This window comes from Cyanistes caeruleus, chromosome 1 (assembly GCF_971803275.1).
Source record: "Cyanistes caeruleus chromosome 1, bCyaCae1.hap1.1, whole genome shotgun sequence".
NCBI classification, from domain to species: domain Eukaryota; kingdom Metazoa; phylum Chordata; class Aves; order Passeriformes; family Paridae; genus Cyanistes; species Cyanistes caeruleus.
This window is the reverse complement of record NC_141701.1, coordinates 141,361,457-141,505,635: the sequence shown is the minus strand read 5'-3', so window position 1 is coordinate 141,505,635 and position 144,179 is coordinate 141,361,457. Positions and strand designations below refer to the sequence as shown.

The window sequence follows — 144,179 nt, the reverse complement described above, 5'->3', positions numbered from 1 at the left end:
GCGTGTAGTCGCTGCTCCAGCCCGCTGCAAGTCCAGGGCCTCTCTCCTTCTTCACTCGGCAGTTTCTAGTGAATTAGTTACAGCAAAACCTGCAGCCGAGCCAGAGATTGGCTCGGCCCGGCCCGGGGAAAACCTTCCCCAGGCCCCCCCATCTCCCGGCCGGGAGACGCAGCAGGCCCGGCCCCATCCCCGCCCGGCCACATGGCCTGGGCAGGGACGGGAGGCCTGGAGCTCCACCACCCTCCACAGCCAGGAAACAAAGAGAACCCAGAGAGCTCTGCTTTTATACTTTAAGGTAGGGTTCACAAGTTGATCCCACTGTTCAATGGCCTAAACTGCTGTCAATTCTCAGCAATGACCGATAATTGGTCAGGAGAAAAGACTCCAGGCAGTTCCCAGCAATTTCAACTTTCTTAAAGGTAAAGTAACTCCATGACAAGCACCCACCTGTTCAGTCCATATAAGGCTCAGCCAGCACTTTGCAACCCCTGTGAAAGCAAACACCACGGTCAGGGTCTCATAGGAAAGATCAAATATCTTACACAATATTTGGAGAGGCTTGTGGCACTGCATGAGGCTTATTAGGGGGTATTTTGAGGGAATTGTAGGATTGTGAAGGCCTTACTGCGGGATGTTTAGGGGAAAGGGCAAAGGGAGTGTCAGGGATCAAGGTCGCTTGGGGAAGAGCAGGTGTGGAAAATTGAAGAACAAACTAAAAGAGGGCAAGTCACAGGTAAGCAGGTGGCAGGCCAGGATACTTGCCCTGTACTTGACATCTCCACTAAACTCCTACTATTTTCTGTGCAAGCAGGCTCTCATGCTCTCTTCTCTGTGTTGCAAGGGCACATGCGCTGCTGCTGAAATTCAGGGCCACCTACCAAATATAAGGCTAGCATCCAGACAGAGCCAAGGACTGAGAGTTTGACAGAATGAATGGAAGAATTCTAACATAAAGTACATTTAGGATTTAACTCTACTGTTAAATCTACTGCAAGAAAACAGTCACAAAATGTCTGCGTAGCCAATAGGCCTCACATTAGTCTTTATTTGTATTGAATATAAGCACAATTGTAGTCAAAATACAGTATATTAAGCAGCTTGTGGAATATTACTAAAATTACACACAAATCAGTAGAAAAATGTTAGGTACTTCAGGTTTATGGTAATATCTTCAGTGTCTCCAAAGGCTCCATATTGACCTGATTAAAAAAAGATTTGAATCATATAAGAAAATACTTAAAATAACCTCAGTAAAGGCAGCAGATTGTTACCTAGACAACTTGACTCATCTGCAGTGCTAAAACCAAACATTGAGTCTATCACAGCTGGGAGAGGTGTGACCAGCATAAATTCTTAGGGCTTTCTTTTAAAATTGACAGTTACAACATAGGTTCTAGATTTCAAACATGAAAACATGCAAAAGACAGGACAGGTCTAACCAGAGGATAAAGAAGGACTTTTTAAATTTTATTTATAGACTGTTGAATTCATATTTAAGATTTTTTTTATACTATAAATTATATTTGTCTAGTACAGCACTCTTGTCTCCTGTTGTTTATAATTTTTTCCTAAGATGAGGAGAAACCCTAAGCACCTTTTTTACAAGTTACATGTTATTTTGAAATCTAGTCTGTTAAAGTTTAATTTTAATGTAGATTAAAAAGGCCAAAAATTTGTGTGAGAACAAAATACTCATATAGGAACAAAAGACTCTTGTAAATACAACATGTGCATTATAAGGTATGAGGGGTCCCTCTGCTGGGTTTTTATGTTATTCCAGTCCTGAGATACAATGCACACAAAAGCTCACACTGCATAGTTCAAATTAGTTTTGGAGGAACTGGCAAAGAAATTAACACTCTTCATAGTTCAGTTGTAAATATTCTTAAACTAATAGGCAAGACAATAAATGGTGTCACAGATATTTCTGAGGAAAATGTATCAACTAGAGTCATGTACATCTAAACTGCTCCAGAAGCATTTAGATTTCCACTGCAGGAAAAGTTGCATAAATTCCCATACTCCTAAGCTATCATTTTCAAGAAGTCTATGCTAGTTGAGCACCAGCCAGAGAATTAGCATTTACTTCTTCAGAATGTTATAAAAACCTATACAGAAAAACAAGCAGGTTGCAAAGCCTCCTTTCAAACTACTCAACATCCTAATCCCAAGTGGAATTTTCAGCATTACAACATGTAAGATCATGCAATTTTGAGAACAAAAATACAAAATAAGCAAAGTAAGGTATCATGGGTGTAGCACACTGCTTTGCCTACATGGAGGTAAAATAGCTTCAAAAATACCCTGTTTGCAAAAGTTACCAGTGATAGATGGAGAATGGCTGCTGTTGGTGTTGAAGAATGCTGAGCCCAGCCTTGTTCATGAATCCCAAAGTTAGACATTCTTACAACAAAGGTTTCCTGACAGAAGCTGGCACTGAGCAGGATGTGGCAGACAAAATTCCTGATAAAAGAACCAACCTGTGATGGCATTGATAACTTATTTAAAGCCCCTGAGCTGGCCCAGCTGGCCCAGCGATATATGACAGATAAATAAATCACTTTATTCTATAAAAGCCCAGTCCCACTTTTTCATGGCAGGATCTTCTAACTCTTTTATTGGAGTGTGTGTGGAATTTACTCCCTTGAGGGAGGATGTCCCTCAAGGCTTGTCCTTGAGTCTGAGTGACAGAGATTTGCCCACAGTCATTGGGTATGGGTAACATGGGTATGAGTGACATCAGTCTCTACTTAACTATTATTTTTGTAGATTTAAAATCACTGCTACAATACTGCTTCAATACTTAGTATGTTATAGTTAATTTTAGCTACCTATATGGTGTAGTAAATTATGCTGATTGAGATCTTTTAGTTTAATCATTATCACCATTGATTTAAATCAGTAATCTGTGTCATTGATATAAATGTATTTGTTTTGCCATCCTTAATCCTTCAGAATTAAACAGTATAAAGGCTCGGTTACATCTATACAATACTTAGATCTATACCTTTGAATAAGAATGTGGCTAAGGCTGAATTCAGCTGCACCTAGACTCCTGTTTACAAAGGAATTCAAAAAGCAAGGAGGTCCTTTCTGCACCCTGTAAATCAATGGGAGGACTTCTCTAACAAACTCTGTCTGAAGCTTCTGTTCTGGCCATGACAACAGGTAAAGGCAATCTGCACCAAAATTATTTTCTAAGTAGGTTTGTAAAGGATTCTCCTGGCATAGTGCTACTCACAGGCTTGGAAATAGAAACAGAGATAATAGTCTGTGATGCTATCAAATAGCCCATAATGGTATCAAACAGTGCCATTCTGCTGGGAATTGTGTCATAATGGGAGGCAAGGAAACATAATAGAAGGAATAAATAAAAGCAGTCAAGTACATAAGATTATTTATAAACAATAATTCAAGGAATTAGCTGAACTAAGGACTCCAGAGCCTGAGGGTGGAGGTGTCTGGTTTCAGTAAATGGGAATTCTGGGTGATGTCTAAGAGACACAAGTGCTTCCCTGCAGTGAGGGCCCACTGCTGGCACTGACAGTACCAAAAAGCACACTTTGAAGAGGAAAATTAAAAATATGCATTTGAAACAAAGAACCAAGTATTCTCTTCTGTGTATATCTGAGTTCCTTCTGAGAGGGAAAATTCCTGAAGTGCTCCTCCACAAAACCTGCCTGATCTAGGGCAGGTCATGTACTCCCAGTGACCTTTCCCTGCAGTAGGAACACCAGATTTCATCTGCATGTTTCAACATACCAGGCTGAGGTTTTCCCTTTGTACAACAGCTAGAGTTTAATTTTCCTCATTTTATCGTGTCATTTCAGGGATAATGTGTTCTCTTTTAGAAAACAATTCTGGTTTTCTTTGTGCTGCAACAAACATGATGAAATATCTTACAAGGTCTCATTTCCTGTTGGATGCTGAATGTTTTATTCATTTCAGCTTGCAAAATTTTTTGCAAGAGGGACAAAGTGGAGAGAAGAGATGGACAGAAAATCTGGTGGATGCAAATGAAAAGCCCCCACTTAAGATCTGGAATTCAGATTTAATGCCTTTTTATGAGGTTAATATGCCATGGTTCAAGTGGGGAATAGGGTGATGAAGTCCTTGAGAAAATGTCATTTAAGCACAGTCTGTTGTTCAACATTTTCCCTGGTTCATACTGAGTGAGAAAATGTCCCCTCTTCTGTTTTTCCTTTTCAGTCTATGGTGGCTAGAGAAAAGATTTGTATTTAATTTGGATTCTTTGTAGCAAAAGGATAGCTTGGAGAAGTCTTTAGTCTTGGAGAAGTCTTGGAGAAGTCTCTTACATATTACATTCAGGGTGTGCAGTACAGGACTAGCTGTATGATAGAGAATATGAGAATATATAGAATATACATAGAGAATATGATACCTTATTTCCTGGAGCATTTCACAAAACTGCTGAAGGGAGCATCCTGCAGAAATTGACTTGGCTGTTTGCTGGGCAGTTCTCGTCTGGACTATTATCAGTGTACCTGCTGAGGTTTACTGTGAGTTACTTCTTTTCCCACAAATGTATAATCTGAGTTTTGCAATATTCAGAAAGACTATTTCACATCTGCTTAAATTTATTAGTCAGAATATATTATTATACCCATTCATAAATATTCCTTTATTTATTTTTAAAAAACCCAAAACCAATTAAACAACCAAAACACCCAAATCAACCCCTATAAGAGAGAAAAAAAAAAATTAAATACTGCTTTAGGAAAAAATATATTTGATTATTCTTGTAGGTTATTGGATACATATGGAATTTACGTCTATGTAGGACAGAGTGTTGGTATATCTACCTAGACAGAGGAAGAAAATGTTCAGATCTTGCCCTTTTAGGGTTAAAAATGTGGAGCAAGAGCAGGAGACTCTCTGCCATAATAAACCATCCCCTCACATGGGGCTTGCTTATTATAACATGGCAAACAAATGCAGTTTTGAGGCAGGCTGGGTCCTCAGCTGAATCCATTTTCTTCAAATAGGAACAAGAGTACAGGAACAGGAAGGGAAATGGTGTTGCCTCATCCCAACACAGATTCACTTCTTGTCCCGACATGGTCAGGGCATGCACTAAGAGGTAATAACAAATAATTACTGAGAGGTGTCTGAACACAGCCTAAAAGAAACAAGAGATCAAGTTCCATAGAAAATGTATTCACTTGAAGTATAGAATAGGCCTTGGAAATATTAAAGTATTAATTTGTTTGTGTAGATCCAGTCCTGTGGTCCTAGTTAATCTGAGGACATCTACTTAGAGGGAAATTACTGCACTGAGAGAAAAAACACACCATAGACATGGGACATTATAATCTTTTTAATTAAATATAGGAATACCCCAGCATGGTGAGATTCAAACCTAATTCACTAGATCCAAATATAAAAGAAAATAATTTCCTGACTGAAATTATTGTGCGCTCACCTGGAATGCATATTCCACATTTACCATATTCAGAGAAGGGAAAACAACTGTTATACAAAAGGATATAACACTCAGAGTAAATATTGGGAGCTGCAAGATGAAACAAGTATGAAGATGAATCATCAGGAATGTTTTGCTGAGCCTTTGAAGCTGTATTCCCTTTTATCTAGAGCACTCAAATGGCAAAAAGCACAATGACCATGTGATAGTTTCAGACTGGCAAGTTGCATTCAAAGTTAAAATGTTTGATCCTATATTTTTTAGCTCTGTCTGGTTACACAGTTGGGCTTGTAGATATCCAGACCTTTGACTAAAATCTCTTTCTCATTGTAACTCATTCAACTTATTTTAATATCTTAGCAAGGCTTTTGACATGGTCTTCCAATGTAGCTTTTAATCAAACTGTTGAAATACAGTTTCAATTCATGGGCTATGAGTGGAAAATTGACTGGGCAGGGGACAGGTTGCAATAGAGGTTCAACAGCATAGAGAGCAGTGAATTCCCAGCACTGATCCTCAGGAGTCACGGGATCACAGAATTGTAGAATCGTTTAGTTTGGAAAAGACACACAACCAGTCACTGAATGCAGAAGAATTCCAAAGGACTAAAGTATGAAGTGATGCTTAACACTTTGGTAAGTGATTTTTAAATTGATGCTTTGTTAATTCAAGCTTAACAAAGGTAAATGGAAAGTCCTTGTACTTGGAAAGAATAACCACGCTCATCTGCCCACTGAGTGCTACCAGCTAGAAAGGAGCTGTGCAACACACACCTGTGGTCCTGGGGGACATGAAAATGAGTCAAAACTGCACCCTTCCAGTGGAAAACATCCTGGCCTCTATTAGGAAGGGCTGGCAAGCAGGGCCAATGAAGAAATTATTCTCTTCCATTTGGCACCTGTAAGAACTCACCTGGAGCTCTGTGTCCAGCACAATAAAGGATATTGTCAGACTGGAGCAAGCTCAGCACAAGGGTCACCAAGAGGATTAGGGGGCTGGAGCACAAGATGAGTGAAGGCTGACAGAACTGGCTTGTGAGCTGAAAGAGGAAATCTGAATGGAGGTCTACAGCTGCTTAAAGAGAAGGGACAGAGAAGAGAGACTCAGACTCCTCTTGGAGGTGCAAGAGATGAAACAATGGATACATACAGCAATAAAGGAAACTCTGACTAGCTTGAAAAAAACATTCACAATGAGGGTAATCAAAATAATGTTCAGAGAGACTCTATCTCTTCATACTGGAGATATTAAAATCTCAGCTGGACACACCCCTGAGAAACCTGCCCTAAGTCTGGCACCACTTGGATCAAGGAGTTGGACCAGAAAACCTCCAGAGGTCTTTTGTCATCTATTTTATTGAGAAGACATATTCCTCAATATGCAAATTTATCCCATCCATTTTAGAACGGTGTCTTACCCTAGGTCTCTCTTTCTTCTTTGCCTACCTCTATAGAAAATATGTAATTACATACTGCTATCTCTTAGATGGCAAGTATTACACAAAATAAATTCAACCTTTGTTATTTTTCATCCAGGAAATTTCTCATTAAAAAAAAATACCCTACACAGTTAGTGTGTTGATTATTTAACACCCAGAACAATCATGAATTTAAACCAGAAATTCCTGAGAAAAACAAACTAAACCTTACATGAGAAGATTGAGGATTAAGAAAATGAAGAAGAAATAATTCTATAAAAATATATATTCTTGTATACAAATTACATTTTAAATATTCAAATACACAGGCCAATAAAAATCAAAAAGCTACATTCCTAAGTTCATGTATCAGAAATTACAAATATATTACAGAACCACTCAATGATTTCTTTAAACAATTAAGCTTTTGAATAGATTCATTAGGAGCTGGCTTTGGCTAAAAGCCTCAGAGACTTGCCAGCTGAGATAGGTCAAAGAAAATGATGCTGATCAATTTGAGAATAATAGATTTATGTTAAGTGTTCAGGTGATTTTTTTAAGCAACTACATAAGATACTTTCAGCAGACTGATATAATTTATACATTAGTGAGTCTGGATGCTAGCCCAAAGATACAATTTTAGTTGTTAGACATCTAAGCCTGAGCTACATGTTGCAGATTCCTTTCATATTGATAAACTAGATATTTCTAGACAATTACCCTGAGACAGTGTCTAAGTGTCAATAAATCTCATTCTGGAGTTGCCTATTTACCTTCATTGATTGTTAAAAAACCCCAGATGACTACCTCAGAGTAAGGGCATATTGGTGTTTTGGGTCAGGAATGTGTTTCTAAGGCAAATCTCAAATTGTGAGTGGGGGCACTGCTTTCATCTGCAACAAGAAGATGCAATCCAGGATCACAACCAACTACTCCTACTGAGGCTAGAGTTAATCACAAATAGCCACTACAAAACTTGCATAATTTATCAGAACTCCACTCCTCAGAATCAACTCTTTGGGTTATACAGATTCATTCCTACTGTTTGCATCATTTTTCAATGATGACATAGTCCATTATTGAAATTTAGACCTATATGCTTAACAAAGACTAATCTTATTTTAGATATCCAGTCATTAACAACTCATTCATGTTTAAGACTACTCATTTATGCCACCATGAGGTCACAACTTATCTTCCAGTTCTCAGAATGAGGTGTCACTGAAGATCTCAATTGATTTTGTGATTTAGAATTTGTCTTCATTTATTGATTTCAGTTATTTACTTGAAAGAAGAACGATGACATAAAATGTTGGATCTGTAAATATTTAAATCTTCACAGTGAACTTCTACTGCCATTTGGAAAGTCCCCATGAATGTCATGTTAATGTGAGGTTTAAGAGACAGTTGCTTACCTGAGGGCCATTGGAATAGGAGCACTTTTAATTTCTTTTCCTCTCAACAATTCTTAGTTGTCTCATCACCTGCTCTACAACGAATTTGAAAAGTAACCCTCCTACGATAGACAGTGAAGAAATCTATGATCTCCTCTAGCTCCCCATGTTCTTCAGTGAGATCCTGTCTTGTAGGCATAATAATAAATCTAATGAACAATCTGACTGGTGATTAAGCTTCCCTTCAGGGAGAACCAGTCAATCAGGTCTACCAGACTTGAAACAGTTTCAAAAATCACAGACTCCTGCTATACAATTCAGATGAAATTGAATGGTGAGTAAAATGACTGAATGAAAAAGCCCCAACAAATCTACTGGAAATCTCACTGACAGATCACTAGGAACAGATGGGGCATAACTCACTGGTAATGGACTTAATAATTTGTTTCCATATTATTTTGTTGTATGTTTTTATTTAATTATTTCCTATATTTTTTTGTTGTTGTTTGCTCCATTTTTTTTAAGATTTGTTTAGTTTGTGACAATCCTTTTACCTTCACTATATCAAATTTGTACAATAAAACAAAATAATTCCACTTAATAAAGAGGTACCAAGTTTTCCCAGGCAACATTACCATTTTAACATGGCATGACATAATTGAAAAATGTACTTTTTGCTACTTTTAGTAGCAGCTATCAGCAAGCATATAGTGGCAAGTATAGGCAGCAATGATAGTAGGCATTGCAAGAGTTTTTCTGTCAAACTACACAGGCCAGTGAGATGGCTGTGCAAAATTCTGTGCCTTACAGTGGAGTAAACCCCAAATGACTTAGGTTTTCAATCCAGTTATATACCAGGAATATGAAGAATAGCCATCAATTCCAACTTGCCATATCTCCCAAGATCCACAAGGGACAAACACATCAGTCCTTCATGAAACATGGCATTTTGGGAGGCAGCCTTGAAATCAAGCTTGAGATGATCAGTAGATGTTATGAGAACTTTGTAAAGTCACTCCTTGGCACTATTCAAAATATATTCTCTGGGGCCTTGAATCCCTCACAGACAAAATTAGGCAGCTGGCCTAAGGATTACAAGGCTTTTTCCCAAACTACAAAGCCCAGTGCTACCTACTGAACTCAGAATATAGCAAGGAAATTGGAAATTAGTAAGAATTTTAGACATTAGAAAGAATTTCTTCACAGAAAAGGTAACTAGACACTGGAAGGAGCTTCCCATGGAGGTGGTGGAGTTACCAACACTGGGAGTACTTAAGGAAGGACTGGACATGGCAATCAGTGTGGTTGACACGGTGTTGGGTCACAGGTTGGGCTCAATGAACTCAGAGGTCTTTTCAAGCCTATTTGATTCTGTGAAATGGTCAGGGGCACACTGAAGGAAAGGAAAGTAAATGTGTCTGACTTTTTCTCAATGTAGAGTCATAAAGTACGGAGGAATGTGAAATTCCCCAAGTCTCACTGTTACACCATCATCAGAGATGTTCCATTTATTGCCAGGAAACCCATTGATGAAATGCTGTGAATTCAAAAAAACCCAAAAAAGCCAACTCAGCCTGAAACTGGCAGAAGTGCACTGTACAATCGTCCATTTCATCAAATGGACCCATAAAACAAAACAAAAACTGAGTTGGCCATTAAAAAGATTCTTCAAATTACTGTAAAGAGAGGTGTTTAACTTGTGGGAAGGGTGGAGAGTATTTTCCAGCTGCTGGTCAGAGTAAAGTGAAACCATTCAGTGCTACTCTGACCAAAAATGAGAAATAGGAATTGAACATTCTGATTTTGCACAATAAAAGTCAGGTCCATTAGGCAACTGGAACAATCGAAACCATAAGAAATTAGAAATTTTTACATACAATTTTTTTAATCTATGTACATATAGAAAAATATACAAATATATATGTATGTATCTATATAAAACTATATATGTCACACTACTGGCATTGCTTTCAAAGCCCATGGTAAAGAGAACTAAGTATTTATTACACAGACATAAGATTTTCTAGTCAGAAATAAGTGTTTAAAAGACAGAAACCTTTCAAGTTCAGTTACCAGTTTTCTTTTATCAATATTCAACATAGCAATTTTTAAGGTCTCATTTATCTCTGCAGTTAAAAAAAATCCGGTCAATACAAAAGTTTGGTTTAAAAAATTTCAACAACAGCTGTTTTCAGATCTTTCAGATCTATTGCAAATAATACTTCTATGTATGGATAAATATCCATATATATACACATTGGTTTAGAATATCTTGCAATTATATATTCACCATTTAAAGTATCTTCCTGATTTCTGATAACAGCAAGAATGCAAATAAACAGATCATATTTTATCTTGTATTATGAGATGGGTAAATCTGTAATTTTATGCTGTAAAATATTCTAGGATTTTAGGAAAATTGTATCTAACTATGAAAATCAAAAGGCTTTAAAAATATCTAATAATTGTTATTTCAAATTTCTCTTCTAAAAACATGAAAAAAAATTGTGCTAGAAAATTTTACTCATTGAAAGAACTATTCAGAAATACACATTTCATACTTTCCACTTTCTAGGTTGCATTGAAATCCAGATATATCTTTTTAAGACCAGACTTTATAAAATGCCTATGCCATGACGATGCATTTTCCTATAATACCCTGTTTAAAATCAAAAAGACAAAATAAGACTGTAATTGTTACTGCAAGTCAGGACAGAGCTTCTTATGACTGACAAATCTAAAAGATTGAGTGACTTGTACAAATCTTCTAAATGTCCATTTCTGGGAATTGAAAATAAACTGGCTTCATTCTCTCTGCATATATAACCTCCTCTTCCCATTCATTTTGCACTGAAGTTAAGTTTTCCTAAAGTAAATTGCAGAATGCTTACCATACATAGCAATTAAAAAAATTATCTTCTATAATTTTGCCACCTGAAAATGATTACAAACATTAATGCTTATGAAAATTCTTCAGTCTTATTATGCTTCCAGTGGATGGAGGTAGTCCAAAACCTCGTATCAACAATTCCAAAATGACCGTGATCCTCTTGGCACAGTGTGAAAAATCTGTTTTATTATAGAAATGTGTATATCACTCTTCAATTTAAGTATACCTGCACAAGTGCCATAAGCCTAAAATATTTTATTACAAAATGAGGCTGGCAGCACCTGGATTATGAGGCTGCCCTTTATTAAGCAGAGGAGAGTTTGACATTAGGTTTCCTACATCAGGTTGCAGGTTTATTTGCCAGGCTTTGCATAGATATGGGTGATTTGCTATGAATTTTTAAAGAAATGAGTAATCCTAAATTTTCCCAAAAACCAAAATGCAGGTGCTTAGTCTCTGGAGACTTCCAATTACACTGTACAGCAGCATCTGTTTTTTACCACCCACTCAGCTACTTTATCAAAGCTACAGATGGGAATGGAAAGTTGAAGCCAAAGTCACTGTAGCAGAAAGCACCTCAGATGTTTCCATAGTCATCTGTTATGTTTTTATAGATTTAAGAATCCTCATTTCTGGTGCAGTACTTCAGAAACAAGGACATTAAATTGTCACTGGAAATAAACTTTTTATTTTAGATTGTATTATACATTCTTGGTTGTTTTCCCCCTTTTTTAATCCTGAAGCTTTCCCATGCAGTAATTCATAATAAACGACCAGCTGTTGAAAGGCTGAAAGTGTTCTGTATATTTATAATTTCATTGACTTTTTAAATGTCAGAAATTTTTTAATGACATTTTCTTTCAGTTGGTTGGTGGATTCTGGTGAATAAAGGGAGTTATTCAAGTTACAGGTTAATGCATACTGGCCAGCTATTACAGTGCACCTTACATATATACTTGAAAGAAAAAAAAAGAAGTAGCTATAACATTAGGCAGTAATGTCTGCTCTACAAAAAGGATTACTTTGGAACAATTCCAAAAAGGATTTAATTAATTTTGGAGTCCTACATCATACACTTTTGTTCAAGACTTAGTTCTGAAAGCCTTAGAGATGCCTGAATTTATCAGAACTTCAGCTCTTTGCATTTGATAATTCAAGCCATGTAATGCTCTTCCCCTGCACACTGCTGAGCCTGACCAACATCTATCTCAGATTTAAGCACAGCACAGATCCAGTGTCTGAAGCTCTCAAGGGAGACAGTCTAGTATTTTGAGAAGACAAAACCACACTACTTTAGTGGGAAGACAAAATGGATCAACTGAAGAGAGAAGTCAATGAAGTTTAGTTTTGAAGCATATCTGGGCAAGAACAGCAATGCCTCTTCCTCTTTGTTTAAGAAATGAAACACAAATTGCACTGGAAGGCTGTGCAGCTCTCACACTGCCTGTACTGCCTGAGCAGGCAGTCTGGGCAGGCACAAGATTTAACTACATTAACACAAGTAGGATGGCTATTATGTTCATCCCTAGCTGGCACAGCCTTCCTTAAATCTCTGGGTTATAATTTATCCTAAACTGAGGGATGACACCTATGTTTCTGGCTGTTTTTATCCCACACTGTAAGACAAAGAATTGGGTTTTTTTCCAAAAATATTGCCCTTGTATTCAATTGCAGACTGACAGAATGGTTGAGATTGGAAGGGAATCTCTGGAGATCACCTGGTCACTAAGCAGCAGACACAACCCAGGGCAAGAAACAACAAATTCCCTTTTTAGCTCGGTCTCTCACTGTATCTGGTGTTCCAGATCTGTTTAATAGCAGCAGCCTTTTCCAAATACAGTTTCCTTTGTGCCTAGCTCAGGAACCCAGAGTCCACATTAGGAAATTTGTAAAGACAAAGAATATGATAAAGCTTAAGAAATTTTTTAGAGAGTTGAAAATTGGTAGAGTTTTGCTATAATTAGGTTTCCTTTTTGTTTTACTTTCCTTTCAGTTATTGGCCTTTTTACTCTTTCATTAATTCTTTCCCAAAATAGGAATTTCATCTGGCAGTCAAAAAGCATAAGGTTTTCTGATGAGAATTTAGTGAGTTTCCACCATTTTTATACTCTGTCAGTACAGGGTTTTGTGCATCTTTTGATAAATATACTTCTGTGTTAAAAGCATAAATGACTGCTTTTATTAATGTTTTTAACACAGGAGTATACATTTTTAAAATTCCATTGACTTTTAAGTAACTGAGAAATCCTATGGAATTTAATGGGAATTAAACAGTGAATTTTGAGGGTTTTAATTTTAAATTTTGAATGAGAAACTGTCACACTTTAGGGAACAGCTGGGCTATATAGTTAATTAACAGACTTTTTAGAAACATTTTTGCATTATTTTCGGACAGAATTGGGTTAATTAATAAAAATTAAATGCTAGCAAGTCCTACATTCATGCACACAAAACCAGGGTAAATTTAGAGAGAGTTTTAACAAAAGATAACCTTTAAAAGATCAATGCAAGGTTAAAAGATGAGTGGCCATGATTTTGAAAATAATTGATGATTTTTTTATGTCACAATTATTAAAAGTATGATTTTCAGGGACTGGATGATCATTACTTCCAGTAAGCCTTTGGACAGTGCCTTGGTCTGGATGCCAAAAAAATGACATCTATAATGCTTCATATTACAATACTGGTGAAAGAGATTATAAAAACCACAAAGTACTTCCAAGCATGAGCTCAGGAATATCTGTCACATAGAACTCAGTCATTGCATAAGAAATTGTACACAGAAAGAAATGAATGGGAATTTTAAAACAGATGCATAAACCTCAGGAATAGAAAGAAGGGATTATTAAATCCTATGGAAGGAAGTGATACCAAAAGTAGTAAGGATTAATCATTTTCAAATTAATTCAGGCCTTACCACATGTTTAAACAATATGATCATTAGTACAATTATTTTAATTAGGCAGTGATGTGGTTGTGAGAACTTCTGAAAATGATGCAGTTCCTTTTTACTGTAATTTTCTGGCTTTCAAATCAGAAGTCAATCTGGCGGAATTAAAACTTTCTGAAGAATGTTTACTCTAGCTCACAAAAGTGTGGAAAAAAATATGCAGGAATTTCTACCAGCTTCCAGCTCTGGCACATGTTGGATTTCATTGTACTTTTCATCAATTTATAAAGGTCATATGTTTATGCAAAATATAATTTACCACTACTCCAATTAGAAAATTGTTTCAGAATCCAAGAGGTTGTAAAATAACAATTAAATACTGGTATGTTTAAAATGGTCCCTATATAGTATGGTGTTTTCAGTGTCTCTCAAAACAGCTGTGCTAAATACTTGTTTTTTTTAAGCAACTTCAATTTATTATCCATGAAGCTCAGGTACCTATGGCAGTGACAAAACACTAGTATTCTCTCCCCTTCCAGGTAAATATTTTAGTTTTAGGATTTTTCATTCTAAGCTGATGAATTTGCAAGACAACTGCCTTATGAAAACCAAAAATGGAAATGAATATTGTATAAATATGGTTTAGATCATGCTAAATCATTCTCCACTAGGAATGGTAGGAATGATTACAGGTTGATATAATAGGAAAGATATGATTATGGTAGGGAAGATATGATTATGGTAGGGAAGAGTCTGTCCATGCTCACATTGGAGAGTCTCCAGAGACTTTGCTGCTCCTGGCTCTGCTAACACAAGCTCTCACTTAGGCTTTTCTGTTTTGCTCTCTAACAGTATTTGCTCTCTGCAGACAGAAAGCCTTCTGTTGAATTTCACAATGGACACTCTCCTAGAGATAAGAATTAAAGTAATAAAGAAAAAGTGATTGCATGAAGGTTGCCAAAACACACGGTCTGAATGTCCAGATCTTCCAAGTTCCACTTCAGTGCCTTAAAGACAATTTAAAACCTACATTTTTATGAGGCCTCATTATCCATCTTCTTGAACTAGTAAAAGTATTTTTTTTTCCTTGAGAGCTATGATGCTATTGTTTCAGCTGCAGGTCTTTGAAATTCCAAGTGGTAAAGTCAGATGGCTAAGTTCCAAGCTGGGGCTACTTTTTCAGAAGAGCAGGAAACTACTTTCTTTCAGATGTCACTTTCACTTTCTGCAGTCATGTTTCACACAGCAAGGTGTGCCTTTTCAAAAAAAAGCTAAAAAAATAAAAAAAGGTGGGGCCCAGTAGGAACATCCCTCCCACACACATTAATCCCAAACAGAATGGGATCTCGCAGCATAAGAAATTTCTATAGTTCCACAGTGACTTTAACTGGTTTTTAGAAAACTATTGAGCTGTTGTTTCTTCATCAAACCAGCAGAAAGGGGCCAAAACACAATAAAGCCTTTGGTTCTTATCAATAAATTTTCTATGAAATATTTTTCATTGTTTAATTATTTCACAAGTCTTTTGTTTGTTTTTAAATGCTTTAAAGAGAAACACAGCAGAGCAGAATTTTACCACATCAGTGCTGAGAACATTATAAAAGGAACACCACAATACAGGAACAAAATATTAAAGTAAAAAAGCTACAAGTATCCCAGGTGCCAGCCCCAGCCACTAATGGAGTTCCAGTCCACAAAAGGAAATTATACTGAAATGTGAAACCTAATGCTGAAAGTCAAGCTGGGTGGAAAAAATGAAGTAGCAAATTTTCAAACATTTTCAGACATTTGTCAGTCTTCTTTCAGTCTAGTTTTAGTCTAGTCTAATTTTAAAGGTAAATACATTTTTTTAAAAAAATATGTTACTGAAAGATTTGTAGGTTCAAATGAGGTTATTTACATTGTTACAATATATATTGTCTCCTCTCTTCATTTTTTGTGGTTTTTTTTCCTTCAAGAGAACATATTTGAATCCCAGCATTAACAGATGATTACAGACACTCACCAAGGTGAACTGGAGGCTCACAATATGGTTATTTCATCAGTTGCCTGAGAAAGAACCTCTACTAGCACACACAACATAAAGAAAAACCTTTTGAAAGTTGATGTGTTTTAGCTGCAGCCCCACCACACTCCTTCCCTGAACACATTCTCCAAAGTGGTTGAACCAAATTTTATTGGAGGTACAATAAAATTCTAGAAAGAACAGTTATGATTTTGTCACAAGATACTATACAACAATCCTGACTATAAATGAATCCCTATAAATGAATGCCTGCACATCTGCAGCATCGAGTTTGGCAGTCAGGGGGCTCACACTGAAAGGTGTGATCACATTGAAGTGGCAATCAAGTCTGAAGATGTTCCAGGCTCCAGCACTGATGCCCACTTTGCCCTGTTACCACTGCTCTACGTTCAACATGGCACTATGCTAAGATAGCAGAATCCTCAATTTTACCCTTACCTAGTGGCTTGCAGGTGTCTTATGGAACATATTCAAGTTTTGTATCCAGAATCTACTCCTGAAAAGATGTTCATGAGACATCTCCAAGACAAGATAAAATTAGGCCTGTTTTGCCACACACATTAGTTACTTGTTCACAGACAAGTAGCAAAGTTGCCCTTTATTCCAGCTGTTAGATTCATTACAGTTCCTGATGATTTATGAATGGCATATAGAGAATTGACATCCACTAGCATTATTATAGTAAAATTATATTCTGCAAAGGGTCAAACTGACAAAATATTACAGGTGAAAGTTACAAATATGATCTTTATGTGATTTCCAGAAGCTGGACAGTAGGTATCTAAGGACATGAAAAACACAAGCAAATCCATCCAGAAGGGGCTTCAAAACCCTGGTGCAATCCCCTTTCTGTCAGCAAGTAATGCATTGCTTAACATTTGGCCAAACTATCACAGAGAAACTTCAGGCAATAACATGAAGGAACTCAGACAGGTATGAAATCACAAGAACTCTACAGTTGGATACTAGACCTGCTTTGAGTGTTAATGGGATTTAAAACCCCCAGGGAGAAAATGTAATGAAATTTTGTTGTTCATACTATTATTCTTACTACTACTACTACTACTACTACATTTTCTGATTTTGTAGGGATTAGTTCTCTTGGAAGTTACTTTTCTTCAGTATCTCCAACCTACAGTAAAACAAAAACTTCTGCAGATAACTTGATAGTACTTGGTGCAACTTCTGGAATTAACATGTCTACATATACATCCATGTGACATGTAATATGTGTATGTATATGAGTTTGTATTTTATATTTGAAGATAAATGTAAGAGTTATAGAACTATAAACTAAGAAGTTCACAAAGAAAGAGTACAGATAAACCTTTTTACTGTTCAGTTGCTACAAGTATAAAGCATAAGGAGTAATTTATATGAAATTCTACATTCATACTGTACATACAGAAGACAACACTATTCATATAATAGAACAGTGTGCTCTGTATTTTATCACCTGCATGTGAATATTTACAAACTATTAACCATAAAGTTGTTTTAAAATCAATTAAGATAAAAATTAACATTTTGCTCTACAGACTTCAGGGGTTTTTCTGTTTAAATAAAACCTTCAGAACATGCCACCCACATACAGCCTGTTACCTGGAAATCAACACACCTGAAAGGATGGAATACTGAAAGAAGATAGTTTCACTCTGCATCATCTACTGAGAGTAGGTGGTCAGAAATTATTAGAAGTGGAAGAAGACTATTTAAAAGGGACTCAGCTGACAGAATGGTACCTTAGGAGCCCTACGGAAGTGCACAGTCAGGAGCTGAGAATTATCCACAAGGTACGCTTCTTTGATTTTATTACTGCTTTTTCTAGATGAGATTTATTTATTGATTTCATTTCTTCCTTTTTACTTAACTACTGTAATGCAAAATGAGTTTATGAAAAAAATCTGATTAAAATACAATTTTATATTTAGAAGAAACTGCTCTAAATCATGTTATGAGTTACAGGTAACGAAGTTACAGGTTAATATGAATTACAGAAAACTGCTGGAAAACTGGAAAAACTAATTTTTAATTCATCGATTAGAGGAAATAGTTTATATTTAGTTGAAATTTACTAGAGCAAATAATGCCAGTTTTCTAGATACTGTATGTATTTATGAAAATAAGTATTTCAGAAAAACAGAAGTGGATTTTTTTTAAAAAAACCCCACACATGCAACCCTTAACATACTACATAAATATAATTATATATAATATATATAATTAGAAATAAATATATATAATTATACATGTAGTATTTAAAAAAAGGTTTCCTTATACAATTTTTTTCTATTTATTCATTGGATAAATGTATTTAACTTTCAAATGTCCCACCATAAGATCTGAGCTCGTTAAGTCTTTCACAGAACATCTGTAAATACAGAGCACAGTGAACAAGCAGGAGCTAACAATCAATGACGTTTGTGTGACTTAAAACTGCAAAACCTTCCCGATTTTATTAAGCCTTCTGTGTTTTTCTCCTAGTTCCAGAACTTGACAATGTATTGTCCTGGGAGCTGCATCTTCCTCTTAGCTGCCTGCCTTATTGCTGCATCCCTTGGTAACCCCCAACGCAGCAGCCACCAGTGCTTCCAAGGCGTGCCGTGGAGTGAGCTTTTGCAGGAGATTGAGCAACTGGTAAGTCAAAGTGTAAAACACTGCCACAATCTATAGATGTCATTTTCCACCTTTTTTCATTTTAGGTGTAAGGAATTCTCCAATGTGTAACTGACAGATTATGACTTTTTTTTTCCCCACATAATTAAAAAGCTATGAGTCAGATGTTCCTTCTCTACAAAACTAAAAATCTTAAATTTAGATGTTTTAGTTCACACTCATCCTGTTGAATACATGACATTTGTGTGCCTTCCCAAGAAGAGTACAGTCATCTGGGAGTCCTTCTAATTGGCAACAGCTGAAACTGTAACAACATAATGTACTTTACCCTGACACAATCCCACTGAAAGAAAAAGACATGCACAGTCACAAAGTTTTTCATACAAATTCCCTCTGGAGCTGTTTTTTAAATCAACTCTATGGAGAGTTTCCTTTCCCACTTTGGCTTCTTTTGTGGCCTGCCCTTGCCTCAACTTTGTACATATTGATATTCCTGGAAAATTTGAAAAAAGTTGAAACAAGCAGCTATTTTTCCCATTTCAGACAGGCTTGGGAAGCAAATTAATCTTCTTCAAACTCATGAGATATAACACCAGTGTCGTCACTTCTACACTTCATTGTTAAAAAACTAACTGAGAAGTGACTTCCGTTAACTTTTTACACAATAAAACTGTAATAAACCAATAAACCTGGTTTAGCACATGCTTATAGCTTCTACGTTATGTTTTCTTTAAGAACAAAAGAGGCTTTTCCTTGGAGTGCGAGGAAGTGAGCAGTGAAGATTTGTGTTTCCCTGAGCAGATGCTGAAAGCAGTAAGTAGAAAAATACATGTACTTGACATTATCTCACTGCAGCAGCTCTACCTCACACAGCCTCATCTTGTCATGAGACTTCCACACCAGAACTGTGCCACACTATATGACAGGCTTAAATGATAACTCTGACTGTTGACTTTTCAGTCTAAATTATTTCCTGAAGAAGCTATTTATGGAAATCACCATTTTCTTCCTTCTCCTACCATTTAAGTCACGATGCCACTTTTACAAGAAAAGGGCTAGATTTTTCTTGTTAGTCCTGCTGTTTAAAGGGGAAAAATTAGTTGGAATCAGTCTGGTATCCTGGAAACTACCAGAACAGCATGCTGGCCTCAGTTTCAGTCAGAAGCAGATCCCATAAAGGCAGTGCAGGGGTAATCCCAAGCACTACTCAGCACATACACCACTTCACATGCACAGCTCACTTTCCATCCAGCTCTGCAATGCCACACAATAAGGTACAGGTTGAGAACGTGGTACTGCACCCCAGCAATTCATTCTGCCTGTGTCCAGCTCATCTTTCCAATGAATCTTCTAAATTGCACCCAGGGAACAAAAGGGATGGATGGCAATACTGGCCTCTCCTGTATTTAATCTTCTCTGAGGAAGAGGGAGCTACCTTTCATCAGAGAGGAACTGTGCTTGGGAGGAAAGCCCTGCACAGTCTGATGTCTTGGGCCTGAACTCAAAAGATCTGCTTTTGCCTCTTGCCCTTATATTAACTATTGCTTATGCATTGTAACTGTCAAAGCATATAAATGCAGCTCAAAAATGCAAGATATACTAATTTTAAAAAATAGGGGTCCTCCTTATGAAAGCAACTTATGAATTGCAACTGGAAGTTGAACATACAATTCCTGATTTTCAAATAAATTCCATCTTTGCAATGCATATTTCTAGCAAGAATTTTTGTACTAAGAAATTTAGAAAAGCACAGGAAACTGGTGAAAATTGCTTAACAACTTATGATAATTGGACTCAGTTGAAAAATTAATGATGTTTAAGTGCAGACTTCAGAAACCAAATTTTTCCTTTTTTTTTATTTTTTGTCATCACAGGTTAAATATGATAATGCAGCCATTGTTAATATAGTGCATGAAATTGCCGAGTTTTTCAAGAGAGCAGACACTCCTTTCCAAAATAAGAGCACTTTTCTAAGAGGAATGTATGAGGCCCACGCTCAGCTCAAGACATGTGTAAGTACAATTTATTCATTTATATGGCATGATGTTCAAGTCAGGTATTCATGGTGAATAAAACTGATAATATGTATGCTGAAAATGCAAGAGAAAACTGAAAAGACTACATTTTCAAATAATTATACCTAAATCATATGTCTGAAAGTAAGGACAGGCATCTTTCAACTCTTTCACTGGCCTGTACAATACAGGCAATTTTAAATTCACACATTTTATTTATCAGCTTATTTGAAGATATGATACCTAAAAAACAGTATTTCTTCTCCTTAAAGACTGCACTAGTTCTAAACAGAAATACTTTCTATTTTAACTAAATATCAATTTCATGTGTTTTTCTTCAAGTACTTATGACTTCTGTCAAGACAAGCTAACATAAAGAATTACATGCAGGTTGTAGGCAAAAAAAACCTCTTAGGTCTGCATTCAGCCTGTTTCGGCTGAGTGAACTACTTAAACATATGCACAAATAGTTAACTCAGTTGGGGTCAGCTTAAGAACTATTTACAGAGGACAAAGCCTCAGATTTACTGTAGCTTCCCTTGCAACTAATGCCTGTGCCAGGCACCAGATTTGCCAGCAGACCTGCAGGAGAGCCAAAGTGGGCATATGAGCACACAGCCTGCCCATCTGTGCTGCAGGGGAGGGATGGCACTGCACAGCACACAGGGCGCAGAGCTTCCCACGGATGGACATTGGCCTGAGCAGGAGCACTGAGCTCCAAACCAACACTACTGCTCCTGACCAGGCCCCAGGACTGTGTACAGCTATGGATAATAACTACTGACTAATGCAGATATATATACACACATACACATCAATAATTTCTGTGTTACTGATCGAACACAATCACATCTGTACATCTGTAACACTGAATGCCAATTCACCGGTTACTGAAATGTTTCCTTCAGACAGCACACACCGACAAGACCAGTATTGTCACAAAACAAAAAGATCACAGACCCTTGGCTTGCCCTGAGCACTGATACATTCATTTCCTCATCTCTCTGCAGACACAGTGTGTGCTGCACTACCTTTAGCATTAACCCGTGCAGCAGGCTGGCACATGGCAGCAGAATTACAGCGCTCACAGGCGATGACCGTGTCCATCAGAGGGCACTGTTTGAACTTTTATTTACTAGTCATTGTTCGAACTAACAGTTTCCTTTATTTTCCTTTAAAACAACAGCTGAAGCCCAGACGTAACATCAGCCATGAGTCTATAGTGAAAGACTGCTTCAAAAAAATGGATGAATTTGTGGCCAGGGTAAGTAGGCTGTTTTTTTTCCAGCTTAATTTAAGGAAGTCTAAAGTTAAAATGCAGCTTCTTGTTCCTTAAGTCCCGCTGCTGATCAAAGCTGCACATACCTGTGAAATTGTGCCCCACTTCCATGCACTGTGGATTTTCACTCACTGAGAATCTTTTGGTCCACACTCATGTCAAGGTCAATGTATCGTCATGGGCTTTTGAAAAACATTTAGTTTTAATTCAGCACCAAAACCCATGGCAGTCTGTGCCTTCTTAGAAAAACTTTACATCTCATGTGTCAAGATTAGCCATGTGTCTGTTGATGTAAAAGAATTGGTCATCAGATATACCAAAGAATATTTTTACTTTAGATAACTTCCTAAAATTAACTTTTTCTTAAATTATTTTAAATAATTATATGCTTCATCTCAACTCACATTTTGCTTGCCATAATATTGGATGTAATTTTTTACAAACTGGCTAATAGACATTTCTTAATAACCTTCTTTTTCACAGTCAAGTGACCACTGCATTTGGCAAGAGATCCATGCACATTCCAGAGAGATACTCCAAAGAATTGAAAACTACTCTTTCAAGAGAAGATCAACACATTAGCAAAGTCAGTTTCCATCACATTCTTCAGGGATCTACTATCGTGTCAAGATGTAAAAATTAAAGGAAGAAGCAAACGTAGTTTTGCATTTAGGACTACAAACAGATTAACTTATTTTTGTCAAGATATTTTTCTAAACTACTAGAAAACTTAAGCCTTAATAAAAAGGATGCAAAAACCCCTACATAAATATATTTGTATTTATTTGTTTTACGAAAACAAAGGTGACATTTTCCATAAAATAGGTGTAATAGATAAGGCCCTCCAAAACTTGTTTTCAAGCTAAAAAGTGAGCATATCAGTTACACTATTTGATTTCACAGTACATCCATCAAGCTATGGAAGTACAAACCTCTGACAGCCTAATGCTTTTCCAATGCACATCTCACATTTGCACTCTTGCACTTTTACCACTGCAGTCACAAGGCTCCCTAACCATTCATGTGTGAAAAGATCAGCCTCTTTCCACAGCACTGTGCTGCCAGGCTTCCACAGCCATTCAGGAATTATGAGACTGCAGTTGGATCATCCAGATGTAAATTTTATATATGTATAGATATTTTAAAAAACAAACACAACAAAACAAACAAAAAAAATCTCTATGTTCTATTGTAAAGACTAGGCCCCTCAACATCAAAACAACTTTAAATACTCACATGGTATCTATCTCACTGGCAGCACTGCAGACTGGCACATATTTCCAAACAGCTCACTGATAATTTGAGAGCCTGTAGAAGAACATAACATCTATGAAACTGAACGTTTTGAAGGAGAGAAAAGAGGGGTATAGTGAATGAACAGTGTTTCATAACATTATTTAGCAGTGAGATATCCTTATTCCATGGTTCCTGATTTCTAGAACTGTTTGTCTGTCTCTTCAGACAAACAAAGATGTTAAAACAAATCAAGAGTCTGCAAAAGATTCTAATATTTACACTTAGATTGCACAAAGATGAAAAGAGTAAAAATACCTGTAATACCCAATATCTGTCACTTTCTCATCATTCTTGGATATTGGTTTTGTTGTTTGGTTGGTTTTAAATCTGGTTCGAGTCTTTACAGGCAGCCTAGCACCTCACCTCAGTGTGACTTTCCAAATTCACAAGATCACTTCATCTCTCCTTTCAAAAAATGGTTCAGAAAAAAAGCCCAAAACTCCAAGATTTTATGTTTTACAAAGAAATATAAGAGTAGCCAGTTAATCAACCCTTTTAGACCATCACTTTGCTACCAAGTTTAACAACAAACACAGTTGTGTTCTTTCATGACATATGCATTATACTGTCCTCTTCATGCATCACCTGAATTGGAAAGTGTTCACTCAGCTGAGACTTGATCAGTGTGCAGACACTGTTCCAGCTGAAAAAAAATAACCCCCTGAAGTCACCCAGAAATCAGTACAGGAATAAAAATTCTTCAATTAATAAATTCCACTAAGCCAAATAATACATTAAAATAATGAACAGAATTTCCACTTCTCTGAACTGAGGGAGTGTTTTGCATTCATTACCTTCTAAGGCAGATATTGATATATATTAGTGTTGTTTTGATACGAATCTGGTCTTTCCATCATAAATGGTACAGTGCTAGTGTAAGTATATTATATATACTGATAGCATTAAATACTTACAAAGAAAATTACAGTAATAATAATAAAAAAGTCTTACTGTCACATTCCAATGTGTTCCCTTGATTATAGATCTGTTTCAAAAATATACATACCCCTTAACATTTGTAAACTGAGTTTGGGTATGATTATTATTCTAATGCATATGTCTAAATATTTATTTTTATACTGGTCATAACCTGTTTTAATCAGAATGGACAAAAAGTGTTTAAAATATTTAAATATTTTAAATATTTAATGCAGAAAGAATAAGGAGACAAAAATAATTTTGGAAAAATAAAGGAGTGAAGAGATGCAATGGGCTTTCAAGTTTCTCAAATTTCAGCTAATGAATCATTTGATGAATGCATCATTTTTACACTCTCTATTCCAATCTTCTGCCACAGAGTCACTAGCATTAGAAAATTTTTAGGCATCTGGCACTGTGCATTTCAAATAGTCAGACACTTTAGTTGCTGATGGAAAAGGTGGCAATTTCTAACTTTCTTTGGTCTTCAGTGAATAAACCAACCCATACTCTCTTCATAGGAACACATTTTTTCTGTGTATTCGCAGATTTGCAGGCAAGTTAGAGCAATACATGAAACTAAGATATCTACTATCTTCTGTCTGGGGACATCAATCACAAGTCATGGCCACAATCCGCTCTGAATGCCAGTGACAGAAAGTTTGGAGCAGGAGGATAAGGCCTCCATTAGGGACAATTCTGAGGAAAACTCCCTCCAGCACGGGGAAGTCAAAAAATACCTAAGCTAACTTTAAAACACTTGGCCACAGCATGATCAAAACACAGGCTAGAGCTCATAGCATCAGCACTTCACTTAGGCTGTGAAGAGCAGAATAACAGCAATCTTGGGTTTATACAATAAAAATTTAACATGACTCAAAAAATACCAATGCATAACTCACTATTCATGAGTGGTTTATTCAAATTTTTATTTTTCCTGAAAAGCAGCATTAGAATTGCTAAAGGTTTTTGTGCTTTGGGAAAAAAAAAAAAAAGACAGAAGCTGTTTAGCATCTTCTAAAACACTAATTTTGTAGTGAGAGAGAAAAGGGAAGGCTGGAGGAAAAAAGATTTTTAAAAGGAAGAGAAATAAAAATATGAAAGAATCATATTAAACAGCCTACACTGTTTCCTGGAGAGATGTAGACACAGGATTAAATATATGTTATCTTATTTAGTATATGTTTACGAAGTATTTCAACATGAAAGTATTTCAGAGTATAAATAAAGCAAGCAGACTGCACACACTATGAAACATCTTTAGAATAAACTAGATTGATTTTTTTCCTTCTATTTGAAGTCACTAGCATGCACAAATTTAAAAGTACTCTTTTCTATCACAATTACTTATATCCAGCAAATACGATTTTATCTGCCTAGAGGAATTTGTAACATCAAAATTTAACCATAGTTTATTTTACCAGTTGAGTATTTACACTCAAAATTTCATCTTAAAAGCATCTTTGGAAAACCTTACTCTTCAGTAGTAGCCTTGGAAATTACAAGAAGTGTGTATATCCTCAGATGTAGCAAGTACAATCTTTTAAGTAAAGAACATATTTTAAGGTATAATACTAGAAATTGACCAGCAACACTGTATTACATTAAACATCATTTTTTTACTGAGATCAAGCTAATGACTCTCTACTTCCAACCTGTGAAAGCCATGAGAGTGGTCAATCTTTCCAGCACACATGCAGATCCAGGGAAAAAATTCCATAAGTACAGAAGAAAGAAACCCAAACCCCCAACAATTCATGATGACTTTGAAGGTTTTCACACCTGCATTCTTATTTCCATAGGTTTTTCCCAATTTCATGTGATGTAATTTGATTTTAAACTCTTCCCTTGTTTGTATCAGATAGCCAACATCATTAAAAGTGTAATGGTACCCTCCTCATACTCTGAACTAATTAATTTAATGAAGCACATAACACAGTTTGATTTGTCACTCCGATTCAGCGTGAATATTTTAGTGTACCAGATATGGTAAGTGCCTGTCCTTGACCCAGCTATCACTCAGGAGAAATGAACCTGGTGCCTGGTGACAGGAATGGCAAGAATAGCAAGAACAAGCTAAAATGGACATATTTATGCTATGAGCATATGACAACCCAAATATACACTAGTTATTTGATGTTTGAAGTTTGAATCCACTCCATTTGCATCTCTTGAGGCATCTCAAGAGGGACAAGGAAGAGCATCACGAGGCAAAGCCACAAATGGGAAAATTCTGCTTACTGGTGATTTTACTCAGTTACAGCAACTGAGCTGTTTAGGCAACAACAGTGGTGTATCAGCATTTTAACATGAACTCACAGCTGAAACAAGAAGAAATGAGTGCCATAAACAAGCTTCTAGAACTTAATGAGAATACATGGCTTTCAGTTTAATCCAAGCTAACCACAACATCAGAAGAAAGTAGCCCCACATTGCCTTTTTATGTGATCTTCACTCAGACATACCAGAGAAAAAAACCCTGCTCCAGCAAGTCCTGTCACAGGCTTGGGAAGCTATCTGTAGTTAATAAGAAAAAAATAGCTGCTCTGATTGTACTCCAGAGAACTCTCCTTCGTCCCTGATCATAGCAGAGAGCTTCCATTTAGCTTAAGCTTGTATGAGTCAGAGTCCACACTGCATATCAAAACACTAATTGTTTATGGTGCTTTGTTGAAGGGATAATTTTATATTGTTTTATTGGACTTTGTTAACAACACACTCTTCACATGCTAACCTTATTTCTGTAATGATGTAATCATACTAAGTCTAATTGGCTTTAGATAATTCTGAAATACTTAGAGAAAAAGATGTTAAGGACTTTGTAATAACCACGTTGTTCTTTCCAATTTACTTTTACTACTTCATCCACTGTGATACTACAGCATTACTAATTTCCACTTCTTGAAACCATTCAAGTCCAGTACAAGTTAATAATCCCATTGTCTCTAGCTAGCTTGGAATACCAAAATGGTTTTACCTAATGGAAACTGTACACAGAAAACAGTCTTTCTGACAAATGGAACAGCAGCTCTGCAATAAAGCAGTTGTACTTTATAGCTAGAACTCTTTCATTTCCCTGTTTTTATATTCTCACCCCATCTTCTTTACTGTTTCACTTGCATTTTGCCTAAATATACCCCAACTGCACATCAGAAAAACCTAGCAAAGCCTAGCTGAGATACCAAGCTGTTTTCCAACTAAGGCTTTTCTTGTAGCATGGAGTCCTGAAAATAACTCTATTATCAACAATCTGAGTTCGTAAGACAGTGTCACCAGAAATGCAGAGTTTACCTGGAACCCCAGCTTCCCCTCCAGAAGGGCAGGTCTAGCACAGAACATGTCTAGCCTTTGTCCAGCTCAGCACATTCACAATTCTTTCCAGACTCAGCCTTGACACTTCAGTGGACCCACGGCTCCCAATGTCTCTACTGCTAAACTTGCATAGGGGAAACTTCAAAATCCATCTAGATGCAAAATCCTGTGCAACATTTTCTAGGATGACCCTGCTTAAGCAGAGAGATTGGACCAGATAACCTTGAAGCCTTACCCATTCTGTGATCTGTGACTTTCTTCTCTTTTGCCACAGAACTGTTAATGTTGTTGACTAGAGTGAACTACTGCTCTTGTTGACGAGAAGGAACATTCTGCTCCTGCTGTTTAACCACTGTCCATCTTTTTGTTTCGTGAATAACTTCTGCCTCTTAAGAAATATGGATAATATAGTAAAATTTTTAGTGAATATTAAACATTACAGAGAAAATAATGAAAATACTAATTGTCATATGGTACTCATATGTGAATTCTTTATTTCTGGTCAAATAATTTTTTTATTAAACTGTTATGTCCTGAAATATGTAACTAGATGCAATCGTCATTTTTAAGTACAATATCTAGGTGGCAAAATGATTTAAAGTTAATTTGGAAACTACTTCATGATTGTTATCTCATGTTATCTCATGAGGTTTAACCCAGAGCAGAGAGGAAACTGTGCTGCAAACCTGATGATCAGTTCACTGATGATGTGAACTCATTACAGGCTGAAAAGGCTGTAAAACTGAATTAGCTCCATGATAAGGGAAAAGGGTACAAATCTCCCATTTGCCTTCCTCGTGTGATCCGTGTGCTGGACCCGTGCTCAGCAGCCTGCTCCTCCAACACCCACATTACACCTTTCCTTTTAAGGATGGTTCTTGCTCTTTGTCCAAGTGTTTGCTGACTGGCATTGCACCAGGGTGCCATGGAAGGGATTGCTGCTCCAGACTTGGCTGCCTGACCTACTCCACAAGTTGTGCTCACCTTTATTTTCAGTACTGGCTAACGCTGCAGTAAAATCCCATCCTTGAATGACACCATCTACAGCAGCACACACTGTGGCCTCTTGGCAGGGTGCATGGCTTCTGAGACATTGTGGCCCTAACTCCTGCAAAGAAAATGCCTGTAATTTCAGTAATTTTGGCATCCTCATACTTCTAACAATTATTTTTCCTGAACAAGGAGGTACCCCTTGGGTATGAATCTGCCAGCTGTGAAATCCTTCCTCTTTTTTCATTAATCACAATCCTGCACTGACTCACGCTGTTCACCCAGACAGCTTCACACTAAGAATTTCCTCACAGGAGCCCAAGTTTCTAAAACTACACTGATTCTTTCTTAAAACAAAATTATTTTCAGGCCAGCTGCAACTCGCTTGGCAGTGGAACCATGCCGTGCCTGATGTTTTTAGCCTGTAATTGACATTCTTCCCTTCCGTGGAAGATGCTATACCATACTCCAATGTACTCCTACCTGGACACAGGGGATGAGATAAGTCACATGGACCTTCTGATTCCCTGGATGAAAAATGTTGAAGAGCACTACACCATAACACTTGTGATAGCAATGGGATACCTGTGCCAACCTTCCTACAACTCCAAGATTCAAAAGACAAGATGCTGTGTGAGGCATTTGGCCTCAGCAGCAAATGGAGACACTCAATGTCAAAGACACTCTGCCTTCCTGGAAGGGAAATGATCAGCCTAAGAAAACTGACTGTAAACATTAAACATTAAATGTGCTTCATCTATGCCTGGTCCAAACAATCACCATTCAATTTACTCACAATATGCAGCCTATTTTCACATAATGATCCTAATGCTATTACTCAAATGTATTTTAAAAGGACTTTGGTCATTTGCAAAAACAATCAAATAAATCAATTTTTCTTCATTAAAATTCTAAGGGGATTCAAGGAAATGCTATGCAAGTAAAGAAAAAAGAAAAACAAAAAGGCAAGAAACCAGATATTTAATGTGTTTGTATATAGATATTTAATATGTTTGAGCACGGGCTCAAACTCTAAAATTCTTCAATTCTACACTCCACAGAAGTTTACAACATTAATTCTGTAAATAAAAGCAAAACCAGTCTGCTTTGGTCTTTTTACTCAGCTCTGTTCCATAGTTTAAATATGTCACTTAAATTCTCAGTTATTCCTGTCAAACTATTTCTAAACTGTGGGTTCTGGCATAAGAAATATGTTTGGGGTTTTTGGTTTGTGTTTTGGGGCATTTTTTGTATTTGTTTGTTTGTTAGTTTTGTTTGTTATTTTTTTCAGGGGGGAGGGTGGGGTTGTGCTACAGAATGTGAGATTAGACTTCTGGTGTTGCTCTGAGCAAAGGATGCATACAAATGCATTTTCCAAGGAATTCAATATTAAATACATCTTTGCTAATTTTTTAATTTTCACAGACAAAGATAAATGAGATGTTATTAATTCCCCTCAGAGGACAAAAACAGATTACATTGCATAAAGTATTCAGATTGCCTTCTTGCAAATCAAGAAATTGAAATTGAAATCAAAAAATTGAAATTGGCTCTGCCAGTTATTAAAGGCTATTTTTTTAATTCTGTAAGGGAAACTTTACATATTTTTCATCATCTGTTATGATACTGAATCAATGTCATAAAATATTTAGAAGCAAGAGTATGAAAATTGTAGCAATCAACTATTATACTAAAACCAAGTATGGGAGTGAAAAAAACTGTCATTCTTATCTTCAATTTAAGAAAAAAGAAGGAAAGAGGTGGGAAGAAAGTTGAAAATAGTGAAAGCAAGGAGAAAAGGAAAATGGATAATAAGAAGGAAGGCAAAGACTTCTCTTGAAATGCTAATTATTTGGATGGAATCCCTTACTTGATTGCATTCTCTAGGTACTTGTAATCTCTCTCAGAATTTACCAGCTGCTAACACACATGAAATGATGATCCCACTCTCAGCTCTGGTACCAAAACTGCTTTTCTTGTCTCCTCAGTCCTGCAAACACAACTCTGTGGCACTGTACTCCCCAGACAGTTTTTGGAAGAGACAAAAATGTCCTGTACACTCTGGAACACATTCCATTTAGAGCAGTTATGCTCTCCCTCCACCTCACTGCCCTCCAAATCAATGTCTCCATTAGGCTTAGGCAATTTTTAATCCTCTTTCAATCCAAAGACACCACACTGAACAAGAGCCTTTGAAGGACTAGGGTCACAGCACGTACACTGAAATCTGCAGCCATGTAGCATCCTGTCCACCTGAGCAGTCCATCACTAATGGCTGCCTGAGGTCTCCACAAACATCTAAGTCATTTTGAGCATCGCTGGGGCTGCAATTTTCAGGCAAGGCACAAAACTGCAAAGAAAACATGCACAATCTCTATTGCAAAGAGTGAAATCTATCCTCAAAGGTAAAATAATCCAACGAGAAATATATATAGATACATATATATATAATCCATATAGAAATATATATCAAATCCATTGCTTAACAGTGCAAATAAAAGCAATATAAATTCTTAAAATTCAGCAAAACCATTCGGTAAGTAATAAGCTGAGTATTTACACTGCAATGGACAACAAGGTCATCTATTTAACTCTCATGTATTACAAAACACAGAGACTTCAAATTATAAACCACAATCAGTTTAATTTTAGATAAACCAAAATTTGCCAGTATCATGAGAACGGCTGAATATTTGGGGGAACTGCTGCACAAACAAGTATTTGGGCAGACTGCATCCTTAATTCATAATATCAGTAACCATGTAACTACATTTATATTACTTCAACTATACTGCCACGTTAACTATGTAAAATTCTATTTTTTGTGGAAGGGAACAATGTGATGTTTATAAAACATCAGAGCTTACATTTAGGAATGAAGTTACACTCACCCACCAAATTAACTAGGTCAGATCATTACTAATGGTAACATTTCTTGAAATATAGTTATAAGTACATAATTCTAGGTTAAAAAAAAACCAACAACATTTCTGTGATTTTTTGGTTGTTTTTCTTTTACACATAAAAATGATCCCCAAGGTCACAAAAAAGGGGAAGAGGCTTCTGTCTCCTTGAGCAGCCCTAAATTGCATAAATCATCTATACTCTTTATCTCTTCTTGTTCTTTCAGACATTTCCCCTTGCAGTTATTTCCATCAATTTGGCAAAGGGAAGAAACAGAAAAAGCTTCAAGCCAAATTATCCATTTGGCCCCAATCCACATAAGCACTTAGTTGATGTATTCATGTCTTTTTGGAAACAAGTGGCTAAACCAAGCTCTGTCAAGGAATACGGTAAAAGATACCTTCAGAGAACTCCAATATCCTTCACTCTTCAACAGAAGTGACCTCCATGTGTATGTATGTGTGTGTGTATATATATATATATATATACATACATATACATATATATATATATATATAGCTTAACAATTCAGCACATGACAAGAAAGCAATGCTTAATGAGATAAGTCTTGCCCAAGTACAGTGAAAGCCTTCCTCCACACTCTACCTGTCAATCAGGAGGACAATTTCTGAATGGGCACACTAAAACACTCCTGGTGAAGCTGTTCTAAGAATTCACTAATTCAGAAGTACTGTACAAAAGGATAATACCACCTATAATCAATTAGGACATTCATCTAAAATAAAGTTCTGCATTTTAGACAATGTTCTAAGGTTATTGTTCACAATTTTACACTGAGCATCAAAGTAAACAAACACAATTTGAGAATTATCTCACCAATAGTAAGAATTCTCGTTGATATCTCAAATTCTTTCGTAATACTTAAGAGAAAGCTGCAGAACAACCACTTTCTGAGAATACACGAGTAGTCTATATCCTTTTAATGCAGACTGTGAACATGCATATATGGCTTTACCCCTTTCCCAATGAGACATACACCTTTAGTGGCTTATAGCAAAGCAAGTTTGCAAATTACCCTGTGGTGCCAAATGATGCCTCACTGTGGAAGTTTTCTAGGTGAGAAAGGCTTTCATACTCTTCTCCCCAAACTGGAGAAATAGCTTAGTCAATTGTATGACTGATTAATTGTCTAATTAGCACAATGTTTCCTTTTATTGAAGTGTTAGGGAGGTTTTTTCCTGTTTCTGATGATTTTTTAAACCTCTGAGCAACTATGATACATGTGACTAGCATGGCTCAATTTTTCCTGAAAGAGTCTATCTTACACAATATATCTTTCACAGTAACACAGATCCTCTTTGGTGTGCAATGATTTTGGGTTGTACTTATTGTGAATTTTCCTACCCAATAAAACACCAAGAAGAATGCACTTTTCGATTAAGAAGTGGATTCCAGGTCACATCAAACCACAGACACATGAGTTTTTAGGGATTTAGAACTTGGTTTGTTTTTTTCTCAATAATCAAAGTTGGAAGGTTAGATAACCTAGACATTCATAGCATGTTGTTTGATGGTAGTTCTAAGCAGTAAATTTAGGAGCTGGCAGCAGGAGGAAGGAAAAACAGTGACACATAATGAACCTGTTGAGCACAAATTAATGATTTGTATGTGCCATTTAAGAAATCATACATGAATTTACCAGAGAAGAAATAATATCAAGCCTGAAGACCACACTGACATATTTTCCATATAACTACTTATAGAACATTTTCCATAAAACCCTGAGGGCTTCAAAACTACTATAAGCTAAACAATGGTTTTTGGTTTTAAAGCTATGTAACACCATTCCCATTCAAAATGTTTTGGCTATGAATTAATTTGCAACTGATTTATCATGTTTTACATTTAGATTCCAAGATAAAAACTAAGTAGAAGAAATGACTTCTACAAAATATTGTTCAATCATTGTCTTTTTTATTTTAATTAGGAACAATTTTAATTAAGTAAACATAGGAATTAAATTTGTGATTTTCATTTAAAGAAGGCCAGATTCAAGTACCATTAAAAACTCTTGTAGTTTTATTACAGTGGGAATTTACTCAATGCCCTAAATTTGTACCTAATCTTTCAACTGAAGAAACAGTTACAGCAAATTCAAAACAACAGCCATTTGACACTCACGAAAAAGTTATAGCTCATGTACAATACATGATTTTCCTTCATGATGAATATATGGTGATGGTTTACCATTCCTCACTGAAAACAGTAAAAAATCCTCTAAAATTGACATGTAGGACCAGGAAATATTGTAGTATGGGAAGTAGGGAAGTCTTACGAAAGAAAGCAGTCAGCTCTCTTGAAGAAATCACTGACACCATCTGCTCAGAAATGGTATCTAAATGATTTATTAGTTCCTTCTTTCATGCTTATCTGTGCATTCCATGACTAACCTGCATAATTTTAAAATGCCAGAATTTCTGTAAATCCTTTCATCTGTTCTGTGCCTGGTTTTTAATAATACTAAAAGGCTGAATATCCAGAATTTGTATTTATGATTCATAAGTCTCAGGAAAAAAGACAGTAGAGAAGAAGAGATGACTCCTCCAAGCACCTAGACAAACTTGGAAGTGTGGGCTCATGTATCATAGATGCCAGAGAATCCACACCCAAGGAAGGTCTAGCTGTAGAAAACTGTTTCAGTTGGCTGGAAATCCATTTGTTCAGTTCTGGTATTCATGCTGTAATCTCGTTCTCTTTAGGCATAACTTGTTCTTCCCAGCTGAACCTGATTTCAATGGAAAATGCTGTGCCAAATGTAGTACTGGATCCATCTGTGGTATTACACCAGGGGATGAGCTGCTGCATATTCTGAAGCAGCACCTGTAATGATGCAGGTGCAGTAGGGGAGGTTTGGTAGCAATCCAAAGTATCTCAAAAGGTGAATCAGGACTTTTTAGGTAGTGATAAGATTCAAAGATGGGCAGATAGGCTTGACCTATATGGCACAGGGGAAAAACAGGCAACGTGAAAAGGATGCACTAGACCACCTGCAATGGTCAGTATCAAGGAAAAGTCAAACCCACCTATCCTCTCCCTGTTCCATGTAAACTGGTTCAATTTAGTATTACAATAACAGGACAATTATAGCACCTAATGTAGTGTGCAAATGATCTGCTGAGGCTTTATTCAGATAAGCAGTTTCTATTTATCAGTTTGCATATCTTAAAAGAGCCTATTCTCTTAGTGTCAGTATGATTTATACATGTGTACCTAGCTGCATTAACAATATCCCACAAGGCTAACACTCTTTTCCCCAACAATATTCAACACTTAAGACAGGCAGTCTCTCATTCCTTTTAAGATTATAGGCAATTGTTTTGCTGGAAGATATTTCACTATATCAAGGCAGACTCAAGAACAAACAGTTCCACATCCTTTCCTCTCCTCCCATCTCTAAAAACCTGACACAGCCAAAACACAATTCTTCCTGGACAGCTCTGCTGAAGGACAAGGAGTAGCTATAATGACGAAAAAAGTGAAATCATTGGCACAGTCCTAGTTACATGAGGAGGAAAAAAATAATCACTTATATGTTTATGGTGTACAATAGAGCAATTGAAGAAAATAATACTTTCAGAAAACAGGAGCTCCTTAGCGTTGAGGTTGTATTGGGAAGCAAGAGAGACAAGTCTACTTCCAGACAAAGTGCGAATGCTTTAGCTACAGCAAATAGCTATTTTTTAGAAATGTCTGCACCAAACCAAACACAAGCAACAAGAAGTCATCTTTCTCAAAGTTCTCCTGAGATGACAATGGTCCTTGATCCATGATGCTAGAATAGTCATATTTTCTACTAGTAAAAGATCTTCCTGATTTTACAGGTTTTGGATCAAGCCCCGAATCGCTCAAAGACCTTGATTTAGCTTTTACAGAGTTATTCTCAAATAAACTAATGTGATTTCAAAGCAAACCAGAACCTTTTGAACAAAGTGTGACTTTATGGAGGTTTACATACTTCTGTTATAGAAGTATGCCTTCATTATGATCTGTGACTCAAGACTTCTCTTCAGATTCAGGAAAGAAAATATTGAATTCCCTACAGAGTCATTAATGCTCATTGTATGCAATCTATTTGTCAATGGATCGTTTCTGATATCAAATCACACTCATTTTAGTCTCAGTGTAAATTTGCAAACGTGAGCTGCCCACGTGCTAGGTATAAATATCCATTTTCAGGTATGGCTTCAAACATTTATCTATGAGTAATTTTGACTGAACTACTCAAATGACTGTACTTCCACATGTGTCTGTGCGAAAGCTGACAGGATGAGCACGTGTATTTTTACGATGTGAGTTGTCTGTGATGAAGACGTTGAATAAAACCAGTAATTAATACAGCAATTAAAATGTAAAACTCGAGTCAGCATTTTGATGCTGTTCCTGACTCTCTCCCTGACTTGCATTATTATTTTGTGCAATAAGTTGGCACGATTCCGCAAATACTTTTACTTAGGCAAACTACCACAAACAACTGTATACAGGGTAATACAGCTTTATTTGCTTAAATTACTAAAACCCGACGCTTTTACTGTTTCTGTGACTACACACGCTGCTATGACCAACAGATTTATTCTGCCAGCGTGCTGTTACAATGCAGAGAGTTTAAGAGCGCACTTAGTACAAACCACTCCCCAAGCAAAAGCATCAGTGCGCACAGGGGAACGCAAAGGAAGGCAGAAAGACTGCGATTCCTGCCCAGAGCAATTCCTCCCAGCTGCTTTGCCTCTGTGGCTCTCCTTGACTCAAACTCTGGCTCTCAGCCGCCAATACTCACAGAACAGCCTCCTTTTCCTACCGGCGCCTGACCACCCACTGCGGTGGGTGACCACCCTCAGCGGGGAGACACACCTGAGGAAGGATGAGAGGCAAGAAGAGAAAGAACAGAGCTCGGGGCCTCTGGGTGGCCCTGCCCGCGCCCATGACAGACGCCGGCAGGAGCCGACTGTCCGTCTGTGCTGCATTCCCAGCGGGAGCCGCGCTCTCCCTCCGCTCCCTGCCGGAGCCTTCCGAGCAGCAGCCGGGCGGGACGGCGAGCCCGAGCCGCCCCAGAAGCACCGGCCTGCGAGGAACCGACACGCTAGAGGCGGATTCCCCCGCCGAACGTCCGCCAGAGCCGGGAGGGCCGCCGGGAAGCCGCCGGAGAGCCCCCGCTAAAGGGGCTGCCCAGGGAAGCCGCAGGCGCGACGGAGACACGTGGCGCTCCTCAGCCGCTACTGCGGGGAGGATGAGCCAGCTCTAGCCGACACAACTCCCTCCCCCGCGCTGCCGCCGCGCCAAGGCGCCAGCCATGTTCCCGCATCGCCCCCACCTCAGGCGGCAGGGCAGGAGAGGGGGAAGGGGAAGGCAGGCGGGGGGCGGTGCCGGGACTCCCGCCCCGCCGGGACCGCGCCGCCGCCCCCTCCCACCTGCCCGCGCCCCGCGAGCGCCCCCGCCCCACCCGCAGCGCTCGCGGCGCCAGCTCGGCCGCTCATTGGCCGCGCCGCCCGCCCGTCACCGCCGCTCCCGCAGGGCTGAGGGGGCGGGGCCGCGCCGCGCTCTTAGCGGCGCGCGGGGAGGGCGCGGCGGCGGGGCAGAGCGGGGGGTGGCGGGGTGTAGGAGCTTGAGTGTTGCTGGTTTTTTTTGCTCCTGGTTTTTTTCCCGGGCTTTTTGCTCGCAGTCGCTGTCTTCTCTCAGGTTTTCTGCAGAGATTTACCTGTCGGTAGCCACACACCTGCACCGGGCTGCTCGGGCTCTTTTCCCGCAGAGGCCGAGCGCTCGGTCCAGCGGAGCGGGGGCAGACCCCGGCGGCCAGGGGCTCCCTCAGCGACCGCGCTCCGCCTCGCCCGCCGCTGCCTCTCCCGCCGAGCCATGGATCACCAGCCCAAGTTCTTCGAGAACCTCTCGGGCGCCGGGAAGGCCATCGCGGTGCTGACCAGCGGCGGCGATGCCCAAGGTAGCGGCTCACACCGTTTACTCCGGGAGCACGGGGAGGACGAGGGAAGGAGCCGAGGGGAAAGGAAAACGGCGGGGAGCTGCGGGCACTGTGGGGAGTTGGACAGCAGCAGGAGAGGGCTAGGAGCCCCTCGAGGGCGGTGTGAGGGGCAGGAAGGAAGGGCCTCCCCTCCTGGCTGGGCGCCCATGCGGGAGGCCGGGGAAACAGCGTGGGCTGCTTCAGGGCTGGTGTTGGGAAGCCACGGTGCGGCACATGGAGGGAGTGGAGAGAGGGCTCTGGGAGCGATTCACAGGGGATTGCAGTGGTGCTCGGGTTCCTCTTTCCGTGCTGGCCTTCGACCCGGCTTTCCTACTAAGCGCATTTAAAAGATAAATAATTTTCTGTACGGCTTGGGCGCTTGAGGTTCAAACGTCCCCTCTCCCCTTCCTTCCCCTCTCCCTTCCTCGCCACATTTGCTCTGCCCCAGGCTGAGTAAGGGAGAGGGTAGAAATACTGCAGTAACTTTTACTACCAAGATGTCTCGTTCCCTCGAGAGATGGTGGGGTGAGGAGGGATGGCTGCTGCGGGAGGGGGAGGAGGAGGTCGTGCTGCCCGGCACGGCGGGCGGGAGGCTTGGCTGCGCTGCTGGGGCTCTGCCAGCCCTCGCCTCATCTGCTTTTCACTTCGTTTTGGCACCAGCAACACGTTTACGCTCCTACCCGTGGTTTAGAACGCTCAGATGGCGGTTTACTCTTCCCCCGTAAGAGTATATTAAAAACGTGTCTTGCCTTCTTAAATCTCTTCAGTGCAGAGGAAGTCGTAGCTGCTACAGGACAGGGCAAACAAAAGACCTAGAGACATTAAGAGGGATGGCAAAGAAAAGAGGCTTGATCACAATATACCTAGTCAAGAATCCATTTTTTTCTACACTATAGTTTCCGCTTTCCTTCCAGAAAATCATGATGGGTCCTTTCCAACTCGGCATGTTCTGTGATTCTATGGTTTGAAGTTTCAGTTAATTAAGATTTCAAACCCGCAATGCTCCGTGCAGTTCGAGAGGGCTCTTGCTCTGCTTATACCAGGAGAGTTATTCAGAGATAATTGCTTTTAGAACCTTCTCTTAATTTACGGTTATTTTTTTATTTTTCCCCGGGAGTGTCTCGAGAGTACTTTCACTTAAAGAAGAAGCGGCACTCATTCGCGTATGTGAACAGAATGGGAGGTGGGAGCCTCTCCTTCCTTTCTGCGTGCGCCCTGTGGTTTAGGGACCAGTCTCTTCCCCAGATTTCACACGGGGAGCTGCCGGGACCAGCCCGCGGCCGGGGCAGCCTCCCCTCTTCGTGCCCGGGTTCCCCGGCGCGTCCATGCGGTGGTAGCTTGCATGGACCAGTGTCTTCGCTCTCCCTCCCTCCCTCCGCCGGTGTGTACGTGATCCGCTGCGAGTCGCTGCAGATTCCGCCTCTTTGCGTCATATGGGCTGGGAGAAGCATCCTCCCTCCCCCTACCCGCAGGAATAACGGGGAGCCCCCGGGTTTACCTAGGATTATCCGAAACTCTAATCGGGATGAAAGGGATTTGTTGCCATCGAGGAGAAAAATGTTGCAGTTCTTGAGAAAAAAAAAAAAAAAATCGATGCGTTTAAATGGCTTCTCTTTTACCCCTCGGTGGGGCTACACTTCAAGTTTTATCCAGTTTATCCTCAGTGACATAAATTCCACTGCTATATGATTCTAGGAGGAACTGAGAATCAGAACATCTCTGTCTTAATGGTGTGGTGGCCAAATCGCCATTTTAATTTAAAAGTGTGGCAGGGCACTGCCTGAAGCAGCAGTAGCGTGCTCAGCAAGAGGCTGAGCCCTGCAACTTGCTTCCGTGTGGCTGGAGATTATATAATGCAGCAGCAGATGCATCTCCTTTTATAAAGTATTAATCTTCACTTTCCACTGTGTGAATTAAGGCATTTGAAGGACTTGTGGAATCTATGGGTAGCATCTAGACTTTGCATCTGGCAGATTGCCACAGAAGCATGGAGGGTTCCAAAGTAACAGCCTGTGAAAGTTGCTGTCTAAGGAGTGGGGCTGTCACAAAGACCAAAAAAAGTAAACTGGATGCCTTCCAAGCTGTTTCATTGGCAGCATTGTTGTCCCAGCTTTGAAGAACAAGGAAATAAAACCCCCAGCGTTTTAGAACATGATCATTTCATCTGAATCACACAACACAGTGTGTGACCATATCCCCTTACTATCTTGGTAAGAGCAGAGGTGTTTAAAATAAGCTGCCTCAAGTCAGTTTGAAGGTTAGAAGTTAAACAAGGGACACAATGAGTCATGCCCTGTCAAGGTCATTTGCCCTTTGGAGGACAAAGTGCAAATGTGTGAGAGAAGTGAAGTCCAGAAGTACACGCAGAAGGAAATAACGCTGCTGTTACTGCTATTTGAAAACAAGCTATTCAAGCAAAGTGTAGGTGAGGCAAAGCTGCTGACTCAGAAGTAGGCAAAAAATTGTAGTATTAGGAAAAAAGTTCTAGTCTTCCGTTTTGTTTTGTTTTACATTTGTCAGACACTAAATGTCTTCAAAGTATCTGTAATCCAAACTGAACTCACAAACAACTGAGTAGAAAAAACACCTGTTGAACACAAAATCTTAATAGGTGCCAGTATTTAGATTGGTCTGTAAGTCTGAGCATAGAATGAAATATATGTGAAATTATTTTAAAGTAAAGTTACTCACTTTGCTGTTATTTTTACTTCTAATAATTTAAAAGTAGTTTTATGTAAATTACACAAGGCTTTCTATTTATAGGGAATGTTAACTTTTCAGTTACTTCCCTGCATTGGTGCTACTTCCTTTAAAGTTTCATTTTTCTTTTTTGTTTTTCTACCTGTGGAATTTCAGAAACTATAGAATATATATGTGTCATACTGGACTTTTTTTTTTTTTGTGGAGTTAAAAGAATTTATCAGTTATCTGCTTCACAGGAAAAAATGTTCTCTAGTACACTTAATATGTGTTAGTACTGAACTTGACAGTCTATCATTTCAGCTAGCCAGGTGTTAAATTGTGAACTAAAAATGTTCTTTCCACCATAATCACAAGTACCTTGAGAGGCAAAAGAAGTTCTGACAATCAATTCTCAATATTTATGGGTTGGTTCAGTTTCTGGACTATTTCTAAATTGTACTGATTGCAGCTCAGGAAGGTGGTTTAATAAATGGCGTTTAATAAGTCACTCGTCTCACTTTGTGGCATTCTCTTGCCATTCTGCTTCAGGTCATGAAGTACACTGGTTGAATTTTCTGTGGGTTGCCAGTGGCTGCCACAGACAGTTTTGGCCACCATAGGTCACTGACGTTCACACAGCCTCCAAACAACCTATTCCGGGAGCGTGGTAGGTACGGCTCGGCGGCAGGAAGAGTCATCGGGAAGCCGCTGACAGGTGGTTGTACGCTCCTGGGGAAGGATGTGTTTGTGGCTACAGAGCCACTGCCCAGACAACTGACTCAAGATCATTGTCTTTGAATAGGACCATGTTGTTTTTCAGATAAACTCAAAGATCCGGTGTTGAGGAGGACAGCAGAAGTAAGAGATGTAATGGCCTGGAATATCATAGCCCATCCTGCTTAAGTAAGCAGCTACATGTTTCTACGTTCAAAGCATTCTAGGCTTTGCAAAGTTCCAAGGCTTAGTAGTACAGATATACAACTCTTGTCCTGGTGACATAGACTGGAAGGAGAAATTTTGGTGCTGAACAAATGAAAAAGCTCAACTCCTTTAGCAAATGCTGGGTTTAAAAACAGCTTGAAAAGAACTCCAAAGAAACCTTTTGGATTCCAGTGTTTTGGAATATCACAGACCATGACTGTGGATGCAAAGATTTACATATTTACCCTCCTGAAGCATTAATGGCTGAGGAACATCATAAGGCATATTTAATATAGTAGTGTGAGTGTATGTGATCTTGTCCTGGTAGCAAAGTTTCTTTTTCCACCATAAGCTTCTCAACTAATACAGTAAATAAAATAAATATTTTTTTTTAAAAAAAAGTCACAAAATAAATGTGAATAATGTGTAAATAAATGCTTTTCTTATGTTATCCACAATAGAGTTTATTTGTTAACACTTATGTAATTTGAACACAGTCACAAGGAATATTTGAGTTCTAGCCCCCCCCCCTCCAAAAGGCACCTTTTCCAGCTAAGAACAGTGACTGCAAATAGACATGTATATGAAATACATTTATGTGTCCGTAGATACAATGTTATAAGTACTATTTGTATGTAAAATTAAGGAATGTAGTTATTAATGGATTAGTGTGACTATTTCAATGCATTAAATATTTTTGAGACACTGCTTCTATAATTATTCAATGATTGAAACTGGTCTCTTAAGATTTTTATTTTAATTTTTAAGAAGGAGGTATGTTTACCATCTAGGTGTTCTGCTACTGAATATATTTGTACAGTAGAATGTTCTGATCTAATACAGTTAGTGTTGAGAAAAATTGTGTAATGTTTTCGTCAGGTATCTAGAATAATTACTGTGATTATATGCAATAAAATGTGATGTAATTAAAAGTAAACAGAACAAATTCAAGTTGTATTTTTAATTACTTGTTCAATTCTTGTATTTGACTGCTTCTCTTTTGATGATTATAGGCTCTCACTGACATAACCATTTACATATTTGAATAAAGTCTTCCTGTTTGGTGATGTTTAGACATTTCCCTTACTGATGTTTGCTATATAGTCTTTTAAGTCTGAATCTTTATTCAGGGTAGCACTGAAACATATGTGCTAAGTCATTATGCCTGTGTTAAAGCCAATGTTTATCTTTAAAATTGGTGGTACTTAAGTATTTCTTGATGCTTGTCCAAGATGCATAGTTTTGATTTTGCTTTTGAATGGTTTATGTTACAGTTATTTATTTAAAGGCATGTCTAGCTGGCTAAAGCAAGGCAAACTTGGCTTAAACACAAACTCGTGTAGAACCTCCTATGTTGTGGTACGTAAGTACGTGAACAAGGATGTAGGCACAAGAGAGGGCTGCTCTTTTAGAGGAAGAGAGTCTCTGAAATCATTGAAAGATCTCTGCAGTATTGTTTGTAACCCTGTTACGAAAACCAAGTGCTTCTTTTAAGGACACTTGAATAAACAAGATCAAGGACAATAAATTATCAACTTTTAAGTTAATTCAGATGTTATGTAAAGCCCTAAAAGTAGTTGTATTTCCCTTAATCTTTGCTGACTCTGAAAGAGCAAAATAAATATTTCCCTCTTTCCAAGTCTTTAATGCAAAAGCAACTCGTAATTCAGAAACATTTTAAATAATTCTTAAATTATTTTTTTAAAATACTGGTTTTACTTGTGGCTTTCTTTTGAAGCTGTTATTCTAATCCTGTATGTTTATCAAACTGCATTTATTATTCAGGCTAAATCTGCAGTTAACCTGGTAAATCTCTTTTAAAGCAATAAGCATGAGTAATAACATTTCATGGTTATTAGGTAATTCACAAATACTTTTGTAGGACTCCACAAATAATGAAATTTTATTTGACAATCCTACAGAGGCTTAGTGAAATTTTTGTGTGTTTTTTCTTGAATTACTGCAATTTCGACAGCCACGTTGTAGAAGTCTAAAGCTGTAATGTGCTAGCTGTATTTTGTAAGTGTCAAATTCTAACATCCTTTAGTCCTCAGCCCTTCTGAAATGTAAGCCAGGAGCCTGCCAGTAGACAACTAAGTCCTTTTTCTGTATAAGGAGATAAAATATGCAACACAAAATAACAGTAAAATGTAGGTTATGCAAACTTACAACAAAGCTGCAGTGGTAGTATTGGGAAGATGCTGTCTGTACTCTGTTGGACTTTTTTTCCTGGGTTTTTGCCTTTTCATGGAGCAGGCAAATAGTGAATTTTATCTATTTTTCGTGCAAGAAACATGGAAACTGGAAGGTATTCACTAATGAAGTATGTGGCTGTATTAAGAATTTATATACAAACTTTCCTCAAACAAACCAAACCAGACAACAGCAGCTCCCCTCCAAAAAAACCCCAAAAGCCAAGACAGAACTGCCAAAAAACCTCCGTACCAAGCAACAACAACAAAAAAGCCTCCCACACAGCATGTGCTTTAATAGAAGCAAGCTGTGGGCTTTGGTGAAAGGAGTACCTTGTTCTGAGTGTTCCTGTTTGTGGAAAATGGCAGTGCTGTGATGAACTGTCAGTTTGGTAAAATTAAAGGTCTTTGTCTCTGAGGGGTGTTAATTTTTGTTATGAAAACTGTTTCACTGGGGAGATAACTTCGCTCTGTTTATTCTGAGATTTATCATGCTAACTTTCTTTTCATTGCAGGCTGTCAGATGAGATTCTCTGTTTTTCTTTGGCATCACCCAGTTCTTTGTATAAAGCTGTGCCTTTAGCTGTTTTGGCATTTGAAAACTTTTCCCAGCTATGCCACAAGGCTGACTGTGGCTGAAAGAATTCTTGCTACAATTTCCTAAAAGTGAACTTAGGTGAAAACACTGTTACCTGTGTTTTTTAAGTGTGACATCTACACAAACAGCAAAAGCAACTTTTTCATTTTGGCAAACTTAATTTTTTTTGTTTCATGTTGAGCAACATCAGGGACTTTCTGGTGTGTTCATAAGTAATGCATCTTTGAGAAAACCTCAGCCTGATTCTTCAGAGAGGTTGACCTTTACAGCTCAGTATTTTTTGCAGTAAAGATAGGTACAGTAGGATTACATCTTTTTGACTTGCTGTGTTGTTTATATATTCTAGTTATCAGCTTTTTATATCTCCAGGGAGGTGAACACTTAACATCCACGTCAAGCAGCAGAACTTACCTACTACTTGTCTGTTTTGATACTAAATGCACCAGATTTGGAGAATTTGTGCATAGTACTTGGACTTGTCATCCTTCTTGCATCCGTTTTTTACTGATGTGCCAAGATTATCAAGTGTAGCCTAACTGCTTCTCTCATCATGCTTTGTGTGATCTCTTATGTTTGTTTTAGTGGTATGGATGCAATTAGTTGATTAGTTTTGGAAAGTTCCTGAATAATGGGTAAGGTAATGCAGTGTCTGAAGGGATGAGTTAGAAATTCCTTTGCCCTGTGTAGAGGGACCAGTGGAACTTCCACTGTGGCTCAGGAGGTTGTGTTTGACTGTGGGACTTAAATGGAAAATTTTACAGCAGTATAATTTGTTCAGAGATCTGTGAGCAGGGAATTCCAATCAGAGCTTGCATTTTTGGGACTGAAGTTGTGTTCAGATGTTTTTCTGTCAAATGAGTCAATGTAGCATTATTTATGTTAATTTACTGCTACTTTTGTCTTTTTAAATAAGTATCTGCCTAGGTCAACTTCGGCTCTGCTCCCCTCAAAATGCTGTGTATACACCTGTGTTATTCTGGAAATCCCAGAAAAACTGTTATAATTTCTCATCTGAAGAAGCTACATTTTAACTTTCTGAATGTTTTGCATTTCAGACTGAAAACTAACCATTACTGCAAAATTAATTTACTTTGTTGTTCAGTAGCTGTAACTTCTACAATGCTATTTTGCAGTCAGCAGCAATTTAATCTCTGATTAACACACACACTGGCATTCACATAATTATTGTAACAAAGAATAGTTTTGAACCCTTCATGCTCATGGGCTCTTTGCACTGTCATTAAGCAAATTTCTGTTTTAATGGATGCTGGGCATTGTCTTTCTTTAGGAATGAATTAACGTTCCCTTTATGTTCAAGACACTGAAAATTTTTGGTGTACATAAAATGCTGGATGACTATAACAGTGTGATTTTGCTTTTTCTTCCCAGGTATGAATGCTGCTGTGCGCGCAGTAGTACGCATGGGAATCTATGTAAATGCCAAAGTCTATTTTATTTATGAGGTTAGTTTTTGTTTCATTCATTCTGTATTTTGTCTTCTAACTAAACTTGAGTTTTTGTAGAAACACCATGGAGAGTAAATAGTATGAATTAAAAAATGCTGTAGGTGCCATCCCTTTTCATTGTGTGTTTTATTTAGTACTTTTCATTTTTATGGAAATTTACATGTCACAAGTATATTCTAAAACTATGTAATTTAAAATTAATTTCTTAAATATATGGAATTCATTATGTGCCACCAAAGACTTGAGAGCAAAGAAAACCAGAGGTGGTTGCCACCCTGCAGTGAGCTACAGATCTGTGCACTCATTGGATGTTTGGCCCCACTTACTGTACTTCTTAAATGTTTTCCTAAACCTGGTTAAACTACTGATTCTTAATCCTTTACTCCATTTTCCTAGAGTATGATAAGGATGTATCCTCACTCTCATTTCACAGCTTGATTTTGATCAAGAGTACAGTGGCACTGCTGCCATCTTGCCTTGGCTTATAGGTAGAAAGTTGCAACTGAAGAAAGTCAACCAACAAAGAAAAGAAAAGCCACATCAAAAACTTGGTCTGTCCTGACATCAGAATTTTGTGACTGAAATTTGTAACTGTATATGCAGAAAGATTGTAAGTTTCTGTAGTAGTTAAACAATAAGAAAGAGAGATGGGACAAGTTTAATGTCAGTGCTGTGGTGATGCTCCATGTACTTGACTTCCTGCAAGAAGCAGTTTGACATCCTTTTAAAGGATGCTTTCAGTTTTTATACAGTTTCTGTACATTAAACAATACAGTAAATATATTGATTCCATTCCCACTGGAACTCCTGTACAGCTCATTAGTAATTTGAGACTATTACAAATCATAATAAAAAATTGATATGGGGGAAAGCTTGGTAGGTAGCAAGTAAAGTCTAACTTTAATGTAAAAATATGGAGTACTAGAATTCATAGAAGTGCTCAGAAAATGCTTTAGTTTTAGTTTTGTGCATGGCAAATACAGAATTTATCTTTAAAAAATGGCTGTTTATCCATTTTTTTTCCCTGTCTGCCTGTTCCAATAGCTCATTTACTAATAAGATGCAGAGTATATTGAAATGCAAATAAGCAGAGGACTGTGCTCCAAAATTCTTTCCTACTACTGTGCTAACAGCAAGTTGCTCTGAATACTTAGTGTGTGCTAATTACATGGCCAATCTCTGGAATTCCTTCAGTGTTCAGCTGTTTTGCAGGCTCACTGAAATGGGTCAGATACTTCTCTGGAAGTAACAAGGGAATTTTGGACATCTTTAAGGCCAGAAATTTGATTTGAATTTATTTTTTAATTAATCTTAAGTCAAGAATTGCCATATTTTTTCACCTTTTAAACATATTTGGTATCACAGAGTGATAAATTTCAAGAGAAATTTGAATATTTGATTTTTCTGAATTTATCAAAATAGCACTATATAAGTTAGTATGTGTTCCTGTGTTTGGTAGAGCTGGCCAGTGTGAAGTCACAGATATTTCTGAATGAAAAGTGATTGTAAAAAATAAATCAGTGTTGGGAATTTTGAGTTTACCCATATATATTGTCCTTCTGTCTTCAGTGTAACAGTAGGGTCTGGGGAGAAATGCACATTTCACTGCAAGTATGGGCTGTGAAAAAGGTCTTTGCTTCTAGATTAGGCCATTCAGTTCTGTGTTTTGTAAAGTATGGAACGCTTAGCTTCTTCTCTGACTGGTGATAATTGAAATGAGTAGTCACTTTTCTTTCACAATGCCTACAAGTACTTAAGAGAAACAGGGTTGCAAGCATTGAAATGAAACAGCTGTTTAATTTTACACCTTTGAAATGGGAAACAGATGAAGGTGACAAGTGTAATTAAGGTAAAAATCTTCTGAGACTTGTCACTAGTATTCCTTGCTAAAAGCCTTGGTGTGATGTGTAAAGATGTATAAGGAGGAGATGTTTTTTAGGGTATAGTTTGAGTTATTTAATAAGATGTTCCTTCTGAGTTACAGTTTATTGAATGTAACTTGAGTGTGTTAAGCAAAGAGGAGACTGTATCTTAAGCCTACTTTTTGAGCATTTTAACATGTAGGTCAGGATAAAGTGATAATTGTATTGAAGTTGCTCTGAAAAAGTGAAGGAAAAACCTGAAGTGACAATCTCCAAGAGAAAAAAAAACTGTTCTTGTTTGGTTCCAAAAATTGAGTCTTAAAGGTCTCAGCCTTTTCAAGCTTACTTTGCTGAAGTCATCATACGCTCTGTTTCTCCTGTAGCTGTGTCTGTCATATGAACTTTCTTGCACTGCAAAACCATCTGTCTTCTACAACTGTGGCCAGCACTAGTTTCATATTCTAAGATAGTGACTCTGTTTTCCTAACTCCATTTTTCTTCATCTTGTGATGAAAGATTATCAAGATAAATGAATTAAAATTGATAATGAATTTAATTTTAATGAAAATTACTAAGTAATTTTCTAGCCTTGTTTAAACTGGTTTCATGAAAACCCAAAGAAAGAAACAGTTAGATACTGGAATTCATGGCCTGTTTGGACTTCAAGTCCCAAAAGGAAAAAAGAGTAAACTCATGTAAAAATAAAAACTAGAAGATAATTTATATAAAATGTATAATTAGTTATATATCTTTTTTATAGTTTATATAAAACCTGTGAATTTATAGCTATAAAATGAAAATCCTATAAAATTAATACCCCTTGTGTATCTTAATTCACTAAAGTTAGTGCATTTCAAAATTTTGCTATTAATTGCAAATCTATACAGTTGTGCTAGCTTCACAGTTTCATATTTTATTTTAGTCTGTAGTTACCCTTCTTGACTATCATGTCATTATTCCTCAAATGTAGTCCAGTCTGAATTAAAATTTAAATACCCATGGATAAATTTCACTCATGATATGAAAATCTAGGGGCTGGAAGTATGTGTAGAGTATCAGGCTGCTCTAGGGGGCTAGTTTAATTTTTTTTCACTAATCAGAAGCTGTTACAGTCAGGCTGATTTTTCTTTTGTCTTTTTCCTTTTTAATTGAAAGCGGGAAGAAAAAGTAATGACTCTCATTTATGGCAACTCATTTTAGAAACTTGAGGTCTTAAATATTTATACAAATAACCTGCCATTTTTCCAGGGTTGAAGCATATAGTTCCCAGGGAATGCATGCTCTTGCTACTAAGCTATGGAGCTTTTAGATTCTTCATCTTGATTAAGGGTCTTTTTCTCAAGAGGCCATCATTGGGAATGCAATGGTATGGCAGTCATGGATTTCTGTGAGGAAAACTTCATGTATTTTCTGTAGTGGTTTGTGCACTCAGTGACAATAGTATTTTATATTGTTGAGCAATGGCTAAGACATCTCAGTAGGTAAATTCACGTAACTGTTAAAGCCCCAAATGTCTCACATGTAGCACATCAGAAGTTGGCTTGTTCTTTTTCCAAGGCTTTTGTCTTCAGAGTTCAGGCTGGAAGCCACGTTTGCTCCTGCCATGCTCTCCTGGAGCTGCAGTGTCTGTGAATGTGTCTTGTGAACATTGGACCCACAGATATTTATTCTTATTCTTCAGATATTTAGATTTTGGGTGCATGAGGACTAAACATGAAATGGAGCTGATCTTAACAAACTGCTTGCTATTTTTTTGACAGCTTATTTTCTCCATTCTTGCCCCACATTTACAGTATCTCAGTACCCAAGCTCCTATATTTTTAGGGTCTAAGTAAGAATTTACTTTTTTAATTAACAGATTCCCACTCTCATATTAAGGTCAGTAGTCACATCTGCCAGTGGTTTTCAGTAACCATACAGTTGGAACAGCGGTGAACCTTCAAACATACATTGTCCAGTCCTCATCAATGTTTACATAACTAAAACAATAAATGGAAATCATCATCATTAATACTTCAACTGTAATTAGCAATTAATTTTTTTCCCCCAACAGCTTTTCTAGAAAGCTGTTTTAATTCTATAGCTTGTATCTTTTAATGGTGTGGAAAACAATGTGACAGTTCTACTTTATTCAGAGATAGCGTACACGTACTTGGCAGACAACTGAATTAGGAAAAGTTAATATAACAGTTCAGACAGATGATGATTCCAAAGGTTCCCTGCACTTACCTTGTAGTGGAAGGAATTGTTAATACATCCCCTGTTCTTGCTTGTCTGCACAGATACAGATTCCTGACCAAAATGCACAAGTTCTTTCTACTTCACAGAAACATGGTGCAGAAATGGGTCATAGCTCATCCTTAGCCTAGCTGTGAGATGTTTCATGTCTTACAGACAACTTAAGCTACTATTTTACTTATTTGTTTTTTTCTGTGTTTTAGATTTGTTAATCTGATAATTGGGAATTTTATTCCATCAATCTTATTTATGTATATGTTTCCTATATGTAATACTTTGGATGCACTTTTGTTTTTCCTCTGAAGTTAAAATGGAAGGTGAATAACTTGAGCACACATGAACTGTGTATATTGTATATATTTTTGTCAGCTCTCAGTGCAGCTTACTGTAGTTACAAACTGAATTAAGATGTAACATTACACTATGCTTTCAGGATTTTTTGCCAGTGGATCTCTTGAGTTATTGTAGTTGTCAGTAGAAATACGTACAGGAAAAGCTATCACTCCGTTACTGACTAATATAAGGAACATAGAATTCTATGTTTAAAAAAAAGCAAACCAGCAAAGCTGGTGATGAATGAACTTAGTAATTTATTAGCCATCATCAAGCTTAGTTGTATCCTCTGTAATGTTTCTTTCTGAGGATCTTCGCACTTTATCTGAGGGAGAATTTTTTCTTAAAGTTGCTATGTGAATTTAGCATTATTCCTTTTCCACTTTGCTCTAATTTTGAGTAAACTGTGTAAATAATGGCTTAACTCTTGAAGTCACTGTGTGTATACATTAGCATACAAAGAGCGTATCCAGTATGTAGGGGCCCACAAGGAAACTGGGAAGATAGTTCACCAGGAGCTCTAGTGATGGGACAAGGAGTAATGGGGTCAAACTGAAAGAGTGGAAATGTAGGTTAAATATATGGAGGAAATTCTTTACTGTGAGAATGGTGAGTCACTGGAACCAGAGAGGATGTGGATGCCCCAACCCTGGCAGTGTTCCAGGCCAGGTTGGATGGGGCATTGGGCAACCTTTTCTAGTGGGAGATGTCCCTGCTGATGGCTGGGGAATCAGAAGTTGATGATCTTTTGAGGTCCCATTGAACCCACGCCATTCTATGTGTATACATTAGATACATGTCAGAGTTATTTAGAGAGTATATAAAGTATTGAAAAGGTCTGTTGGATGGCAGAAATTAGAGACGTAAGTAGTTTTCCATATAGATGTTTTTTGCTATTGCTTGATCATATTATCTCTAAATTAATCAGTCAAGTCTCACTGAGCAGAAATTTTCATGCTTTCCCCTTGGAATCTTAAAACACCTAACTGAGTAACTTGTACTTTCGCTGTGTCCAGGTTATCTTTACATTCTTATTTTCTCGTGCTGGTGAGGACTCAAAGTTTGACATAAAAAACCCCATATGTATGATATGAATACCAAGCCACTTTAGGCTTTGTATATTTCCAGTTTACTGCTTATTTAGTAAATTCTGCATATACTGTGAATCATGCCAAATTAAATTTCTCCAATTTATAATGTCAGTTTTGCTGTTCTCTGAACACCCTTCTTTTTCTAGTTCCTGACTTATTCTTGAAAAAACTGCACAGAGAAAAACGTTAACTAGTTGTTCCTTGGCATGGGGAATATGTACACATAATCTAAAAATGAAGACATAAACATTGTCATGGTTATTCTTTAGTAGTTTTTCTTTTATTATCTTTAACATGTTATTATTTTCCTTGTGGATTTAAATAAATGTCAAAAAGTTGAATGGTAGTTCTAGTTTTATTCTGGTGTCTGTCAGGGTTTTCCAAACTTGAGACTTGACTGCTTTTCCTTTTCTTTTCTTGTTTCTTTTAATTTATTTATTTGTTTCTTTGTTTGTTTACTTTTAATCAATGTTGACAATATCACCTAATGGAAAAGAATCTGTAATTGACATTTGAATAGTATTTTTGTAGAGAGGTAATAAAGCAAAGCCAGGTGGGGTTTTTTTGTTGTTTTTGTTTTAACTGCTTGCTGAATAGTTTTCCTTCTTTCAGATAAGTGTATTTCTTATATTACAGCATGCAGTGGTTTTAGAAGACCATTTAAGTTAAGCTATTAGGAATTTCTTAAATTCATCACTAAACATATTTTTTCCTATTAAGTACCTTTTATTTATTGTGTGACTGCTTAAAAAAAAAAAAAGATTGTGTCACCTGATTTCTTGTTCTTTCATAAAAAAATTTTGGTTATTGCTCTTTATCTTGGTTTGCTTATTACCAGCACGGGGTGGAGGGGAATGTACAATGTGCTATAAAGATTTCCTAAGTTCATGGCCCCAGGCTGAGGTTATGTTTTTAAGGAACATATTTTATAATGTCTTTCAAAGTTCTTTGTAGTCTTCAAAAAAAAAACAAAACCAATTTGACTGTTTATTCTTAAAGAAAAAGCACATTACCATTCTAGTTTAGTAGCTGTGTAATCTGTGTTAATTATTGTCTTATCTTGAAGTTGTTTTTGCAATTGATCCTTTTGGAGGAGGGTTTGTTTTGCTTTATCCCCCCCCCTTAAAAGAAGCAGTGATACCTGCTTGAATATTGTTTAATTTAAATTGAGTATTTTTTTTTTATTCAGTGTTTGTAATTAAAGCTGTATTAAAGTGCACAAGGTAACTATTACTGTAGTGGAAATTTGATGTTTTTAAAATCAGACTTCTGAAATACCTTCCCTTTTACAGGGTTACCAGGGAATGGTTGATGGAGGTGACAATATTGTAGAAGTTTCATGGGAAAGTGTTTCAAGTATCCTGCAAGTGGTAAGTGCTAAGGGGTGAGAGTGGGACCCAAAACTTTCTTATTCAAACAAAAGAAAGAAAATTCTAAATCCAGGCAACCGCTGTAATTATGTATTTGAACTGTGTCATGACCGAGCGACCAGCATGTACCACTTCCAGCAGACCCTGATTTCTACAGTGTGGATGGCTGACACTTGCTAAAGATCTTGCTGTGGTCTTGAATTTGGAACCCAGAAGTAGTCTTGAAAACCTTTGTTCTAGATTTGCAACATCACATGTCATTAGCTTCCTAAAGCCATACTGACAAGTCTATATTTAATAAAAAAGGCATTATAGGGCCAAAACATGACCCAGCTCTGTTTTGTAAGGCAAATAATTTCTTACGAAACCCTGTTGGCTTTCTGTGTAAGTGGATGTAGAATTACAGTAACGGGTGTAATTACAGTGCAGTTCTGCAGAGCTCAGATACTGCCAATGACTTAGTACATTTTATTACAACATTCTGCAGTGTGGCCATTTGCATCTCCTCAGCTTTTGCTCAGCATGGTAATGTTGTTACCTCTTCCAGAGCAGGTGCTATGTTTGGCGAAGAGGCCTTACTGCTTGCCAGGCTTTCTGAAAACTACCTCCAGGTGAAGCGTGGGTTTCTTTGGAGTTTTCTGTAAAGTTAATGAACATAAAGCAGTTAACAGAGACAATTTTTTTTTTTTAACCAATACCCTGGAGTATTGTGAGGTATTCTGTCACCTGTGTTTGGTTGTTTTTATTTTCTTCTTTTTTCCCCCGTGTCTATCTTAAAGAATCTGTAAATAGAGTCATAGAATATAGCAAGTTGACAGGGACTCGTAAGGTTCCTTGAGTCCTAAAAATAAGCAATATGACTAAGAGCATCATCCAGATGCACCTTTACGATCATGAGAAGATTGAGTTCTCTTGGCCAAGCCACACAAGAGCATAGGCAGGAGCAGGATTTAGGGTCCTATATGTGTGCAGTGTAAAAGAAAAACATCTTTCTGAGCTTAATAGCTGGTAATTCAACAGACCAACAATGAACCTCAGCATGTATCTTACAGAATGTGTTTAGTTGTTTTGATGAAAAAGGTTTTTCAGCCCATTGTATATTTTTCTTTATTCAGAACAAGTAGCACTTTGTTTCAAGTACAGTTTCTTTTCCTCTTACAGCTGTTCTTTCTAAGTATGAAAATACCTAGTTTTAGAGACATTTTCTAGTCCTGATTTTTGTTCTTTTGAGCATCTCTGTGTGTACACGTCTACCTTTTTATCTGGAGACAACTGAATTCTTTTCCACTTTCTTTTTCCTTTCCGCTAGCAACTATGCAACACAGATGACAAACTGGCCCGAGAGCTGAAACATCTATTGATAGGATAAATCATGTCAGTACAGCCACTGCAGATTTGAAGTTCAAATTTAGATGGATGTCACAGATCTACTATAAGTTCAAGTGAGGGGAATGTTTATGCAAAAGTAATGATGTAATCATCTCCAGATTTGTTTGCAGGAAAAAAAAAAAAAAATTCAGTCTTAATTGGTACTATTTTTTACTGTGACAGTAAATAAGGGAAAAATTAAACTTCTTGAGTGACTGAACAGCATAAACACAGAAGACGTGTAAATTATATGTGTCCAGCAAGACACCCAGAAGTTCTCAGTGATGGGGAATTTCAATTATTTATAAAAATGACCACCACCATTTCCAAAAGAAGCTTTTTAATTCATATTAATAAATGCAACAGATAATAAAACAGAAAGTGTTGTATTAATCTGATCTGTAAGAAATTAAAGGCAGTTATTTCCATAATTCTGTGGAATGACAATGCTAATTTTGAATTTCAGGGATACATTTTTTCTCTTATTGTTTATGTATCTCTTTGATAATAGGGGGAAAAATACCACACAGAGGCAAATAATTCAAAATGCTTTAGTAGCTATTATATCACTTTTCCTTTTGCCATTAAAGTAACAATGTATTTATTGTAATACTGCTAAAATTAATCCCATGTAATTTAACATTTTCCTTCCAGAGTAGCTCTTTATCAGTCATTTCTCAGTGGGTTTTTTTTTCCATTGTGTGTGTATCTGCTCTCGAACATAAATTCCCACAGATTTGATAATATTTTGTTTCTCATTACTTTATCTCACTCTAAAATTAAAAGACAGAGGTTGTGCTACAAAATCCATGGTTAATCCATCTCAGAAATACACAGTACTGTATCGCATCATTAACTCAAAAGTGCTGTTCTTCCCTTTCCTAGGGAGGCACGGTGATCGGCAGCGCGCGCTGCAAATCCTTCCGCACGCGCGAGGGCCGGCTGCAGGCCGCCTTCAACCTGCTGCAGAGAGGGATCACCAACCTCTGCGTGATCGGCGGTGACGGCAGCCTGACCGGCGCCAACCTCTTCAGGGAGGAGTGGAACGGGCTGCTGGAAGAGCTGGCACAGAAAGGTGAGTGTGCCTTCAGGGCCCCTAGACTTCGCTTCCAGTGTGCAGGGAAGTTACAAACCCTAACTGTAGCTGTGCAGACTGTATCCAGAGGGTATCTCTGAAGTTTAAAAATCAACGTGGTCATTCTAGGAACTTGCGTGGTTCTTCATCAAATAATAACTTTTGGTTTCTCTACATCTGCTCATGCATATCATAAAGGTCCAAAAAAGGCCAAATAAGTTACAGTCTGTGTGTTTTTTTTCACTATTATGAATAATTTTCAGGATCTGAACTTTTTACCTTTTGCTTGAAAAGCCCTATGCCCTCATATCCAATCTGAGGTGGTAATTCCTTTCCTACAACAAGCTACACAGGTGTATGTTATTAAATTATGATGCTTTCCTGCCTGTATGTCACTATTTGTTTAAGACTGGAATATTAAGTGGTCATTGACAGAAGTACAGCCAGCCCAGTAGTTGTCTTTGATAGCATCCAGGAGAATGTACAGGGAAGAGTAAAGAGTAAAATAATGCTGTGCTGATGCTGTGTGTTACTCATAATACATAAATGCTCTGAAAGCTTCCATCCATTTCTGTCTTTGGGGCTTCCTGAACCAGATGCTGTTAGCAGTCCTTAATGAATTTCTCTTCCATGAATGTATACAGTCTACTTGAAAGCATACAGAGTTTTGCTGAAAACATTGTGTAGCAAGGAGTTCTGCAGCTTCACTGAATAATGAAGATTGTGAAGAATCTTCTGTTTGTTTTGGTCCTGCTGGCTTCTAGATCATTTGATGTCCATAGTTTCTGTGTTAGAATAAACCATGATCAATCCTGCTTCCTCTCTGCATGCCACTTGAGATTTTACAGCTGTCTTATTTTCCCTTCATCATCTCTTTTTCTAGATGGATGAGTCCTAGTTTGCTTAGTTGTTCCTTATATGTAAGTTCTATATCTTTGATCATCTTTGTTGCCCTTCTCTGAACCTTTTCCAGTTCTACCCTGTTTTGAGGTGGGGAGGACCACAACTGCACCCAGTTTTCAAGATGAGGGCAAACCATGGATCTACACAGTAGTATAATGATCTTTGTTTTGTTCTCTATTCCTAATATTTTCTAATATTTTTTTTTTTTACTGCTGTTGGGCATTGAAGCTGATTTATTAATGAAAACAGCATTATTATATTATGCTGGAAATAGTGTTATTTTGTTTGTGATGTTAGGGTACATTTTTTTCATGTGTCTTAGTTTACATTTATCTGCAATGAATTCCATCTGATACTTTATTGCTCACTGTGTCTTGTTAGTCTTCATTTCTTCTCAGACACTCCATGATCCCAAATCAGTTTGATCAGTAAACTTTGGCACTTTGCTGCTCATTCCCTTTTTTAGGTTATTACTGAGTGTGTTGAACAGCGCAGATCCCTGTAGAACTCCATTGGTTACCTTCCTAATACACAAGAATTTGTGTTTACCACTACCCTCTGCCTTGTATTTTTTACCCTCTGTTTCACATTATTTATTCTATGAAAAGACTTCTGTCTTATACAGTGACTGCTTAGTTTCCTCAAAATCCTTTGGCAAAAGACTTTGTCAATGGCTTTTTAGAAATCTAAGTAGATTATGTCAACCAGATATTAAGTCACATTTGGAACTCTAGAAGAGGTTTGTAATGCATGGTATACATTCATAGAAAACATTTTGATTCTTCTTCACAATGTTATATATATTTTCATGGACATTAGTTATATTTTTCATTATGGTTTCTGCTGTTTTTCTGTAACATAGACATTAAACACACTGATACATAGTTCTTGAATCTCATATTAAAAATTTGACATTATATTTACTACCATCCCATCCACAGATACTAAGGTAGTTGTAAGTGCTTAAGCAGCTAAGTTATTCCATCCTTGAGGTCCTTTAGAACTCTTGGATGATGCAGCATTTTCATTGCTGTCTTGGGAGACTCTGCTAAGACTTAGAATAGGAGCTTTTCTGTTCTGTTTGCTTATTAATCATGAAATCAGAGCCTTTCAGTGTTGCAAAAGAGAAGTCTTCAAAAGTTGAACGTTGGTTTCTAAGTGTTTACATATGCCCATAATCACATCCAGTTTGCATCCTTTTGCTTCTTCATTGCACATTATACACTGAGACTACAATTTGAATGATACTGTTTTAATTTGAAACCATCAATTTTAAGGTTGGTTACAAAACTTGGTAATTATTTGACACTTTGAGATAGACTGAAAAGCTCTTATTTCCTTCCTTACTGTAAGGAGTTCCGTGCAGGATTCTTTTGTTTGGATGTTTGATTGGCTTTTGTTTGTAGTTTTGACTAACCTTGTTACCTAAAATATCTAAACATAATTTAATGTTTGGATATGTTTAGTAGAGCACCCAAGCATTATGTCTAATTTATTTTTTTTTATTAGTCTTACAGTTCTTTCTCCAAATAATTCTTTACAGGAAAGATTGATGCAGAGGCTGTTAAGAAATATGCTTACCTTAACATTGTGGGAATGGTTGGATCCATAGACAATGACTTCTGTGGCACTGATATGACCATAGGTACTGACTCAGCTCTGCACAGGATAATTGAAGTTGTGGATGCCATCATGACCACTGCTCAGAGGTAAATTGAGCATATTATAGAGACTGATAACAAATGCACAGATGTTTATGCTTTTGTTTAAGGTCATTTTAAATAGAGGTTAGGTAGATGGGGAAATAAAAGTTCTTTTTGACTGCATCTTTCAAGTGTCTTGGTTCCTTTTTTTCTTTGTAACTGCTTTTTCATCATTCCTGTGGTGGCAGCGCTTCAAGTATGTGATTGTAGAGACTGCATCAGCCTTAGGGGCAGACTTGGTTTTTAATGTTTTTAGTCTTTTTCAGACATAGTCTGTTGGAGGAGATCCAGACACACTGTGAATAGTATAAAAATAGCATCTGTCTTATATAAGCTTTATGTCAGTAAAAATTAGGCAATTATTTTTTTTAAAATACAGCTATATCATTACAGTTCTTAACTATGGGTCTACATCATTTACATTTCCAGTAAAGGTTCACTTCTTGTCTCATAGCTGCCCATACATCTTTTGCAAGAAAGTGGTGAAAATGAATTATGTATTGGAAGATACTTGATTTTAAATATGTTGTTTAATGTGACAATAATTTTGTTTTCTTAATGTTTCCTGTTTTGCTAAGGAATTGTGAGTTTAGTAGTCATGGTAAACATAAGCTGTTTTTTGATAGTAGGTTCAGTTAATTTGCATTCTTATTTTTACAGCCATCAGAGGACATTTGTTCTGGAGGTTATGGGGCGACACTGTGGGTATGTACTGTTTTCAGTATTTTGTGTCTTGTACAGGTACAACTATGAAAGAAATCTGAATCATAAAAGTCTAATGATTTGTTCTGTTTATTAGGTATCTAGCTCTGGTTAGTGCCTTAGCCTGTGGTGCAGACTGGGTGTTTATTCCTGAATACCCACCAGAGGAAGGCTGGGAAGATTCAATGTGTGTTAAGCTTTCAGAGGTAATTTGTTAATATGTTTGAGATTCTCTAATGTCTTTGTGGATGTTTATTTGAAAGCAGTGGTTAAAAAGTGTTGATCAGGACTTGAAGCAAGTCTTTGGTTTTGGTGTCACATAAAGTTCTCTGTGATCTTGAACATTTCTTTTCTTGCACTCTGTGATTGTTTTGAGGAAACATATGACCCACTCTGGGAATTGCATAAAATTATACTATATAAGCAATATGTACATTTCCTCAGTAATTTGATCTTAGGCATTTTACTTCAGCAATGAAAAGATGTGTATGAAGATAAAAGGTGTGAGAATGCATCACATATGAGTGAGTGATCAGGTACAAGAAATGTTTCCTCAAATCCTAGCAGCTTAATGTAGAGCAAATGATTATAAAACTAGGCTGTAGATTCCTTGGGGTTTTTTTTTTAACTGCACAAGTGTGCTTTTATTTTTATTACAGAACCGTGCACGAAAGAAAAGGCTGAATATTATTATTGTAGCTGAAGGAGCTATTGATTGTCACAACAAGCCTATAACATCAGAGAAGGTTAAGGATGTAAGTATCAACATCCCTATGATACAAGATTTCTGTTCATAAGATGGGGCTCATTGTTAACAATAACATTCCTGGTAAAGTAAATCTGTTCCTGTAAGGTAGCTTGTCACACAGTTGTATTTTATGCTTGTGCTTTATTATCTGAAATTCCATAGTCAAATTAAAGGGCCATGTTTTCAGTGGCAATTAGAACCTTTTCTCTTTGTAATATAATGCAGTTCAGAAGCATCTGCTTCATGGGTGTCTGAATTGATAAATTGATAGTTTGAAATCAGCTCAAATCTGTATTTATAATCTTATTTTACTTTGTATGTCTTGTAAAATTTTTAATACTGGTCTCTCTCAAAGTGAAGTAATACTATATGCTATGGACAAAATCTTGTCCAAGTGGTTGCTTTGCCAAAAATTTCATTGGTGTCTAATATTAAGAAAACTTTTAAGGTTAATTTTTCTGCTTTTTTTTTTTTTTTTTTTTTCCTAAGGGGTCATTAAGAAAACAAATTGGGAAATAGTCATTGCTAGAAAGGATCTATTAAACTTTGCCTTTACCTGGGGTTTATCTGTCCTGTGACTGTGAGGTTCTCTTTTCCATAGCTGTCAGTTTTAGAAAAACCTTTGACTTCATTCAGAATTGCATTTTTATGAAGTAACATTTAGCACTAAGTGGTGTTAAGTGTACATGATGCTAACATATATATAAAATAGTGATAAAGATAAACCCACTGTATTCTGAAATTCTATGCAGCTTGTGGTTCAGCGGCTTGGTTTTGACACCCGAGTAACCATCCTGGGTCATGTGCAAAGAGGTGGAACCCCTTCAGCTTTTGACAGAATTCTTGTGAGTATTCCCAAAATGACTGCTCATGGCACCACATAGAACAACTGCTTTTTGATTATTTATTTGGGGGTGGGATTGTTTCCTACCTGATGAGCTTGACAAATCAAACTGTTACATCACATTAACTGTCTGAATAGCTCAAATTCAGAATAATGAAGCAATTTGTGTGAAGGAACCTATGTTTAGGATCAAAATGCGAAGCTTAATTGTCCATACTTACAGGTAGAAACAGCCCACAACTTTTGCACCTTACCAAGGAGTGATTTGTGTCAGCTTGAGTTACAGAGAAGTCAGGACCATTTCTGTGATTGGAAGCCTTGTGCTTTAAAGTGCTTGCTTGAGCACTCAAACATTCTCTACTTGCAGGCGAGTCGTATGGGTGTGGAAGCCGTGCTTGCCCTTTTAGAAGCTACTCCAGATACCCCTGCCTGTGTTGTGTCCCTGTCTGGAAACCAGGCTGTCCGTCTGCCTCTGATGGAGTGTGTGCAGATGGTGAGGCTCTGGCAAAAAGCCAATTTATGTTGCTTATTTACTACAAAGGACTACTCTGTATTGCCTGTATCTCATTAGGACGTTGATGGAATGTGTACAGCACTTTTCCATATATGGGAATGAATAATGAAGTTCATGTATGTTCTCTGTGTGTTAAATATTCATTTGCAAACTATCCAGGAATAAGAAATACGTATCTTCTTAATTTGTTCTAAAATTTCAGATCTTCAGTTTTTGTTACAACAAATTCTTCAGATGCTTGCATCTATTTATGTGTCATAGACAAGTCAGGTTTCTGCATTAAAACTGCTCAGTTTAAACTGAAAAAAGAAAATGCATAATAGATACATTGATTTCTTTGTCCCGTGAAAGCTTTAGGTATTTGTTTCTACTTCATTCTTCTTCTGTATCCTGAAATTTATGCTGTGAGAGGAGGTAGCTCATAAACTGAGGAATTGTCAGTATTTCTTCTTTCACTGTGGAAATATATTAATGCATGGAATATATTAAATAATCCACCTCCTGCATTTTTTTAAACATATTGAGTAATCAACTTGTTTTTTCAAGACTCAAGAAGTTCAGAAAGCCATGGATGAGGGAAGATTCCTTGAGGCTGTGAGGCTTCGTGGAAGGTATGGCCAATAGCTCATATCAGCTTACTTGCTGTAGAAAAGCTGAGTTGTTATGCTGGCATGTGACATTTTATTTTAAATATTTAACTAACTGTATGTTTTTATGGGTTTGAGAATGAGAGGAGACTAAAGAGTTGCCTAAATAGAATGATTTAAATTCTTACTGGCACCAAAACATGCAAAACAAAGCAAACTGTAATTCGCTGCTGTGTCAGACAAGTGACTGTTTCCTAAGCTAACTGGTCACAAAGCAAAAAGCTTCTGTGCTGCATGACCTGACTGGTAGCAGCCATAAGTTTGTTTATTCTTGAATTTGAGGCCAGTCCTGTGAGTTTGTTTGTAAGCTGTTGGTAGTTTTCCAGCAGTTATGTTGAAGGAGGTCTTTTCCTGTCAGAGGAGTGGTTTCTGTTTCAAGTCATTTGAGAATAAAATACTTTCTCCCCAGTCTAGAAAACTAATTTGTTAGCTACATAGTTGTTTTATATTTTATGACTCTTATCTTAAAAAATTGAATGTTTTTCAATCTTCTCACATTTCCAGTTTTTTCCATGTTTTGCAATTGCAATAACAGTGGTGATATTTCATAACAGTTTTTTAAAGTTTCTGAAAAATTCAAATGTTCCTTTAAAATGAGTTTAAAATTTTACTATTTTATTTGCTTATCTTACTTACTCATTTGTTTAGGAGCTTTGAAAACAATCTTAACACGTACAAATTACTGTCGCACAAAAAGCCAGATGCCGAGCTCCCAAAGGTAAGGGGGTTTGTTGAGTGTGCAGTGCATGTCTGCTTTTGGGATCTATTAATAATGACCTTCAAACCTCTATTACAGTATAATTTATAAATAATATATTATAAAGATATTTGAAGAACACTAGTTTATTCTAATAAATAACATTTTTTAAAGTGAAATAACTTTCACTTTATAACTAGAAAATTGCTGTACACCATTTCTTTCTGTCTTCAATGGATGTACATCTGGTCTCAGTTGTTATAATGTTGTCAGGTCCTAATAGTTGCTGTTTTGCCCTGTTTCTTACCATGGAGAGAAGGAGGGGTGATGTTTAAGATCATGATTAAGACTCTGAAAATCTTGAGATAAAGGAAGAGTCTATATTAAAAGAATTCTAAACCTCCTTTTGAAGGGTAAGACCGCTCAAGAGCAATGGCAAATCCAGGAATTCATGGGAAGCAGTACTGAGGACAGATGCATCACCTTTATGTGAAGTAATAACTCACTGTGCACAATACAGTAACAGACATTTAGTTTCTTTGTAGTTCCTAAGATTTTTATAAGAGGAAATTTGGATTTATACAGGAAGCAGACACTGAATTTTGTGTGCAAATAAATATTAGACAGGATTTTTTTTTGTTTTTATTAAAAGTTTACTGAACAGGTCTGTGTTTGATCATAGTTGGTGACTATGTCATCTCACTTGTTTCTTCCTCTTAATTGTGTTTTGTGACCATTTTTTACCTTATTTTTGCATAATGATGTTGCTGTTGCACTTTCTAGACATCTATTTCCCAAATAAGTATTTGAGTAAAGATTATTGGTGTTACCTTCCCAATATTATTAAGGAGCAAAATTGCATTGATAATACAGTAAGGTCCTAAGACTGACCTTCAAGAGATCAAGGAATTCAGGATTTTTTATTATATTATTTAATTATATTAAATAATTAAAAAATTAATTATTTAATATTTTCTTTGGTGGATCAGGTTTATGGGTGGTGGGGTTTTTTAATACAGTAATGCAAATCCAGGACTGTTAGCAGTGGGCTTTTGTTTTGTTTGGGGTTTTTTTTTTTAATATTTTTGTCATATCTCCTGTGACAAATGGCATTAGAAGGAAATGTCCACGTGTAATTACTAACTACTCGGATTTGACCATACTAACAAAATCTGTGCTTTCAGTAAAAGAGGTTGAATAGGAGTTAAAAAGTAGATGAAATATGCATGTCACAGGAACTGAGGAAAAAGCTAAGCTGATCAGATCAGGAGAGCCAGCTGAATGCTCTGCTTCATGAGTGCTTCTGCACACATTATATTTTGCTGTTTGTGATTACATTGCATTTTTCTACAATCCTTTGATTGTACCAGAACCAAAGGAAAAAAACAAAACAAACTACATATACTTTGGTTCGTGTCTCTTTTATTGTGGTTTTTTTGAGGGGGTTGATGTTGGTTTGGAGTTTTTTGGTTTTGTTTGTTTGTTTTTTAATCAGATGAGATTCCATGATCATTACTTAACAACTTGTTCTATTTTTTTTGTTGGTTTGTTTTTATTTTTTGTTGTTCTCATCTTTCTGAATACAGTTAAATAACTTCTACCTCTTCTGCAGGACCAAATTGTTAAAATTGTCATTAAGAAATGTTTTTAAAATATCCATAATCTGAAAATGTATGCTGTTGGGAAAGATGCTGAATGCTCCTGTTCGTCAGCTGCTTGAAAAACCTGGCCTAATTAACCTAGCTTAATTTTAAAACTTGTCTGTTCCACTCTGCATTGTACTGATTCTACACACATAAATGCTGTGGTGCTAGAATCAGTTCCTCTTACTTTTTTTGGTTTTTGCTATTATTGGTGTGTTTGCAAAAAAAAAATTCCTGCTTTAGTAACATGAAGCTGGTTGAATAGCAATGGCCAGCTTGGGTGGAGCTCTGAGCAGCCTGGTCTAGTGAAAGGTGTCCCTGGCCATGTCAGGGGGTTGGAATGAGATGACCTTTATGGTCCTTCCAACCCAAACCATTCTGTGATTCTATTTTATGTTTCTTGAACCTGGGCTTAGAATATAAAAACCTGAATAATTGAAGTTGTTAACGAAATAGAATTATGACAAAGTCTTACTTAAAAAAAAAAATAAATTTTAACTGTTTGTCTCTTTGATATTCTACAAGTGGGGAAATGTGTCTGCACCTTCCAGCTAACTTCCAATTTTCAACATGTTTAGGGGCTTTAAAATTTCCTTTCCTGCATTCTAGTATTTAGCAACTGCATATGATGTACAAATGAACCATTGTGTAGAAATCAAAGTCTTTACTAAATATAATTTTTATCTTGCAGACTAATTTTAATGTGGCAGTTTTAAATGTTGGTGCCCCCGCAGCTGGAATGAATGCCGCAGTGAGGGCTGCAGTGAGAGTTGGAATGACTGAAGGTCACAAAATATTTGCTGTCATTGATGGTTTTGAAGGGTTCGCTAGAGGGAAGGTCAGTGTCACATGTGTGCATTACCAAGTACATTGTACCCCATCCCACACCACCACCTTTGTTCATGTTCTTGGAAGGCATACTACTGTTCTGTCATAACTGCTGGGGGAACTGGTTCTGTGAGTGCTTTTATTTCATAAAGATCTATAAAACCTAGATTGTAACTGTATTTCCCAACTATTCAAGTCTGTAGAGTCATTTATGCTGAGTGTTACTAATTACATGCTGCAGAGCTACAAAATCAAAGTTCAAATCAAAAAGTTCAGATGAATCCTACCTTTGAATTTGAGTTCAGCACATGCATTCCTTTGTAATGGTGCTTATTGAGAGAGGAATTTTTTTTTTACTTAGGTGAGTTGAATTCTTCTATTTCCCTGTTTTTAAATGTTACACATCAATTGGTGTAATAAAGAGAAACTGAATGCAAGACTAATGATTTCTGTGCCTGGCTGGAGCCACAGATCCCAAAACTTATATCAAAGTCCTAGCTTTAGATTTTTTTGCTTCACATTCAGTAGGAGAGGATGTGAAAATACTGAGATACGAAACAGAGACAGGGTTAATCTTCGTCTGGAAGCAGGAAGAACAAATGGAATGGAAAGGGATTGTAGTAATTCAAGAGAAATTATGTTAAACTCTTGGTACTGTTCTCTTTCTTGGCCTCATTTAGTTTTAGTGATGTCAGTGCCCAACAACTTGTTCCAACAGCTCTTCATGAAGTAGTACCTGGTGTTTGCTGCAGCTCAAGAGAAGTAAGTGGATAATTATTTAACAAAATCTCCTTTTCTACTTTTATTCAAAGATAAAGGAAATTTCCTGGGGAGATGTTGGAGGCTGGACTGGTCAAGGAGGATCAATTCTTGGTACAAAACGGTAACATAAATATTTTTGTCAATTGATATGATGAACTGTAGTGCTTTATATAACCACTGTATGATTCCATGCTCTTTTCTTCGCACAGTGTTTTTAAGTCCTCTGTTTTTGTACATTGGGGTTTTGTGAGTTTGTTTTTTGTTCAAATCCTTGTGCTCCAACTTAGATATCTTTACAGCACTGAACCAGCTCTGAAGAGTGGGAGTTAGGACCTCAACTTAAAAATTTCATGGGGTCCTTATACTTTAAATGATTGCAGACCTGCTGTTTCTTTACACTTGACTTGTTTCCTCATTGATTGTCTGGAAAAGTTACTTGATAAATATGTAAAACAAAAAAACTTTGTGTTGCTGTCTCACTTTATGGTTTCAGCTTGGTAATGAGTTCTTAGTGCTTCAGAGTCTGTAAAATTGTTTTTATTTTTCTTTTGGTTTAATGATTTTTAGTACTCTTCCTGCAAAATACTTGGAGAAGATTGCTGACCAGATGCGCACTAACAACATTAACGCCCTTATGGTTATTGGTGGATTTGAGGTACACTGAAATACCTAATTATGTCTAAGTAGAGTAGAATTCCTAACAGAATTAATAGTCTGTTTTGATTTTTACCCAATCTTCATGTAAGGTGCATTTGGCTCTGTCTGTATTTGATACAGACATAGATGGTGCTTAGAATCATAAGTGTTGTCAATCAGTGGTTGTCTGGAAAGCTGTCATTCAAGACAGTGACTAGAACTGCTAAACAGATGTGCTAAATGGATAAATGAGATGAGATAGTGTTACAGTTTTTTGTATTAAAATTAATAACTTCTGTAGTGCAAGTTTCAGTCCATACTGTATCAATACTTGGAACATCCTTGCAGAAGTTCTTGATTCTTAGTAGAATTTGCACTGTGTTTCCTTATTTAAGCTGCTCTTCTCACATGGTGCATGTCAAAAATCTGTAATGGATCTAGAGAAATATTTTTTTTTCCCCTGTATTTCATGTTTGCTTTGTTTAAAAAAAACAATTTTTGAAATTTTGATTCAGGAAAGTATTTTGCCTAGTCTTTGAAGAGAAGAATGTGTTCATTGCTTCTTGATAAAGAATGTATCTTCCTTTATTTGTCCACGCTGTTAGCTGTGACCCTAATTCAGAATATTAAGATTTTTAAATCCGGAGTAACAGTACCTGAAGATTGGGGAACTAGTTTGTCTTGTTGAAAACCGATCTTTTCTGTCTAAATTAATCGTTTTCAAGAGAACATATGTTCTATTTACTGTTTTCAAATGTATGCTTGTTTCTAATGCTTTTTTTTTTTTTGTCTGTGTTAGATTTTAGTGGTTCCTTAGTGCTCTGACTTGCTGAAGTGTGCTGTGGTAGAAATGGCTCCCCCTGTGGCCCTTCTCATTTTGTCACTCCCAACTCTGCCCTTTTTTCATCCTAATTTTTCACCCGATGCCTGTGCCCAACAGGCTTACCTTGGACTTCTGGAATTGTCAGCTGCCCGGGAGAAATATGACGAATTCTGTGTTCCAATGGTTATGGTTCCTGCAACTGTATCCAATAATGTACCGGGTTCAGATTTCAGCATTGGTGCAGATACTGCTCTGAACACTATAACTGATGTAAGTCTGCTCTGGTGTGTGCACATGCTAACAAAACAGTTGTTTAAATTTTCTCAATTGGCTATAACTGGATATTTTTGTAGACCAGAACTTCGGAAATGTGATCTGGGAAATTATAATTACTTGATATAGCCACAGTCATGACACCACTTTAGAAAAATAAAAAGCCTAGGATCCCAAGTGCTTCCATTTAATTTCTGGTGAAACTACAATGCCTTCTAAATTTTTTCAAGTGCAGGATAAGATGGCATCTGTTGTTGTATAAAAAAGAAAGAAACCTGAAAAGCTGAGACTTGATCATCATTTGCACTGTAGAGGGGAAAAAAGTCTCTGTTCATAATATGTAGAGTTGTATTATACCCAGCTGCAACAAACACTGTAGGAAAGTTGCTCTGTTGTGAAGAAGATTCTTAGTTATGTAACATCTTTATTCCTCTAAGACAATATGTAAAATCCATATTTCTCTAATTATAGGCATTACATTTATTTAGCTAATAGCAGATTTAATAAAAATAATTGAGACATGTTAAGAAGTATTTTTTTAAAAAATCAAATCCTGTAATACAACATAAAGTAAAAATTGAATATTTAATCTCTTATGTGAAATAAACTTCTGTGCTTTGAGTGTGATAGAGCACTGGAGAAAGCTGCCCAGAGAGGTCGTGCAGTCTCCTGTGGAGATAATCCAAACCCACCTGGATTGTTCCTGTGTCACTTGCTCAGGTGATCCTGCCTTGGCAGGGGATTGAACTACATGACCTCTAGAGGTCCCTCCCAACCCTAGCCATTCCTCAATTCTCTAATACTAATTTCAGGGGAACAGAAAGTATAGTTAATTGAAAAAGAGAGTTTCAATTTGCTTTTTTTTAAATGACAATTCTCTAATCATCTAAATGTATTTAAAAATTTTGATCATGATAGTTTTTTCATTTGAAGGATTCTTCAGATGCCACCAACTTCGAATGCACTACCATAATTTCCTTTTTTTGTTGTTTTTTTGTTTGTTTGTTTTACCATTGCAAGAGAAATAATTTTAACTTCATCAAAAGAAACCCTTCAGTTAGGAAATACCAGTTTTCTGAAGTATTGCCTTGAACAAGACTGTAAGCTAACTAAAATTCATTGAATGAATTCTTTATAGACAACTTGGGTTATAAATGTTGATGTTGTTTCCAGTTCTGGTAAATAAAAATATCCCTCCAAAATGACTGATCATGAACTAAGGTGAGTAAAATGATTGTGCATAACATCTGCTTTCCTTCTTCTCTTATCTTCATAAGCTTTGTTAACCAAACTGACTTCTTTTTATAGGTTATTTCATAGAAAGGGGGTATATCATAGTCAGTCCTTGTTGCTGTGGTTTGCTATCTATTTAGGTTTGTAGGTATCATTTGCCTTCATTAGATAAAATGTTCTTCTCTCCATATTTTCAATGTGATAGTTGAAAACTTTTCATGAGCACCTTTTTTTCTTATATTTTTTGCTAATGACTTTCTTCTGGTTGTTTTGTATTTAATTTTGCCTAGATCTTTCTCTGGATTAAATATGAAAAGTAATGGCTTTTCAAGATTTCTATTCAGTTGAGTGGAAAATGAAATTTGAGTTGATTTTTTTTTTTTTGGAAGGAGCAGACTTTTGCATTCAGAAAATATTTCTGCTTGGTGTCTTTACAGTTTTTTGCCCTGATTGTTTGAACGTGATTCACCAAAACTGTCAGTTTTGTCAGAAAAACACATTCTTTCATTCTTGTGCCATGCTTAACTCAGGTGCAGTAGCAACTGTGCCCCGTGTTAAATGTGACCAAATAAGCTCAATACACCTCATACAATTGACTGTGGTAAACAAAAGTAGGAGGTGGACACAAATATCTATTTTATATCGTTTCTATATAGTTTTTTACCCCTGTTACCACAGTTAGGTCGATAAATGCCTCCTAGTTTGCAGTGCTCTCAGAGCTGTAGAACCTCTTCTGAACACCAAAGTGTCATTACACTTAGATTTTCTCTGGTATGGTTCTTACTTGAATGTTCTTGCCTACCTCTAGTAAGGTAAGTACAATTGTGCTGGTAATGAGGGATTGTTGCTGTTTGGCACCAACAGACACTTGCCAGTTGTTTAAACTTGTCAAGCCATGTAAATAGTACCCTGAAACATTTGCTAATAAAATGTTTTAAAATTCTGCATTTAAAAAGAAAAACAATTTAAAAACAGCCTTAACAGATACATAACTTCTGAATGAGAGATTAGTAAAGAGTGTGCTCCTCACAAAGGCATAAACAGTGGATACATTTCTCAATAACTAATTTAGATTCTGTAACAGATCATGGGACCCTTTAAAAATGTTGTTTTTCCACTTCTGTTTTAAAATCTTGGCTTCAAATTTAATTTATCTTTTAAATAGTGTTTTAAATTTAGGATAAACTGTATTTTTCACTCCACTTTTCAGAATATTAGAAAAACTGCTAATGACAACATAAATATAAAATACCTGGGAAAAGCTGGATGTTTCTTCCTGAGGAGGATATGTTTAAGGCTGATATATATAGGCATACAAAGTAAACTTTTTAGGATTGCAGGATAAGAACATGAACTTCGTATTTTCTATTAAATGAAGCATCACTAAAATAACTACCATAATAAATATATCTATATTCTCAAGCATGTTGTCAATTTAATGAAATGAATAGGATGTTATTTTGGATATCAGACCTCAGGAATGTGACAACCATGAAAGGAAAAGGTATCAGCTAGATAAGAATAATGGAACCTGGAAAATGGAGAGGCTAAAACTTTCTATTGTGTTTCTTTGACAATCCTTTGCAGAAAAAGAAAAGGAGGTACGGACTGATGATTTGGTTTTGTGGGAAAAAAAATAAAATCAAACATCTCCTGAGGAACAAAGAAAGCTACAGTCTGCCTTAAGGGCAGTCTCCACACGTTTCCTGTGGAAAACAGATGCCTGAACCCTCCCAGAAGCATATATGGCTCCACATTACTCTGAACTAGGAAGCTGCAGGTTAGCCTTGGCCACTAGCTAACCTGTTAATTTTTCATCTCCTTCAGTCCTAGTAACAGCTGATGTGGAGTAAGGGCAGTAACTCCATCCCCATCCCCTTCAGTGGCCATTTGTATTTAGATCAACTTAAAGTCAACAAACAGTAGTCAGTACTTGACTGCATGAATTTTTATAAAGCATCCTTGGTTCTAATAACCTTCTTAGTAACACAAATCCAATAAAAGGGTAGGAAATTATTAAACCATTTTATTAACAGTGCAGTATCTCTCTATGACTGTATTGTAGTAATTTAAAAACAAATACTGGCATAGCAGTTATTAAAATCATTGATCACATTTTTACCCTTTATAATTAAGTGACCATATATTAAAATAATTTTCCTATTTTGCCACAGTGATGCAAAGATGTTGCATATAATCATCTAATGCTCATGCTTGGTGAAGGTACAGTCATTGGATATGTTGGCTGAAATCACTTGCATCAAATAAAATGGCAATATTTAATGCAAGTAAAACATATCTTAACTGCATCTTAACATAGCATAAATGCAGACTAACCAGTTACATTAGTTACTGCTCTACATCTCCCTTTGACTTGGTTTTCCAGAAGTCTTAATATAAAACGTTTTAGAGAAAGTCATGTTCTGCTGGTCTCCAGGAAGCTGTATGGTTTTACTAAACTACTGTTACTTTGTATGTCTTTATTCTTTTAGTAGAAATAAAAGTTCAAAGCAGCCTGACTGAGCTGAGTAGGGCAATTACTGAAATTTCCTAAGTGAAGTCTCAGCCACTCAAAAATACAAATCCCAAATAAGCCACTCCTGTTTCTTGCTCTTGGCTGTACTGCTTCTCAGCTCTTTGGTTCTGAAAGTGCCGCCTTCTAGGCTGTGTTTCAACCTTAAACTGAAAGTATAACACTGAGCTGTTTCATTTACAAAACACATGAGAAGAGAGAGATTTTTAGGAAGTCAGTTTGCATTTATGCACCTACAGCCATAAATATCCTGTCTTCTCACTGAACAGGATCTGCTCTGTCTAGGACAAAAGCCCAGAAGGAGAACTCTAACAGGTAGGGGATTTTCCCATGATTTTCTTCTAAGTTGTTCCTTAAATTGGTCACTGTACAGATATGCCTGGAGATACATCAGTAAGTATCTAATTTTGATCTGCAATAGTTTGCTTCTCTGAACCGATTTGAGAAATCAAGAAAATGAGACTTCTGTGAACATCAGTTTCTGGGAGAAAGAGATGGAAAAGTAATGTACTATGTAATCAGGCTTTCTGGTGGAGAGCCATTACATAGGCAGTTCAAAAAATTGCCACACTTCATGAGAGATGCTAATTAGTTTAGATTAGAAATAATTGGATTAATGTAATGTGTGTTTACTTAAAACAGCTGCAAAATTTTAACATTTATTTTGACGTCCACTAGGAACACCTAATCCTTTTGACGTGATTATATATTTTGTAGAGTTTGGAGTCTTTCCAATGACCTAAAACTGGTTTTCAAAGAATCCTTGAACTATACTTGCAGACTTTATTAACTCATCCATGTACACATGTTCCTGGGTGTTTCTAGGCCTACATCCAGTCTGTGTGCACAGAGGCAGAGGTGTGATGTTGATAAAAACTTTGAAGGCATGGGTGAACCTTTTTTTTTCCTTTCTCTTGGTGGAAATAGATGTGTGTCTTTACTTTTTAGGATAACATAGTTTTTTTTAAAATATGTCTTTCTTTAAGCATTTTCTTCAAGTTGCAAGGGTTTTACTAGTTAACTTTCTAAGCTCCTTGGCATGTATCAAACTTCGTTCTTGAAGTCCTTTCTTGTGGAATGATTTCTGCTCTAGTTTTTTGCGATCGTTTCCTACCTGTCTGCTTCAGACCTCTCTGCTGTGCACACTTTACCTTCCATCTGTACTAACTTGTACTAATCCTCTGCATTTCTTCAAAGAGCATTGTGCCAATGCAACCCCAGTGCACTGTTGTGGTGTGTACAGGATGTTTTCCACCCCCCAAATAATCTCACCAATTGTATTTACTTGGGCCAATGGGCAGCCACATTTACCATTCACATGCCAGGAGTCATTAGCAGAGCAGTGCAAAGACAAGGAATGTTTCACTCACACTTGTACCACTGCTTCAGGCCTTTGAAAGTTGTCTGCAGCTCCACGAGGCTCGTGCCAACTTTGAGGAGTTTAGAGTTCCTATGTGTGTGTTGCCTGCTACTATTAGCAACAATGTGCCAGGCACAGACTATTGCCTTGGTACTGACACTGCCTTGAATGCTATTGTGGAGGTAAGACTGCGTATCTTTTAAAAGTTAAGATGATTAAATGTGTAAGAGGAGGATACCTCAAGACCTTGAAATGTCTGGTTTTCTTAAATAACTCAGTTGCTGTGTTTTTTTAATTGTTAATAGTTTAGTTTTTCAAGACTAACCTTAGAAGATTAACCTTAGAAAATATATGTTTTATTTCTGGGCAGTCTCTTGTTCTTCAAGACTCCTGCATTAGTGCTTAGGGTATTTCCTTTTACTTCTATTTTGCTTTCTTCAATTTAATTTTTATCTTACCTATTACTTAGGTAAAAGAAGAAAGCATATATTTTATAAATAAATGCCCCATTTGTTGGATGAACTATTGACTGAGCTCAGTGCAGTAGAGCATTTTAAATACATGATTAACACTAAACATATGAATAATCCTGTAGACTCAATTAGGCTTAACATACATTAAGTGCATATAAATGCATGCATAGTATAAGCAGTAAAGTCTGTCACAGATGTTCAGCTAAACAGTGCAGGGTCAGAACAATCAGTGTTCTAGTTTTAGTCTACCACAGTTTTTCCCTTTATGAGCTTTCAGTCCTATTTACTCTGCTTAAGACACAGCAAAGGGAACTTGGCTGAGATCTAATGCCAACAAATGAGTATATCTTACCAGCTCTGAGTTTTATCAAACCCATCGTTAGCAAGCCATATAACTAATCCTGAAGTAATTTGCCAAGGAAGTCAAGTCAGGACTACAGATCCAGGGGGTTGGGAAAAGCAGGTTTGTTTTCTTGCTTAACACAGTGTTCTTATATAGTAAGTGAAAAACCTCCAGCAGATACCTGAAGAGCTATGTCAGAAAACAGGGAGGCCTGGCCTTTGGGAGCAGCAGTGCACATCCCTGGGGTGAGATGTCTTAAGGTATCGTGTGGGCTCATCATGTAGCAATGTTCATAGGCAGGACATGGATACTTTACCTTCTTCAGCCTTTTCCCCCTTGGCCTGACCCCCTTGGCCCCCCTTATAGAAGTAGCTAAGTGTGCTAATTGTGACTGATGCACCTTCAAAAGTGGTAACTTCAAAAACACAGTGAGGCAACAAATGATGACATACAGTGCTGTTTCCTCTTATTTAATTGGTTTTGGTAGTAGTTTAATTACAGTTTGTATAGATTTTGGTAATGCTTTCAGTAAAAAAAAATGGTTGCATCATTTGAATGTTATTGTCGTTAGGATGTTTAGTTAATGCTAATAGCAGAACACTTGATTTGGTGTTTTGAACATTAGGATTTTTCATTCAGGTGGGTCAGTTCATGTGAAAGCTCAACTAGCAATAGAATTCCAAAATGATGTCTAAAACCTGAACCAGGCATTTGAGGTTTGGCTTTTCCAGCCTGTAATGTAGTGTATGAATTAATAATTCATTAAATCAATTAAAATTCATCTGTGCCAATTTCATATTTGGGTATTTCTGTCACAGGCATTCTGAGAAAGCAAGAATAGTATAAAGCTTCTACTCCATCTCTTGTACAGTCAGGGGTAGAAACTCTTCTAGCTAGATTTCAAGTTATTAGTCCTGTAGGCAATGACTGATTTTACCTCCTTGCTTAGTACTTGGAGATTCTCAGAAGGCAGAAAATTTCATTCTACCAGCAGATGGAAAATCTTTTTAGAAGTCTTGGGGTTTACAAATATTTTAAGTCTCTCAAAATGGTGGAAATCTTCATAAGTGTATTGTCTAAAGACAAGATTGTTTTACAACGTAAGTTAAACACAGTTTCAAGAAGCTTTTTAAAAAATGAGTTAAATAGCTCCAGTGTATTCTGCAAAATTTTTCATGAAACAGTGTTTGGAAGGAGAAGGTAAAGTGCTTGGGGACACTGTAAAACCTAAGACAGGTAGAAGTGTCACTTTGAAAAACTGATAGAAAGTAAACATAGACTTTTGTGATGTATCTTGTTATGGAGATACTTTTCTGCTTAGGATAACAGAATATCCATATTCTGGATAAATTCATGTGAATGCTGCACTTTCGTATGTAAGCACATAGTATGCATATATGCAAATACATAAATAGATGTAATTTAATTTATACACATTTTATCTTTTTGCTAGCTTGACCTCAATACATGCATACACCAGTCTTGGTCTTAGTCTTTAAATGCATTAAACTGTATTATGCTAGAAGTTCTAGAGTTTTTATATTAAGTTTTCACATGTATCAGTTAATGATTTGTTCTGTGATGTGTTAGGTATGATTTTAAGGATCATATTGCTCATAACCTGAATTTCAGCCTGAAGTAGTATTTTCAGTTAACTGAATGAAGTTCTGGTTTAAAAACTCTGAAGTAGAAATACCTCATATATTACAGCACCTACAGTTACTCATTTAAAAAAACAGTAAGGCCATGGGGATTTTTTAATGTTACCGTAATTCAGGTTGCAAGATGACAAACTTCCCAGGTACTTCCATTTCCATTTTTATGAAACAGAACTGGTGTTGGGACATAACATCAGTTTTACATAATTGTTCCTGTCACAAAGCGTGGTATATCCTATTTATTTACTTGTTTCTAAGACAAAGAAGAAAATAGGATCTCTTTACTTCTCTTACTTGCTTTCTGAAAGGAAATTACATTAATCAACCTTAAAATAACTTGGAATGGTAGAAAAATTGATTTCAGGAGGTGAGCTTCTCAAATAGATTGAGTATTATTAAAACTAAAGCTGGATAGTAAACTAGTTCCTAGGTTTCTGTATTTCCGTGAGTTACAATGTTTTCCTAAGATTCCTAGGTATTGCCACACTGGAGGTTGTCTCTGTCTTTGTTACTTTCCACATCTATTAGGCAGCTCTACGAAATATTGGTGTTAATTGGTTTCATGTAAGTAACAGATCTCCGTGTAGAGAACGTTCTTTATGCTGGTCAGTGTAAGGTGCAAGTGGACATTTCAGTCTTCTTGCAGTATGTAACTGTTAAAAAACCCAAAGCATTTTAACACATGCACCAGTAGTGCTTGAAAGAATTACATTTATATGGAAATCATTACTGAAAGGTAATTGGACAATATCTTCTCAGGACTTACGAAGTTCAGTATAGATGGGAATGCAGTGAATTTTAATATCAATACTAAGAAGTAAGCTTAAGTAATGAATAATTAAAGAAGAGAAGTTTATTCATACCACAATTCCTTAAAAAGTTTATTAGATCTACTTGTATCTGTGTTAGAAAATGCAAGTATACAACTGGTTAATGCCATTATAAACCAAAATGAATTCTTGTTTCAGTATTTGCAGGAAGCAAATACATGTTCAGAGTTGCTAGTAGAAAAACATTTTATTTCTACCCTGGTGTTCAGTATATGATTTATAATAAATCCTTTGTTGGATAATTATTATAATTACATAGGTTATGCCGTTTTGGAATTCTTTAAAGATTTGTTTTTTTATAAATGCTATACTTTTAATTTTTTGTTACCAGTAGGTGACACAGATGTATGCATGACATAGAAAAAGGTAAAAAATGAGGAGTTTTAGTGCATACTCAGGCTGTCGTGTCTCTGAGCAGACGTGTGACCGTATCAAGCAGTCGGCCAGCGGCACCAAACGCCGCGTGTTCATCATCGAGACCATGGGCGGCTACTGCGGCTACCTGGCCAACATGGGGGCCCTGGCAGCAGGAGCTGATGCTGCCTACATCTTCGAAGAGCAGTTTGATATCAGAGAGCTCCAGGTACTCAGCACCTTTTGCTCATTTTTAAGTAGATCTAAAGCTGTTGTATGTGTATATCACAGTGTGTATACTTGAAGTAGATGGCTTATGAAAGAAAAAACTTGGTCCAACCAGCTGAGTTTGGACCTAAAATCTGTGCTTGTCATGCCAGTTCCTGTGCCATAACTTTATATAAAGGAATGTAGATGCAATCACTGTTGACACCCAAGTTAGTAAAATGACAAAAATAATTGTATTGGCCATTAAGCACTGCTAGATTAATTATTTCTAAAAATTGATGAATTTTTAGTCTTCTAATTGAAATTCAAATTAAATGAACAGACCTGGGTAGTTTTAAAATAAAACAAAAAACAAAAGAACAGTATTTTTCCATTATGGTAGAGTTGTGTTTTAAGGCTTTTCAGGACAGGAACTGACCAGTATGTCAGGTTTATTAGATACTGACTGTTACCACAGCTATTCAGAGCATGTCTGGGGGTGTTAGTAAAATAAAGCCCTCAGGCTTTAAGGATTAGGTATTATGGTGTAATACATACACAAGATGATGTGGAACTTGTTTGCTGTGAGGACTTTTACACTTCTGAGATAGTGCTAGCTGCAGTCATGGACAAACACAAATCTAAAAGGATAGAAATTTCCTGAGAAGCACAGAGATGTGAAATGAACCAGAACTTATCCCCACATAGTTGTTGGCAGGACTGGAAGTAAGCACAAGCTGTAAACTTCAGTGGCAATTTCTGTATTTCTGTGTGTATCAAGCTGGTTGTTGTACCAGTGTAGTTAATAAAATCTGCTACTTCTGATACAGAGAAAGATGTTAGTTTTAACCCCAGATGAATAGCCATACACAGTATGTTATCCTGAATCTCCAAAAATCTTGATAATTTGAATTTACTCATAGAGCTTTATGTGGAATATTTGACACGAGTTCTCAGGAAATGTAGGCTCATTAAAGTTGTTTCAGATACAGAGTTCTGTATGGATCTTTAAAAATACTTCTGTTTCTAGGCTAATGTGGAACACTTGACTGAAAAAATGAAAACCAGTATCCAGCGTGGTCTAGTGCTAAGGTAGGTGAAAGTAGTTGTAATAGATGGCATCAGTGAGACTGGGCATTCCCAGCCAGGCAGGCTATGTGGCCACTTGGAATGACACTCCAAGTATATATTCTGTGATTATTCCTTTAACTTGAGATTTTTAGAAATGCTGTTGCTTCATAAGGCAATTCTGGGACCTGTCTGGAAGTTCAAGTCCAAAACTTACTTCTTTCTATGTAAATAGATTTGCTCTGTTATCTAATAGTTCATCCTGTTTTCAGTCTATTTTCTTACTCAGTTTGTCTTTTATTCTAGATTCTTCCTTACTAAAGGTGGTGTGTCACATGCACTATGGCCTTTACTATAAAAACCCTAAAAATCATCAGCCTGATACATGGAAGTGAGGGCTATGTGATCAGATGAAAATGTCCAAGGCAGGATTACTGCTATCAAGAAAAGGGAAAAGACTTGTCATTCAGTAGCTGTAAAGACATCTAGTGCTTTAGAGTAAATTTGCTAACTGTTGGGCCTTAATTGTTACAGAAATGAGAACTGCAATGAGAACTACACAACTGATTTCATTTATCAGCTGTATTCTGAAGAAGGAAAAGGAGTTTTTGACTGTCGAAAAAATGTATTGGGCCATATGCAGCAGGTAAATAAAACCCTAGAAGTTACAGACAAGACTAACTTGGTATGCACAAAGTATATACACTACACTATTCAAGCATTCCAAACAAGTCTGACTGAAGATGAAGGAAAAAAAGTGTGGATTTTTGTTTGTAGGCAACTCAGAAAGTTTTTTTAGCATCAGGTTTTATTGCATACCCTTTTTAAAAACCTAGGAAAAATGCATTAGATTCTTTAATGAATTTTATTTTTATTCCTCTCCTGTCTGTATTAATAAATAATTCCACTTTTTGTCTTATAATTAATTGTAATACCTTCTTCATAATAAAATTATCTGCCCATCCATAATGTATCTACCTCTTGAAGAGCAGATTTCATTAAGAAAATCTGTACAGATGGGTGTTTTTGTGGAAGAGACAAACGTGAGCTTCTCCTTTGGCCTGTGTTACCTGCATTGCTTTATCTCATTGTGGTTGGTGGGCAAAGGGAGTTCCTGATTTGGCTACACTCATCATTGAGGCTGAGGTGGAGGAAACTGCACAGTCCCCTCCATTCTTCTATGTGAGAACTAGTATTGATTCTGTGAGAATTCCACAGGTGCTGAACACAAATTTTAAATACCTTAGGTGGATTTAGGGGGGTGAGGCTTTTGGTTTGTTTTTCTAAGTGGGGGAAATGGAAATAAGAGGTAGAGCAGGCCCTTATCAGAGATAAATGATGAAACAGGCACCAGTCCTAGTTTGATAATCTAACCAAGAATTCAATTTTTGCACAGGGTGGAGCACCTTCACCATTTGATAGAAATTTCGGGACAAAAATTTCAGCAAAAGCTATGCAGTGGATCTCCAAAAAACTGAAAGAAACCTACCGGAAAGGTGCAGAAATGTTTGGTGCAGTCTCTTGTTACCGTCTTTGTCTGTCACTACATAAGATTCCTCCACTTTGCAAACATATGAATGTTTGTTAGTTAGCATATTCTTTCCCATCTTACTGTTTTTATTATTCAGTAGTGCCTTGTTGTGCTTCCTGCTGTATGAGCATTTCCACTTGAGTGAAGTCAGTAACTCAGTTATCTGTTTCATCATCCTCTTAAATAGCCAGTGTGATTGCTGGTTTTCATGTATGCTGGAATTGATGTTTGTATAGTTACATGTGTTCTTTTTTGTTTCATGCTGCCTTCATGGGAGACAGAAGGAGGTAATATGTCATCTTTGGGAATTTTTGTAAAGCACTACTTCCTAAAATTTGATCTAAAACCGGATGCTAAAATTCAATCCTTTGTTGTTTAATTGCACTGTTATTTCATTGCTGATCACCAAAAGTTAAGCTAAAAAGTGAAGTTCTAACCCTATTAAAGCACTAACGATGTTTTATCATTCTTTTAAATAATCAGTAGCTGAAATTAGGCTACTCTAAGTTTTTTGTTCAGTTTAATCACAGAAAAAATGCTATTTGCCCTTATACATGTAGGAAAGATGCTGAATTATTTCATTCTTTTTAGGAAAAGTATTTGCCAATACCGATGACTCAGTTTGTTTGCTGGGAATGCGGAGACGCAACCTTGTTTTCCAACCTGTGGCTGAGCTCAAGAGTGAAACAGACTTTGTGTATGTATGCACTGCCTGTGGTAAACACCTCACTACAACCTGCCTTGCACCTCTTCAAACAAACACTTCCAAACACCTTACTGCTTTTGCCTTAGGCCTGAATTCTGCCAGATCCATTTGGATTGTTTGTTTCTCTCTTGCCCTTGTGCTTTTACTTCATCTTCCTTACACTCCAGTCTCATGATGAAGTCTGGGACTCTGCTGTCCTGTGAAGTAACTTTTGTGTGACTGCCTTTACCTTCATGACTAGAATTACTTTACTTCCGTTTCAGTTCAGCGTTTTTGTTCTGAACTTGGTATTACGCTTAACATCTTCCAGTAAAACCTGTTCATTTCTTTGGGATTCTGTCCTTGATTCTCCTCATTTTGGGTCAGTGTTTTACATCCCCCCATGATGGTCGATGCTTGGTTCCATTTATAAGGAAGGTGTTTGCCCTACCCCCATGTATTTCACCTGCCTGTTTTCCCCCCAGACACAGGATTCCCAAGGAGCAGTGGTGGCTGAAGCTGCGACCCCTGATGAAGATCCTGGCCAAGTACAAGACCAGCTATGATGTGTCAGACTCAGGCCAGCTGGAACACGTGGCCATGCTCCCAAAGGAAGCTGAGACCGGAGCCATCTAAACACACCACATTTAGATTGTTGTCATAGATGCACATTGTGAGTAACAATGCTTTAGAATCGTTAAAGCTTTGTTTTGTAACATTTAAATTATTGTTCCAGCACTTTATGTGAAACAAGACGTTCAGCTGTCACACAGATTTTGTCCTGTTTGTGTGTTATGTTTGAAACAAACCCTTGCATCTAATGGAAAACACCAGTTACTGATACTGCCCTTTAACAAGCAAGTGCAACACCGTTCTATGCACTCCGTAAGTTACTCATCTACTGCACTTCGTTTCAGAGTACTTACACCCCAAAAATAAGTGTAGATGGCTAGTTCTTGTGTTGAGTTACAGGATGTGCTTAATGTTTCTGAAGTGAAATAAAATACTGTTGCAAACATCACATGTATGTTCACTTGCTTTTGAACAACTGGGGGAATAGCACTTGAAGGATTCTCTATAGACTCCAGTGAAGGAAAAAGAAACTCCCCTTTTCCTTCCTCAACTCTGCAACTGTCAGTCACACCAGGGCACGTGTTCCCACTGTTGCTTCAGGATCAGGCTCGGAGTTGGAATCCTTTCCCCTTGTACAGGAATGATAAAACTTGTTCTTGGGGTTGCAAGTGGGGAGGAGCAGCTTTAGCAACTTGAGATTCACAAGGGTGTAACCTGGCCCTTGCTTCATGTTTCCTTTTTCTCAGAGCGTCTTTAAGATTATTAACACCCCCTACTGATCAGAAAAGGTAATGAGGCTGACAAACAGCCAAAAATGTTTTCTCCTGCCACTTCATGTTAACTGGACCTTCACACCAAGGTAAATACTAAAGCATGGTAGACTGAAATCCGACTGAATGTTGCCCAGATTGTCAAGCTAAACTGAACTTTTTATATAAAACAGACTCCCCTGATTGATTTGGGATACACCCACTGTACTGCACAGTCAGCTTGGTGGAATGTACTGTCACAGACTGCTCAGGCTGGAGGTGGCTTATGCAAAGACAGCTGGAATTACCACACCACAGAATGAAATCTGTCAGTATGAGAGACAGCTCTTTATATATCATACAACAGCAGACATGACTTAAACCAAAACACCATTTAAACCTAGAGTTCTACATATACAAAAATATTTCATTTATATAGTATTCATATGTGATTGGAGGAGTGAATCTTCAGTAAAAGATTAAAGTCTTTGCCATGCAGAGCATGTAATTCTTGCTCTCAAATACTGTATGGTTAGAAAATTTTTCACATAGTTATTTTGAGAAGAGGATCATCTAACTGATTTGGTGAACACTTAAAAAACAGCAGTGAATATTTCAGTTGGACCATAGCACTGCTAAAAGTTACTAAAAAATCCCTAATGCTGTAATCACAGATTGGCTTGTTTTCTGTGGATGTTCAGCCACAAAGTCATCGTTTGACCCATGAGGGATCTTTGGTGATATCTGCATTTTCTGGGCCAAGTACAGCTTGACCACGAGTGCTCTTCCCAACTGCAAGGTACCTTGAAAAAAAGAAAACCCATGAACAAGTTAGAAGCTGCCACATGCAGTTAACCACAGCTCTGCTATACAAGTTAAAAATACTTCCATCTCAGGAAGCATGTCCTTTGTTACATACAACTTGTGTTTTGCCCAGTCATCACAACAGTCTATCCTCAACTCTGTATTTGGCTGTAGTGGAATTCTTACATTACAGTGGAATGCAGATGTCAGATACAAAATGCTACAAGTGTAGAACCAACTCATAGCAGTCTGTTCATACTCCACACACTTTCTGGGCCTTTTGAAAGCGAATCAAACCAAATCACACAAATTCAGAGTGTAGGAGGGAGTTACATCTGCTAAACATGCAGATGTTTATAAAATAAGCAGGATGTAATTAACATGTCCTTTTCTAGGTTACAGAAGAAAAGAAAGTAGTATGGAAGACCAAGGGAAGAAATCCAGCCACTTAAATATGACAACTGAACACAGGCTTACTTGTTTGATACATCAACCAGGTTATCACTGCTGACAGCAAAAAGTTGTTCTCTGTGTGACTGCTTCATTTCATCAGAAATCCCATATAAGAAATGACCCATTCCTAGGGAAAAGAAAACAAAACCACACAGTGCTCTGGTGCACGGGAATCTGTCACAGCCACATGCAGGAATGAGAGCAAACTATGACAGGAATGTGTGCTGGAAAGGAATAGACTCCCATCAAGCCACTGTTCTGAGAGAATATCTAACTGAATCAAGCATCACAAGTTAAAACCAGGGTGAGGTAGTAACAGTTTCCTGTTCAGGAAAAAAACAACTCTGTTTTGGCAAATGATTTAGTTCGTCAAAAATCTGAACATAACAGTGGCCCAGGAAACTTAAGACATAATTCATTCTGAAGAGTGACAGTTCTTTCAAACAGCTTTTTAAACAAACTGCGTTTCATGAAGCTTCTGTTTTTAGAACTGTTTTTTAATTTTCAGTCAATCGTGACGTATCTGTAATATGAAGGTTTACTCACGTTTTTGTATTAAACACAAATCTGCATACAAATACTTTCAATATTTTGTTGGAGTACTTGCCTGCAGCGTTTTAATACTAAATATTATCACTCATTGAACAACCAAAGAACTCCAGAATAATCACAGAAAAGCTTTTTGTCAGGAAAATAACCATAGGTAAATAAAGGTGGCTGGGAGGATTTGAGTCAGCTAGTCCAACCTCCTGCCCAAGGCAGGGCTGACATCCCAGCCAGGTAAGGCTTTCACATGCATCTGCAGGGCCCAGTGACTCAAAAGCATGAAGGGGCAGGCGCTCCTTGCACCAGTTCCCAGGCCTCTGGAACAGCTCTCCTATTCAGTGCTCTGTTAAGATCTGTGTTCAAATGCCAAAGAATGTTCGTCATCCCTCGCTGACACCAGCACCCAGTGTGCAGACACTGCACTCGTGTGCACCTCGCAGAGATTGCTTTTTAATTGCCCAGACCAAAACCAGATTCTGACAGGTAAAAAGCTTAAATTAAGTGTTGTTGTTTAAAAAGTTAGTGTCAATACAAGCACACATTAAAATAATGCTGATCTTAACCTTGTAATTCCTTTGTGTATAGGAAGGAAACATTATTTCAACTGGGCAAGGTTTGGATTGAAATTCAGCTGAGAGCAAGGGAGAGAGAGAAGTGAGGACAGCAAAGCTACATGTCAGTAAACTGAAAAGATAACTACCAATGCATCCTGAGTGTGCAGATCTGCAAAGAAGCTAACACGCTCCACCCCAGCAGACAGCCTTCTGTGCTTTAATTTCTTCAGAGAACATACACACAAAGGGCTAGTGACATTCAAAATCAGTATGCCTGCTTGAGTCAGGAAAATAATCCTTCAGCTCTTTCGGAATCAGAGAACCGGTATTTCTTTTCATTTCTCTGCATATAATGCTCTCCAAACCTAAAATAATTTCCTCAGTCTACCTCCATCAGACACAGAGGAGCAGTATGAACACAGAACTCCAGAAGAGCTGAGTGCATGAGGGGTTTCTGAAAGGGAGCAACAGGAACCAATGGGTTCATTTAAACTGCTATTATCTTTCATCTGCCAAACACAAATTTTATCATCTGACACAGTTTAGAAAACGATTTTCTTCACTTAAATTAAAAAACAAATAAACACTGACAGCCCTGGGAGGATGATGAGAATATACCTTTGTCTGAGGGAGCTATTGGTGCATCCACGGCAGCAAACACTGCTAGTTTAGCTTCATCAATATCTTGCTGTGTGAATTCTCCAGATTTGGCCCATTCAACTGCCTTTTCAAATGTTTTCAAGGTGGCTAACGAATTTGGGTCCCTTAGAAGAAAAGTAAAAAAATTACTTCAATGAAAAACTGAAATTCATTTTTTCTCAATTCATTTGTAATTTACTACGCATCACACAAACATACGTGGAGAAAAGCAAATCATAAACTTCCATTTTTTCATACAAAAAGAGGTCTATGTGATTTGAGTTTCTTTTCCAGAAGCAGTGTTACTAGCCAAGCAGATTTGGAATTTTAGATACACAGGTACAGAAATTCAGCTGCCTAGAAGTAGTTCCAAGATGGTGTAGAGAGAAGTGGTGTAATAAAAGCAGGTCAGGTAAGCCAGTGCTGTTCAGTGGGCTCCAAAAGCACCACTGCCATTACTGCCCACACCAGGAATATTTATGATATGCCCTATCTTCTCTCAGTTGTTTTTCTTGCCACACCTGTTTTTACTCTCTGTAAAACAGGTGCCACAGGTTAACTGCTACTGGCAAGTTAAGGATTACTGCCAGGACAAGTCCTACCCTGCTGAAGCTTCACACAAAGGCCAGGCTGCTCAAACCTCAGTTAGGAACCCTGGCCAAGCTCTGTGCCAGGCTGCCTTTGGGCTAGGAAAACAACTGAAGCCAGGACTTCATCCACACATTTCTAGTGGGGATTACAACTATAATACATACCTCCAGTTCAAATTTCATCTGAAAATGCATTGGTAAATCAGATACAAGGTAACTGTTCAGGACTGGCAAGAGAGGAATAGAAAAGACGGAGCAAGCAGTTCTAGCTCATCACCAGCAGCTTTCTGCTGTATCTTTGATGATTTCAGCCCGTTGCTTTAAGGAAGCTGCACATTTTCAAACTCAGGATCTTTGGGAACATCACCATTCTACTTCATGATCTCAATTTTAGAGTAATCTTAAATTTCCTTTTTTAGGGCCTCCTTAACCCAGAAAAAAACCAAGTGAACGCCAGTTAGTGAGACAGTAAACACCGAAGTGCAGAGGTGCAGCAGCACTGAATCACTCAATTTCATCCCTTTTATTTCACTTCATCTTGAAAGGCTGCTACAATGAAACCAAAAAGAAGACACAGCCAAATGCACCAGTGGTCCCCTCAGCCATCACAAGGAAAGAAGCACAGTTACCTGTAGGAGTAGAATGTGAATATGCCATTGGGACTAAGTTTAGCACCTCCACCATAAGCCCCTCCTTTCTCTCTGATTTCTGTGTGTAGGAATTTAGCTGTCATCAACCGTGCGAGAATTCGAAGGCTGAAATGAGACCAATAGAAGCACAAAGATGTGAACCAGGCAACAGTACCAGTCTCAACTGCCTCTAAAGCTCATCCAGATCCCCATTTACAATGCACTGCTTCTTGTAAACTATGACAAACACAACAGCAATATTCAGTATTTAGTAATAGCTGAATAAAGTCCCATCGCTGTATGAGGGGCACTGAACTTTGCTGCATGCAGTAGGACTGTCAACTCAGGACATGTCCGAATAGGCAGGGCTGTTTATTCCAAGGTAGGGGATAGCAGCCCCCCAGTACTTAATCAACATTTACAGGGGTGCTCAGAACCCAGCCATGCAACAGTTGCTTCGTGACATTTTGTCACAAATGCATTTTTTGTGACAAATGCATTGCAAATAATTTTCTACCAACACTCCATTTTCTGCAGTCAGTCCAACCCTTTCCATTTTGTTTTGTGCTGTGCAAGCTCCCTGATGTCCAGCTTCGCACCTGGCATAGTCTGCAGCCGTGTAGGGAACTGTTCGAATGCATTCCCCAATGTAGTTCACTGGGAAGGGAAGTACAAAGTGGGTCTTCATCTGGCATGGCTTGAAAGTAGGATCCTAGGAGAAGAACACATTATTGTCACAGTTAGCAGCAGAGATAATTAATCCATCTGAGAACTCTCACTTTTTTGAGAGCTAGGAAATTCTGCCAAGCATGCAGACAAAAATGCTACTCCTGCCCTGCAACCAGGGACAATTTGCTTGTGCCCGTATCAGCAAACCAGTACAAAAAATTGCCTTGGAAAACTAAAGGAGAGGGACACCATACAGCAGCTACCCATCCTTGCCATCCCCACTTCTCAGTCCTGCAGATTTGAAATCATTACCAAGGATTTTGGGTTTAGGCATGGATGTACTCTGATTGAAACAGGTGTTCATAATTCTCCACTTGTAACACATGTACATGTACATTGTATCCCAATCCGTTCATTCTAGACATTGAAAAGAAGAGTCAGAAACTGCGTGCCCATAAAAAAGGAAACTATTTATGACAGTAGCTGTAGTATAAATACCTGCTCAAACATTTCCTACAACAGACTCAATTCTTCCTTACAATGTCATTTCCAAATTTCCAGTCCTCTTCATGTCTCAGGGTCTGCAGAACTCTCTCCTTTGCCTCTTTCACACATCTGCTTGTGTACTCACTTAAGCACAAACAGATCCTTACACACCTCCAGTGCTGCTATTTCAGAACTCCCCATCCTTTCTTAAATTCAGAAATCCCATTCCCAGACCCCCACACAATTGGCTGGGCCAAGCAGAGCAGTTATTTACAGCCAGCCAGCACTGGGCTGAGCTCTCTCTTCTGAAAGGGGAGTTCAGGGTATGCTTTTCACTCCTGTAGCCAAACACAGACCTTCATTTTCACCTAATTCACTAATGCTCTTCTGTCAGTGTCATTCACATTCAGAATAATTTAGGGAGGAGACCAACGAAAGGAAGGGACTAACTGGAAGTGATTAAGTTTGATGGTTAGCTGTGGAACTGAGGGGCATGAATTATGTTTCAGTGCTGTGATTCTGTAACAGCTGAAGATGAACCATTACTATCAGGAACAGCCCTGTAATCCCAATATCCCCCATCAATAATGTACTTACATTAATTAATTTCCTTGTGATCTGCAAGCCACTAACCATTTCACTCCCCACAGGTTTCACTTCTGAAGATTTCTGCAAGAGAGCCGGTCCTCATATTAAAAGATGATTTAACAGTTTAGACTAAGATTACCACAAATGCAACCCCTTCCACTCAAACCTCTTTAAGGCAATCATCAAACCATGCTTTCACAAACATAAGCAAGGAACTCAACTGCTTCTTTGTATTTCCTAAAGAAATGCAAAACTAATTTTCTTCCAAGAGTAATCTGACATTGAGAGACACCAAGACCCAGATTAAATTAGGCCAATAAAGTTACAAACTATCATTTCACTCGTAAGTAAGGAACCAGGACCTTATTTCAGTTTAATCAGACATTAACACATCTGTCTGTGTGGTGACAGAACAGATCCTTTGTCAACTCCACTGAATCAAGCATATTTTCTGCCAAATGTCCCGAACACCCTGATAACAAAACAAACTCATATGCAACTGAGGAACTGCACATCATGCCCTATTTGCTTTTGGCCAACATTTCAAGTGAAGCTCAACTAAAAAAGAATTACAGTTTTATGCAACAGGGAAAGGAAGAAATTCTTTTTCCCCATCCCACGCCACAGAAGTAACCCCAGGGTAAGGCCTAACAGCTGATCTACTGCATTTCTTGTGTCCACTGTGCTGCAGTGATGACACTCCATGGAAAACACAGAGCAGCTGATCATGGAGATGTCTGGCAGATTTCTTCAGACATCCTTACATGGACACAATACCCGAGTTCAAACCTTTCCTGATCACAATGGTATTGACACGATCAAGTCAACTGTATTTGACGCCCTAATCACAAATGACAATTCCTCACCTCAATCACATGTGGACGAACAGGTTTTCTCTCTTTTTTGCTTCTGGCTATGCCCTTTAGAAATTTCTCTACTTCTTTAGATGCTTCTGGCATCTGCTGAGGTGCTGCATTCACAGAACATCTATCAAAAAATATCAAGTTTTTAAATATGGTTTTGTGTTTTCAGAGGATCTTTTATAATTTGTACCACTTTGTCTTTCTAAACATTTTCTATTAAATTATCAGAATGTTAGGCGAGTGACCTCAGGTAATCATTTACAAAGAGAAAGGCAAAATACTCAATCTAACATCTAATGTGAAAAAAAAAATAAAATACAGTCCAACTGCTGTTCTTTAGCTTGACCTAAAACACTTTCAGACCAAAACAGTAGCTGTGTTTAAGTAGCTGTGAAACCACTTCTGTGCACAAGACAGGAGTAGATCAGTTTTGCAAATAAAAGCATCTCTGAAGGCAAATAATGCTCTCTGTATCCTCTCTTTACAGACAGCCCTAACATGGTTTTGAATTGTACAGATATTTGCATGGTTTCATTTATCATTTCATGCTTTAAAAAACAAAACTTTGCAACCTACAACACTTCAAACAGACCCATTTTTGGAACTAATGCATCTGACATTAAACACCTTAATGTGCTCTCTTTTACTTTTTCTAATATATGCACAAAGCAAGTTTCAGAATGTCATTGCTTTCCTTTTAAGAGCAAAACAAAAATCCAAACCAAATTATATTCAACTGTTACAAAACACTATAACAGTATTTGTCTAATGGGCACCTTGAAGGGAAAAATAAAAGGCAGATTTTTGACTATTTTTATTATTTCTGTAAAATTGCACAGGTCACTTACAATCTTTGAGTAAAAGTGTTACCTATAAAATTTGCTCTAAGTTTCTCATACCACTTAAAAACTGAACAAAATGAGCTACCATATCTACTGCACTGTAAGCAAGGGAATTTACATTAACATTTCTGTAGTTTTTCCACAGATGTCCCATTTCTTAAAGCCCCATAATACCATGCAGTGCACTGAGAAAAGCATATCCACAGGTCATGCCTCTCTTTAACCAAAATGCTCCTTTTCTTTTTAGCTCACCTGATGTTGTCACTGTTTAATAAATACTTCTTAATGCGTGGTAGTTTGCGTAGTATTGGTTTAATATCAGACATTTCTGCTATTCTCTTCATCAACTTCACCTGTGCAGGAAGGGAAGACAGAAATACCACAGATTAAATCAACAGGAAGAATTAACAAAAACCAGCCTGTAATTCCACAGTCTAGGATTTGGGCCTTGCAGAAGGGCATTATTAACTTCTCACCTGATCCATCCCACTGAACATTTCCTGCAGCTCTCCAGAAGGTGTAAGGTTTTTGCTGGCTCTGATAGAGGCATATAAATGCCCACAATCTGGAATGCCATTTGACAGCTCCTGGGCAGTTTTCTTAACCAGCACTCTGAAATGTTCTTCCTCCTCAAATCTTGGGCTGAAAAAAGAGTACAAGCAGGTCTCATGCAAAAGGACACCAATGAAATTTATTTTACTGAATCATTCATCATCCCAAGTTCAACAAAGTGCTTTTAAACTGTTGGTTGTCCATTTAATCCACTCTACAGTCATGCTTTTGATGCAATACATATGTTTAGAGTGACATTAGAGATAGAATTATGAAAATAAATCCTAAAGTAGGATCACTAAGAAGAGGAGAATGGTTGGGGGAAGAGTGAAAAAGAGAACCCCAAAACACATGCAAACCCACAAACAAACAAAACCCAATGTACTGTACTTGTTAAATATTTCACTCCATAAATTCATCATGTCTGGCAGATTTCTATCCAAGCACAGAGATGAAAAGAGCACACCCTGAAGGAAAAAAATAAACAAAACACAAAAAACCCTTCACACAAGACAACCACAGCAATGGCCCAAGAAATGCACAGTAACTTTTCATGGAAGTGATGCAATGATGCCAACCTAATGCTACACATCACAAAATCACTCTAATGCAGGCTATGCTACTGAAGTCAGAGAAGACATGAAATGAGATTGCTCTTCTTGCAAAGCAAGCCTGGCAATTTCTCAGTTTCTTCTCCTCAACAGCAAGCAGCAGTTCAGACACAAAATTTCATATTTTTTTCCCCATAAAGTACAAGTTCTGTTCTGGGGTGCACCTTTCTCCAAGGGAATTCCATTTATTTAACTCCAGGATCCAGAGGGAGCAGACCCCCAGCAAGTTTGCAGAAATCTCAAGAAATATTGCCAGAGCTGTTATGCCCAACACACAGATCTATGATGCTGCCAACAGTGACAGGTTAACAGAAATCCCTGTGTGAAACACCACACTATTCTGTCCTCTACCCTTTGCTTCCAAAATACTTTGGAGCACTCAAAAATATGGTGAGAGATGCTAGCAAAGCACTGCCTTAGACAGAACACCCACATCAAGCACTCCCCAAACAGAAAATACTAAGTTACTGTAATTATCTAATTTATATCTTACAAAATAGGCAGGGGTCCTTTCATCCACAGTTTTCAATGCACAGTAGCTTGACCCTCTACTTAGAAGCCCTGACTATAACTACAGAACTGTTACTGCAAGTGTAACATCTGCAATGTTATGATTAATTTACCTGTTCATAGACATCCAGGTGTGAATCATCTGGAATGATATGTGGGCTGACAGACATACCACCTGTTTTTAGTTCTATTTTCTGGGCTTGTTCCCTGTAGTCAAGGGCTCCACATCCCATCCTGTGAAAAGCAAGAGAGATTTGCTTTTCTTTTCAGTGTATGCCAAAACCAAAATCCATGTAGCATTTGCAAAGTAGTCTGTTTAGGACAATACAAATTTAGCAACTAAACAATTTGGGGCATTATCAAGCAAACATAATACTTCATGCTTTGTAAAAGCTTCCCACCAGGCTTTTCAATTAAAACATCCTGCTAATTTAAAATTCAGTACTAAAAAGCATGCTTTATGTGCAGGCTTGCTACCAACATCCATTAAGAACATAAACAAAATCATCTAAGTTGTTTTCATCAACAAATACATATTCCTCCCAGCCCAGGTCACTTGTTCTGCTCTGTGCTCCTCTTTCCCTTGTGATGGGATCACTCTTTGTCCCCACAAGGAAAAACTGCACCAGAAGTCTACTCAAGCAAAAAAATTAATCTCTTTTAGGCTATTCCTCATTTATAGAAATTTTCCAATCTGTTGAGGGAATGCTTGTGTTGATGCTGGGAAAAAAGGCAATGTAGAGACTGGTGGAGAAGGGGAAACAATTTAGCAACACTGAGGAATAAAGAAGACAATTTTCTGCAGTAAACCAACTTATCAGCATTTCCCTTTTACAGCAATAACAGATGCTGGAATTATTAAAGGCAGTGCTAGCATTTTGGCAAGCTGTATTACTTGGCTGTTGCTTCAGCTTCCAAGAAAGTAAACCTCTCACTTGGTAATGACGTTGCAGAAGAGTGGCACGTATGGCTTGAGCTCCTCAGGAAGCGTGTTCAAGCTGGAAACAGCTCGGAAATAAACCACCCCATTGGTTGGCTGAGCACAGTACTGGACAGGAATTTCATCAGCTAGGGATAATAAAAAAGCAAAGAATAACCAGCAGCTTCCTACTACAAACACACAAAAGCAAAATGATTTCTTACAAGAACATCTCATTAAGAATAATTTTCTGTTGGTGTTTCAGAGCCACTTGGTGTTTAAATTTTGCACATTATACTGAATGCACCTGAAGGGTTTTTCTGTATCTGTCCGTGGTAAGGTAATGGGCACCTGGACAATTTGAAAAGAGAATTCTTCTAACAGAGGTAATATTTTAGAGAGAACATTAAAATAAAAAGTAGTAACTTGTTCCTGAACAATTCAAAAGGTTTTTCTTCTTTATTTTTGCCTTCATCCATTCAAAAATTGAGGAAAGCAGTTTCTTGTACTGTACACTCTTCCTAAGCCAGGCCATTAGAATATAGATATTGGAATTTTCATGAAATCAGGTAATTTTTTGCATCAAAATTAAAGTCTTGACACTTGCCGGTAATTTTTGAAGAAAAAGGTCTGTTAGAAATATATTACAGGACAGTATTTCCCTGCAAAATTTTGACAGAACTGTAACAAAATCAGATCTACTATCTCCTATCAGTTCCTGGGGAAACCACTACCAAAGCAGGGAAAAACCTGCACCTAAGTTATGAGGAATGGCAGTAACTCATTTTTTTCCCATGGCTCCTGTATGTTGTATTCTGTAAAAAGCAGGTAGGGAGGGACTGCAGCAAGGGAGGCTCGCTGCCCTAGCTGCCCAGAGTTGGTAACCTGGGTAAGCCTTTGGAAAGTGGGGAGATTGCTCAAGAGCACTGAATGTGCCAGCCAGAGACCGCTCTGACTGCAGGGCAAGGTGGGAACACGGCTGGAGCAGGGAGCTGCCGTCAGGAGCTCCTGCCAGCCCTGGGAAACCAGGAGGCTGCTCCATGCTGCCCCTCAGAGGCGACGGCTCTGCGGATCCACTGCCACGGCTGCCCAGACGTGCTGAGCTGGAGAGGAGGAAAAAGAGCACAACTGTGGGCCACAGAGCCAGGCAAGGGCTGGGCAAGGGGCCACAGCCGGGCCAGCAGCCAGGGAATAACCCAACGTGCTGCTCTTTGGGACATGAGACAGTGGTGACACTAACCTGTGAGTGCTGTCTCCAGCACAGTAAAGGGGATTTTGGGCTCGATGTCAGACACTTTTAAAGCTGGGAGACAAGAGGTATCCTGAGGTTTGCTTTGAAGAGCAATTAATTCCAAACCTAGGAAGGACAGAATACCAAATTGTTATTTTCAGCTTGTAATGAAAGTGCTGTCAAGACCTAGAACCTGCTGAGATGATGCAGGCCAGAAAATCTCAAGAGTCAAGTTTGGAGTCTTCTATCGGCAATTTTGCAAATATTTTACTAAAGCAAATTCTGCAGATTATCATTTAACAACAGCAAAGTAAACATTCTCGTTAGATTCGTTTTTCAATCCCATCTTCACAACCTGTTTACAGTAACATGAAATTTAATCTTTAAGTGACACCTGCCAGTCTGTCCTGTCACTCAGTTCTGCAAGCATCGACCCAGACCTGGCAGATAAGAAGCTTCTTTCTAACCCAATCCGCTCCAGTTCTTACTCAAGTGCTCTGTCAGAACACTGATGCAGCTAAATTGTTGTGATTACTTTCACATTTCAGACTTTCAGATACTAGCTGGTCACCTCTGAGTACTCTCCAATTTATCTCTGTAAGTAGAAAGCCTCCTCTGATTTTGTGCTTCCCTATCTCCTGTCACACACCAAAGCTTCAGAAGATTAATGCCACATTTTTGGAGGATTTCTGTGACTAGACACTGCTTTAACAAAATTAGATGACTGCCCACGGTTTTCAAGCGTTAAGTTATTCTCCAGTATAAGTTAAACCCAGCAATACTTTTATAGCTGGCTTTTTAACCAGAAAATAGAAGAAATATAATTACAAATATAAGTTTTACAGGAACATGGAGCAGACCTCACACTCATAAATAAAGAGCTTCAAGGTACACGATATCAAAACATCTGAAGAGAGAGTGCCAAGAGGATGGAGCCAGGCTCTGCTTGGTGGTGCTGAGCAAAAGGACAGGAGGCAACAGCAGAAAGTTATGCACAAAAAAGTTCCAACTGAACATGAGGAAGAGCTTCTTCACTGTGAAGTGACCAAGCATGGAACGGACTGCCCACAGAGGGTGTGGATCTCCCTCACTGGAGATATTCCAGAACCCCCTGGATGCACTCCTGTGCCACGAGCTCTAGGATGTCCCTGCCTGAGCAGGGAGGCTGGCCCAGGTGACCCACTGTGGTCCCTTCCAACCTGACCCATTCTGGGATTCTGTGAACTCATCTTCCACTCAGTGCAAGTTAATGTGGGAAAGAATAAACAGATTGGTATTTTAATACAATTTCCTTTATTCTGCCCTAATGAAGACATTGATCATTCTATTTTTGTGTGTTAAAACTACTGGAATATACCAACCATACACTGTAATGTAAGCACTGCACAGCCCTGTAACACATATACACAAATTTGCAACAAAAAAAACCCATCCCTTTCAGAGCAAATGCTGGAGAGTGCCTGAGAATTTAAGAAATTCTACAGAACAGCTAAAGAACGATTATACAAATAAAAATGTGAAAAAGCAAGCTAACCTTTTTCAAAGATTTGTGTTTTTTCTTCTTCAGAAAGTGCATTGACCTTTTTTTCCAGCTTTTCTGCTTCCATTTTTGCTTGTTTATCATGGTAGTCCTCCTCTGGACTCATTGAGAGAGTCAATTTGTGTGGATTATCCTGCAGAAATATATCCCAAAACAAAGCATTAATTCCAAAGGCAACTTCCCTGCCTCAGATTATTGCTCCATCAGCAGCAAACAGCCTGTGCATCGTTTGGCTTGCACGCTATCTAAAGTATCACAGCCACACAGACTGAACCCTTGGTTCCATACAGAACAAGCTGCTGTGGGGAAGAGGCTGCTCACCACAAGAACAAGCACCAACAGCCTTCTGCTAAGTTTCAGTCTGGAGTCAGAATCCTTCAACGGCACACAGTACTCATTACTTTAATTAAATCCAGGTTAAACAACTGTGCGTAACGCTACAGAGCTACATGCTCTAAGTTTTATCTGGAGGGTGTTCTAAGATGGGGCAATTCTGTTAAATGCAGGAGGGTTTGATTAAACACCTCTTTCAACCTGCCCAAGCTTGAGTGCACAGAGATCCCATATGATGTAGAATATGCATGCCTTATCCTGCTCAGAAATGTTTTACACATCAGTCTTGTGTAAAGAACTCCAGGCATTATGCAAGTGTCATAACTGCTGCTGAATTCTTCTTTGTTTATACCAGACTGTGGAATTTTAATATCAAAATTACTCAAGCAGCTCCCATTTTCCATAATAGGAAAGGAAGGCCAGTCAAAAGACAGTGACCTCAAAAAACGCCCACTTCAATGTAGGAGTCAAACAGTAACATCTGGCACTGACAGACACCGATAATTTGGGACATTGTAATCAGATTCTGTTTTATGAGTTCATCTTCCCCATGCCTGTGTGAAAAGACTACAGAAACCTGACTACAGAGTTAAAGAGCTAAACACAAAATTAATCAGCCATAGTAAAATGGACAGGATGAATGGCATTCTCTCCCTTGCTGCCTGTCTGCTTTAAGAATTTCCCAGCACAAGGTACAACAGTGCAAAATCTTATGATGTGAGAACACCCAACTATTCTTTTCATTTCCTATCAAGATGTGCCTTTGCCTCAGCCCCCTCAACAGAACTGTACAGTAAAGGACATTCACAAAAATACTGCACTTGTATTTCTTCCCTACAGAAGCCAAAGCTTCAACAGCTCCCTGCTACCTCCAGACACTAGTCAATGATCGTAGGAAAACTGATTTCAACTGATGTCACCGTCTCTCACTGCTTTTGAGTATATTAGAATCAAGATTTACTCCAACCAGGGTGACAGTTACTTATAATAAATCTGCCTTTCAAAACAAACAAGTTGACTGGGGAAAAAAGAAAAACCCAAACAAAAACCTACCAAAAAAAGCAAACAAACAAAACAAAGCAAACGAAACAAACCCCACAAAAAAAACACACCACTTTTTTACTGCTATCACTGGATTTTTTTTTTTATTTTTGTTTTTTTTCTGGAATTTTTCTGGAACTAATTCAGAGCTTCAGAACTAATTCAGCATTATAATGTCTTTACTGCTTATTTTTTATTTCTGCAAAAACTCCAGAAGAACATATGGAAAGGAAAAGAAGAGAAAGAGCAGAAAGTAATTGGCATTGACAGCAAAATTCAGACAGCAGTTAAATGAAGATGAGGAACACCAAGACAATCTTACTTGTAACCAAATCCTTTGCAAGGAAAAGGAGATACACCTTGCTACGTCAATTCTAAGGAACACATAACTAGGTCCAAAATTTTCTGTTCACATCTGAACTTCTCATCAGGAAAGAGATGTACCCTTCTAGATGAATCACAGTTTGGTAAAACACTAGCATTTGATCAGTGTTCTATTAAATGTGGTTCCAAAAAACCAGCTAGATAATTTTTTCTTCCACTTTGCAAAGTGAAAACTGAAACCATTAAAATTAATGTTTCATTTGAATATGTTGCCATTAAATCTACTCCTAGAAACAGGCAATATGGTGGTATAAAATTAGCCTTCAGTTTAACTTCAAATACAAAACTGTGATTTAAAAATTAATGCAAGATAACTTTTCGTAAGTTTGCCTACCTTGAAGTATGTTTTAACTTTTTCCTGAAGAAATCTGGGATTTTCTTTAAGACACTGCCTGAACTGAGAGACTTTATCTGCAATCTTCAGAAGCTCCACTGGATCCCCATCTTGATTCCAGCAGGAGGCTATGTACTGAATGGGAAAGAATAATTAGGTGAGCAGGACAATCCAGCTACATTTCTCTAACTGACAGCATCCACGCTCCAAAACCACCTTAACACTTACACTTGAATAGCAGACACAGAATGAGTTGCCTTAATGTAGCTGTAGGGGAAAAATATTGTTCAGATAAAGGTTCTATTCCATCATCACCCATCCCCTGTTCTCTCCATTCTTGCCTCTAATTTCACCATACCAAACCACCATTTTTTAAATTACTTTTTTTTAATTTTGCATAGCTGTGCATATCTGGAAATATACTGTGATATTCTTTAGTCCTTCACATTAAAATTAATTTTCCAGCTCAAGAAAGAAGGAAAACAGAAACTGGCAGTAGAGACAAATTAGTACAAATGTACTGCAGTTTTGTATCAGCTAGCTGAAATGATTTACAGGAAGATGACTCAAACGTGAAGTACGTAAATCAGATGAAACTTTGGAGAAAGAAAACACTAAATAACCAGAAATATCCCCAAGATATTTCTTTTATTTTCTAATTTGAGTTCACTTAAGTTGCTATTTAAAGCTCTCCAAAACACCACAAATGCAAGATACTAAAAGTTTCTCTATTTCTACTCTGTGAGAATAGAGAGAAAAACAAAAACAAAGCAAAGTATAAAAATCCCAAGACATATATAATAAAAAAACAAACTTTAAAAGGCTTTATATAGAGAAATAATGCATAGTAACTGTCAAATCCACTTTCTCTTTTCTCACGTCTTTAACTACAAGCAGGTTCATAAACCTTCAGCATTTTTCCGCAGGAACTGTTTTTATCTATTCTGTGGAAATTCCCTAATACCATACAAAGTATAATATTCTTTTAGACCATGCTTGAGCTAATTCTCTTAAAATAAATGTAGTCACCCCTTATTTGCTGCTGCTGTGGGGTCATTACAACAGTTCAGTCCTGGCTCCCAGTAGGCAGCATAAAGGTTTAACCATGTATCTAAGAGCACTGTCCCAGGAGTTTTTGAACACTGACAGGCTTGGGGCCATGAACACTTCTCTGGTGTCACAGCTCAGCCCTGGCTGGCAGCTCAGCTCCACACAACCACTCACTCTCTGCCCCTCTGCAGGATGTGGGGGGAGGATCAAAAGGGTGAAAGTAAAGGAACTTCTGTGTTAACAGGTAAAGCAAAAGCTGTGTGGAAGCAGAGCAAGCCAAGGAGTTCATTCCCTGCTTTCCACAGGCAGATAGATGTTCATCATCCCCAGGACAGCAGGGCTCCATCACATATACTGGTGACTTGGGAAGACAAACACCATCACTCCAAACATCCCCTTCTTTTTTTCTTCCCTCAGCTCTTACTGCTGAGCATGGTGTGAGATAACCCTCAGGTCATTTGGGTGTCCCCTCCCAGCTCCTTGCCCCTCCTGGCTGGTGGGGTGGGGGGACAAGCAGAGAAAGCCTTGACATTGTGCCAACACTGAGCAATAATGAAAACACTCCTGTGCTATCATCAAACCCAGAACAAAGCCTCCTTCCAACCACTGGGAAGAGATTTAACTCTATCCCAGCCACCTGGGAGAGTTTGTTCCAATGTCTGACCACCCTCTTGTGAACAGCTTTTTCCTAATATCAAAACTCATGTCACCTATCTTGGCTTTCATAGGATTTCTGAAAATCCCACACAAATCCTTCATTGTTAGATTGGAAAGATATGGATTTGATGGATGGACTATTGGATGGGTAAGGAATTGGCTGGATGGTGACATGCAAGCAGTTCATTCCAATGGCCAGCATCCAAAGGGAGAACAGTAACAAGCACTGCCTGTTCCTCTGGGGTCTGTACTGGGTCCAATACTATTCAACACCTTTATCAATTACACAACCAGTGGCACTGAGGGCACTCACAGCAGGTCTGCAGATGACACCAAACTGAGAGGTGCAGTGAACACTCTGGAGGGAAGGGACAGAGGGACCTAGACAGGCTTGAGGAGTGCACCTACATGAACCTCACAAAGTTCAAACAAGGACAAGTGCAAGTTCCTGGATTGGGGCTGGGGAAATGACCAATAATCAGTACAAGTTTAGTGATTTAAGGTTTGAAAGCAGACATGTAGAGAAGGGCTTGGGGATATTGGTAGATGAGAAACTGGAAATGAGATCACAATGTGTGGTCCCTGCCCAGGGAGCCAACTGTATCCTGGGATGCACCAAAAGACTCAAGGCCAGCAAGGCTGCCCCTCTACTCCAGTCCCGTTAGAGCCCACCTGAAGTACAACATCCAGCCCTGGGGCCTGCAGTGCAAGACACACATTGACCTGTTAGAGGAGATCACAGGAGGACCACAAAAATGATCAAAGTGCTGAACAGCTGTCCTACAAAGACAGGCTGAGAGACTCAAGGCTGTTCAGCCTGGAGAAGGAAGGGGCTTTGGAGAGACCTTACTGTGGCCTTTCAATATAAGAAGGGGGCTTGTAACAAGAGACTTTTTACACATCCTGTACAGACAGGACAAGCACTAACAGTTTTATACTGAAAGAAGGCAGATTTATATTGGACATAAAGAAGAAATTGTTTACTGTGAGGGTGGTGAGAGAGTGGAACAGGAGCTGACAGAAGCTGTGGGTGCCCCATTCCCTGGAAGTGTTTGAAGACATATCAAAAGTGCTCTGAGTAACTGGATATAGTGAATGATGGCCCTGCTTATGGGAGGGAGGTTGGAAGTGGATGATCTTCAAAGGTCCCTTCCAACCCAAATCATTCTATGATTCCAAGATCACTTTAGTTATAATTAGGTCTCCATAACAAGGCCCTCATCAAAGTGTGCTTCTAAAATGTGACTTCAGGGAAACAAACTGAAACATACCTCTCCTCTGCAGGAGTACTAACACTAAATGCTGCAAGACTGATCTTTAAAAGCAACAAAAATTCTAGAGCTTTCTTTTCTAGAATGAAGGCATAGCAGTTGAATCAACTTCAAGACTTTAAAATGTTGAGTGATAAAGTTATATGCATAATTATTTCATCAGATAGAATTACAACATCTGAAGATGTGTGTACTAGTTTGAAATCAAACCAGTGAGAGATCGCAAGTCAGAATTATAATTTAATAGGAAAATGATAAAAAGAATAAATGCAATAATATCAAAAACACTGACAGAGTCAGAATACAGCCTGGAACCCTGTTAGGGTGATGGTAGTCGTCCAGATGAGGTGGTCTTGTTGAAGCGTGATCCTCTGGAAGAAAGGGGGTCTGGTCTTCAGCTGAAAGTCCAGCAGTAGCTCCTGTCCTCTGGAAGTCCCGTAGGTAAGGGCTGCTGTGGTGTTCGAATTCTCAGCTTATATCCAGTATGGAATGCTTGGCTCCTCCCTCGGGGAGGAGCATCTCACAATGGGATGGTGAGTCATGAGATAAGGCCTTGATGAGCCATTAACAGAAAACAGTCCAGGAGGAAGTTATCTCTGAGTCATGCAGCAAGGCAGTGGTGGGCTCATTAACAGGGGACAATACAGGGGGAAGTTATCTATGAGTCATGGGGCAGGGCATTGATGGGCCCATTAACAGAAGGTAGCCCGGGGGGGGGGGGGGGGGGGGAGGCAGGGAGCACTGCCTCACCTGGTTTCAACAGTACATGAGGATGGTGATAGAATATACTGCAACCCAGGACATAATCCACCCTTTATTCTATTACCATCTACATAATTCTAAATCAGTACCTTCCTTAAACTCCACACACACACACACACATATATATATATATATACAATGGAACCTTACACACAGTTTTCACTTAAAATGAGGTCTCCTTGTGGCACACATCGGGTTTTCTTATCTTTCTGCATTACTCACCAAGTGCAACCAGGTCCTTGAGCGAAGACAATCCCACGGATAGGTTTGCTCTTGCTTGAGGTGGGATTAATCTAAACAGTCTTTCTTAACATACCTCTCATGTGTACCACAGGGACTTTATCTCCATCTACCGTGTGCAAGGGTTCAGACTGGGCAGGACTAGCTCGATTGATGGATCTTCTGGTGTTAACCATCCAGGTGGCCTTTGCTAAGTTCACTTCTCAATTTTTGAAGGTTCTTCCACTAAGTGCTTTTAAGGTAGTCTTGAGTAGTCCATTGCACCGTTCAACTTTCTCAGCAGCTGGTGCATGATAAGGGATATGATAGATCTATTCAATTCTATGTTCTCTGGCCCAAGTACTTACGAGGCTGTTCTTGAAATGTGTCTCGTTGTCTGACTCGATTCTCTCAGGGGTGCCATGTCTCTAAAGGACTTGCTTTTCCAGGCCCAAGATGGTGTTCCGGGCAGTAGCATGAGGCACAGGGTATGTCTCCAGCTATCCAGTGGTTGCTTCCACCATGGTCAACACGTAGCGCTTGCCTTGGCGGGTTTGGGGAAGGGTGATGTAGTCAATTTGCCAGGCTTCCTCATATCTGTACTTGGACCATCTTCTACCGTACTACAGAGGCTTCACCCGCTTGGCCTGTTTGATTGCAGCGCAGGTCTCGCAGTTGTGGATAACCTGTGAGATGCTGTCCATAGTAAGGTCTACCCCTCGCTCACGAGCTCATCGGTACGTTGCATCTCGTCCCTGATGACCAGAGGCATCATGGGCCCAACGAGCTAAAAATAATTCTCCCTTGTGCTGCCAGTCCAGATCCACCTGTGATATTTTCACCTTGGCAGCTCGATCTACCTGCTCATTGTTACGGTGCTCTTCATTAGCCCGACTTTTGGGTACATGAGCATCCACGTGTCGAACCTTCACGATCAGCTTCTCCACTCGAGCGGCGATGTCCTGCCAAATCTCAGCGGCCCAGATGGGTTTCCCTCTGCGCTGCCAGTTGGCTTTTCTTCATCGATCCAGTCATCCTCACAGAGCATTAGCTACCATCCAGGAGTCAGTGTAGAGATAGAGCCTCGGCCACTTCTCTCTTTCAGCAATATCTAAAGCCAGCTGGACAGCTTTAAGTTCTGCGACCTGACTCGATCCACCCTCTCCCTCGGTAGCTTGTGCAACTCGTCGTGTGGGGCTCCATACAGCAGCTTTCTATTTTCGGTTAGTGCTTACAATTCGGCAGGAACTATCGGTGAAGAGGGCATATCGTCTTTCACTCTCCGGTAGCTCATTATATGGTGGGGCTTCCTCAGCACGTGTCACTTGCTCCTCTTCTTCAGAAGATAATCTAAAAGTCTCACTTTCAGGCCAGTTTGTTATAATTTCCAGAATCCCAGGGCGGTTCAGGTTTCCAATACGGGCACGCTGTGTAATGAGGGCAATCCATTTGCTCTAAGTAGCATCGGTGGCATGATGCGTGGAAGGAATCTTTCCCTTGAACATCCACCCCAGCACCGGCAGTCGGGGTGCCAGAAGCAGCTGCGCTTCAGTACCAATGACCTCTGAGGCAGCTTGGACTCCTTCATAGGCGGCCAAAATTTCCTTCTCTGTTGGGGTGTAGTTGGCCTCGGATCCTCTGTAGCTTCGGCTCCAGAATCCCAGTGGTCGACCCCGAGTCTCACCAGGCACCTTCTGCCAAAGGCTCCAGGACAGACCATTGTTCCCGGCTGCAGAGTAGAGCACGTTTTTCACTTCTGGCCCCGTTCTGACTGGACCAAGGGCTACCGCATGAGCGATTTCCTGCTTGATCTGGGCGAAAGCTTGTTGTTGTTCAGGGCCCCAATGGAAATTGTTCTTCTTGCGGGTAACCAGGTAGAGAGGGCTCACAATCTGGCTATATTTAGGAATGTGCATTCTCCAAAAGCCTATGGCACCTAGGAAAGCTTGTGTTTCTTTCTTGTTGGTCGGTGGAGACATCGCAGTGATCTTATTGATGACTTCAGTGGGAATCTGACGCCGTCCATCTTGCCACTTTACCCCCAGGAACTGGATCTCCCGGGCAGGTCCCTTGACTTTGCTCCTCTTGATGGCAAAACCAGCTTTCAGGAGAATCTGGATGATCTTCTGTCCCTTCTCAAATACTTCTGCTGCCGTGTTCCCCCACACAATGATGTCATCAATGTACTGCAGGTGTTCTGGAGCCTCACCCTTTTCTAGCTCAGTCTGGATCAGTCCATGGCAGATAGTAGGATTGTGCTTCCACTCCTGGGGCAATCGGTTCCAGGTATACTGCACACCCCTCCAGGTGAAGGCAAACTGAGGCTTGCACTCTGCTGCCAGAGGAATGGAGAAAAACGCATTTGCAATATCAATGGTCGCGTACCACTTTGCTGCCTTGGATTCCAGCTCATACTGAAGCTCCAGCATGTCTGGTACGGCTGCACTCAGTGGTGGCGTGACTTCATTCAGTCCACGGTAATCCACCGTCAGTCTCTATTCTCCACTGGACTTACGCACTGGCCATATGGGGCTGTTAAAGGGTGAACGAGCCTTGCTGACCACCCCTTGGCTCTCCAGCTCACGAATCATCGTATGGATGGGGACTACAGAGTCTCTGTCGGTGCGGTATTGCCGACGGTGCACTGTTGCTCTGGCAATTGGTACCTGTTGTTCTTCAACTCTCAGTAGTCCCACAGCAGAAGGGTTGTCTGAGAGACCAGGCAAGGTACTCAGTTGTCTGATGCCTTCTGTCTCTAGAGCAGCTATCCCAAAAGCCCAGCGATAACTTTTTGGGTCTTTGAAGTACCCGTTCCTGAGGTAATCTATGCCGAGGATGCATGGGGCCTCTGGACCAGTCACGATGGGGTGTTTCTGCCACTCATTCTTAGTTAGACTCACTTCAGCTTCCAGTACCGTGAGCTCCTGGGATCCCCCTGTCACCCCAGAAATAGAAATGGGTTCCGCTCCCACATACCTTGATGGCATTAGAGTGCATTGAGCGCCGGTATCAACCAAAGCCGTATATCTTTGTGGGTCAGATGTGCCAGGCCATCGGATCCACACTGTCCAATAGATCCGGTTGTCCCTCTCCTCTACCTGGCTAGAGGCAGGGACCCTCTAATCCTGGTCATGGTGCACGTTGCTCTCCTCCGGTGAATATGCTCTTGATGTCCCTTCAAGAGGATCACTCATATCATCATTTCTATACCTTCTGATGTTCTGGCCACGAGAGACCGGAGCGGCGCTGGCTCTAGATGAGCTCCTTGTGGTAGTTGTCCCTCTTTTTAGTTCACGTACCCGGGCTGCTAAGGAGGAGGTGGGTTTTCCATCCCACTTCCTCATGTCTTCTCTATGCTCCTGGAGAAAAAACCAGAGGTTACCTCGTGGAGTGTATCCTTTCTCCCTGGCTGGGGAATGCCTACTCCTAATAGCAGAGACTCTTGTTGGTTCTGGGGAGACGTGGTAAATTTCTTCCTTAAGTTCCTTTTTTAGTTTCTGATGGCCCTCTTCAATCAAGCTCCGGACTTGCTCAGCCAGCCTTGTTTCCACAGATGAGACATGGGTGCGAAACGGGGCAGTGACAGTGTCCTCGTAGATTCTTAGTTTATTGGTCAGGACACCCACCCTGTCCTCACCTTCTCTCCATTGCAGTGTTGCCAGGTAACGGGAGTACATCTCTGGTCCAAGCCGTGCAAATCTCAGCCACATCTGTGACGTGCACTGGACACCATCTGGGCTCTTAGGAAATCTCTCATCTTCTGCAAAAATGATCTCCAGCACAGCCAACTCCCTCAGGCATCGGATACCCTGTTCCATTGTGCTCCATTTTCCCTGGTGCACCTGGAGGTCTTCTTTGCAGAGGTATCTGTCCCTTACACTTGTCAGCAGTCGCCTCCAGAGGCTGAGAGTTTCTTGGGTTCTCCCAATCCCCTGGTCAATGACCACATCCCGGGACAGCGATCCCAGTTGCCTGGCCTCACTTCCATCCAGGATGGTGTCGTTTGCTGCAGCGTCCCAGATGCGGAGCAGCCAGGTTAGGATGGACTCGTTCGTCTGGCGGGTGAATTCCCTCCGCAGGTCACGCAGCTCACCTAGGGATAGAGAGCGAGTGATAATCTCTGGTTCTGTCTCCTCCGCTGCGTGTGAAGGTCCTGCCTCACCCTCATCAGTCACTATGCGGACTGATTTGCTTTTTGATTTCTTTTTCTGAATGGGGGCAACTTCTACCGGTTTAGGCTGCTCTGGTTCGGTGACTGTTTGTGTGGAGGTGCTCATGGCTCTTTTGGTTCCTTTCTCCTCTGTGGTAGTCTGCGTAGACATGGACGCTGTTGTTTTGCTCTTGGTTCCTTTCTCTTCTGTGGCAGTCTGAGTGGACACGGATGCTGTTGTTTTGCTCTTGGTTTCTTTTTCCTCTGTGGCAGTCTGCGTAGACACGGACGCTGTGGCTTTGCTCTTGGTTCCTTTCTCCTCTGTGGCAGTCTGTGTGGTCATGGATGCTGTTGCTCTGCTCTTGGTTCTTTTCTCTTCCTCCTCAAGAAGACGCTGTACCACACCAAACAGTGCTTTGTTTCTAAGCATGGTGTACATGGTGCAGGCCATGCAGAGAAAACAAAACAGCAAGACTAGGCTGTCCTTGGCATCCAGAGAGAACTCAATATTTTTAAAAACTGCTGTGCCTGACCTGAAAGGCTGGAAGAAACCACTCTCCACTCTTCCCACCAAGGGCAGGGTGCGATTGTTGAGAAGGTCCCAGATGTAGCAGCCCAGACTAGGACAAGCAAACAAAATTGAGTATATATTCCGAATGGTATTCATTGCCTCACAGGTTATCATGCCATAAGCATAATAAACCAATAAAGCAATTCTCATACCATTCCCTGGTCTCAACAGGAGCAATACAACAGGCAAGTAGTTCCCCATGTGAGGGAAAATATAGAGAGCAAGATACAGTACCCATATAGACAAGCCAACCACCATGGTGGATAGGTTTCTGTTAATATGAAATTGCAATTCTGACTTTCTCTCAGGTTAATGCCCCACGTTGGGCGCCAAAATATGTACTAGTTTGAAATCAAACCAGTGAGAGATCGCAAGTCAGAATTATAATTTAATAGGAAAATGATAAAAAGAATAAATGCAATAATATCAAAAACACTGACAGAGTCAGAATACAGCCTGGAACCCTGTTAGGGTGATGGTAGTCGTCCAGATGAGGTGGTCTTGTTGAAGCGTGATCCTCTGGAAGAAAGGGGGTCTGGTCTTCAGCTGAAAGTCCAGCAGTAGCTCCTGTCCTCTGGAAGTCCCGTAGGTAAGGGCTGCTGTGGTGTTCGAATTCTCAGCTTATATCCAGTATGGAATGCTTGGCTCCTCCCTCGGGGAGGAGCATCTCACAATGGGATGGTGAGTCATGAGATAAGGCCTTGATGAGCCATTAACAGAAAACAGTCCAGGAGGAAGTTATCTCTGAGTCATGCAGCAAGGCAGTGGTGGGCCCATTAACAGGGGACAATACAGGGGGAAGTTATCTATGAGTCATGGGGCAGGGCATTGATGGGCCCATTAACAGAAGGTAGCCCGGGGGGGGGGGGGGGGGAGGCAGGGAGCACTGCCTCACCTGGTTTCAACAGTACATGAGGATGGTGATAGAATATACTGCAACCCAGGACAATGTGCCAGAAAGTACTGACTTTTAAGGTCAGGCATATTTTGCCGGATTTACCATGAAACATGACAGGCACTTAAATATCCACAATTTGCCTATTTGGCTGCATGGCAATCTGATTTGAAACAGCTTTTCTTTGTGCTCTCCCATTTACAAATCTCTTGTTAATCCAGGGCTCTGTTTCTTTGCCTAACTATATATCTAGGAATTAAATCCTGCTCATGCAAAGAATATCCATCACCTGAGAGACGGAAAGGAAAAGAGCCGCTTCGGAACCGAAGCTGCTGCAGAGTGGAAAGGAACAGACGAAAATAAAGAAAGAATGGGTGCAGGAGACCCTGATTTCCACAGTGACAACAAATACCACACCTCACTCATTCCAGATATAAGATGACTTGCAGACTTCTTCAAGACACAACATTCTGCTGTGGAATGGATTTTCTGTAACAGTTTGCTATTAAAATCTGAGGCCAAGAATTGCATTTGTGTACATTTTCCCTTGTGAATCAAGAAATTAACTTACAGCAATACAATCCTAAAGTCCACAGAAAAATACAGTCCTTCTATTTGTCTTTTAGAAAATACACAGCCATCTAGCCAGAACATACAGCTCCCAGAGCCAGTATGATATGCCCCTCACAGAAGTACCCAGTGATACAACAATCAAAGCTGCTGTTCAGGCAAAGACGGCTCACTGCCTGATTAACTCATACCGTGGGAAGTCCACAGACAGTCTGACAGCTACTGAAAAGGAAGAAAGATGTATACAATATGACAAAGGAAGAGCCTTTAAGTGGAAAATTTTACATATCAGTAGCCAACAAAATAACCCTGTATTTTTTAAAGACATAGGCAGTAGATTAATTTTAACTGTTCTTAAAAAAACCACGCAGAGACTTACAGATGTCAGGGCAAGTCCAAAACTCGTAGACTGATGCTTCAACTGTATTTCAATTTTGTGAAGTAGAGCTTCAATCCTATCTTCCTCAAATCCTTTCCTTTGGGAAGGGGGGATGAGAGAAGGAAATCATACCCATTAACACTAAGTGAAGTTATGAAAATGAATTACTAGATCGATAAAGGAAGTATTACAACATAACATCTTTCACACTGAATTAAAATTGATATGAAATAATCTAATCATGCTGTCATTGAGAGAAACTGAACTAACATGAGTAAACCCCTAAAGGTTATGTTGATGAGAGCAAGGTACAATACAGGAAGTAGACACAAGTTTTAAGAGTATTGAACAATAGTACTTCTGCTTTAGTGTCTTTATTGTAATGTAACTAGATTTTTAAGGCATGTAATTATATACAAGTCTGTGTCATTACGAGCCCATATATTATTATTTTAACTATGAGTATTCTTAAAAATTTAGCATTACTCACGCAATAACTTCATCCACTGTTCTATCAATTATCTGCTTCACAGTAACAATGTCTCTTTCAGCAATACCCTGTAGACCCACACTGAAATAAGCCTCTCTTGTTGAGCCATTAAACCTAGAATAAAACACAACCAACTCAGTGACAAGTACTAGACCTTAAGCATTAAAGCTGCCAACAAAGGTGGGAGAAGGGAAAAAACCACCCATTTTTTCCACATATACAAACACAGAAGATTTGAAAAGCTAGATAGAAAGTAAAATAATTACCAAAGAGGCAAGAAATTGAACTTACAAGCATTTTTTGTTCAAATTCAGTAGTAGTAGCCACTTTTAAGAAAAACTACAGCACAGGGTTTTAGAGAAAGAAAAACAACTACAGAAATAAAGCTTTTTTTTCTCTTCATCTTCCCATTCATTTGTGATTTCTTTCAGGTAAAGAAGTCTCTTTTTAAGGTGAAAATTTTAGCATGTTACACTAAACACACACATTCTACTTAGGCAGGTGAGTGGAACAGTACTTCTAAAGCAGTGTTTGTAAAGTGGTTATGGTGAAGTTTTCAATGTTTGCTGCAATTATTATCAACTGTATTTAAAAAAGTTATTAACAGTAAAGACAACTTTGTCCAAGCTATCAGGTAGGGCTAAGCACAGAGCTCATCTTTAGAGAAACAAATTGGCACTAGCAGAAATACAGAACACCTAGCAGTTGAAACCAAAACCAATAAAAAAACCAAAACAGGTGCTTACGCACTTGCAAACAACCACTACTACACATCTAAAAACCACAGAAGGAATTCAATGGCAGATTCAGGCACTGGATTCTGCAATACTCATCTCTGGACTCAAAGTTCTTGTAGATTCATCACTACAGTCATTGAGGCAAATTAAAGCCAGCTCACTGAACAGTTCAATTATGTATCAATCCAGCCAACCTGGAAAAGGGAGCAGCTGACAAAAAATACAACATAATCCCTACTTCAGCGTCTAAAGGTGAATTTCTACTGCCAAGCCCTGGAATATTAAGATGTCTACATGGCATAGGACTTGCACAAAGCCAATTACTTCATGTAGAGACAGGTCAAGCCAGGCAGAGCAAGACATTAAAATCATGGGTGAGCATAATAAGGTTTCCTACTCAAACACCTGAGAGTCACTGGAGAAAAAGGCATGATTTTTGCCATTCTCAAGTCTAGAAATCAGTCAGATGAATCATGTCTGGAAAGCACATCTGCCTTTGTGCTGACAAAAAAGGCAAAATGTGATGAGCAGCTGAGGCCAAGTTCAGTGCAGATAACACTCAGTGCACCCACTGAGCCTGCAGTGCACAGAGTGCTCAGGAGACGGGCTGGGAGCTGCAGCAAGTGTCAGCTGAAATACCCTTTTGTACTGAGGTGATGGCAAGTTAACAGCACCTGACTGGACAAACCTACCTACCACTAAACCATAGAATTAAAGCAATAAAAGAGTTCACAAACACTTCTGAGTAATACTTAAATGTCCAGAATGAAAAACACAGATAAATCAAGGCACTGAAGGTATTCCATATTTTATTCCATCTATCCATTTTTATGGTTCATCAGCTGTAAACAATACAACTTGGATTAAACCAATTTAGCTTCTTTCCAAGTACTTCGATGGGCCAAAAATTACATCTGAGAATGCTTTACAGTTCACTAGGAGAAACTCTCAAGATGTTTTAATACTAAAATAAGAGTACCCTGGTGTAAATTGCCTGTATAAGAAATGAGTTTTTCCAACTTTAAATTACTTTTTAGTTTTTCTAACATTGCTTATAGAAGAAGAAATGTAAATTGCAACACTTACCCAACATCAGGAGAAAAATCTGTACCAACACCAGACTCAATTAAGGCTTTGTAAAAAGGAGAATTCGGCCCATCAACCAACAGTGAAGACAACAGGCTTAGGGTGAACGTTTCAAAAGTATCTGTAATACTGAAGAAGAACTATTAGTTCTTGAAAACCACGTGTGATACCCACTATCACTGCGTCCATTTCAAAAGAACTAGAAAACAGAGGTAGTGGGAGCAAGAGAGAAATAACTGTCAGCTCTGAACCCCACATCAGACCTTCATCTAACTTCCCTAATATTTTCTATTAGGAAAATAGGAGGGCTCTGCATCTTCCACTTGTGGTAACTACAAGGAAAGCAATTTAAATTAGACTGTAAGGGGAGACAGGTTAGTAGCAGAGTCATACAGAAGAGCTTGTGCATGGCAAGGAATTGAAAGGAAGACAATGTTTTCAAACGTCTCATCCACTGAACAGGAAAGCAACACTTGATTTTTCATGCATCCATCAGCTAAAGCAAACTATTCAGCACTTAAACTTTTATTTACTAAAGCAGGATTGATCTATTTTCCTATGGCATTATTTTCTTTAGAGATGACATTTATTAAGAGGGACTGGGGACAAGAAACATGCCTGCACATTGCTTGTAAGATCTAAAATTAACCTTTTATTCAGAATTTCATTTTGATATACTTACTCTGTCAACAAGTAACTGACGCTGACAGTGGTCTGCTTGGAAGGATCAGCAGCAAAGGAGTCTAAGCCACATGTTACCCTGTGTTCTCTCTATAAAGTACAATAAATGATACACACTAAATTCAGAGCAGAAGTTAGAAACAAAAAACTACTTTTATCTTCATAGCATCATCTTTCCAATTATTTAAAATAATTTTACAGATGCTTATGAAAAAAACCAAGAACCATGAGCAAATACACAAACACACATTATCTTGAAAAATGTGAGTGGCATCTCAATTTTCCAAAGTGCACAATATAGGAGAGGTTGAAGAAAGACTGGCCATAAATAACATTCTGAGCTGCTTCTGATAGAAACGTTTACACTTCTGGACAAGCCAGGGAGGAAAATGAGGAGGGGGGATGAAGAGAATGGGAAAATTACTTTTGATACCAATGTTTAGAAGATTAGATATCATTAGAAAGCTTATCTCCTGACACTAAGTATCAGTATTTTGTTTATTAGGCCTGAATGCTTTCCAGTAAGTGCTTCCTTCATTGCTTCAAATGACATGGGACTTGAAAATTGGAAATAAGAAAAACAAACAACTGCAGACAATCATTACATTACTGAAACTCAAAAGTAAACTGTAGTTTGTTCGTCATGTAACCAAAAAGAAAAATACTTCAGCTCACTCACACTATTCTAAAAAAAGAGTAACTCCAGCAGATTAGGTTAAAGTATTAAGCTGGAGGGTTTTGGGGTTTAGTGGTTTTTATTTGTTTGTTGGTTTTACTTACAGGCTTTTCCCAGTGTTTCTGTTTTGGGATGTCAGTATTTGATTCAATTCTTTCAAATTTTACCAATGCTTCCTCATGTATTTGCTTCAGATGTTGCTCCAGTGGAAAGTTACCATATGTAAAAAATCTGCCATTTCAAATAAAATATTGGGATTAAGCATTTGATTTAATAGAAATTTTACAGTAGCTACTTGTACCATACTCTGAATTTCATGTGCTTTCCAGTAATTCTGTTACATGTGGAGTAGAAAATAGTTTGGTGGAGTCTTCAACTTATGCAACATATATAAAACTCATAGATTTCTTGATAAAAATCCACATTTCTCAGCTTGTGGGCCACAAAACACTTTATGATTTTCATTATGTTAAGTTTTATTTCATTCAAATTTGTTCAGCTGCAGGAATATACAATGTTCCAGGAAAAAAAATTAGTAATTGAAGTCAGAAACCCAGTACTCCTATGTTTCAGAAGACAAAATTCTTATGGTCTCACAATTTATGTATAAAATACAATGATTCATGTCTCAGGTTTTGTCCGTCTATAAAACATGGAACCCAGGTTCCATGGGTCACTCCACCAAACATGTTCCCATACATAAAAGTCTTCCACTGGACCAAATATGAGCAAAAGTTATGCCTTAGCTAAATCTCATCCCTTCATTAAAATCTCAACACCAGTACAGTAAAATACTTGGGATGATGAGAAAAATCAAGAAATTATGAATTCACTGTCATGACATAAACTGATGTTCCACAAGTGAATTAATCAGAATAACAGACTGGCCACAAAATTAGCACAGAAGAAAGTATTATTTTCCCATATGTAACTTTCAAACTGACTTCCAGTTTAAACACTTTATTAGTACCAACCAAATCAGTATCTGAATCCAATGACTATCCATTATTTAGAACACTACAGTAATATGTGACACAAGAGGAAATTAAATCATTAATTTGTAACTTCTAACTTAATCTGTGTTACTTCAAAGAGGACAGGAACCCTTAGATTAATCTATGCTACTTGTATCTTAACTCTCTAACACTACTGCTGAACACTTTCCCCCCGGCTCATATGAGGTCAATCAATCCCCAAAACACATCCTCATGATCAAACACACACACCCTAAGAAAATCAGCCACCTTTCATTCCTACTTTCAATTCACTCTTCACTACTCTTTCTAGGAAAAAAATTCCTCGCTTCCACACTGGTCCAGTGCTGCTGTAGGACAAAGGTTATCTCTGTTGCTGCTATGTACATAAAAACACTGCTTCTGTTTTTTCCCCACAAAAATATAAACAAAGCACTAACCCAATAACCTAGGAAGTCACATACCTGGAATTGCTTGGATGATAATGTGTGGCATGGAACTGCTTAAGCTGCTCCCATGTAAGATCAGGAATACATAATGGATCTCCACCAGAAATTACACCATAAGTGTGATCAGGAAGGATTTTGTTCTGCAGGTGCTGTGCAAATATCCTCTCATTATCTGTCTTAATAGGAAAATACTGCATTTCAGTGAAAGCCGTCAAAACACATTTTAAAGACATAAGGTGCTCTGAGTTTTAACTTACACAACCCCCTCACATAAGCATGCAGTCCCATGTACTTTAATAGAGCTAGTTACATTTCCATGCTAATGGAAAAGAGTGTTTTGCAATAAAAACCATTAACAAAGTACCCTTCTGTAAGTTAAAAAGCTTTTGACAGGCTAACTTTCAAAAAAAAAAAAAATCTATGCAAGTGTTCACTTTACTGAGGACCTAAATTCTCAAAAGAAGGAATGTGAATCTCTGGTGTAATGTCACTGATAACCTACAACTGAAGCTACTTCACCATCTGCAAGAACTTAAACCAAACATCCACAAAACTTACAAACGCCCCTTTCATCTCATTAAAAACAACTCCTTTGAAGACTAGCGGTGTCTGAGGATCAGCTGGGTTCTCATGTTCTAACCTCCAACCTTCTTGCCTGAAAAATTAATAATAGCAAGTGTTAAAAGAGTTTGAAGGTTTTGTTGATTTGGGGTGGGGTTTTTTTAATTTAAGGTTTGCATACATCTCAAACTGTCTTACCAGAAATCTAGCTGACGTAAACATGGAAAGAAAGCTGCATCCAAGTACACTGACAGGAGATTCTGGAAGTCCTTGGGATTTTGTGTTGAAAATGGATAGAGTGTGTAATCACTAGCTGCATATAAATGTAAAAATAATCAGAATTTTTGAAAGTCTAAGACATATTTTGCCCTTGTTGTTTCTTATTTTCTCATCCATACAAATAACTGGAAGAGAAGAAATGTATTAAATGAAATGTATTTTTGCTGAGGAATACATCTATTTAACACTCTGCTATTTTACCATGGAAACTTTGCTTCAGCCATATATCCATATAAATAATTAAATGTATTTTTGTATACTACAGAGCTCCAGCTCTACTGGGACTTTGTAACTGACAAATGAACTAGACTTGTCTTGCCTTGTTAGTTTTTCACAACATTCACACCCAATAATAATGGTTCCCCAAAGCCAAATTAACGAGAGCAAACAGACAGCTCTACTGCAATAAAATCTCATGCATTTTAACTGGTATCATTTCCTTTGGGCTTACCTGTGAATGCATTCATAAAAGTAGACAGTGACCTGTTTAACATTTTAAAGAAGGGATCTCTGCAGGGATACTTTTGGGAGCCACACAGCACCGTGTGCTCCAGAATATGTGGGACGCCGGTGCTGTCCATCGGAGTGGTTCGGAATTGGATACTGCAAGAGAGTGCATGGACAGGGACACAGTCATGTGAGACAAGTCCACCCACCCCTACCTGCACAGTGATTTATGGGAGCATCATCACTGCCCAAGAGCTACCATGGCACAAACCAGGTGCAGAGAGTGCTCAGCCATCTCTTTCAGAGGGTGTACAGCCTCTGCACTGCTATTTCTGGAGTTAGTACAGGAGTGCTCAGCACATGAGTAAACACACTTCTTTATACCTAACAGGCTCAAATAACAAACTTCATGGAAGGTTATGGCTGCATAACCTGTCTTTGAAAGTTTTCAAGGCAGGGATTGGACCTGAATTAAACACTGACACTGTTTTGAGCAGCAGACTGAACAATACGTTATATCTGTTCCAACCTGAAAAATTCTAAGAAGCCCTACAAAGGAAGTACTGTCCTCCCTGTTATCATAGAATAATCCAGCCATGATGCCAGATTACAACTGACAAGGTGATGTGGAGATTGAATGTGTAATACCGATATTAATGTCTTACCTGAACAGATTATTGGAGTCCTCCCGAGCCACATGTAAATACCTGGCTCCTGTACCATCGTGACTAAGCTTCACTGCAGTCAGGAACAGCTCAGGAACAGCTGTCACCTGCATTGGAAGAAAACATCTGTATTGCAGTGTGACTTCAGCTAGGTCAAATAAATTGTGCGTGATACAGGAATTACATTTTGTTGGTCCTATATACAATACTGGCTTATACAATATTAAATAAATTTTTGCTTCTGTGGGTTGAGAGGAATAAAATAATTGCACAAATGGAAAATAAAATTTTAATGAAATTTATAACCTGATAAAAGTATACTACGACCAAAGAACTATACTCTTATGGTACAGATAAAAATTCAATCATAAATACAAGAAGAAAAGGCATATATTCAAATATCAATGGCTAGGGAAGATACAGGAAAAGCAAGGACCCTGTTCTACCACTAGCTCTGTCACCAGCAATCACTTCTCACAAATAACCTTCACTCTCTACTTTGCTTTTTTCCTTTAAAAAAGGAGAAAAAAATTCAACATATTTCCATAGCAGCCTTCCAACAGAGGTATTAAAAGCCTCTTAGGAAATAAAGTGTTACCTGAACGCGTTTATCAAAGAACATTCACACAGTGAAGTTCCGTTATCTGTCAGGACTTTTGGAAGGCCACACTGAAAGATCACACGCGCAGCAGACACACAAGCTCGTGGGGGACATCATTTACTCTAGAATTAGCTCCCTGTAACAATATGTATTAACGGCACCTAAACTATTTGTTTGCAGAGAAGTAACTACGAGGAACTCCTGAATAATTTTATGACTGACCACCCAAAGCAAAGCAAGTATTTAAGGTGCAGACGCCTGGCTTCACCCAGGTGCCTTCCAGCCACGGGTTAGTTTATGCGCACAATCAGAGGAAACGCCAGCGGCAGGCGCCGCTCACCTGCTCCACGGTGAAGCCGTGGATCTGCTCGCCCACCCGGTACTGCAGCGCTCTCTCATGCGCGGCAACGCTCTTCCACCTCCACGCCCTCCGACTCAGGGACCTGAAACGACACAATTTCCTCTAAACAAACGCGCTCCTGCCGGCGGTGCCACAGCCGCCACCGGCCCGGGCTTCCGCGGGGAGCAGGGCCCTGTGCCCGGCCTGGGGCTCAGAGCTCCGCGGCCCTCGGCCGAGCGCCAGAGGCCGGGGCAGCGCAGGGCCAGCGTCCCCGCCCGCTCCCGCTCGCTCACCGGCCGCGGCCCAGCAGCCCCCGGTAGCGGCTCCACATGGCTGCGGGGCCAGGCGGGCCGGGCCGCACGGCGGAGCGCAGCGGGACCGGCGCAGGCGCCGCCGCCCCGCCCGCATTGGCGGCGGCCCCGCGGCTCCGCCCGCCCCTGCCCGGCCCGAGCCGCCCCGGCCGCGCGGAGCCGCCCCGCGCCGGGACCCAGCGCCGGGCCCCAGCGGCTGCTGAGGGGCCTGGCCGGCGGGGCCTGGCCGGCGGGGCCCTGCTTGCCGTTTTGGGGAGGGTTGGCCTGGGATGGCAGGGGAATCTCTTAGAAATGCCTCTGCGTTGTTCATGAAGTTCTCAGGAAAATCGAAAGCTCCGTTGGTTGTGACAGGAGCGACCTTTGAGCAGAGTTTATTGTTTGCTTTTCCAAATTAAAGAAAACAACAAAATAAAGCACAGTGCCCGAGATCAATGTGTTCCAGGCGCTGCTCCCCCGTACCTTGCCAGTTCACCCATATGTTAATGCTTGGTGAGGGAAATGGGCGAGCCCTGTGTATGTGCAAGCAGTGAACAGTGAGGGAACTGAGGCCTCCTTAATGACCTGCGGCTGTGCCGGGGGGTGCAGAGCCCTGAGTGTGTGCACAGCCCTGAGTGTGTGTGCACAGCCCTGAGTGTGTGTGTGTGCACAGTCCTGAGTGTGTGCACACCCCTTGTGTGTGTGTGCACAGCCTTGAGTGTGTGTGTGTGCACAGCCCTGAGTGTGTGTGTGCACAGCCCTTGTGTGTGTGTGTGTGCACAACCCTGAGTGTGTGTGCACAGCCCTGAGTGTGTGTGTGTGCACAGCCCTGAGTGTGTGTGTGTGCACAGCCCTGTGTGTGTGTGCACAGCCCTGAGTGTGTGTGCACAGCCCTGAGTGTGTGTGTGCACAGCCCTGTGTGTGTGTGTGCACAGCCCTGAGTGTGTGTGCACAGCCCTGAGTGTGTGTGTGCACAGCCCTGTGTGTGTGTGTGCACAGCCCTGAGTGTGTGTGTGCACAGCCCTGAGTGTGTGTGTGTGCACAGCCCTTGTGTGTGTGTGTGTGCACAGCCCTGAGTGTGTGTGTGCACAGCCCTGAGTGTGTGTGTGTGTGTGTGCACAGCCCTGAGTGTGTGTGTGTATGCACAGCCCTGAGTGTGTGTGTGTGCACAGCCCTGTGTGTGTGTGCACAGCCCTGAGTGTGTGTGTGTGCACAGCCCTTGAGTGTGTGTGTGTGCACAGCCCTGTGTGTGTGTGCACAGCCCTGAGTGTGTGTGCACAGCCTTTGTGTGTGTGCACAGCCCTGAGTGTGTGTGTGCACAGCCCTGAGTGTGTGTGCACAGCCCTGAGTGTGTGTGTGCACAGCCCTGTGTGTGTGTGTGTGTGCACAGCCCTGAGTGTGTGTGCACAGCCCTGAGTGTGTGTGTGTGTGTGCACAGCCCTGAGTGTGTGTGCACAGCCCTGTGTGTGTGTGCACAGCCGTGAGTGTGTGTGCACCGCCCTGAGTGTGTGTGTGTGTGTGCACAGCCCTGTGTGTGCACAGCCTTGAGTGTGTGTGCACAGCCCTTGTGTGTGTTTGCATAGCCCTGAGTGTGTGTGTGTGTGCACAGCCCTGTGTGTGCACAGCCCTGAGTGTGTGTGCACAGCCCTGTGTGTGTGTGTGCACAGCCCTGTGTGTGTTTGCATAGCCCTGAGTGTGTGTGTGTGCACAGCCCTGAGTGTGTGTGCACAGCCCTGAGTGTGTGTGCATAGCCCTGAGTGTGTGTGTGCACAGCCCTGTGTGTGTGTGCACAGCCCTGAGTGTGTGTGTGCACAGCCCTGTGTGTGTGTGCACAGCCCTGAGTGTGTGTGTGCACAGCCCTTGTGTGTGTGTGTGTGTGTGTGTGCACAGCCCTTGAGTGTGTGTGCACAGCCTTTGTGTGTGTGTGCACAGCCCTGAGTGTGTGTGTGCACAGCCCTGAGTGTGTGTGTGCACAGCCCTGTGTGTGTGTGTGTGTGTGCACAGCCCTGTGTGTGTGTGCACAGCCCTGTGTGTGTGTGTGTGTGTGTGCACAGCCCTGAGTGTGTGTGCACAGCCCTGTGTGTGTGTGTGTGTGTGTGTGTGCACAGCCCTGAGTGTGTGTGCACAGCCCTGTGTGTGTGTGTGTGTGTGTGTGCACAGCCCTGAGTGTGTGTGTGCACAGCCCTGAGTGTGTGTGTGCACAGCCCTGTGTGTGTGTGTGTGTGTGTGTGCACAGCCCTGTGTGTGTGTGCACAGCCCTGAGTGTGTGTGTGCACAGCCCTGAGTGTGTGTGTGTGCACAGCCCTTGTGTGTGTGTGCACAGCCCTGTGTGTGTGTGTGCACAGCCCTGAGTGTGTGTGCACAGCCCTGTGTGTGTGTGTGCACAGCCCTGTGTGTGTGCACAGCCCTGAGTGTGTGTGTGTGCACAGCCCTTGTGTGTGTGTGCACAGCCCTGAGTGTGTGCACAGCCCTGAGTGTGTGCACAGCCCTGTGTGTGTGTGTGCACATCCCTGAGTGTGTGTGCACAGCCCTGTGTGTGTGTGTGCACATCCCTGAGTGTGTGTGCACAGCCCTGAGTGTGTGCACAGCCCTGAGTGTGTGTGTGCACATCCCTGAGTGTGTGTGCACAGCCCTTGCAGCTGCACAAAGCTTCTGCACAGTCCAGATAAGCTTGGAAACACCCAGCTTGTAATGGGACCTCACTGAGGCTTCAGAGCATGTTGTACCCACCAGGAAAGTGCTTGTACATGCCTGGGCTTTTTTTCCCTTCGGTTTTGTAAATGAATAGGATTTTGAGGTAAATAAGTTGAAATTTGATTCCATACTGCATGTTCATGAGGTTGCCCAGAAGAACAGCACCTGAGAAGTTTGGCCATCAGATTGCCAATCCCTTGTTCCTGGATATCAGAGCCTGGATACCTGATTTACACGTAAGAAACCTGGTGCCAAATGAGAATACAGGGGATTTTAAATGTAGTAAAGGGCAGGCGCTCGACACGTCTCGCTCCACTTGTTCTCAATTCTTTGGCTATGATGTTAGCCAAATAACATGTTAACAAAAATAAATGAAAAAAAAAAGAGAAGATAATAAAAGGCATTTAAAGTATGCTGGGAATTTTTGTGTCCACCGTCTCTGATCTCTTCCTCCTCGTCTCTGGCAGGAGTTGCCTGCCTCCAGCTGCTGCTGCGGTCAGTCACTGTAGGGATTTTATCAGCCTCTCTGGATGCTCTTTAGCCCTCCTGCCTTAGGGCGCACCCTCCGCCTCCCCAGCGACCACATGGCTCCTGATTGCTCCAAAACCCTTTCCTCTGGTTGTCTCATTTGTGTTTTCCACATAATTTTCGCATTTCATTAATTTTTAAATTAAATAAAAATCCAATAATTTGCCGTAGTTAAAGTCTGGATGTTGTGCCTTAACCCATAAAAACCTGTCATCTATCTTAATTACTTATCTTTCTCATTTTTTTTTTAAGGTTAGTGAAAAGATCCAGTAGCTTATGTAAAGCTTGGATCCTGGATAATAGCAAATGCAATTTATTTTCATTACACCCGATTTCTTCCCTGCCTTCTACCAACTCAACTCCTCTCTTTGTCCTATTTTTCTGTATTTGTTTCAGATTAGATTCAAATCACACCCCTTTCATAGGATCTGCTTCCAGTATGTGTTTCTTTTCAGTAGATGTTTTAGCATATATTTCCAGAAATTATTTCTAACACTATGAGGAACCAGTCATGATAGGAACTTCAACATTTTCTCAAATTACAGCCAAATAATGACATGAACACATAATGAACAATGTTCTCAAAAGAATGAGCATATTAAAAAAGGGTATTTCTGAGCCTTGCGTGGAACCATGAGTTTACACTGCATTGTTCAGTTTTCAAATATTTCTAAATGTTTTCATATGCTTTATGTTATATGCTAAATGTTTTCATATGGTTTATTATTGGTCACAGCAAGGTTAATTTCTCGCAATTTTTGTATCCAAGGGTATACTGTTGTTTCTGTTCAGTTCCTTTATTTTCCTAACAGTTTCCTAATCTGACCATAAGCTACTGTCTCTCTTTACAGATTTCTTGTCATCAATATTTAGTTTTCTTCATGGCTTATAACATTCATCTTAATGGAACATCAGGCTGGCATTCTGCTGCAGACATTTATTTACTTTTAGTTGATGTTTATATTGGAAGGATGATTTTCTGGCTGTCTGTTTTCATATCACTGACATAGCGTTTGACAGGCAACCTTTCACAAACTTAACCAGTCTGAGCAAGCAGAGTTTCAAAATACATCAAACATCATTCCTAAACTTAATCAAAAGATGGAAGTCTTTTATACAATCCCTCAGACAGCTTTATTTTTTCTTTCTTCTGCTATTGTCTCTGGTATGTTTTATACATCAAGGCTTTTTTCCTGTGAAACAAACCAGAAACTGGTATGTTACACTACGTTCTTTTTTTATTTTAATTTTCTTGCTGTGTAAGATTTCTGCTACACTGATAGTTTAAGAGTACTACATTATATTCTTTGTGAAGTATAGTCATACACACACAAATTTATATATATAACATGACTTTTGCATCTTAAGAAAAGAGTAATTCAGACAAACTACTATCATGTGAAAATATAACATCTAAAATTAGTTTTGTTGACTTGTCTCAGTGAATGGCATAAAACCATTTTGATTACTATGACCAGATTTTGCTTTCAGTTATTTAGTGAAAAATTCTGTGTAACTGTAATTGTGGCAAATGAGCTTTTCCAATGGTGAGAATGAGATGATAATTTAATTCTCAGTGTTTAAGTAGAGATACTTAGTGTTATTTTCCTTCAAAAGATTTTGTTTTCATTCACATGTTTATCTAGATATTTGGTCTAAAAAGTCTCAAGCCTATACAAGCTGTTTCTTTCAAAAAATTTCAACGTAATCTGTTCAGGAATGGAAATGCTATTTTGTGTTTAAATAAGAAGTTCTTTATTCTTTATCTTCTGCAGCAGAGGTTGGTCCCTCCCACTTGACAAATGCATCTTATATTCATAGAACGATGAGTCCCAAAGCTTGTTGAGTTAAAATATCTGAAAAAGAGAAAGACTCTGCCTACCAGTCCTTTTCTGAAGGCCATGAGGAAAGGCTGTCTTCATGAGTGAAGGGGGTTCATGACAATGGTGTTAGCTGGTGGGTTGAGAATGAACTTTAGCATCCCAGATGCCAGCCCTTCTCTACCCAGTGCCCTGCAATCACCACCCATCGCCTTCTTGAGAGAGGGTCTGCTAATAATAAGTCTTAGAGAGGATGAGAGCACGATCCTGGCTTCAGCTTGAAAAAGAGCAAGGTGCCTTGAGCAAGATGGAACCCTACTAGTACCCTTTGCTTATATATCAATTTTGTTTCTGGAATTTATCACAGAATCAGAGAACAGTTTGTGTTGGAAGGGACTTCAATGGTCATCTAATTCCAGCAGCCCCTGCCAAGGGCAGGGACACCTTCCACTATGCCCAAAGCCCCATCCAACCTGACCTTTGAACACTTCCAGGGATGGAGCTTCCACAGCTGCACCAGGTAATCCACATCAGTGCCTCACCACCATCACAGTAAAGAACTTATTCCTAAAATCTAGTCTAAACTTGCCCTCTTTCAGTTTAAGGCCTTTACCTCTTGTCCTACCCCTACATGCCTTTATAAAAAGCCGCTCTCTAGCTTTCTTGTAGACTCCCTTTAGAAATGTTTATTTCTATCTTTAAGTGCATTCTCTTCAATAACAAAACCTCAGCAAGGCAAGGATTTTGTATCACATTAACATTCAGTGGGGCACTGAAATCTGTATTTTACAAAGCCACATGGAGAAGAACATCCCCATACCTCAGCACACCTCATTTACCTTGTCTATATTTTTTTCCAGACAAGTTTTCAAGAGGCAGAGACAGAAGCTGATGTTTGTAGTGCTGATGCTTTTCTTCTTCCTTCCTAATTTCACAAGTGTGTCTTTAGCCTGAAATTTAGGATTTGGGGCTTTCCCAGGGGTTGTCTGCACGCTAGCAGCTTCCTGCCTGTAGCATTTGGAAGATTACGAAACAAGTATGTGTTGAAGAGAGGGGAATGTTCCCCACAAAGATTTTCCAGTAGAAATCAGAATGAAAACAAAGCCCACCTTTTAGGGTGGTGATTTTTGAACAGTTTATTTCAAGAGATCCCATTAGGTGGAAATAGGCTTTGCACTGGGCTAGGTGACCCCATGCAGGACTGAAGCTGACACGTGCAGACCCTGCTTTGTCCTGTCCTGAGAACAGGAGACTGCCATTGCTGCACTGACAGGAGTAGCTTTGTTCCCAAACAATGTTTTGAAAGAAAGAAAAAAGGAAACTCAGGTGCTTTGCTAAAAGCCTGGATGATGTAGTATATCAGAAGTGCTTCTGTGTTTTTGGGTTATTGTAAGCAGACCAGAATACTTGGTTGGGGTCAAAACAAAAACCTTACTTAATAGTTTACGTTTCAAATAATTTTACTACCCTCTGAAAATCACAAAATATTAACATTTTGATCACTTATTCTGCTAATAAATAGTGTGACAGTGAGGAATTCAGGGACAGGAAGGCAAAGGGGAAATAAGTGTTTGGGTCAAGGTTGACTAAAATTATGTGGTCCTATAATTTTATGCATACATATAAGTGAGGTCACATAAATGAGTGACTTATGTGTATGCATACACATAAGTGAAGTCATATCAATGTTATTTGCACAAAACAGAATGCTATGAAGGAATAAATGAAAAACATTGCTACAGAATATCACAAATGTAGAAGTGGAAAGTTGCTCAACACCTCAGTTTCTCAGGAGTTAAGCAGAACTTTGTGCACAACTTGTATGTTACCTCCAAATTTCAATTTAGTGCTGTATTCAAATTCTGTATGAAGCACTTGTTAATAATGGCAGCTGAAGGAGTATTTTTCTGTTTGGAAGGACCTTCCTTGAGTGGTTGCTTTTAATACCCAGAAATATTCTGCTATGTGGCTTACCTATTCTTACCAGACTTTTCATTCATCTTTTTAGAAATATTTTGTAAATATCTCCACTTAACATTAGTAATGTTACTTGCTGTAGGGTGGTATATCTAATATAGTTATCATGAGTTACATCAAAGTCCAGTTTTTTCAATTGAAAAAAACCCAAAAGCCTCACTGGTGAGAAATTTCACTGTTGTTGTCACAGGCCTGTTCATGAACTATAGTCCACAACACCAAGAAGAGGATAAACACATTCTCAATACTGGAGAGCAATCTAGATTTTATGAATTTTCTTTTAACCTTTGTTTGCTAATCTTCGTTGGATTATATTTAATTTCTCAATCTCCTTGTTGAAGCACAGTGAGGCAAGCCAGGGTAGAGATTAATGCTGTGCATATGTGGTCTCTCACATAACTCTAACAAGGTTCATCAGTCTTACTCCTGTCACCCTGCTGACAGAGAGCCTTTATTAAGTCCTTAGCAGTGCAGATACACAAATAGCACAGCTACAGGCCAAAGCAAATTCTTTGTGTATGGCAGGAATAATGTCAGCATAAAGGAGTTGTGGAGTTTATGCTAAAAGTTTCATTTTCAAAGGGAGCTCTTTGCCTATATCTGCAAAACCATATTCTAGATCCTGTGGAGGTGTAGTAATGGAAAAGAATGTGACATACCTGCCTAGGTTTGCTATAAGTGAAACATGTATTGAGGATGGGTGAGATCTAGTCCATATCTGATGCTGTCCAGAGTAAATGGAAAATTGTTCTGCATGTATTTATGTTTCAACTACCACACTCTGGAAATATTTTTCATGTTATCTCTTACCTTTCATTTTGGGAGGAGAACTGAAAGGAGAGAAAAAGTATTTAACCCTCCCATTTCTTGCAACTTTTGCATACTTAAGTGTCAGTGTTACAGGGCGTCCCCATAATGAAATGCACTTTCAGCTGCAAACCCAGAGAAGGTTGTGTAAATTAAGACACTTGGCCCTTGGTCTCACATCCCTATGTGGCCCTACAGTATAACTGAGGAGAGGGAATTTCAGTTTAAATTACCTGAAATAGTGAGAGAACTGTAATACTACTTACTAGGGCAGTGTTTTTAAAATATGAAACTGTGCTGCATTCCTCTGCGTGTGGAAAAAGGGCCTTGAAGGAAGAATCTGAAATGCAAAGCCTTAGCATAAATTGATGGGTTGTATAAGGTGATGGCAGCCTAACCCAGTAAAGTCCTCTTCCAGTTGCTGTTTAGAAAAGATTCTTGAGTAACTTATCTCCTTAATTTTACCAGGTTTTATTTCAGGACTAGGCTATTTACTTCAAAAGCCTGAGAGTGAATTAGTGTATGATCTGAACCACCAGAGGATGATATTGCCAGAGTCTCTACTCCAATAGTCAGAGGAGCAAATTTTTACTGATCTTCAACTTTCCTTATTATGTTTGAACACATAGTGTACTCAGCTGGGTGAATTCTGACATGCTGAAGCAGCAGTGACAGTAAAAATGCCATATTTGCATCTGGGAGTACTATAAGTATCAGAAGGTTGTTATGTGAAGGGACAGGTGCTTACATAAGTTGTGTACATTACACTGAAGTAAAGCCATTCCCCATTATCTGTCCCCATATTGCAATGTTGTCAAAGCCTCTCATCCCTCCTGACTTTGCACTACCTGAGCTAGCAGTGTAAAATCATAGTCATTTAGTTTGGGAAAAAACCTTTAAGACTGTCAAGTCCAACCATTACCATCACACTGCCAAGGCCACCACTAAACTGTGTCCCAAAGCAGCACATCTACATGTCTTTTAAATTCCTCCAGGACTGGCGACTCAACCACTTCTCTGTTCCACTGACTGACAGCAGTTTCCATTAAGATATTTTTCCTAATACCCAATCTAAAGTTCCCCAGGTGCAACTTAAGGTGATTTCCTCTCATCTCTTGTTGGCTGGGAGAAGAGGCTGAGCCCCACCTGGCTGCAGCCTCCTGTCAGGGAGTGGTAGAGAGCAATAAGGTCCCACCTGAGCCTTCTGTTCTCCAGGTTAAACATCCCCAGCTCCTCAGCTGTTCTTATGTAACTTGTGCTCCAGACCTTGTCTCAACTCCATTGCCCTTCTCTGGACACAGTTCAGCATCTCAATGTTTTCCTTGTCAGGAGAGGCCCACACTAAACACAGGATTTGAGATGTGGCCTCACTGGTGTGGAGTGCAGGGGAATGATAACTTCCTCAGTCTTGCTGGCCACACGTTGTGCTGGGTTTGACTGAGGTAGAATTAGTTGCCTTCACAGGGGAGGGTATGGGGTTGTATTTTGGATTTTGCTGAACACAAGGTTGATAATTGAGCAACTGATGTTGAGCAAGGCTCACACTGAGCCAAGACCTTTTCTGCTTTTTGCATGGCCCCAGTGGCCAGGAGGCTGGGGGTGCCTGGGAGGCTGGGAGGAAACACAGCCAGGACAGGTGACCCAAAGTGACCAAAGGGATATTCCAGACCATGTGCCATCATGCTCAGTATATGAACTGGGGGGAAGGAGGAGGAAAGGGGGAGGTTTGGAGTGATGGGGTTTGTCTTCCCCAGTCACTGTTAGGTGTGATGGAGCCCTGCCCTCCTGGGAATGGCTGAACACCTGCCTGCCCTTGGGAAGAACTAAATTAATTCATTGTTTTATTTTCCTTTGTTTTTGCTTTCCCTGGGTCTTTATCTCAACCCACAAGTTTTACCCTTTTGATTTTCTCCCCCATCCCACTGGTGGGACAGTGAGCAAGAGGCTGTGTAGGGTTTGGTTGTTGGCTGGGGTAAAACCACAGCCCAAACTGTGATGCCATTGGCCCTCTTGGCTACCTGAGCACCATGTAGGCCACCTGGGCAATCATATGCTGTTGCTGATTTGGAGTGGTGCATGGGCAGATTACTCAGCAAAATGAGTATATAAGGGATAGCCTCTTCCTGCTTTTCTCTCATCTGAGCATTCAGCTTTTCTGTTGCTCATCTTGTCTCTTTAAAGAAAACATGGAATCTAATATCCCTGGGACTTATGCTCTCATCAGGTTCCTTTGCAATTAGCTGGGAAAGGAGAGGGGAACTCAGTGATAGGCATAAAAGCATGAGCTGCAAGTCTAATTTTCTTAGCAAACCAAGATGTACAAAGGATATCCAGTTAAAGTAATCAAAACATTCTCCAGTTCACTGACTCTTTCTGAAAAGCAAAGCATATTATATTCTAAGTAGTACTTGGTTTTAGATTTTGTACTGGGTCTTAAACAGCTGTTTAAAATGCAGCACAAAATACAACTTGACTTACACTTTATTATTGTAAACAAATGCTAAGCAGAAACCATCTGTATCTTCTACTGTTAATGTCTACATGGTTCTGCAGTTGGCCAGCTCTTATAAACACATTGTAGACACGAGACACAATTTCAAGTCTCGTTAAATGTCTTTTTTGTGTCATCATTTTGTACCATTGAAATTAAACTTTAAAATGTGGGTCATTGTTCTGAAGATTTGGAGTCAAAACACTTCAGAAATGTTGACGACTGTGCAAATTTTTTTTTTTTAAATTTGCTCAAAACCCTTGTTTTCAGTTAATCTTCAAGTCTCATGGCTCAAACAATTTCTGCTAACTTACATATGCCTTAGTAAGTCATATACTGAAATAAATAGCATTTCATGATGCACAAAGCAGTGCAATATTGTCCCATGGCTTTTGTTCTCCATGGTGCTTTCTCCATAGCTGTAGTTACAGTGGCAACTGACTGGAAAGAGAGGTGCACAAGCACTGCTACCACCAGAAAAGCATCCTTCTGACAGACAACTGCAGCTTCTGCAATCCTTCAGTTCCAGGCAGGGTACAGGCATTCCTGTAAGTCTCCTGGGAGCTACACCTAAGTGAGGTTGCAGAACTGGGGCAGAATTTTTATCACGCACATTTCACTTCTACTTACAGCTTTCAGGACATGTAAGTCTCTCTCCTTTGAATAATCCATAAAGTCTTCAAATAGGCAGTGTGACCTAATCTGCTGAATGATCTCATGCTTTGTCAGATGTAAAATATTATCCAAAGTGAACGAAATGAGATGATTTGAAATTTTGAAAAGATGTCTCTGAAATGCATCAACATATTTGTTTCATCTTCCATGTGTAACCCAAATAAAGAGGGCATTATGATGTACTCCACATAGTATACAGTTCATTATGTTCAGCAACATGTCTCTCCCTTCGTGTATTAAAGCAAAGTATTCTCTTTCATCTCTGTTCCTGAAAAAGACCTGCCACCTTTTACTGCTTAATTATTGAAGGCAGCCTACTACAGAAGCTTAGTGTTGGATGACTGCCTGCAACAATAATATGAAAATTGAGTTAGTATTTTTGATGGCTTTAGTAGTTATTAAAACTGAAGACTGTATGTCATGACTCCAGGAATCTTTTAACTTTGTCACTGACTTACAAAAAGAAACCCTGACCTTGCTAAGGTTAATGGTGACTTCTGCATCACTATAATCTCTACTTCAGTCATCAAGTCTCTCAGTCTCACTATTTCTCAAAGGAATAATGAGTTAAGGTTGCTATTCTTGTCTGTTTTATATATAATAGGATTACATTAATTGATCAGTAGGACTCAGGAACAATATTAATTTCTTTATAAGAATCATATAACACCTCTGTGTTGACATATATAGGCAAAACTTCTGGAGTTCCAGGAAAGTTGGCGCACTTTTTGCAGAAATGCAAATTCATTTGTATATATTTGAAATTCAAATATATATTGCTCTTAATCTTTCATTAGGACTTTCAAAACAAGGCTATTTTCTGAAATATTTATTTTGCATAAATGGATTTCCTAAACAAATGAATCTAGTTTGAACACAGACTTCTAAGTCACCTCTGTGGTGATTTTACACATTTTGAAAACTTTGGGGTTTTTTTTGTGTTAGTTTTCTTACAACATGAAAAATAATTCAGCAGTGAATCTTTCTCAAGAGCAGCAAAATCTCTAAAGCTTGCTTTTTGCTCATTTTGACCAAAATCATAGCAAAATGAGTATTAAAAGAAATCATGATGTTAGCTTTGTAGCTACAGCCTCCTGCATTGTTAAAACAAACACATGAGGAGCATTTCAGTGTGGATTTCATCTGTCTCTATGTGGAACATACATGTCACTCAGCTTTCTATCCGTTTGCAATGTCCCATGCCTTTCACAAAATAATGGAGAATGAAGAGGATGTGAAAAAATGCTGATCAAATCAAGGACCACTCTGGTAAAATAGGGTCAGCACAGCAAGGTTTCAGTTCCAGGTTTGTCCTTTTGTTTTATGAACTATGACTAATGGGGGTATGTAGTTGCAAACAGAAAAATTCCAGCATGAATTTGTGAGCCTATGACAAAATGGAACTAAAAAGAGGTTGGAAGACTCTAATTAAAATATGTGTAGCTAGAAATATGGAATCCTTGGAGCCTCCAAATCTTACTGTCAATAAAATATAGATAATATTTTTCACTTTACCCATTCTATGTATTTCACATTTCTGTACTTAGCAAGTCAGAAAAAGGCACACTGTTTCTGGAGCAACAAATATAATTTTTTAATTTTCCCTATAAGATGAATGCCCAATGAAAACATAAAGGCCAGGCAACGTGTGTCAGTAGATTGTCTCTAGAATGACAACTGAGCACAAACATGAACATGATAATAGCTTTGACTTATTCAACTCTTAAGCATAACTTAGGGTGCAATTGCATCCAGATGAGGCAATGTCTCATACAGTGCTGCTATGGGCCAAAGCTTTTGCCCTCTTTCAGTTTGTGTGCCATTATTGTGATAAGCTTTTCTATTGTGGTTAACTCAAGCACATACAGTTTGCCATTCAAAACAGAACCAACAGAGCTTCCAATAAATGGAATAATGTACATCGTGAGTGTCAGATACAACATCAACCATTAGAAAAATCACCATACATGGAAAAATCATTGAATATACATGCCCCAGGACTGCTTACAGATATACTTCTTTCAGTAATTTATCTATTAAAAATAGAGCTCACCAAACTCACATTTTGCCTTCAGATAACTGCGTTTGGCTAGAATAAATTATTTAACTGTGTGCTATGTAATGTATCAAGCACCCATGTATAAGTTACATGTGCAAACTATTTAAATAAATTAGCAAACATGCCAAGAATACATCCAGTTTGAGATTATAGATTATAGATTATAGATTATAGATTATAGATTATAGATTATAGATTATAGATTATAGATTATAGATTATAGATTCTGCTCTCTTAATGTTGCCCTCAAACCTTCTTCTGGTACATCAACACTTTCCAGAGGGAGGGTTGATGTAATTAAATTATGAGAAGGCCTGTGTTTATTTGCAAAACTGAACAGTTACCATTTCTGATCCTGCTTAACACATTGTTCAAAAATAGAAGATATTAAGTCCAGCTAGGAATTCAAATACATTTTCATTTTCAAAAATAACAATTTTGCACAAATAGGCTTTGAAATAATATCTCATGGGTAAGCTTGTTTTGAGAGAAGATTAATTGGAGAATTACATAATGTTGTTAGTAAGCAATTAAAATTCAACAGAGCCTTAAAATTTACACCTTAGGGAATGCTAGTCATATTTACACATCTTTCAAAAATAAAAATACAAACTGCTTCCAAAGTGCTATTATATGCCATGCATATTTAAGAGTTTTCTGCTAAATGATCCGTTTAGCATTGCTTAAATTATCTTGGGAATACTCTTAGTTTGGTTACTTCGGAACTGTCAAAAAATTATTTGTCCTCCACAACCAAACAGGTTTTGTTAAACTCAGTCCATTCCTTGGATGACAATTTTGCTTTCTTCAGCCATATTAATGGTTCATTTTTAAGGAACCAATACCTACAGTGGAGAATTTTAGGTTGGTATGCTAGGAGGTGTTAGATTAGGGAAAAGGTAAAAAACACCCCCATCTTCCACACCTTTGGAGACTGTGAAAAAGGTAGAAAGAAAACTAATAGAATGCAAGACAAAGCTGGTGGGTACTTGTGCCACACAGGGAAATTAAAGCTGGCCAGAGAACAGGGAAAGAGTAAACTAAACTGAGAACTAAAGAACTCAGAACTAAACTGAGGCTATGCCATGGGAAGGAGTGATATCAGTTTTAGGTGAGATTGAGGATCATGGCAGACTTAATGCTCAAGAAATGGTATTGGAAAATAAAACCTGCTGTGATTTGTTCCAGGAATGTCACAAATTGCAAGTTTGTAGGTCCAGAAGCTCCTAATAATTTTGCAGATGGCTTTAGTGTACAGACTGATAGCTTTAGTGTTCAGTTTTTGCAGTGAGTTTCATGGTTTAACCTCAGACAGTAACTGAGCCCCACACAGCTGCTCACACACCCTGAGAGAATTGGGAGGATAAAAGTGAGGAAACTCATGGGTTAAGATAAAGGCAGTTTAATAGGGGTGCAAAAGCTGTATGTGCAAGCAAAGGAAAACAAGGAATTCATTCCCTGCTTCCTGTGTGCAGCAGGTGTTCAGCCATGCCCAGGAAAGGGGGGTTCCGTCATGTGTGGTGGTGACTTGGCATGACAAGCTCCACCACCCTGAATGACCTCCCCATGGCCTTCCTGCCCCAGCTTTGTAACTGAGCATGGTGCCACATGGTGTGGGACATCCCTTGGGCCAGCTGGGGACAGCTCTCCCCTCAGCTGTCCCCTTTCTCTTGCCCCCCATGCTCCTCTCTGGCGGGGCAGCATGGGAAGCAGAAAAGGCTTTGCCTATAATCACTGCTGGGCAATAGCTAGAGCATCCCTGTGTTAGCAGCACTGCTTCCAGCTCAAATGCAGCCACATACTAGCTATTGCGATGAAAATTAACTCTGTCCCAGCCAAAACCAGCATGGACAGCTCCCAGGACAGCCAACACAGCCCTGTCCTGCCAGCATCCCTGCAGCCCAGGAATTTCCATGACCTGAGTCTTTTCACACATGAGCTGCAGAGAAGGATTTGTGAGCCCAAGAGAGCCAGGTTGGTTGCTGGTCACCAAGACTTTGGAGGATGAGGGCTCCCCTTAATTTCTTAAAACCTCCTGGATATAGAATTGAGTGCTGTTTTGCAGAGTTACTTCTACCCAGTCTTATTTAAAGCTGATGTTATCACCCTTTTTTATGGCAAAGCCTTGGCTTAACCTCCACTTTCCTGTCAGTCACCCTGCTGGTTTTAGCTTCCCTCCTTTTGCTGCTCCAATTGCATTATCGATTGGGCTGCCTCCAGGAGGAGCTTTTGTTTGACACACTTGGCAGAGAGACAAGCTGAGCACTTAGAGCTCATTAGGTGGGTGGGATTAGATTCCAAAGCTAAAATCGGACACTGCAGCAAAGTGATAAAACTCCAGTGCTAGTCACAACCTCCTCTGAAAACTGAAGGCAGCTTTTGCATGTGCAATTTATGATTTGCTGTCTTAAAAGATCTCAGTAGAGATGTGGATTTCCACTGAAATTATACAAAAATTTTAGTATGCGGTCTAGGCTGGGTTTTCGTTGTTTATCTTTCTAGAAAACTGTCCATGCCATGAGAGAGCTTTGCAATGCGATTATTTTAACTTGAAACTGAAAGCAAAATCTAGGTTTGCAAATGGAGCTAAAAAGAAGTGTATTTTAAAGTGCCATGGAAGTGCTGCCATCACTGAAAAACCAAGCTGAAGGTATTTTGTAACAAGAGCAAAAACAGATAGTATTTTTCCTAAACCAAGAAGAACAATATCTCCTTTTCCACAGCATAGTGGAGATAAGGCCACATTTGTGTGCTACAAGACAACGCTGTGTTGCAGATCCCTCTGCCAGCTCCAAGTTGTTTGGTATGGCTGGAGGGCAGAGCACATTCCCATGCAGAGATATTTGATATGAGTTACAGAAACTGTGATTCCATGGCAAAAACATCTCCTTAAGACAAGGTGCAGTGTGACACTGGTACATATGTAATGGTTTTAGTTTTGTGGCTGGTCTGTCCATCCCTCCACTGTTTGGTGCACACATACCTGGAATTAATGGATACTTGGGAAAAATGGAGCTATGACAGAGAATGAAAAGGCCATGAGGAGATGAAACATCCTATGTGCATCCTATTTGACTTTAAACAGCGCATAGTAAACAAAATCCCAATGCTGAGAGGAATATCAGTTTATGGTGTACAAGCTATTATCAGCACTAAATAACATTGTGGAAAATACAGTGTGTAATCAAAGACAGTATTCAGTAATTAACAATTAGCTAACAATCTTCAGTCATATTTTCTGTGCACAATGCTTTGTATACCAGTTAAAGTTTCTAAACTTAGTTTTGTGAAACAAAATGCAAAGATTGGTATCTAATGAATATTTCTCTAAAGCAGACAGGGCCTATGGGAAATGTCCCACTCAGCAGTCTGGGCAGGAGTAATCTAGAAGGAAGGTAACTGAATTATGAAGAAACAACCAGAAGAGTCGAAGCCAAGACTGCAGAGTCTCTGTAAAACTTCCTGGCTGTTACAGCTCCAAAGGGAACTACAAACAAGAAAAGAGTGGAGGTCTCTCAGCTTCAAATGTAAGAAAACAAAGTTTGAGCACTCACTGATGGGTGAATACTGCCCTGTTCAAAACATCATTCTTTAATTACAACTCTTCCTGTCTGCCAAGGGAGAGGACACCATGTGGTTTTGCTGGCAGCTGACTTTAACAAATAGATTGTAGTTTTCTCTATATACAATATTTTCTTTAAGAGCCGGAAGATGGTGGTTGAAAGGAATGAATGTTTCTGCCCTTTGCACCCTTGAACAGAGGGAAACACTAATTGTCCATGAGGAAACAGCCAGCTTGGTTTTCCCATGGCCACTCAAGCTGTTGCACATCTGCACAGAATTAAAAGTTATAATTTCCAACTGAATATACATATGTATGTAAACTGTGCATTTATTAATTTTAGTTGTGTTTAAAAGCCATGATTAAAGATCACAATCTTCTTGCCTAAAGGACTTTACACAAAAAATGAAAGGACAGTTTTTTGTCCCCAGACTGGTTGATGGAAATCCAGTTAAAATATTTCCCCATTATGAACTATGATTAAACAATGCCTTGAAAAAAATGCAGTGAAAACCTTCTCCATAATTTTCAATTGCAGCTTTCCAATTAAATCAGAGCATAACCCATCTGACAATTAGCACACAATAATGTCTGTCCCTAGTGGTAAAAATATATTGGTTTGACTTTGCTATGGTGAAAGCTTTTACTTTTCAGGGATTGATGCATGCACTTGTTTGGAACTAGGCTGATATCAAATATGTCCAACTGGAATATACATCCCACTCACTGATGGAATCTAGTGAGGGGTGTTTTCTGTGGGCGAAGTTCAAGAGAAAGGAAATGGAAAAGGGGCCAATATCGTAAGGGATTTCAAGCTGCACAGAGAATACTCCATATGTCAGCAACTGAAATCACCAGGCAGAGTGCTGAATGACACAGGGTGGCAGCACAGATCAACAATACTGCATTCTGCTCATGGAAAGCATAATAAATCCCCGTGTCCTTGCAGAAATTTGTGATTTTTATTGGGGCAATTTTGTTCATGGCTTATTGTCACTGTGTGATAGTTTTTTTGTTAAAGATTTTTCACCTCAAGTTGGATTGAAGTCAAGGTAATTACTCTGGCTTGTCCTGATGCTCAATGAAGTCATTCCTGGGTAAAGAAACAAGCTCCTAGGGTGGGTCAAGCTTGACACTCCAGGTGAAATCCTGGAATATTGTTGAAATCAAATGAGTGTGTTTTTATGGACTTTAATGGGACCTGGATTTTAATGCTAGACCAGGAGTTTCAGCAGATCAAAGGAAAGGACAATTAGATGCAGGCATTTAAGTCATTAAAGTCACTTAGGTTTGAGGACAGTGTTGCAGAGGAGGGATATGACTTGTTTGAAAATTCTAATCCCAAATCCACATTCAGTCACTTGCCTCCCTGACCTGATTCCTAGGAGTTTTGTGTGTTTGAACTCCCTATTGTCTGAATGCAAATATGTTGAGAAAGTGTGTGATGTTACCTTTAGGCAGCACTATTCCTGGAATTTCTGTACTTTAAAGGGTTCAGTTTGAAAATTCAATATATTGTTTTAATCTCCGTATATTCCTGTTGTGTAACAATATCCAAAAGGCAAAATTAACCTATAACTTTCAGCAAAAGTAAACTTAAGATCTATTTCTCCATGTCTAGGATGCAGAACTTTGGGTTAATTTTTGTACTCATATCAGCTGCCTTCTCCATCTGGGTTCCCAGCCCACAAAGACATATGCAGCTTCTTAACTTTAAGCAGAATAGTTTTGCCATTGCAATCACGTGACATTTTTGTTTTAAAAACTCCCATGTTTTAAGTGCTTGTTAGCAGAATCAAGGACCTTAAGTACACTGTGAGGTAGTGCTCATTCTCTAAATTCTGTGACTCAGTGGGAAGTAATAAATGAATAATGCCTTTGCATTTTCCAGCCACAATGTCAGCACTGCTTTAATTTAATCCATTGTATTTATTTTCTCAGGAACAAAAGTCACATTTATTAGTAATTTTGAAAAAGAAATAGAAAGGGTTTTCTTCCATTTGCTTAGTCATTTATTATTCTTTAATGTGCTTTCAGCTCTTGTCCATCGTTAAAAACGCTATAGTAACTGGAGATAAAATGAAAAGATGACATCTCAGGAGAAAGGAGACTGAAATCTGTGCAAATGAGAGAAGAAAGGGTTTTTAGCCACTGTTCATAACTCTTTTCATTCATTTTGGGTGGTATCTACTGAGCAGCTCTGCCTACTAAACATTATATGAGAAAATAGGTTTTACTTTTTTGCATAGCTAACACTGAAAATAGGTGTTTTTCCTTCAGATTTTATTTCTTGTCTTTTGAATTAAAAACCAAAACACTTCACCCGTCCTTTAAGTGCTGCAGTGAAGATAAAGGTCAAGTGCTTTATCTTCATATAAAGATGATTACAATAATCTCCTTACACATTCCCTTCAAAAAGCTGACTTTTCGGTGCCCTCCATGACTTTTGTGCAGTCCTTCTTTGCTTCTGGACATCCTTGTTTCATTCCCATTTACTGGGTATGAATAGAAGAACCCTGCTTTGGTCCAAATGACTGCACATTACACCCACCATCATTAGGTACAGGAAAGGTAATGAATGAAAAAGAAGTTAGCTATGAGAGGGAAGAATTCTGCCACAAGTTGAGGCAATCTGTGTCAATGTCAAAAGGAGGAAGGACATTTTCACAGCATATATTATGCAGCTCTAAACACTTCCTTGAATATACATTCTGAGCACATAATCCCTATGATAGAGGTTGTAAGGAGATTTTAAACTTTTATTCCTCAGGGCTTCATCCTGCAACGTGGTGTTGAAAGGCTGCAACTCCTTCTGAAATCATGAAAGTGGTGGCAAAACATCAGCTGATTTAAATACTTGTAGAAAAGTATTTATTTATTTATTTCCATTGAAATGTTTCTCCTTGTTTCAGTAACAGTTTATCCCAGCAAAAATCCTAGTCCTTAGAAAAAGGAATTTGACAGTTCCAGAAGCTGTTCATTTGTTACAAGATCAGATCAGCAAGCATCAGCAGCACCATGAAGCATATTCCCAAGGGCCAGCTGGGATTTCATACATCTTGGGTATCTGTCAGAATTCTGGTGCTAAGAAAGTAAGCACAATTCAAAGAGGCATGAAAACCTGAGCAGTAATTACTTTGTTACTAATATTAAGGTGGCATCTGATATCTGAAGGTCTAACCCTGTCATATTCTGATATACTCAGATTAGACAGCAAATGAATTTTTTAAATAGCCAAAATGGCTCGGGATAATTACAATCAAATTGTCCTCAGTATTTTTTAAAGAATCGTTAAGATAATAAAGATCATTAAAAATTGCCCAAAATAGCCCCTGCTATATTATCTCACCTCCAAGTAAAAGTACCCAAGATGATTCCATCAGCACATCAGAGCACTGAGAATTTCTATGGAGATGTGAGGTGTAATGGATAATCTGACAAATGTAACTATTACGGTTTGAGCACATCACCAAAATAGCTCCCTGCCTTCTGGAAAGTAACAGTACATTTTAGAATAGCTCAGACTCAATTCATATTGATCCACATAAAGAATAATGACCAACCACAGTGTTTCAGTAGAATTAATCCAATCTCTTTCCCTACTTCTCTCGTTGAAGCCTCAAGAGAGAATTATTGATTTCTTATACTGTTATGCTCATTCACTTACTATGTGGCAATGACCTACTTTCTGTTTAACACAGCAAACGCAGAACTCTGACTGCACCAACATACAGCATTAGGCTTATGCATATAGAGTTGTGATTGTCAGAGATAAAATCTGACATCCAGCAAGTCTTTGATCTTGAAAGGAAATTGTGCTTATTTGCATCTAAGTGCTTGCAAGCAATTGCAGGTAATCCAAATGGAGAATCAAAGCCAGAGAAGCTTTTTTGGGAGTAATTCACGTTTTAAAATTCTAGGCAAAAAGTGGCTTGGTTTTGATTTGCTCAGAGGAGCATGGGTACTAAATTTGTTGGAGTTTATAAAAGCACCTCCTTTCCAAGTCCCTGTGACCTTGCCTTTGGCCATTGCAAAAGAAATGCTAATTAATGGAGCATAAAGTGATATTTATTTGTTCCTTGGAAGTCTCTTACTTGAGAAGGATGCAACCTGGAGGGGATGTTGATATTGATTATTATAAAATGAAAATAGCATGTTTCCTCAGATGCAACAGTCTTGCACATGTACTGGGGAGAGTGGAAAGCCAGGTAATGAATAACAGAAAGGTTTGGCTCAAAGGCTTGTGAAGTGCACATCAGCATAGCTCAGGATTGTGGGCAATAAGCAGCGTGAGTGACACGTGGCTTTATGGCAGGACTGCTTTGGTGCTGGGCAAAGCTGTCATAATCCTGTGTTTTTTGTGCCAAGAAGAAAATTGATTTGCTTGAAATGTGGAAAATTGGATGATCCCACTGTCAGTGAATGATATTCTTCATGTGAAGGCAGGAAGAAGGTTGTAAAAGTCAAAAAAGAATCAGGAGATTTGAAAATTTGGGTTCAGTAGAACAAAATTACCACTGCAAAAATCTTCTGTAAATGGAATTTTCATTGGTGATTTTTTGTTTTGTCTTGGATTTTTTTAATTGATGTTTTGAGCTGGGGTTATTTTTATTTTTTTTTTTACAGAAAGGATATTTAAAAGTAAAAGGCAGCATTTTGCTCAGAGGCATTGGGAAATACTTTGTGACATGAATAAGACTTTCAGTTTTTTCTGACTTTGATTCCTCAAAATGAATGCAGGCTGTGGTGCACACAAGTTTTGATTGAATTCATATTGCAAGGCAGATTTTCATTTTTTTCTTTTCAGTCAGCATTTCTCCAGTGTCTTCTTAAAATTCTTGGTGAAGCTGGGTGTTGCTCACTCTAGATAAAGTTATCAAACAGGCTCTAAATGAGTAATTAGGACTTATCTACATGAGATCCTTTAGCCAAAGACAGAGTTCAGTTCCTTGTCCTGGTGTGCATGTCCTAGTTTTCTACTTTTATAAGCTTGTGAATCATGGCTATATGGATAATATATAAATGTATATGTCAAAAGTTTCTTTATTTTTCTACTACATTTGTTTGAGAAAAGTAACATTTTCATCTACTCAAAAATAAAACAATTATGAAAAAAGAAATAAAATTGTTTTTATATATAGTCTAGGGAAAAAATATTAACAAAAAATTACATTTTTTCAGTTTCTGGAATCTCTTAAAAATTAATTCTATTTCCTTTAAATTGCTCTCCTTCTTGTGTTTTACAAAAATGAAGCCTTCTCCTGAAAATGAAAAAAACCCTCCATAATAAAAGAAAAGCAATATTGCTACAAGACATTTCCAGTGACAGATCCTTAGATTTACTTTTAATGTGCATATATGAAAACATATTTTTAGAAGTTCAGAGCTATGCCTGTGTAGCTGCTAGCTGCCCTGTGTTGCTTGACAACCAAATTTTTTACAGTGCATCAAACAACAGGACCACTAGCCATTTTTCACATGCCAAGTTTCAAATACAAGTTTATCTGTTTTTTGAGTGATCTTTCTGAGGGCAAAAGTGCTCATATCACTTTTTTCACAGTTCAGAAGCAGCAAGGCTTTGCACCTTCTCATAATTCAAAATACTTAACCAACTTTACTCATGCTGCAAAAGTTAATTAGCAGCTATTATAATATTCCTTTCACTTTCTGACAAGACATATAGGAGTATATATACACATATATAATTGTAGTTTTACATCCTTTCATTCAGTGCTTTGCATCGTCTGAACCTGCGTGGTAAATGAGAATTATTGCCTCTGTGTTTTCTAGTGGTATTAATGTTCAAAGTCACAGTGGAGTGTCCTTCCTATAAAGAAGTTTAATCCTAGAGTAATTAGTCTCTTCTTTCATCTTCTCTCACAAGATGGGAAAGGGGAAAAAAAAATCCAAACCACAAAGAACATGCAGTCGTTGAATCAGTCTTTCTATGATGACTGTAAGTGAGCAGATAGACCACAAACTTTCTGAACAGTCAGAAGAAACCCTTTCATGTGGTCTGGATCTCAGAAACCTGTTTGCAAATGTCATGTATGAAAGGGATTAGGCTGGAAGTGAGGCTGCTCCGCTGCAGCAGCTTCGTTCAGGGGTGCTTTCAGGCTGATTGAAAACAATCAGCTGGAAGGACCAGCCCACACAAGGAAAGGGCACAAGTGGTCCTTGCTAAGATATGTAATTTCCCTCTTATTATGCTAATTAAAGAAAATTGCCTTCAATAGTATGAAATGATATATCTGTATTGGTTCAATTTAACTAATGTTCCATAGCTGCATAGGCAGTCCACAAAAGCAAATAAAAAGATATTCAGGTAGAATTTATGGAGAGTGCAAGCAATTCTCCAAAAGGGAGGAGGGCTGAAGTTTACTCTTTCCACACTACAGATCCTGCTTTATGCTGTTCAAGGGATTTTCTACACTGTTTTTCTGATTTTATAACAGTTGCTGACTCTCCTGATAAATCCAATTCAATGAAGACAGCATTACAAAGTGAAAAATGCTGTCTCCTATGACAAAAGAGAAAGCACATATTTTTTTGTCAGAATTATGTAATTTCACTTCCCAAGAACAGAACAAATAAAATAAAAATCTTTTTTAGGTTTGTCCCAGGCTACTGAAGATTCAGTGGGCATCTTTAAGTTAACATTAATAAAACTTCCATCTAAGCTGCCTTAACTCTGATTTAAAGGGAGAAAAACAAGTTATGCAGCAGCTACATTACACAATGTGGAAAATATAAAGGCTGTTGTCAGAACCATAGTTTTGTATTCCCTGATTAATCTCCAAACTATCATTGTATCTTTGGGATACGCTTTCATGTAATTTCCATTTGTTTTAGGAGACTAGAAAGCAGAGCAAAATTTATGGTTATTGAAATGTTCTAATTTATTTTGAGAAAAAAATCATTGTAGAAATAAAATGTAACCTGATTGACTGCAATAATCAGTTTATATTCCAGCAGCAACCATGAGAAATCAACATTTTCTAGATGCTACTGTAAAACACTATCCTTTTTTCTCTAAATGTGGGATATCATGAACTTATATAAAATGGGGTGCAGCACTTTATTGTAGCTCTGTGGTGACTTGGTAACTATTGGGGTACAATTTGATTGTCCATGGGTGTGTTGAGTATAGGTGTTAGGTTTGGCAGCCATATAGTACATGGCATTTGTGGGAGGATCAGTTCCTTTACATCCTGTTAGTGTTTCCCTAGCACTATGGGCAGGAGCCTAAAAACACACCTGCCAGCAGCAAATGAGCCACAGTGATAAAGTAATGACACTGACATTGCTGACAGCCCTAGAGAAAGTGCCAAGAAAAGTTAAAGTTGGGCTTTAACCTCTGAACTTAAGCCCACGTGTGAAGTGGAAGGACTGCCAGCAATTCCAGCTTGGGAGCACACCCCATCACCTACAGCAGCAGAAGGACCTTGCACACACTTCAGCTCTTGGAAAAAGATTCAGTTTCAAAATCTCTTAAATCTTAAAACTTGTTCTGCTTGGATGGCCAACAAGTCACCCAGTAAGTGCCAGTTACAAAGTGATTTCCTGTTCAAAAAATGAGGTGCAAGGTGTCAATGAATTTCATAACCAGCCCCTGAGAGGTTACACTTTGATTAGGTTTTAATTTGTAATCAAAGTAGAAAGATTCTGCCCAGTTGCTGGTTTCTGAAATCATTAAAACTCCCACCTCCGGTCAAACTTATCATCTTCAGCTCATATTTTAAGTTAAATGAATATTTGGAAATCTCATTTAAAGCAAAGTGACAGCAGGATAGAGGAATTAATTTATTTTGTAGAATTGGCAGAAAAAAAGGAAATGGACAAAGTAAAATATTGCAGCTGAGCTGGCAAGAGGTGTATAAAGAAGACCAATAGTTTGGCTTTTAAATAATGTGTGTAAACTCTACATCGTGTTCCAATCAGATCACCTAATTTTTCAAGTAACAGTTTGGTTTTTTTTTTTAAGGTCTCCTCTTTCTCAAAAGTAGCTGGAATTCACACTTTGTTTTCTGTCTGTGCTCTCACTAAAGTTTTACCTGTCTGCATTTTTTGTGGATTTATTTTAAATTTGTGTTTTGTTGTTTTTTGGATTTTGTATTGTTTGATTTGGGATTTTTGTGGCTGTGCTATCTAAGCACCACACAAGATTTGTTTTTTACACTTAGAGCACTCATATTAGGAGTTTTTTGAGTAATTTCGCAAATAAATCATCACAACACAAAATGGAAATTCTCCAAGATCCCCCTTGAAGAACTATAAATTTGGAAAAGATTATATCACCTGCCACTTCCTGCCTAAGTCATTCCTATGCCAAATCATTTATATATTGTGGCTATTCTTTTCTGCACCAGTGGCAGTCACTGCACTGCTGTGTAGCTCTCTTGGAGAGCAAGCTAAGCACTGGGGACTGGTGGAACATGCACAGTCCTGCAAAAGGGGGTGGTTTGGGATGTTTGGGGCAAGTCTTGGTCTCTGCACATGGTCACCATTGTAAGGCACAAACAGAGCTGGGGATCTGAACCACACCATGCAGCATCCCCTGCTACAAACTGGAGGGAATCTGCTAGGAAAAAAAATAGATATATCATAGTAATACCATGTATCCGTTAGCTGTCCAGTTGATTTCTTCTCCTCATATTGTAAATTTTGGCAAAAATCAAACTGCTTTGATGAGAGAAAAGAAAATGAAGTATATGGAAACTGAAAACAAGGTATCACATATTTGCAAGAGGTTGTTTTGTGCTGACAGAAGTAAATGATCTTAGAGTGACTTCTAGGTAAAATTGTGTAAATTTACAGGTGTTTTCCTTGGAAGAGAACTACTTAATCTCTAACAAAATCTATTTTTAAGATTTCTTATGTTACCTTTTTTGAACTTTGTTTGGTGTAAAAACTAGTTCTAATCATACCATGAAGATAAAGAGATACCAAGAGAGACAAACCTGAGCTCTTTAGTGAGATGATAGAAATTTATTATTCACAGCTGCATACACACGATTTTGAGTTCTAACAGCCAGCAATTAGTTTAAACAGTAATACCACCAAGGGAAGCATAACTTAGTTAAAATTTACATTTAAATGAGATCATTTGGAGAAATCAAATGCAGAACAATCTGTTATTTTTATATAACATTTCATAGTAGATTTTCTTAGCAAGGTATTCCTCACAATATAGTTTTATTACTTGCTGGTTAGAAATTACTGTGATTCATTTGTACGTGTAGTGGAAAAAAAACCTCTTACTTACCATTTGCTCATTAACAACCTGATGCAGAAAATTATCTTTGTTCAGGAAAGCACATTAACCATGTTTAACTTAACTTTACCTTGGCCCTGCTGAAAGCTAAACACGAACTTAAGTGTTTTTCTGAACATGAACTGAAATTCCAAATGCATTTTCTTGCTCTCTTCAATCATATTCTCAACTTACAGTGATAGAAACTGTTATGAAGCTTTTTGAATTTGTCAGCTATTTTGAATGCTTGTAACCAGTTAAAAACAATGATACATCATCCTTCATGAAGACTTTGTGGGGACTTTTATGTCAGATAGGAATCTCTTGGGATTTAATTATGACTTTTAGAATTAGAACAAAATAAAAATTGAGTCTTCCATATTCTGGGAAGCCCCTCCATTTCAGAGTCCTTTTTTAAAAAATCTGGATTTTTGGTTATTATTATAATTAAAATGATCCACAGAATAAGACATTTCTAAAGAAAGATTATTGGCATTCCCAAGTATATATACCTTTATAGGGTTTCAGGAATCTGTTTTCCAGTTTCCCTGCAAAGCTGGACTTTCTGTCTGGATTTGTAACGTAGAACATGTAATTTTTAAAGGACTCTGGAGAGTAACTGTCTTTCCTCTGTTACAAAACAAAATTTCCAGCTATTAGCTTAAACAGGATCCAGGCAGGGAACAGGGGAAGCTTTTGGGGCAGAGCACTCTGGAAAAATGCTTTGCAGAGAGATGGGCAGAGTGGGACCCTTAACCCCGAGCTCCCTGGGGAGCACTGCCCAGCCTGGGGAAATGCTCAGGAGTCTCTCCTGGGAACTGATTCCTGCAGGAATTCTTTGCCTGAGCTGGCAGGTAGCAGACCTGCAGGCAGCATGCAAAGGCTCCTGCTGGAACGTGGCTTGTGGAGTTTATCCACAAAAATACTGTCAGCCAGGACTGTATCTCCTGCTGGAAGGACTGCAAGAGAGTGCCTGTATCCATGAGACACTTCTCTGCTGAATAAACTGAGTATGACAGAGCAGACCAGAGCCTTTAATGGATGACTTCATTATCCATTCTGCACCTAGAATGAGCAAATGTTTCCTAGAGGACAGAGTAAGATGGGTTCATGACAGAAAGCATTTATATAAAGACTTGATGGAACAGCTAATAATGAAAAACAGTTACATACACAGAATAAGAAGGTCCAGGACACAAAGGTAGCTGAATTGAATTTATATTAACAGTGAAGAGCTCTCTGATCTATTAATTATGGAAGAATCTACTCTTTCATTTCTTATTTTTATCACTATTATTTCTTATTTTTCTCTGTTTTTCCTTCCTCTGATTTACTGCAGCGGTTTTTAATACATCAGTGGTGTGGCATTTTCTGACTAAAAGCTAAACTGGGCTCCTTAGGCTTTCCACTCACCACTAGACAATGCTAATAAAACCGCCTTGAAAAGCATGAGGTAAACCTATTTTGAGATGGGTGGTTGGATGGGATCAATAAGGCATGTGCCAGCAAAGAAGTTTAAAAACATAAAAGCAAATGGTCAAGGCCAAAAATGATGTAACTTAATGAAAACTTGGCCATCCTCAAACCCGAAACCCAGACTCATCAGTCATTGCTGATCACTGCTGCAAGCTCCAGCGTAATAAAACAGAGTTTTAAACAGTCTCGTTTTGACATGTTTATGCATTTGTGATGCTCTCTTGTCTCTAGCTGAAAACGACCCTCTGGCAATGTCAGCAGACAGAGGGACCAGGATGGGACAGGCTTGGAGGCACTCATTTCTAATGGTCAGCTGTCTGCCTGCTCAAGAGGGAGCAGGGCACTAGGGGCAGCCAGCTCCCATATCCCCTGTGCTGGCCTCGTGCCTTGGTCTTCAGTGTACCCAGCTGCCACTTAGAGAAAACACTAAAATTCATGGTTAAAAATGTCCCTCTGAGGAATTTTAATAGCAGGCAACAAAGCTCTAAGTGGTATAATTTGTTCAATTGAAAAGTTTCTTTTAATTATCAAGTCAGTTTTCATTGCAACCTCTTAAATGTGTGGTTTCAATGTTTGTTTTCCTTCATTTGGACAGGTCCTTGTGTAAAGCCACAGCTTTTCTCTCTTCACTGTAGGCAGAGTGACAGCTTGTCAGGTTTTATTACAACAGTTGCCAGAAGTTTTCATTCAGAGTTAGCACAGCCCTGAATTGGAATAACTTCTCAGGCTTTAGCATTTCCTTTGTGCAGCACAGACATGTTATGCAACCAGGCGGTCAGGCTGGGTGGAGTGGGGTGTGATAAATATTTGGCTACCTGACTTGATCAGCTGATACCAGCTGGGCAAACTCCTAAGTGTGAAAATGCTGCAGGATGGATGATTCATTCTGGTTTGGGGCAGCAACCTCCTGGCTTTGGTGGGCCTTGGCTCAGACCCTGAGCTCTCAGCAGACTTTCAGATATTCCATCTGCTGAGCGTCTGGAGAAGGGAGTGGATTAAATTATAAATCCTAATTAAATTAGGATTAACTCCTTTCTATGAGAGAATTTTACTGCAGGTTGTTCACATGAAAGAAAAAATTATCTACAGTGGTTACACCAGTAATGGCTCTTTAGAGTCAAGATTTCTTCCTTCTGTCATACATGCAAGGAAAGGCTTTCTGCTAGCTGCTGTTGCTGGCAAGCCCCTTGCCAGTGGATCCAAACAGGACTCGAATTTGCCATTCCCAAATTTGCAAGCAAGGGACACATCTGCCTATCTTCAACTTTTCCTGTCCTGAAGTATATTGACAGAATGTTGCTTTGAGAGAAAACTGTCTTTGTAGAAATGTACGATGTTTCCTTGCACACAAACCTGCCTCCCTTACACAAGCAGAAGTAGTTTTTTATAAGGACTGTGGGTGAGGTAAATATACACTAGACCTGTAATTTCAAGAATTCATACCCATAAAAGTTGCTGTGATACAAAGGTGTATTTGAAACATTGAACTTGATGTCAATGGCATGGCCATTGTTGTCTGTAAGGAATATTCAGTCTGCACACCTCCAGAGCTGAACTTGAATTTTTTCATTATTTAAAAAAATAATTAAATGGACTCATTCTTAGGGTATATGTCATTTTGAAGAACTTTCATAACTGAAAGTATCCTGTTACGAATATTGATAAACCAAAATGAAAAAAACTGTCTTCAGATTTTTACGTGGAGAATAAAAATTGTGCAGCTGCTTGACCCTTAAAACTTGCCAACATTTTGCTTTCTGCTCTGTAATAGAAAGAAAAAAAAAAAATCAGATCTCATTTGGAAATCTTTAGAATTCATATAGTATTGACTTATTATTTTCCTTTCTGCATTCTCGCTTCTTAGAAATTCTATAATGATGGAGTGAAACTCAGCATGCATTCCATTAAACCAGCTGAAACCAGGAAAACCTGTGTCAAGGAGGTGCCTCTGCAGTACAGAAGGATATCAGTTTTCCACTGTTGTTTGCTTGCACTTTTAAAGAATTGGTCCTATCTCCACTGCGTGAGGAGATTGTGTTTGTCTTTTCCCAGTCAAAGATACTGTGCTGCAGAGGCTGGATAGACACTGCTGACTAATCCAACTGTGCTGACTGTGCTGCAGGTGAGCAGAGCAGGAGAGAAAAGGATTTTCCTTCTCTGGGAAGGAAATTCAGCAGATTCCACAGATATTGATGCCCAGGTGGAGGTGGGGATGCCCAACGACTCAAAAGTGAGCAGGGACAGCTGAAGCCATTGATCCGTCCTGTGGTTTAGACAGGGTGGTGAATAAATGCAAATATTGTCTTCACTTGTTTTAAGGGAGCTTTTTTTCCTCCTCCTGAACTCTCAGAGGGTTGTATGGAAGAACCAGAATCAATGGCAGGCTGTGTACTCAGGGTGGTTCCCAAGCTCTTTTCTGCTTCAGCAAATATGAACCTGGTGCACAGACTGACACGGAGTGCGCTGAGGAGTGGTGATGGGAACGGAGATTAAATCACATGAGATTATGTTCCTCACTCCTGGTTTTGCTTCTATCTATTTGAACTGCAAAATAAACTGGACATGTTCATAAAAACTTTCAGAAAATGCTTGTTGTATCTTGGCTCTCATTTTCTGTGTGTTGATCAAATAGAGACAGATGGATTCTGGTGGTGATTTAATGTGGCCATGGATTGTGCTGTAAACTATATTATAATCCATGTTTCATATGGAAGCTGAAATTCTAGACTGAATAACGGTTTTACTGTTCAAATACAGTGCATTCACTGTCATTTATAACATAAAAGGACATCTGCAGAGTAAGAAAATAAATAAATATATGGGGTTACTTGTAGGAAGGCAGAATATTTATCTATTTGAGCTTGAAAAGGTGTCTCAGGCTTTGATTTAAGAGGGTAATGATTGCAATAAATCAAATGAAGCAGAGGCCTAGATTAAAGATGAGAAAGCTAACATGGCCAAGATAAATGCATTTGAGTAAAGTTACTTATTTGTGATGATTGCAAGATTGGGTTCAGCAGCTGGTATAAGACCCATCTTTAATTT

General features: G+C 38.9%; 3 protein-coding genes and 1 long non-coding RNA gene across 6 annotated transcripts; 3 read left to right on the top strand and 1 right to left on the bottom strand.

Annotated features, from left to right (window-relative positions):
• Positions 1–185: 185 nt before the first annotated feature.
• Positions 186–22,740, top strand: LOC147655976 (interferon upsilon-like). The gene is made up of 7 exons (XM_086864363.1): positions 186–295; positions 17,599–17,853; positions 18,545–18,697; positions 19,412–19,489; positions 20,551–20,688; positions 21,878–21,955; positions 22,454–22,740. The coding sequence occupies exons 3-7, from the start codon at positions 18,560–18,562 to the stop codon at positions 22,550–22,552; spliced, it is 531 nt and encodes a 176-aa protein (XP_086720489.1). The 5' UTR covers positions 186–295; positions 17,599–17,853; positions 18,545–18,559; the 3' UTR covers positions 22,553–22,740.
• Positions 22,741–36,914: 14,174 nt separating this feature from the next.
• PFKP (phosphofructokinase, platelet) lies at positions 36,915–79,576 on the top strand. 3 transcript variants are annotated; one of them, XM_086864346.1, is made up of 23 exons: positions 36,915–37,343; positions 45,144–45,217; positions 52,037–52,114; positions 54,368–54,557; positions 57,004–57,169; positions 57,824–57,868; positions 57,963–58,071; positions 58,525–58,620; positions 59,366–59,458; positions 59,825–59,950; positions 60,518–60,582; positions 61,267–61,336; positions 63,650–63,796; positions 64,599–64,669; positions 65,116–65,203; positions 66,125–66,277; positions 71,436–71,588; positions 75,129–75,293; positions 76,302–76,363; positions 76,874–76,985; positions 77,736–77,835; positions 78,462–78,567; positions 79,041–79,576. In XM_086864346.1, exons 1-23 carry the CDS (start codon positions 37,259–37,261, stop codon positions 79,189–79,191), a joined length of 2,505 nt encoding a protein of 834 aa, XP_086720472.1. In that variant the 5' UTR covers positions 36,915–37,258; the 3' UTR covers positions 79,192–79,576. The 3 variants fall into 3 exon arrangements, with proteins under 3 accessions (XP_086720472.1, XP_023775800.1, XP_023775798.1); XM_023920032.2 differs by lacking the exon at positions 66,125–66,277; XM_023920030.2 differs by lacking the exon at positions 71,436–71,588.
• Positions 79,577–80,204: 628 nt separating this feature from the next.
• PITRM1 (pitrilysin metallopeptidase 1) lies at positions 80,205–113,946 on the bottom strand. The gene is made up of 27 exons (XM_086864327.1): positions 113,799–113,946; positions 113,506–113,608; positions 112,565–112,671; positions 111,904–112,055; positions 111,372–111,486; positions 111,171–111,267; positions 110,628–110,788; positions 109,294–109,420; positions 108,515–108,603; positions 107,833–107,961; positions 106,010–106,123; positions 105,520–105,616; positions 94,996–95,130; positions 92,898–93,036; positions 91,373–91,489; positions 90,149–90,281; positions 89,327–89,447; positions 88,483–88,559; positions 88,017–88,182; positions 87,793–87,893; positions 86,702–86,822; positions 85,845–85,916; positions 84,692–84,804; positions 84,093–84,218; positions 82,853–82,998; positions 81,159–81,261; positions 80,205–80,680 (listed from the first exon to the last, which is right to left on the bottom strand). The coding sequence occupies exons 1-27, from the start codon at positions 113,834–113,836 to the stop codon at positions 80,587–80,589; spliced, it is 3,093 nt and encodes a 1,030-aa protein (XP_086720453.1). The 5' UTR covers positions 113,837–113,946; the 3' UTR covers positions 80,205–80,586.
• On the top strand, positions 81,077–87,014 carry LOC147655975 (uncharacterized). The gene is made up of 2 exons (XR_015279510.1): positions 81,077–82,163; positions 82,266–87,014. It is a non-coding gene; the product is annotated as an uncharacterized LOC147655975 (long non-coding RNA).
• Positions 113,947–144,179: the final 30,233 nt, after the last annotated feature.

Coding starts and splice junctions, on each gene's coding strand:
- LOC147655976 (XM_086864363.1), top strand. CDS start 18,560: ATGTATTGTCCTGGGAGCTGCATCTTCCTCTTAGCTGCCTGCCTTATT. Junction 18,698..19,411: donor TGCAGGAGATTGAGCAACTG/GTAAGTCAAAGT, acceptor GTTTTCTTTAAG/AACAAAAGAGGCTTTTCCTT. Junction 20,689..21,877: donor ACGCTCAGCTCAAGACATGT/GTAAGTACAATT, acceptor TTAAAACAACAG/CTGAAGCCCAGACGTAACAT.
- PFKP (XM_086864346.1), top strand. CDS start 37,259: ATGGATCACCAGCCCAAGTTCTTCGAGAACCTCTCGGGCGCCGGGAAG. Junction 60,583..61,266: donor GCTGTGAGGCTTCGTGGAAG/GTATGGCCAATA, acceptor TCATTTGTTTAG/GAGCTTTGAAAACAATCTTA. Junction 78,568..79,040: donor AAGAGTGAAACAGACTTTGT/GTATGTATGCAC, acceptor TTTTCCCCCCAG/ACACAGGATTCCCAAGGAGC.
- PITRM1 (XM_086864327.1), bottom strand. CDS start 113,836: ATGTGGAGCCGCTACCGGGGGCTGCTGGGCCGCGGCCG. Junction 107,962..108,514: donor GTCAGTTACTTGTTGACAGA/GTAAGTATATCA, acceptor GTTCTTCTTCAG/TATTACAGATACTTTTGAAA. Junction 86,823..87,792: donor TTAAACAGTGACAACATCAG/GTGAGCTAAAAA, acceptor ATTTTTTGATAG/ATGTTCTGTGAATGCAGCAC.